Source organism: Cuculus canorus, chromosome 1 (assembly GCF_017976375.1).
Source record: "Cuculus canorus isolate bCucCan1 chromosome 1, bCucCan1.pri, whole genome shotgun sequence".
NCBI classification, from domain to species: domain Eukaryota; kingdom Metazoa; phylum Chordata; class Aves; order Cuculiformes; family Cuculidae; genus Cuculus; species Cuculus canorus.
The window spans coordinates 60,422,530-60,566,708 of NC_071401.1; the positions used below are offsets into that span (position 1 = coordinate 60,422,530).

Here is a 144,179-nt window from a genome sequence, read left to right on the forward strand (position 1 = left end):
TGGGTACTGTTAGAAAGCTGGGCAAAGCCCAGACTTCTCAAAGGGATTCTACTTGGCAATTGGATTGTATAAACCATTAAATTACAATACCTGAGGATTCTCCTCAGTCTTTTAAAGCTGTTAGCACTGGCATGCCTAGTAAGCACTTCTAGGTGCTTAGATTTTCTAAAACCAAGGCCTCTTGTTTTTTCTTTTACCTTTTTATTGTTCCCTTTTGGAAAAAAACAGCATGAGCCAGTTTGTTTCTTTACTAATAGCAGTGAGAAAAAGACCTTCCATTATATCTTTCCCACAGGACTAGGATGTTCTTTCCAGCTTTTCGCTGCTTCACATTCTTAGATAAGGGTTACACATTAACCTGTGGAAGTTAGATGTGGATTGGAGTAGTACTTTGGAAATTCAATCCTGTACTTTGCACTGTACTTTTTAGGCAGACTCTGATCCTCTTGCTTGTATTAAACAATATCTTAGTCTGAGTAGTCTACTGATGTCAGTGAGACACCAGTAGTGTGAAAATAAATAACAATGGTGAAAAAAATTGGTATAAATAGTTCCTGGTAGTCACTCCCCAACTTATTTTCCACAGGTTTATGATTGGTTTGAGTATCTGTCACTCAGCAGTTGAAACTTGGAGCCTTTCACAACATAGCAAATCAATAAAGAAGAAGAAAAACAGATCACAGTGCTGGTGTAGAAGTTAAAAAATAAAGATGTCCATGGTAAGACTGAAGCTATATTAAAAGGAATAAAGATCAGTCAGTCAAGTGTTTGCATCTCTTCATGCCCGTTTAAGCTTTCTAGCAAAAATAAGCATATAGTTACTTGAAAGACAAAATGTCATGAACTTTCCAAAGACAACTCTTAGAAAGTTACCTTTATGAATTGCTGGGTTTCACTGGTAAGCAGAAATGGATCCTTAGTTCCTCAGTTATCTTCAGGCAATGAGCAGCATGAGTGGGTGGCATGAGATGTACTGGTGGGGACTGTGTCACGCAAGGACAGTAGGACTAGTCAAAAAAGAACTCCGATTAGGATTATATTAAAGGAAGTTTAGGGACAGGGAAGTTCCTAGATTTAATTGGCATTAAAGAGTTTGTTCAGAGTCTAATCACATGCTTTAAGAAAACAATATTTGTTCAGACCTCAGATTGTTTAGAGACTGCTTCTTTTTAGTATTTAGAAAGTCTGCGAAAGAAAACAACAGTCTACCTATATTCAAGTGTACCACAGTACAGGAAGCCATAGAAAGTGGCACTGAGGATGTCTAATTCTCCTGTAACTGACAATGATAATCTGAAAGTTGACTCAAACTGAGTTCAATCATTTTAATTTAAAGTTTAATTTAAGAATTTTCTTATCTTCCATTTGGATAAAGATCACAAAAAAATCATAAAAGGAGTTCCTGTTCCTTCTGATTTGCTATTAAAAAAAAAAAAAAAAAAAGTGTATTTTGTCAGAGCTGTCAAGTCTGGAATTATCTACACATAAGATCTGGAAATTAGGTTTTCCAGTTCTAAAATACTGTAAAGGAGAACAACCAAATGTCAACAAAAGCTAAGGTCAAGGCATCAGTTTCCTCCATAACTAAGTAAAAAGACACTGCTTCACACTGAAAGTACAGCAAGCTTTAGGATCCCTCAGAGGAGGGAAAAAAAGTCGAAAAAATCGGAGCAGAACTTTGAGGAGAATCTTGAAAGCATCTGGTACAATTATAAGAGTGGCTGCCTATTGTGCTTACATCTCCAGCTGAGTTGCCTCAATACATCAGCTGTGCAAACACAGATAGAAAAAGGAGCTGAAAAACATTTAGTACATTTTTCTCTGTTCTTCAGAGAGGTTTTTGGTCTTTTTTTTTTTTTTTGCTTCCCCCACCTCCCCAACATGAGATGGAATGTAGGCTAAAATCTATCCTTTTATTATGCCAGCAAAGTAAGCAGAACTGAACCCAAGATTAGTTTTCCCAAAGCATATAAAGTTTAATGTTTATGCTGAAAGCTTCCTTACAGACTGGACCATGGTCAATCAGAGTAACAAGGATACTTCACACATATATGAACTACTGAAATCTTGATTCTCATTTTTTCATCTAGAAGTCTTCACGTTCAGGCTGTGCAAAGGGCTGCACATTGGTTTTGAGACTCCAAACTCCCTCTGAAATTCTGTAATATTCAAAATATGTGTGTGACATCAGTAACATAATTTCAAAAAGAGTTACAACTGGCAAAGTAGAGGCATTACAAATAGGTGAATAAAATAGTTATGTATTCTCACATACCCACAATACTAATTTTCTTTTTTGAGTAACACCAAACCCGAAAATTGAGTATGTTATTAGGACATTTTAATGGAATTATAAGTAACAATCACAGTCATGGTCATAATACTTTTTTTTTTCTAAAACATGAAACAAGTAAGAATCTAGTATTGTTTTTCAATTATTCATAGCCATACAAAAAAATCTGACTAGGCACTCAGACTTACTGTTTAATGAGCTTTTTCATGTAAATCTGGACTGAAATCCATATTTCTAAATATCCTTTATCTCTCAAATAGTCATAAGGAAGTGATAGTGTTCTGATCAACAGTCAGTTTCTACTTTACCATGACATATATTTTGCTGGGGAGGGATAAGCAATTGAATGGGAGTAATTGCTTTGATATTTGAGCAATGTCTAATTTAATAATTAAGGACGTGTCTATCAGTTTTACCAATCAGGCTCTTAATAAAAATTATAAGGCTTGTATGAGAGCCCATTTTAATACTATTTATTTTCATTTTTACCATTCTGGTAGGTGATTCTTCAGCATATAACCATAGAAGAGCTGACAGGTTCAATTCAGTGGAAAGAGAAGCTGCAGAGTTCCATACCTAGTGATAGCTAAAGTTAACCATTGGACTGAGTTCAGTAAAAGTCCTTAATAAAGACAACAGAAGACTTAGCATATAGTATTTGCTGTAAGTCCTGAGCATTTTTTTCTATGAATGTCTACCAGAAATACATTCCGTTATTTAATCTACTACAGTTGTAACAAAAACTGTGCAAGTATGTGTTTAAAGCTGCAAGTACTGAAACTACCAAAATCTGTGGCAAGTAGTAGGACTAATGGTATTCTTGAAGTTAAGTACCCACTTAATTTCTGTGAAGTCACAAGAGTCACATCTTTTCATCCAGTATTCTCATTTAGTCTATATTATAAGTGCCAACAAACTGATTATGTCAGTGGATATGATTTTTAACCCGTTTTGTTATTTAGGAGGTATTTTCCTTACAACAGATTATTAAAATAGATGCTAATCAGTCTCTAACTCAGAGGGTTTTTTTACAAGATTAATGTCAGTATGCACAAACTCTACAGTTTGCAATAATTATGGAAACAAAATGTACATGTCTATGGATCAGATGTCAAAATAAAAGAATGGTTATCAGACCTCTTTTCTGTCCCCAGGAATTTTAACTTTGCACCCTGTTGTGAATTAGCAATGCAAACAAAACTCAAAAGGAAATACACATTCCCAAGTCTCAATCACACATATGCCTTGGGATGCTAGTGTTTGAATACTAAATATACCAAGTAGAAGCAAGAGTTGTGTCAAGAACACGTATGCTTTCAAATGCAGTATTACGCTATTGCTTTGAATTAGTATGAGCAAAGCTGTTGTTGCTTGAATCACAAAGGAAAAGGGTACTAACATGCAAAGTGATAGAAGAAAAGAAATATAAAGTGTCATAATATAATGAATATTCGTGAATAAAAACTAAATCAAAGGTCACATAACACTAATGAGGCATGAAAAACCATGGTTATAAGTAAGCTAAAGACATAGTTTTGAAAAGTCTAGAAATCAGAACAGTATTGAGACACCATGGGATCTGTGGACTATTTGAGATAAAAATAGCCAAGAATAACAAGGGTGCTTCTACTAAGCTTCACTTTGGGATATTTTTGTTCTCTATAGGAGACTCACATGTTGAAATGGATTTGAAAGTACTGAAATTTTCCACATATACACCCTGAATATAGTATTCAAGGGAAAAATCAACAGTATTATCCCTATGGTAATTTATCGATGTACTTAATTGTATTGTTCATGGCCAACACATTATTAGCAACATAAATAAGCATGGCAATGTTTTTATGTCTATATCTGCAGCTACCAAATGTATGTATGCATATGTCAGGGTTGTTGTTACACTGGTAAAAGGGGCAAGATGTTGTGGTAGCATGAATATTACTTCTCTAGCCTATTTACAAACTACTTGAAGAAAGGTGTTTTTAAACAAATCTGAATGTGTGCCTTTCCTACAAATCAAAGTCCAAGCAGAAGCACCTAAAGGAGCTATTTATAATTTTGTCACATTGCAACAAACTTAATAGCAGGTGGAGCATTTCCTGAAGAACAGGGAGAGCTGGCCCTGCAGTTTGTTCAGGAAGACACCATGGCTCTGTCATTGGAAAAGAGAGCACATAACAGAGGGCAAGAAAAGAGAGAGAATGAACAGAGAGATAGAAAAACCCATACTGCACATATTTATTAGTTTTGTATCAATAAGGTTTTGGAATGAATCCTAAGAATTTGGGGAATAAGGTCCAGATTTCAGATATCTTCCTTTTGGGGGAAGTTTTGTAACTGCTATGATGCTGTTCAGAAATAACTTCTTCCTTTCCTTCCTTGGTATCTAACAGGGCCCTTCAGAGAGCACAGACATCCAGGATGGGATCCATCTGACCTAATTTTGGAGACTTAATATGTTGACAATCAGATCTGAGTTAGCTCTCTGGACTACCTCCATAGTGAGGAACAGGCATTGTATAGCACTATTCCTCTCAGTTAAGATAAATGCTCATAACAAATAGGTGAAATTAATCACATCCTAGAAATTTTGTTAATCATAAAAGGAGCCCAAACTGACTAACAGAGACATAGATCATAAATATACAAGATAATTAAGGGTGGGAGAGACCTCAGTAAATCTCCAGTCCAACCTCCTCCTGCTCACTGAAGTCATAACAGCTTACTCAGGGTTGTTCCCAGTTAAATCTTTACCACCTCTGAGAATGGAGATGGTTCAACCTCTCTGGCTCTGATTCTTCATACAACTGTCCTCAGCGGGGAAAAAAATTCTTCCTTCTATCCAGTTTGTGCCTGTTGTCTCTCCTTATCCCGCCATGAGCTGCTGCAAAGAGCATGGCTCCATTCCTCGCTGAACTCCCTGCTGGGGACTGCTGTTAGGTGTCCCTGAAGCTGTCACTTCTCCAGGCTGAACGAGCCCTGGTCTCTCAGCTTCTCTTCACAGGGCAACTGCTTCAGCCCCAACCACTCATGTGGTCCTCCACTGAGCTCTTATCCCAGTTTCCTGTACTGGATAGTTCAAAACTGGATGCAGTATTCGTAGAACCATAGAATGGTTTGGGTTTGAAGGCACCTTTTAAGATCATCTATCCGCTCCCCCCGCCATACGCAGGGAGAGCTTTCAGTATATCAGGTTCCTGAAAGCGCCATGCAGCTTGATCTTGAGCCCTTCAAAGGATGAGGCATCCACAACTTTTCTGGGCAACCTGTTCCAGTGTCTCACCACCTCCAACATAAAAAGTTTCTTCCTTCTCTCCCATTTTTATCTATTCTCTTTCAGTTTAAAATCATTACACCTTGTCCTGTTACTGCAGGCCTCAGTAAAATGTCTCTCTCCATCTTTCTTGCAAGCCTGATTGAAGTATTGAAAAGCCATAAAAAGGTCTCCTTAGAGCCTTTTCCATGCTCAATAACCCCACTCTTTAAGCCTTTCTTCATAGGAGAGGTGTTCAATACTTCTGATGACCTTTGAGGCTCTCCTCTCTACCCACTCTAACAAGTCTATGTCTTTCTTGTACTGAGAACGCCGAGACTAGATGCAGTGCTCCAGTGGGGTCTCATGAGAGTGAAAGAGAGAGGGAGTATCACCGCCCTTGACCTGCTGCTCACACTTCTTTTTATGCAGCCCAGGATATGACTAGCTTTCTGGGTGCACATTGTCAGCTCATATTCAATTTTTCATCTCCCAGTACCCCCAAGTTCTTCTCCACAGAGCTGCTCTCAGTCCATTCACCACCCAGTCTGCACTGATACTGGTGATTGCCATGACCCAGGTGCAGGACCTTGCACTTCTTGAACTTCATGAGATTCACATTTTCAGACTCCTTAGGCCTGTCAAGATTCCTCTGGATGGCATCCTTTCCCTCAAGTCAGTGACCTCAACGTGACCCCTAAGAGACACCACTTATTACTCATCTTCATTTGGACATTAAGCCATTGACTGCAACCCATTGTATGCAGTCATCCAGCCAGTTTCCTATCCACCAAGTATTCTATTTATCAAACCCATATCTTTCCATATCACTTCCTTTTTAGTGCCAAGGATCATCTGTGGGACTGTGTCAAAAGTCTAGGTAGATGACAGCCATTGATTTTCCCTTATCCACCAAGGCAATCACTCCATAGCAGAATCCAAATCAGGAAGGCATGATTTGCCCTTAGAGAGGCCACACTGGCTTTCTCTACTCAACTTGTTGTCATCCTGTCATTTAGATATAGTCCAACAAGTGCTAAGGGGATAATCACTACCCTTGACCTACTCAGCTGCTGTTAACATTGCCCTGGATGATGCTGGCTGTCCTTAATGCCAGAATGCACATCTCACTGTCCCACAGGGCCTTCTGCTTACAACTGTTGCTCCTCAGACCATCAGCCTCCAGCCTGTAAAACTGCCAGAGGTCTTCCTTTCCCCAGGCAAGATTTTGCATTTGTTCTTGTTGCGTTTACTGAAGTTCCTGTCACCCCAATTTTTCCAGCGTGTCTAGGTTCCTCTGGAGGGCAGCCTTATCACAGAAGGCAATTAGGTGGGTTAGACATGACTTACCCATGGTAAATCCATGATGGCTGTTCCAAAAAAATTTTCCACCTTCACATGCCCAGAAGTACGTTCCCAGATAACTCATTTCATGATATTCCCAGGGACAGAAATGAGGCTGACTGGCCTGTAGTTGCCCAGTTCATCTTTTCGGACTTTTTTGAAGATGGGTGCAGCATTATCCTTCTTCCAGTCATCAGGAATCTTCTTTGATCTCCACAAATTTTTAAGGATGATAGAAAGTGACCAGCTCTCTGAGCACGTCCTGTTCCAGCCCTATAAGTCACACGGAGTTGCTTGGTATGAATAATCCCTGACTCAGTCCTCAACCACAGCTGACTGTTTTTCTCTTCCTTGAATCCTGTCTCCAAGCACACGAGCTTATCTGTGTCTGCAGACGAGTAAATCACACACCGTCCTCAGCAACAGTGGACTCAATGGACATAGGTACACTGAATCACGACATTTGTTAAGGTCACGTACCTTTAGGTCAAAGGCAAGGTAGGAGTTAAGCATGATACGCAAAATGGTAGTAGTGTGGATGCCTATATTACTGCACCTTTAGTTAACTATTTCATTATGAAGAGAAATATCTTTGATTACTGAAGTACTAAAGATATCTTTTAAAGGTTTCTTTAGGTGTCTAAAGTGAAAAAAAAGATGTAGGTTCAGAAGTCCCATCTTGCAATGTACTCAGTGAACACTATGCACTCAAGGCCTGATGTTCTTTGGGCCTAATGTCTTGTAAAATAAATGGTGCCAGTGCCACTCTGGTGTTTCTGCATCTGCAGAGTAGATATAAAGCCTTTGACACAGTTTCTCACAGCATTCTGCTTCAGAAACTGTCAGCTTCTGGCCTGGACAGGCGCACACTCTCCTGGGTGGAAAACTGGTTGGATGGCCGGGCCCAGAGAGTGGTGGTGAATGGAGTTAACTCCAGCTGGAGGCCAGTTACAAGTGGGGTTCCCCAGGGCTCGGTACTGGGTCCAGCCCTGTTCAATGTCTTTATCAATGACCTGGATGAAGGCATTGAGTGCACCCTTAGCAAGTTTGCAGATGACACTAAGCTGGGTGGAAGCGTGGATCTGCTGGAGGGTAGGGAGGCTCTGCAAAGGGATCTGAACAGGCTGGACCGATGGGATGAGGCCAATGGCATGAGCTTCAACAAGGCCAAATGCTGGGTCCTGCACTTGGGGCACAACAGCCCTGTGCAGTGTTAAAGACTAGGAGAAGCCTGGCTAGAAAGCTGCCTGGAGGAGAAGGACCTGGGGATGTTGGTTGACAACCGACTGAACATGAGCCAGCAGTGTGCCCAGGTGCCCAAGAAGACCAATGGCATCTTGGCTTGTATCAGAAAAGGCGTGACCAGCAACTCCAGGGAGGTTATTCTCCCTCTGTACTCGGCACTGGTGAGGCCGCACCTTGAGTACTGTGTTCAGTTCTGGCCCCTCACCACAAGAAGGATGTTGAGGCTCTGGAGCATGTCCAGAGAAGAGCAACGAAGCTGGTGAGAGGACTGGAGAACAAATCTTATGAGGAGCGGCTGAGAGAGCTGGGGTTGTTTAGCCTGGAGAAGAGGAGGCTGAGGGGACACATTGCTTTCTACAACTACCTGAAAGGAGGTTGTGGAGAGGAGGGAGCTGGCCTCTTCTCCCAATCCTCTCCCAAGTGACAGGGGACAGGACAAGAGGGAATGGCCTCTAGCTCTGCCAGGGGAGGTTCAGGCTGGACATCAGGAAAAAAATTTTCACAGAAAGGGTCATTGGGCACTGGAACAGGCTGCCCAGGGAGGTGGTTGAGTCACCTTCCCTGGAGGTGTTTAAGGGGTGGGTGGATGAGTTGCTGAGGGGCATGGTTTAGGGATTGTTAGGAATGGTTGGACTTGATGATCCAGTGCGTCCTTTCCAACCTAGTAATTCTATGATTCTATGATTCTGTATCCTTGCACTTTCTTTAACTAAACTAAAATAGTTACTCTACACATTGAATCCTTTCAACGCTTAGTGAAGAGAAACAGCAGTGAATCCTTTCCGTACGGTAAGAGGAGCATAAGCTGATGGTGCTTGGGGTAAGACACAAATCTGAGGGTATTTTTTGCTGCATCTCTTTGGAATGTAAAGAGAGTGATGGGCATAGATGGTTATGTGGAGCACTGGTCAGCCATCATTCTCAGAAGGGTCCAGACTGTCTTACTTGTGGGACAGGAGGAGTTTAAGTTTATAGGCTTCAGTTGGTCTTAAAAATGCGCTTGAACTGAGCATGAGCTGAAGCAGTTGGTGAAGTCCAGGATGAAGGATGCATTGTAAATGCATGGCAATTTCATTTGTCTAACACATTTCAATCAGCAAAATCTTTGATTTTAGGCAAACCTCTATTTCTGCTATCGATTTATCTTTGGGTTTTTTCCTATCTTTTTCCCATTTGTACTTTACAGACAATATCATGAACTGATTCATACAATGTATTTATTGAGAGCGCATAGTAATTTGGGATATCTAGACACTTCAAAATTATACCAGTGATCAATAATACATAGTATATATGCAGTTAATAAACTATCACCTTTACTATTTGTCCTACTTTATGTTACAGTTTTATAGTATCCTTAAAAAGTTATAAAATATTACGTCTAATTTATAGCAAATGTACATACCAACCTCCAAAGGCTAATTTGAGATGCAAGGTTAGTCTGTTACAGCTTTTGTTGGTTATAAACCGTTCCAAAATCAGCTTACTTTTTAGCATCTGCAGGGCAGCTCTAAACACAAACCACTATGAGATGGAGAAATATTCTGCATCATGGATAATATGTCGGTGTTTGTTCTCACATCTTCAATCTTAGTATATAATACTAAGATGAAAAGTATGCAAATCTTTTAGCTTTTGGAGGCCTTGGTTACACATAGTTATTAAATAAATCAGCTAGTTAATTTGCATTTAATTGGCAGACCACTGTGTATGCACAAAATGAGACAAGACTACAAAGCAATGCAGGTGCTGGTTGATGAGAAGCTCGACATGAGCTGGCGATGTGTGCTCACAGCCCAGAAGGCCAACTGTATCCTGGGCTGCATCAAAAGAAGCGTGGCCAGCAGGTCGAGGGGGTGGGGGGTGATTCTGCCACTCTGTTCCGCTCTTGTGAGACCTCATCTGGACTATTGTGCCCAGTTCTGGAATCCTCAATGTAAGAAGGATATGGAGCTGTTAGAATGGGTCCAGAGGAGGGCTACAAAGGTGATCAGAGGGCTGAAGCACCTCCCATATGAGGACAGGCTGAGAGAGTTGGGCCTGTTCAGCCTGGAGAAGAGAAGGCTCAGAGGAGATCTTATAGCAGCCTTCCAGTACCTGAAGGGGTTACAGGAAGGCTGGAGAGGGGCTATTCATAAAGGCTTGTGGGGATAGGACCAGGGGAAACAGGTACAAACTGGAGAGGAGCAGGTTTAGACTGGACATTAGGAAGAACTTCTTCACTATGAGAGTGGTGAGACAATGAAACAGGTTGCCCAGGGAAGTTGTGGATGCCCCATCCCTGGAGGTGTTCAAGGCCAGGTTGGATGAGGCCTTGGGCAGCCTGAGTTAGTGGGATGTCCCTGCCCATGGCAGGCGGGTTGGAATTAGCTTTAAGGTCCCTTCCAACTCTAAATATTCTATGATTCTATGATTTTTTTTCAAGCTAAAGCTGTGACCACTTGACAGTTTGCTGTCCTTGCATGATGGACAGTGGTCACTCTTGCATTGCTCAGGATCAGTTACGTTAAAAAAATCACTGCAACATTTTCTCATGGAAATCTGAAGAAAAAGGCTGGGTTTAAATAACAATCTAGAAGCTTTGCATTGCCCAGCTATCAGTATGTGCAGCAGGAAGGGGCTGAATGGTGATGGGAAAAACAAGGGACTCAAGGGCTAAATGATGACAGGAAATGCCTGAACTGGAAAAGTGTTTCTGTTCAAGATACGACTTATCAGTCCTGTAAGTCTCTGTGTCTAGGATGACCTGCTGGTGTTATGTGGTGGGGTACTTAACCGTTGATAGAACAAACATGGAGGCAGCTGTGGCTCCCTGATTTCTGTTCAGTACCTCTTTCTTTCCTTCAAAAATGAAGGTCTACTGTAGATATGAATGCCAGCATGTGCCTGTGTCTCATAGCTGGCTATGCATCCGCCCTGAGGAAACTATTTCTGCATCTGATAATGTAAACGTTATCATTGTGGTTACGTGCTGCTCAAGTAGCAAAAATGGTTCACTCAGTTTGGTCAGAGAAGAGACATGCTCCAGTATTGACACTAGTTCTGTCATGGACATTTCCAGCTGGGAATATGCAACTCCTAGTCACCACCAGGAAACCTGGACCACTTGTCAGCCAAGTGATGGGTAAAGGCTGGTCTTGCACATAAATCAAGAAACTGACTTCAGACCTTCTTCTATAGCTTTGACCAAATGCTGCTTCTCATTTGAAAACTGGGGCTAATAATATTGGTATTTTCTGTTTATCTTGTAAACTTTTCAACTACAATCTTTTAGTTTACATTGCATTCTGACTGACAAAGTTCTCAGCACCATCTGGAATTTGTAGGTTTTTTTTAAAAAAAGAAACAATCAAGGAGAAAACCAGCAACATAGTATTTGGCCATGTTGCTGGCAATATGACTGTTCCTATACTTGAGATGCAAGATTGACTAATAACAAAAAAATCTGCAGTATATAATTATTTGGAGTGGCTGTGAGAGTCCTTCCCTGATTCATCACGCCAGGACCCTGACCTTGGACTTGCCTGGAGACTGCCGGATGCTGTCTGACTTTGATTGCTGTCACAGACACGATCTCCATCTACTGATCTGACTTCCCTTGACCCTAGACCTGCCTCATCCCCACAGACACGTCTAGTGACCTGGATCGCTGGCTGCTCTAGTCACCATCAGAGACTGAGCTCCTTTCTTCTTTTTTGGGTGCCATGGGACTGCGCTCTGTCAGAGAGTTGCTTTCCTGCCAGCCCTACCATCACTCCCAAGTGCCAGCTCCCCTGCCCATGTGGACCATCCCATGGCTGCTGCTTCCTGACAGAGCCCAGCTGTAAAGCAGTCAGCAAACACAGCTGTATATTGAGCATCAGGAGATGCATATGTGTACTCGTATTATAGGTGGCGCTACAGATATTATTTGGAACTGCTTATAACTTGTTATGAACCAAACATCTTACGTGTATTTCTTTCCCCCAGCATAGCCTTGTACTTTACTGCTTCATGTATGCCTCAAGGTATTATAAGTACCTCATGTTTTGCATAATGTTTGAGCAGGAACTTGGCTACTTCCTGTGCATTTGTACAAAACAAAACGCATGTTTGAGAATCAGTAAATAACAGAAGTAGCATCTCTGCCGATTGGAAAAATCCAAAATAACAGTGAAAAAAGGCGAAGTGTAGACAGTATATCTGGCCAACAACTTTTTTTATTGTCTAGCTATACAAAAGTCACTATGATCTTCTTTTCCTCTGTATTATCTTTTAGAAGAAAAATTATCTGGTATATTTTGGATTATTTTGGCTGCATATCTATTGGCCTATATATAGTTCAATATAATCTTAGGCCATATCCTTAAGAAAATTAATAGAAAACAGTGTTTTGTGAAATGCTAAGATGCCATTGCTTTAATTTCAATTACTCAGGTGTTTAGTGTGTGTGTAGAGATTAACTGTATTCTACTTAAGCTACAGTTTAGTTAGCTTTTTAACTTTTGCAAAATAAAATTGGATTTCAAAGTTATTTTGTGCCCTTATCTAAGACTGCCCACCGACTCCAAATGCAAACTGAATGTAATGGGGCCATACATAAACTAATTTAACCCACTTAAATCTGACTGGGCTTCAAAGCCAGATGGTATTTGCCTTGTACAGCACAGCTGAGAACTTGTCAGTCAATGAAGCTCGGTCTTCCTCTTGCTCCCTCATAATCTGACTCGGCATCTATCCACAGGCTTTCTCCATCCCACATCTTCTCTGAATAAATAGTAGGAGCACTGTTTTCTAAACAAGAAACACTTGTTTCTAAACAAACAAGATTACAATCAATGTTGATAAGATTCAAATTCTGGAGCTAAAGGAACTCCCTTCCTGTGTCTTGTTTCTATGCTTTCATGGCAAATAAATTTAAAGGAATTATTCCTGTAGAAGTTCTGTTCTAATCTGTGACTATTAACTACATTATTATCAGTATTTTTATCCATACTATTATCCTTACCAACATTTTTAAAATTTCTGTAATGAATTTTAAGCATGAGTTTTGCCAAATCGTTCTGAATACCAAACTAGTTTCTACCCATCATTTTCTAATTACAGATAAATATGGAAACCAAAAAGGGTCATAGCAAGCAAATACATTATTCTTTATAAAATGTTCTGATGTCTCTAATTCCATGGCCTAGATTTTAAAATGTCATCAGTTACTTTGAATGAGTTTTTAGGAGCCTCAGTTGAGTTATAAATGTGCCTGGTTTTGAGAAAATGGTACCATCAGAAAGTACTAAGTAATCACCATCTGAAAATCTGCCACTTTTCAGGTAGCTCCGACAGAAAACTGAAATTTAGACCCCTGACACCACAGGTTGATATTTGAAACTGCAAGAAAAGTATAGAAGAAATCATATTATCTTTAGGGATAGTACTCTACAAGTTCTTAATGTAATAATTGCTCAACAAACAAGAAACTTTGTCGTTGCTGTTTTTTTTAAACAAGGCATAATATTAAAAATTCTAACTAGCAGAGAGAACCTTAAATACTTTCTATGCATTCTACTTCCTCCATTCAAAGCTCTGTCCCTTGGTTTGTTTACACCTTCTTCATTAGATTAAACTCATCCACATGTATCTTAGTGTATTTATAGGAAATATCATTCCCTCGTGGATACCCTTTGCTGATGACAGTAATTTCTATTTTTAGTTGAACAAAATATTTACTGGGCACTGGTGCAAGTGTTTAGTTTCAGATTTGTAGAACAGTCAAGGTTTCTTGAGCCAACTGATTTACGGACGTATTAATATAGATGATCATGAAGATCAAATACATGTGTACAAATTGTGTTTTTTCTTACATTCCGAAGATTTATGTATCTAAAATTCTGCCATCTTCACCATCAGAATGTGCATATGGGTTTTTCAGTTAAGCTTCCAGCAAATATATACCTGTATGAAAAAAATAGCAAATACCAATATTTAGTTCTTCTGGGTAATATCTGACACAGAATTCATTTAATTTAATTTAATTTAATTTAATTTAATTTCAAGATAGCCATTACTATGCCTTAAACATTACTATAAATGACTGTCTAGAGTAGAATAATCTCTTCCAGTGGACTACCTCTCATGAGTATTTTGGGAGAGCCCTCTAGTGGGAAAAGAGAAGGGTTTTTGGAAGGGGGAGGTTTCTGCTACACCACAGGACTGAAATATATGAAGGGCCTACACTGCAAAACAGGGAAAGGAGAGAAAAAGGGCATTTTCCTAGAGTAATCAGAAGTTAGATGCAAAAAAGTCATTGTAGATCAGGCCAGGTCAGAATGCTTTATGGATTTGTAAAAAAAAAAAAAAAAAAAAAAAAAAAAAATTGTCATTTTCTGTGTGTCTGCCTTCCTTTTTTCATAGAGGAAAAACAAAAAAAAGCCCAGACAGGTTTCTTATGTTAGATATGCTGCATCCCTTTTTTTGCTTGTTTGTTTTAATAGTGAAGTCCTGTATATCTTTGCATAAAAAGCAGGTAAAAAAAAATTCCTTGTAGAGTTATTGATTCTTTCAGGAAGTAGTTCAGTTTCAGATTAGCTTCTGAGAAAGTTCTGTGTTCTTGCTGAATCAGCATTTACCATATGAGCCTTACTAAAATCCAGAAAAACTACATCCACTGCCTTCCCTTTCAGCTCTGCTGTTCAGCCAGTTGTACACCCAGCGCACTGTAAACAAACTCATTGCACAACTGAACAACTTATCCAAAAGGATGCTCTGAGGGACAGTATCCAAAGCCTTACTATAAAATCGAGAACAACTGCACACCTCGTCTTCCCTTCATCTACTAGGTGGGTGACCTTGTCATAGAAAGATGTCAAGTTAGTTGAGCTGGACTTTTGCTTTGTGAACTCATTTTGGCTGTCCATGACGACTGCATTATTTTTTGAATGCTTATCAGTAGTACCCAATATGATCTCCTCTATAATTTTGCCAGGAACTGAGGTTAGACTAACAGGTTAGTAGTTCCCTGAGTCTTCCCTCATGCCTTTCTTGTAGACTGGAATAAGACGGGCCAGCTTCCAGTCAGTAGGGACCTCCCCAGACTACCAAGACCTTTGGTAGATGATCAAGAGAAGTCCTGCCATAATATCCGCTAGCTCCTTCAGTATTCTGAGATGAAGTCCATCAGGCCCCACAGACTCGTGAATATTCAGCTGATACAGGTGGCCCCTTACAATTTCACTGTTCATAAATGGAGAGTCACTGCTCTATTACTTGTGGTGCTACAACTCAGGGAAAGGGGCACTCCTGAGCCATCTATGTTCTGTTCCCCTGCTGCCAAGCACATGGGAGAGGCATAATTTGGGAATGAGAGGTATGGGGGCTCAGCTCTCTCCTGCCACAGAGTGATGGAGATGGATGTGCCCTCCAGGAAAGGTAGCAGAAGCCCCAGTACAGCCCAAGTGCCCACCAGCGACAGTAGGGCTGTCCTGTCCTTGTCTTTTCCAAACTCACCAGCTGAGCAGCCAAGTCCACCTTTGCTGTCAGAGAGGACACGAGATGGTCGCTGCCCTGGACTAGCCTGCAAGAAAGGCGCTATGCTTACCAAGCAGCCCCACAGCAGAAAGGACCACTGTGAACTGTATTGGCCCCTGGCCATGTGTGAGAGGTGGGGATGGTCAAGACTGCACCCTGCACATCCCCCCCATTTGCCTGGCCTTCCACCAGCCTCTCCAGGCTCCTGGCATCTAGTGTTGTTGCTTGGCAAGGGGAAAAGCGCAGAAGATGAGAAGCAATGCATGTGATGCTTGTTTGGAGCAGCGTCTGGGGGCAGAGTGGAGACAGAAAGGACACTCAGTGTCTTTGTGGCCACTCATCTTCTTCAGGACAAACTTGATGGAGGGCAGCTGGGTCACTGGGGCTCCCTCCAGTCCTTCTGGTGGCCTATGCACAGGGAAGGAACAGAGAAAGAGCTGTGTGAGGCCCAAGCCGCCTTTTCCTTCTCCTGCCAGCACTTCCAAGCTTCCACAATACAGCCAGGTACTAGCCAGCAGTTGAGTGGAGAGCAGTGGCAGTGGTGAGGATGGGACTGGGCAAGTGTTTGCTGGACACAGCTGGGCAACAGTGGCTCTGCCTGCAGCCATGAGGACACCTTCACTGTAATGTGGGCATGACCCCTTTAGGGTGTGCTGCCAGGCAGGGGTCACTCAAGGAGTGTGCTGACCCAGAGCTCCTTCACCACCTGGGAGCTGCAGAAAGGGAGGATAAACAGCCTGAGTATCCTCTGTTTCCCAGCCTGCAGGCAGAGGTGGATGTTGGCACAGTCCCTGCCCTGTGGGAAGGGGCCACAGAGGCAGGACAGAGAGCCCTGTATAGCAGGACACAGCTGCTGCCCAGCTCTACCATGGGACATGGCACCCAGATTCAGCAGGAACGACCACACAGGAACTGCAGGGCCAGACAAAGACAAGGGAGTTGGTGGTCTTACCTTCCTCTTCCTTGGCAGCACCCCTGGCAGGCTGCTTCCCACTGCTCAGCACTTGCACTGGCCCACTACCAGGCAGAGCTTCAGGCATGGAACGCTGCCACATCTGCAAAGAGGAGCAGCAGGACCTGGTAGTGGCTGGGCCTGGTGGCATCCCTCTAACATTGGCCTGCCATAGTCATGGCTATGGGTGCATCCAACCCTAGTGCCAGGGCTTGCAAGGAAAGACACCTGTGTTCTGCGAGTCTTATCAGGGGCTGGTGATGGCCAAGGCATCCCTAAAGAGGAGGAGGTCCCTCTTCTTCTTTGCGTGGCCCTAGGTCACCTGCATATGCTTGAGAAGCAGTGGCTCAGGTGCTGCTCTCTTGACACTGCAGACAAGCCAAAGTCCCCACCCAAAAGTGTCCACAGGTATTTCTAGCTTCTCAGGAGACCTTCCAGCTGAGGTTGGAAAGGCTGCTCTCTGTCTTCTGAAGACCTTCACAAGCCAAAATGCATGCTGACATTTGTCCTGCCTCCAGCTACAGGAGCAACCAATGGGTTCCGCGGCCTGAGGGGCTCCCTGTGACATTACTACTGGTGGTAGTCTGAGACAGAAGTGTTATTTAAAAACAATTGAAGCTACCTTGTAAAAATTATTTTTTCATGCTGCCTGGCAGTTATTTGGAAGCCTTTCACAGGGACAGTTAGTATAAGTCCATCACTAATTATTGCTGCAGAAGGGGACAGCCGCACTTGCTGCTGCCACAAGTGCCTTGGCACGGGGCGCAGCTTGTAGGGTCATTCTCTCTTCAGAACGAACTAAATAGAAAATGGAAAAAGCAGAGGTAACGGCTGAGCAATTTGTTGTACCAGAAGAACCTAGAGATGAGCTCTATCCCCATGAGTGCCTCACCTAAGCACCCTTGAAAACTCTAACCGAAAATGTGTAAACATAGAGCTAGTGAAATGTGGCTTTTGTATGCTTTGTCGGGAAGAGATGGTGTGGAAAGTAATAAATAGGAATTAGTGAAGGAAGAATAATTTAGTCTGCCCATAACCTTAAAATGTAGCAGTGGTTCTATATTACTTACATTTTATGTTCTTCTCTGTGTCAAAAGACTATAATTTCTAAGTTAGAGTAGAATAGAGTAGAATTTTCAGGTTGGAAGGGACTTAGAATGATCATCTAGTCCAACTGCCTGACCACTTCAGGGCTGACCAAAAGCTACAGTATTGTCCAAATGCCTCTTAAGCACTCACAGGCATGGGGCATAAACCATCTCTCTATGAAGACTGCTCCAGTGTTCAGCTGCCTTCTTGGTAAAGTAATATTTCCTAATATAAATCTGAATCTCCCCTGACACAGCTTTGAACCATTCCCATACGTCCTGGCACTGGATGCCAGGGACAAGACATCAGCACATCCCTCTCCACTTCCCCTCCTCTACAAGCTGTAGATAGCAAGGAGTTTGCTCCTTAGCCTCACTTTCTCCAGTCTAGACCATACTGGAGTCCTCAGCCACTCCTCATAACACATTTCTTCCAGCCCCTTCACTAGCTTTCACGTCCTCCTCTACATGCATTCAAGTACCTCAACACCACTCTTAAATTGTGGGGTCCAGAATTGCACACAGTACTCATGGTGAGGCCACACCAACACTGAATACAGCAGAATAATCACCTCTTCTGACCAGCTGGTTATGCTGTGTTTGACGCACCTGAGGATGCAGTTTGCCCTCTTGGCTGCCAGGGCGCACTACTGACTCACAACAAGTCTACCTTCGACTGACACCTCTAGATCCCTTTCTGCAGGGCTGCTTTCCAGTCACCTCTCCCTCAATTTATACTTGTGTCCAGCATTACTCCTTCTCAGGTACAGAATTGTGAACAGAATTTGTTCTTGTTAAATTTCATGCCACTAATGATTGCCCAGTGCTTCCATCTGTCCAGTTCTATCTGCAAGGCCTCTTGTTCCTTGAGCAAACCAACAGCATCTCCCAGTTTTATTATCAACAAACTTACTAGGGGTGCATTCAAGTCCTGTGTCCAGATCATTATATCTTGAACAGAACTGGTCCTAGAATTGAGCCAACTAGAATTGCCTGGTGACTGACTGCCAGCCAGATACAGTCCCATTCACTGCAACCTTTTGTGTATAAGAAGCTGAATTGTTAGTCATGGCTATCAAAGTGAGATTCCATGCTGCTTCAACCTGGGCCACTGACAATCTGTTGAGAAAATGACCTCTGGAATACAATCTGTGAGTCTACAGGTAATCACAGACTGCTGGAGTTGGTGTCCTTAGCCTATGGCATTGGCTGATGCCGTGCAAAGATGGAAGGACCAGGGCTTGATATGTTGCACCCATTGGGCTTCTGGGATGTTGTGTCACTATCACGTCTTTGATTACAATGACTTCTGTTCCAGCTGCTAGAATACACACTGCCAGGTTGTGTTACATTTTGAATTTGACAAGGTTTGTGGCTTTCTCTCTGGTATTTTTTTCTCTCCAGCAACAAATTACAGAATTACTTCCTGGGAACTCAGCAGAGTATCCAGTGCTTCTCAAGTGGGGACCATTACTGTTGAGTATCTTCTACCAAAGGACTGTATTGTGAGTACAGGAGTCTCAAAATGCCCTCTTCTGCCCACCAGAAAACCCTCCATCATACTGAGATTTAACAAGTTATTCTCCATCTACATAGTGGCTAACACAAATGTTCTTTGGACACAGAGTATACCTTCACCCTTACAATTCTTAACAGGCATTTAAAAATCCTTTCCCTTACTGTGGGGTTCTATGTTCTTTGTTTCTGTTTGATTTTCTTTGTTATCACCACCCCACCCCAACCCCCCAGGTCCTCGCCGCCTGTTTCTTCTTTTTTTTTGGTAATTGTTTAATTGTAAAGTTTGGGAATTTTCAACCAAATTCAATCACTATGGCCACAGCACTATCCTAGGGATGAATACTCCAAATGAAAAGACTCTTGTAGGCTGCAGTTCCATTGAATTCAACAGAACTATGCTAAGGTATAAACTTTTGGATTTGTGAAGATAACCATCTGCAGTGTCGGCACAGGAATATGAGCTCAAAACATAATACATTCAGTGGCATATACAGAACACAGTATAAGTAATGTTTTCTCTACCTTATTGTGAAAATACAATGCCTCCTCTATTTCAGATATAGCGGTTTTTTCCTCTGCTAAATAATCCCAATTTCTGCTACAGTACAACCAAGAAGAAGCAGTGTCTGTGCTCCCTCTTCTGGCTCTGCAGCAGCATTGACCTAAGCAAATTCCAACCAGCCCTCAGGGCTGAGGCCTGTGAACAACAGAGAGAAGAAAACCAGAAATCAACCTACAGCTTCCTTAAAGAGAAAAACTGGAAGTTGCTTCAAACGAGAACTAAGCTGGTTAAAAAACATTGTTATTTCCAAACTTCTTTAAAGTTTTTTTTCCCATATCTGACAGTTGAAAATTATAAAAGTGCCTTGCACATGGACGACAGCACTTTTTCAATAATGTAATACTACAGTAATTTTTAATAAATGAATGAATTATAGAAAGCATGCTCTCTTTGGTGGGCAATCTGAAAACTTTAAAAAGACGACACCAAGCTGAGTGGTGCAGTTGCCACATCGGAAGGACGAGATGACATCCAGAGGGACCTGGACAAGCTGAAGAAGTGGACCTGTATGAATCTCATGAGGTTCAACAAGGCCAAGTGCAAGGTCCTATACCTGGGTTGGGGCAATCCCCGATTTCAATATGGGATGGGAGATGATGTGATTGAGAGCAGCCCTGCAGAGAAAGACTTGGGGGTGCTGGTCAATGAGAAGCTCCACATGAGCTGGCAGTATGCACTTGCAGCCCAGAAGGCCAACTTTATCCTGGACTGTACCAAAAGAAGTGTGGCCAGCAGGTTGAAGGGGGTGGGGGGTGATTCTGCCCCTCTACTCCTCTCTTGTGAGACCTCATCTGGAGTATTGTGTCCAGTTCTGGAATCCTCAGTGTAAGAAGGATATGGGGCTGTTAGAATGGATCTAGAGGAGGGCTACAAAAATGATCAGAGGGCTGGAGCACCTCCCATATGAGGACAGGCTGAGAGAGTTGGGCTTACTCAGCCTGGGAAAGAGAAGGCTCCAGGGACACTTTCCAGTACCTGAAGGGGGCCTTCAAGAAAGCTGGAGAGGGACTTTTGACAAAGGCTTGTCGAGATAGGACTAGGGGCAATGGGTATAAACTAAAGAGAGGCAGATTTAAACTAGACATAAGGAGGAATTTTCACTATGAGAGTGGTGAGACACTAGAACAGGTTGCCCAGGGAAGTTGCGGATGCCCCATCCCTGAAGGTGTTCAAGGCTGGGTTGGATGGGGCCTTGGGCAGCCTGATCTAGCGGGATGTCCCTGCTCATGGCAGGGGGGTTGGAATTAGATGATCATTAAGGTCCCTTCCAACCCTAACTATTCTATGATTCTATGAAAATAATAGTTTATGTAATAAATTGTTTACAAAGATTTAAATAACCTTTTTTAATGATAAAATTAGATCCTTTTTAATTGTCTAATTTCAAACTGCTCCAAACCAAACAGTAACAGTGATTAAATCTTGAATGAACTTGTCAGGCAACTGCAGGTCAACCAGGGGACCAGGCTCAGCGGGCATGAGTTCATGAAGGGTAGGTCCTGCTCAACCAACCAGATCTCATTCTATGACCAAGTGACCCACCTAGTGGATGAAAGAAAGGCTGTGGATCTTATCTACCTGGATTTCAGTGAAGCCTCTGACACTGTCTCCCACTGTATTCTCCTACAGAGGCTGGCTGTTCATGACTTAGACAGATGTACTCTCGACGGGTAAAAAAAACAGTTGGATGGCTGAGACCAGACAGTTGTGGGGAACAGAGATAAATCCAGTTACCAGCCAATCACAAGTGATGTTCCCCAGGGCTTAGTGCTGGGGCCAGTCTTGTTTAACATCTTCATCAATGATGAGGGTTTTGAGTGCTCCCTTAGTAAGTGTGTCGCTGAAACTAAGTAGAGTGGGAGTGTTGATTTTCTTGAGGGCAGGAAGGTTCTGCAGAAGGACCTGGACAAGCTGCATCGATGGGACGAAGCCAATTGTATGAGATTCAACAACACCAAGTGCTGCATCCTGCACTTGGATCACAACAACCGCATGCAACACCACAGGCTTGGAGAAGTGTGGCTGGGAAGTTGCTTGGCAGAAAAGGACCTGGGAGTAACAGTTGACAGATGGCTGAACATCAGTCAGCAGTGCGCCCAGGTGGCCAAGAACGCCAGTGGTATCCTGGCATGTACCGAAAGCAGTGTGGCCAGCAGGACTAGGGAAGTGATCACACCACTGTACTCACCACTGGTGAAGCCACACCCCGAACACTGTGTTGAGTGTCAGGTCCCTCACTACAAGAATGTTGAGCTGCTAGAGCATGTCCAGAGGAGGGCAACAGAGCTGGTGAAGGGTTTAGCAAACAAGTCTTATGAGGAGTGGCTGAGAGAATTGAGATTGTTTAGTCTGGAGAAGAGAAGGCGGAGGGGAGATCTTATCGCTCTCTACGACTACCTGAAAGGAAGTTGTAACGGGGTGGGTGCTGGTCTCTTCTCCTGAGCAACAAATGAGGCAGCGGCCTCAAGTTGCGCCAGGAGAAGTTTAGATTGGATAGAAAAAAATTTTAGAAAAAAAATTATTTACTGAAAGAGTGGTCAAGTATTAGACAGGCTGCCCAGGGAAGTGGTGGAGTCTCTGCCCTTGGAGACGTTCAAAAAGTGTGTAGATGTGGCATTCTAGGACATAGCTTAGTAGACATGGTGGTGCAGGCCTGACAGTTGGACTGGGTGATCTTTGAGGTCTTTTCCAACCTTGATGGTTCTATGATTCAATGATTCATTATGTTAGAAAGCGGTGGGATCTCATCAATGTGTATAAATACCTGAAGGAAGCGTTCAAAGAAGATGGAGCCAGGCACTTCTTAGTGGCACCCAGTGACCAGATCAGAGGCAACAGGCGCAAACTGGAACACAGCAGGTTCCCTCAAACACCAGAAAACACTTTTTCACTGTGAGGGTGACTTAGCACTGGCACAGGTTGCCCCGGGAAGTTGTGGAGTCTCCATCCTTGGATATATTAAAAAGTCACCTGAACATGGTCCTGACCAACTGGCTCTAGGTGGCCCTGCCTGAGCAGGGAGGTTGGACCAGATGACCTCCAGAGGTCTCTTCCAACCTCAGCCATTCCATGATTCCATCATAGTCTTATCCTCCCAAGAATGATTTATTTTCATATTTCTGTGGGAAGAACTCATACAAACAAGACTTCATGGCTGCAGCATATGTGATTCTGTAGGAAGTAGTCTATTGTGAAGAACAGACACTGTAAACAATTCAAGTTTCACCTCCAATATGACAGAAAGTGTCTTTAAAATTATTTGTCAATGTTTGTAACACGTTCAACACAGCACTTTTACATCTGTAGTACAAAGCCATCCTTGTCACATAGCTTGTCAGAGCAGTTTTTAACAATTTTTAACAATGGCTAGCATTCAGTTTTAACTGAAATGACTTTTTATTTATAATTAAAACTAAGTTATTGGATTAAAGATAAATGGATTAAGTACATTCTGCCACTTGTGATCATTCTTTTCTTTTACTACAAGTTTGATTATGATCTTAGATAGCTGAGCCATCTCAGAGGCAACGGAAGTTCACACTGTGGCTTAGGAATGCCTTACCTCCAGTGCAGCATATCCTACACAAATGCAGGCTTGGAAAAATAATAACAGGTAGCAGGAAGGGCAAAATAAAGATCCTGCTTGCTTCCTCCTATGCTCTGTGTATGACTAGCATCTGAAATGGAGAGGATACTGTGTCTTCTATCTCTGCAGAGGATTTGTATAGCAAAATACACCAGACAGCGCCAACTCAAAATCTGCCACTCCAGGAGTCTATACTCCACATGCTGTGTAGGCTTATGGCCAAAAATGGGGCAGAGCACTAGGTGGTGTATAAGATGTACAGTGGACAGGAATTTACATATATTGTTTGGGATGGGACTACTTAACTGCTAGGAAATCAGTCTCTCTTATCTAGCAGTAAAACCCACACAGAACACATGCCTCACGACACTAAAGCTGAGACTGCAGCGCTGTTATGTGTCACAGCTGCTCCCAGTCTCAGACAGGCTCATAGAGCCACCATGTTCCTGCAAGGCATGGTGGCCTCATGGCCACCTCCATCACAAGTGGTTTGCCCAAGGGAGCTGGGGAATGTGGGCGGCCACTTACCTCCTATGAGCAGGCACATATCCAGGTGTGGCTCTGCTCCATAATTGTTTGCTTGCACAGACCAGAATGACAGAGTTGGTACTTTGCTGACTGCATTGAGAAGATTTCTGGAAGATGAAGCTCTGCTGGTTGGTGTCATAGGGACAGAATTATGAGTTGTGCCTTTTCTTTCCTGCTCCACTGCATTTTGGGAAGAAGAAGAGCTATTAATTACACCCTGGGCCCTTTCCCAGTCATCCTTCCCACAGGCACAAGCAAGGGCTAAGCTCAATTTTGCTGCCATTGGCGAAGTGCAGCAATCCTGTCCCTGCGTTGGTACAAGCTTATGAGCAAGTACACAAGTTGTCACCACGTTAGGACAAGCTAATGAGGTTACACAACACAAGCACCTTGTATTACAAAACTGACCCATTTTATTTTTTAAAACACAAGGTCTTTTAGGCACACACAATATAGACTTCAGAAGTGTGATGTATGTTGTTAAATATCCACAAATGGTAATGTTGCTATATTTAAGCAATAATAAAAAACACAGTTTGCAGACCAGACTTTTGACTGTAACGACTTTTTCTGACCTTGTCTTTCAAGAAAACCTGTTAAAAAATTGTTATGTCAGTTCAAAAAGGCAAACGTTCAGTTCTATGACTTGCAATCTCAGGCTAAATGCTACATTCATCAGCTACAAATACTTCAAAGACCTGTGGCTTTGAGACACTCTGCCAAAACCCTTCTATAGAACCACAGGATGGTTGACATTGGAAGGGACCTCTGGAGGATATCTGTTCCAAAGCCCTGGCTCAAGCAGGGCCACATAGAACCCTTTTTTTTCAGCTATATTACCTATCTTCTTCCTGCAGCAACAGCAAGCAGAAGAGATACACAATCCCAGATATAGGTCTGTGGTATAGAAAGATCATGGTCACGGGAAGTCATCTAATGTCCACAACATATTTCATATTAAATTTTTGTGGTTTCACTATTAGAAAAAGACATTCAGATCTTAAAACCCATCTGCTCTGAGAGCTTTTACAGGCCCCGTTTTTCAAGTGGCAATGGCTTAGCAGGAGTCAAAAGTAAAAAAAGCAAAGGTATAAACGTTCATATAAACATTGATATTTTTGAGGCACAGTCAAGGAAGAGCAATACCAAGCTCACCTGCTGCTCTGTTGAAGCACTAGTAAATGTATTTAAGGGGAAACACAGAAGTGTCTCAGCTTCCAGATGCTCAGGAATTGATAGACATTTGCTATTTGTCAAGGACAGAAGGGGGAGTCTTCAAGTCTGGATCCATTCTGTGACATCATCCTCAAAACTCATCTTGATGGTTCCTGAGATGAAACTAACTGTAGAGCAGGCAGGAAGTATCAGGAGGAATATCATTTGTCCCTTCTAATCAGAGCAAAAGGCAGTACATGTACAAATGTACAGAAGTATATCTATACATATCTAAACAGCAACTAACAGCAAAACCCAAAACTCAATGACAGTACAAACTAAAAATCTGAACAAAATACCAAAACATTTTTGTTCCATCAAACCATCCTGATGCCATCCAGTCTCATCAGCCCTGCTGTTTCAGCCCGTGTGCTGAGACTAGAGGCCATGGTATGCTGCAAGGATGTGGAACTCTTGATCCCCAGATCATCCACTCAGATACAGCCAAGGCCTGTAATGCTTAATTGTTTTTCCTGGGAGATGCCAGGGACCTGTGTCTGGAACTGGTGGATTACATCTGCTATACATAACCAGTATCTCACATTTAACACTAGTAGAAAACCTACTAGCAGAGATTAATTTTTAAATCCAACTGCAACTGAAAATGCAACTGCATTTTCCTAAATAAAAAGATGAAGCATTAGAAGGACAGATTGAAGAATTTCATAATATCATAGACCAGTCTGGCAGCTGCCAAAATATTAAACTCAAAAAAAAGAAACAAACAAAAAAACCCCAAAACCCAAAACAAGCACACAAATAAATAAAAAAGAAGAATAGCTAACCTTTTTTTACAGTGTGACATAGTGATACAAACACTTACTGATGAAGGTAGGACAAGTCTGGCAAAAAAGATGGATGTGCCCAAAAATTATTCTCTTCTACAACTACTTTTTATATTAAAAAACTAAAAGGATGAACCTGAGCTAAAAAGACAACTGTGGGTATTCAAGGAAAGCAAGCTTTCAAAGCAAAATCTTTAGAACTTAAAAATTGCAGCTTTACACATTGACAAAGATTCTTTGTAAGTACAAGTTCAACAGCTTTGGAGAGGAGTCAGCAGAAAAAATCTAAGACACCTCAGGAAGGATTGATAGCTCTGTCTTAGCTGGCAACATTCACTTCTCACCTAAGCAGGTGAAAAAATACAACCCATTATTTTTAGACATCAAAGGTCACTAAACCAAATTAGACAAGACTACCGCAAACTAAGTGCACACCAAATCTATGAATGTTGGGAGTCACTATACATGAAAACATCTATACTCCTCTGCAGAACTTGACAATGTTTTTATAAACCAAAAAGGCTGTTAGGAGCCAGTAATTCTGATGCATGAATAAACAAGGGATTTGTATTACTTTACTAACATAACAATGTATTTATAGTTTAAGATTATTGATGTTTAAATGCACTGTTTCTATTAATCCAGACAATATATATGTATATATCTATTTCAGGGGTTTTGAGATTTCTATTATTTAGTTGCTAGTAAATGTTTGGTATCTGTAGCTCATATCAGCGATACAGAATATCGCTATTATTTAGCAACAGGACCTAGTTTTTTAAATGAAGGTATTAAATCATTGAAACCTAAGGAGAATGTGTTTAATTCTTCTTTTGCTGCTTTCCAGTCATTTTCAAGATTCAGTACTGTCTTAGAATCCTCTACAAAGTTTCAGCTTCATACGACAGAGATGAAATTTAGGGTATGTTTTATTTTTTCTTGAAAAGTTTATGGATTTTATGTTGAACGGCTACAGGAGAAATGGAAACTTATTTGTCTCACGGAAATAAGACATTGTAGAAGTTAATAATTACTTTGATCCCTTGCACAGGTTCTCTATTGTGTTGCATCAAATGACACATAGAATCATCGAATCACTTGGTTGGAAAAGACCTTTGAGATCATTGAGTCCAAACGAACCTGTTCACTAATAAATCATATCCCTAAGCGCTTCATCTACCTGTCTTAAACACCTCCAGGGATGATGACTCAATCACCTTCCTGGGCAGCCTCTTCCAGTGCCTGATAACCCTTTCAGTGAAGAAATTTTTCCTTATGTCCAGTCTGAACCTCCCCTGGTGCAATTTGAGGCCATTCCATCTTGTCCTATCACCTATTACTTGGGAGAAAAGACCAATACCCACCTCACTACAACCTCCTTTTGGGCAATTGTGGAGAGCAATAAGGTCTTCCCTCAGCCTCCTTATCTCCAGGCCAAACAATCCCAGTTCCCTCTGCCACTCCTCATAAGACTTGTTCTCCAGCCTCTTCACCAGCCTCATTGCCCTTCTCTGGACACGCTCCAGGATCCCAATGTCCTTCCTCTAGTGAAGGGTCCAGAACTGAACACAGGATTCAAAGTGCGGCCTCAACAATGTCAAGTACAAGGTCACAATCACTTCTCTCGTCCTGCTGGCCACACTGTTTCTGATACAGCATGATCTTTAGGGTTTGTGTTCAATTCAAAGTACTGATTTCATGTGTGACTAAAGTCTGATTTAAGTAAAGACTATTCCTTATTTTATTTTTTTAAATTGTTATTAAGAGCCTAAAGATGTTACATTTTAAATAGAAAGCACATTATGTACAGAAGCCAGTTTATATTTCAGTGGAGATAGTTTGCTCACATTGAATAAAGTTTTACTTTGTAATATGTCTATTCCTGCTCTGAAATGAAATAAAAACTGCCTCAAAGATGTGACAGAACACTGCAGTCACTTTCAAAGACATGGGATCTAAATCTTTATAAGATAAACCTTACGATTTCAAGTCTGCAAGCTCTAGAACTGGGGATGTCAGCAGCTTTTATTTATTTATATATTTATTATAGTTATTCTGACTACTGTCACGGAAGCATGAAAACAGCATACTTCTATCCATGTACTAATGCTACAAAATTGCCCCATGTAGACAAGTCTTATCCAGTGCATAGAATGTATTACTGAAATCCTTTTGCTGGTCACAGATTTCATTTACTCACAGTGCTGTGCTTCTGAATGGCTGGAAAGTAGCTTAGAAAATGAAATGTCAAACACAGAGAAGTTGCTGCTATGATTATATACATACATTTCATGTGGGGAAGACTTACAGGCTTTGTTTTCTTGCTGGCCATTGTATATTCAAGGATCAAAGGTAGTTACAAAGATGAGAGGGGAGTAGATTGACACAGTGCTTGCCTGAATTATTTCCACTAGACACTGGCTTTTCCAAAGGATTAAGGGCCACATACAAACTACATTTAGATTCTTATCAGAGTGCCTATTTTCTATGTGCCTGTCCCTTCAAAGACCCATCAGAATCCCAAGCTTAGTGACCTTTTTTACACATTCGGGGGAGCTAGCTTACAAGTTGGTGACTATGAGTCAAGGACTTTTTAGATATTTATGGAACAGTCTCCAGGGATTTCAGGCTGTGGTGATTTTCTGTTTACTGACTGGATGCACTGTTCATTCTCTGTGATGAGAGAAAATCAGTGTATCTTGTAATTGGGAAGTCCTTACTGAATTACCTACTAAGCTGGCGGTTTATTTGGTTGGCTTGCTACTATCTCCAGTTTTCAACAGACTTTGAAGGATCATAATCAAGCCACAAATAATCATGTGCAGACAGCCTTAGCCTCCTCCAGTTCTTAGCTGTCTCAGATACTGGATAACTTGGAAGTTTCCCTGCTGAGGTCAAGTGCTTCTTGGCAGCATGGAATATTGCAAATAAGGATCATAATTGCTAATGACCCTTGCTTCATTACAGACGCAAGTAAAGTTAAGTTCAACTTTTTCAAAGAGAAGTACTGGCAGTCTGTGGTGGGTTCCTATAGGCAGGATGAAGCTGGGGATGGATCTTAAAGGAGCTCGCATGCCAGGACAACTGGCAGGCATCCCCTCAACATCTATCTCCCCTTCTTCCCCACACTACAGGGCTCCTTCTGCTGTTATCCCAACTCTGCATGACAAAGGTAGGACTTCAGGATGCCTATGTATTGACCAGTCAGCCAAGACCACTGTTGCTGTCTAATCTGATGTGATTACCACAAGTTACTCTGTATCTTAGAAAATCAGGCAGGCAGCTCAGAGTCATCCACTCTGTCCTGAGAAAGGCAGAGCAAATGATTTATTTGAAATACTCACCATTTTTCATCATGTGCAAAATACCTTATCTGGGAACTCAAGTGAGACGCTGGTCTTTCAGAAGCCCACAAACTGGCTGAGGTAAATTCACCACGGACGTTTCCTCTCAGCGTTCAGTTAATCCAGAGTCCCACTAAAAGCAGCAGTGTATGTTAATTTTTCATGGGAAGATCCCGCATTGGTGAACATCGTTTTTCAGGAGGCTGGTCTGTGTGCCTCCCTTACCACTGCTTCTGGGGGTAACTGAACAGCTGTGTGACCTCAGCATTTCTGCCAAGCCCAGCAAGGTGGGCCAAAACTGCTGGCATCTGCCATCAGCCCACAGAAGTGCCCCATTCTACCCACACAGGGCCAATGTTGGGAAGAATTATAGGATCATACAATGGTTTGAGTTGGAAGGGGCCCTAAAGATCACCCAGTTCCAGCCTTCCACTGGATCAGGTGGACACAGGACTCCCCTGCTAACTGTCATATCTTCAAAGAAAACTTTCAAAAAGAAGTACACCAGAAAATCTTTATTTTTTTTTGTCAGTTGCAAACATTCACAGAAGTTCACATCATGGGTGAGGGAGCACTTGCTGTGCCTCCCTTTCTACTCCTCCAGGGCACTTCTCCTTACTACAGCACTATCCAGACTAACTGGAGGGACCAGAGGACTGCTCCTCCATCACAGGAGGATGACGGGAACAGCGGGAACAGCACCTGGAATGGCTATTGTGATGAAGGAGAAGTAGACCCCGCAGTTTTCTGGAAGTATATTCTTTTAATCAGCACAGCATACAGAAGTAAAATCAAGAGAGCACACTAGCTCCTCTTTTTCAAGCAAATTTATAGATCTCTCTGGTTTCCGAACTATAAAGCCAAACAGGATATTTAGCATTACTCTCTTTCACACACACACTTGTGACTGTCTTCAGTCATTCTCACTCCACACATTCCCAGGTGGATTTTTCCAGCCTGACTTTCTCAGACACTCAAGATTCATTACCAATCATGGAATCATAGAACCGTAGAATGGTTTGGGTTGGAAGGGATCTTAAAGATCATCTAGTTCCAACCCCTCTATGATGGGGGGGAGGGATATCCCACTAGATCAGGCTGCCCAAGGCCCCATCCAACCTGGCCTTGAACATTTCCAGTGATGGGGCATCCACAACCTCCCTGGGCAACCTGTTGCAGCACCTCACCACTCTCATAGTGAAGAAATTCCTCATTATGTCTAGTTTAAATCTGCCCCTCTCCAGTTTATACCCGTTGCCCCTAGTTCTATCACAATAAGTCTTTGTAAAAAGTCCCTCCCCAGCTCTCTGGTAGGCCCCCTTCAGGTACTGGAAGGCTGCTATAAGGTCTCCCTGAAGCCTTCTCTTCCCCAGGCTAAACAAGACCAACTGTCTCAGCCTGTTCTCGTATGGGAGGTGCTCCAGCCCTCTGATCATCCTTATAGCCCTTCTCTAGACCCGTTTTAACAGCTCCATATCCTCCTTATGTTGAGGATTTCAGAACTGGACACAATACACAAGAGAGGAATAGAGGGGTAAAATCACCTCCCTTTTTTGATGCAGCCCAGGATACAGTTGGCCTTCTGGGCTGCCAGTGCACATTGCCGGCTCACGTCAAGCTTCTCATCGACTCCCAAGTCCTTCTCTGCAGGGCTGCTCTCAATCACATCATCCCTCATCCTCTACTGAAACTGTGGATTGCCCTGACCCAGATGTAGGATCTTGCACTTGGCCTTGTCGAACCTCGTGAGATCCACATAGGCCCACTTTTCATGTGGGCAGGGACACCTCCCACCAGACCAGGCTGCCCAAGGCCCCATCCATCCTGGCCTTGAACACCTCCAAGGTGGGGTATCCACAGGTTACCCAGGCAACCTGTGCCAGTGCCTCACCGCCCACATTGTGAAGAAATTGTTTCTAATGCGTAGCCTAAATCTGCCCGTCTCCAGTTTATACCCATTGCCTCTCATTCTATCACACTATTCATGTTTCCTATCTTAGTCCACAGTAATCTTCCATACATTTGCTATCGCTCCGTTTCGGGCGGCGCCACGGCCGGAGCAGCACCCACCCGCCCCAGCGCCGCTGGCCCCACCCCATCCCGCCCCCGCGCGCCGCCGGCTCTCGCGACACTCACTCCTCTCGCGGCAGCGGGGCGCCGCCATCTTACCCGCTCTCGGTCTCTCGGTCGCTCCGTGCGGCTCCGCGGCTGAGGGAGGGACGCGGCCGGGCCGCGCGTTCCGGAGCTGCCCTTGGCGCTCTCCGCCTCTTCTCCCAGCCTGTCTGCCGCACCGCCCCTTTGCTGAGGCGGGGGTAACCGCGCTCCGCGGCGAGAGCGGGGCCCTTGGGGAGCCGCTCGGCCGGTCCCGCCCCCTTGGTGGCGCTGAGCCTGCGGCCCCCGGCGGAGCAGGCGGGGGGAGGCGCGGCGGGAGTCCGGGTCCCGGCGGGCGGGGCGGCGCGGACCCCGCCGCCGCGGTTGCTGTTACTGCTGCCGGGGAGGCGGGGGGCCCAGGCCGCTCTGGATGGTGGTAAAAATGATCATAGAAAACTTCGAGGCGCTGAAATCCTGGCTCAGCAAAACCTTGGAGCCCATGTGAGTAGCCGCGACCCTTCCTCTCTTTCTCCCACCCCCTCCAAAACAGACATTCTCTTAAGGAAGCTGGGGATCCTGGGGAAGGGGTGAACCGCTGTGCCGAGGGGCGCCCCGGGAGATGCCCTCGCGGCCCCGTCCCCGCCTCGGCGGGGAGGCAGGACCGGCCGCCTCCGGAGGATGCGGCTTCTCTCCTCCTCAGCGACCGCCTCCGCCTCTCCCTTCGTAGCTCTGGGTAAGTGGGGTGTAACATGTTTGCCTCCGCAGCTCCTTGTTCCTTGCGCTCAGTTCCCGGCCTGCCATCCCATCCACTTTCTGTGAGAAAGCTCAGGTGCCATTGGGGTGTTTTCCAAGACACTGTGATCTTCCTGGTAGCCTTTTCCATACGCTCATCTCAAGTCTTTTTCTGTTGTTTTGAAGAATTGACGCTTTCTTGTCCGCGTCCTCTTCCCTTCCCCCCCCTAATAAAAATTGCATCACTAGAACGCTTGAGAGTAGAAGCCCTAGAGGATAATTTGCCTCTTTGTGAATACCTGCTTGGCCTCGAAGCATGACATTCATATGAGTAACCGGGGCTCTTCTGCAAGTAGTCAACGTCTTCTGTTTCTGAGTGATGTTTGAGTGGAACTGAGACGTGAACTTGATTGTAAAGGTTTCCTCTTCTGGAAGTGTGGTGTCTATAGACGTTTTTAGATCAAAGTATGCACTTGTTATTCTGAAACATCATTTTAACAGGTCTGAATTAAATTTCTGGAGCTTGATTTGAGTGTATAGAACTAGAATTTATAAGTTAATACTAGTATTAACTTTTATTCTGAGATGTTTGGCTACCGTTAGTTTTACTCTGATGCTATCGAAGTGTGTGTGGGGGGAATGCTGCCTTACGGCTTCCATAGCCATTACTTAAGTATGCGTATGTACATGCGTAGTTTGTGTGGCTTATGCTGAAATAATTTGGGAAATGCTGGGATGTTCTTAGGAGGGCTTCACTTACGTTTTGGTGAGGAAGTGTAGTGTTCTTTTTTTTCCTTAAAGCCTAATTCAGACCACACTGAAATAGATAAGTCTTGAACTTAATTTCAGTAGACTTAGCATTACTTGCTGCATGCCTAATTCAGAGTGCCTTTATAGAAAAGGTTTGACCCTTAAGACTGGTAGGGCTATTATTTCTTTTTTATTATTTGCAAAAAAAAAAAAAAGCATCATCTTGTAAAGCTATAGTTCTGGGCAGGTGAATTAATCTTTCTCTTGGCTCAGTGTAAGGTAATATTATTAGAATAACAGCACACTGGTAAGGTAATAGTAGAGTAACATGCTGTGTTCTGTGGTAATAGATCCAGGTAATGCTCTGGTGCGGAATGCTCCCTATTAGTCTTTAGATACTTTCTTGCCTGAATATTCTGTTAATGGCAATCAGCAATTTGATATCAGTACTTCGAGTGTGCTAGTCAAGAGGCTTGGAACAGGCTGTATTTAACTTTGGAAAGTCTTGTTTCCAAAATACACATTGGTAATTTGAAATGGTAAATCATACCGATTATCTCTTGCTTGGTTGGTAGCTGGAGATTGGTATGTTAAGATATCAACAGTTGAAAGGAGCATTTTTAAATTTTGTGAAAACTGAAACTAGAAGTCTGCTAGTAGCGTTTACAGGAGGGCTTCCGTTGACTTCACAATTTCTTTATTGAGTAAATACATTAGATTCTTTGGATTTTACAAATTTGAATCCAGAATTATTTTATATCGTTTTTCTGCTCTTTCTTGAGTAATATGCATCAGGAGCTCAAGTTTGACTTTATCATTGATTGATAAGCGTTTCCTATTCACAATGTATAAAGTATTGAAAATTTGCCAGGTAACATTTAGCTGGAGCTCGGTGTGGTTCCTCAGTCTTTCTCCTTGAGCTCCATTCATTAGTGATGTGTAGTAGTAATGTCTTATTCCGATAACAAACTCAGATTGTTCAGTGCTCCTCTGTTTGTTTTAATATTGCACTGTGATATATGCTAGTGATAATCAGCAGTTGAAGGGTGAAACTAGGATTTTCAGCTTTTGTGATCAGTGCAGTTTTCTGCTTTTTAACACTGAAAGGACTAATATGTTTCTGGTAAAGATAGTGTGTGAGCAGTTCAGATGTGGTTCTCATCCTGGAATACTATGTTATGGAGTAGAGCATTGCTGGCCTGAAGAAGTTACATCTGAGTTTTTATCTTTGAGAGGAAATAAGCCAGCCAGGACTGTTAAATTCACCTGTCATTCAATTTTGCGCAAAGTCCTCTGTAACTGCATTATTCCAATAAATATTGGAATTAGTGGAGAAGGATTGTAATTTCCTAACAGTCAAATACTCTTCGAGCTACTTCTTATCTCAGCTCTCTGAAATGTGTGCCTACAGCCATAGCTTCTGGCTGTATGAAAATTCTAGTGTGCAGTTACTTCTAAAGAAGTTGCTCCTGAAGAAGTAACTGCTGTTAACATAGTACTGGTGCAGTGAAGCCCTAAGTGCTGTCCTTCTGGAGGTGTTACCATAGCCTCGAAATAATTTTAACTTGTCTGTTCCTTTTAATTTTTACCTGTGGCCTTTTCAGAAACCTTTAGCTGCAAGATAGGCAGCTGAATTTCCTAGGTAGACTAAGGAGGGCATGGCCATATTAGATCATTACAGAGGTGGTGTTGTTAGTAGTTTTAAGGGGAGAAGTGTATTTAGGAAGATCTGTAAATAAATGTTATACACATAGCCATAGGTCTGTATTATGTGCTAAATAGCTAGAGCTGAGTGGTTAGACCAAGCTTTATTTTCCAAGTAGCTGGCTGTTTTTAATCAGGATGCATAACTTCCTTCAAAGGTTATAGGTCTGCCTCTGAAATGTTTCAGAACTAGAAGATACTAATATCTGTAAAAGTTGTTTCATTTCATCATGAAATTTTATCTATAAACTGTTTTAAAGCATTAGCAGGAATGTTAACTTTTTAGCATAATGAAACAGGTGTGTTACGTAATTGTATGGACTGGACATCATTTAGTTGTTGGATTGCTCTCACATGGTGCCTCTGGGAAACACTGTTCATGGACAAAATGTTTGAAGGAGTGGGATGATAGAGGGTTTAAGTTTTATAGTTTTCTTGTTTATGGTGGCTGGTTGTTTTTTTTTTTTTTATTTGTTTTGGACTGCTCCAATGACTTTGGCAAAGCCTTGGTGTTCCTGTATACAAACACTACTTATCCGAGTTTGGTCATGTTGCAGTGAGGCAGAAACTGCAAGTGCCACTCTACTGAAGCATTTGCACAGTCCATCTCTACTTGTGGGGTGGTAGCTCTGTAATAACTTTCTACAGGTCTCCAAAGAGAGCTGGCTTCTGTGGTTTAGGAAATAACTCCTTGAGAAGCTCACTTTGGTGTACAGAGAATTATTAGATATGCACACAACCATTACAGATACATCTATGTGAGTGTAGTACTAGTGTAAACAAAGTGGAGAGAGTGGGATTTTTTTTTTGTGCCATGCCTGCTCTGTGTTTGAGTAGGGCTATCTTATAAGGTATGTACAGCCGCCTCTGTAGAGAAGGTGTTTGTCAAGTCATCGTTCCTTGTAGACAGTAATATGCTTAGTTTCTAGTGTTAGATGCTGTGACTTGGCTCCTATAAAGTGTTTGAAAATAATGGTAATCTTGGACTATAACTTTGTCTGTGACCTCTTATTTCTGTACTAACAGGGTCTTCACGGAGCCATATCTTACTGGGATGTATTTCTTTTCTGCGAGTCCATTCCAGATCTTGTATAAACTGTGTGTATAATCATTGCTGGAATATCAGGATCTGGCTTGGCCAGGTTACAAGTAGGGCTGTCTTTTAAATTTTTTTTCTTGAATTTGTTTGAATCTCTACCTGTGAAAAGATTAGCACTTTAATATAAAAGCCGCACTCACCATTTTGCCTTGTAAGATATTGTAATGGTTTCCCCCTTGCCCTAATTATTTTCAATGGAAAATTTTCTTGTTTTTAATTACTTTGTGTAAAATAGATTTAATTAAAATCATCCAGTGGCCCACTGAATTTTACTTACAACGTGATTAAGGCTCCCATATCTAATTTTCTCCACTTTGCTGTATTTACATTTATGTACTAAATAAAACGTGCAGGGAAGATGAAAAAAATACTTAAAGCAAGGTCTATACAGGATTTAGCCATACCTCATTAAAGAGGAAAGTTTTTTCATTGTAAGTGATCATGGTATTGTATCTGCTTATGTCAGAGGGATTAAAATTCAAATAGTTGAAGAATATTTTGAGTATTTTTATCATTGGAATATTTTATGGCTCTAGTATTCTGTTATGCCCTCACTGTTCTGCTTTTTAACCTTCCTTTTTTAAAGGTTATCATATTTTTGGCAGCTTGCATCTTTGCTTAGTTTTTAACAGTTACTTATCTTCACCTAAGATAAGGTATGAATAAAAAAGGTTTAGTTTTTAACAGTTACTTATCTTCACCTTAAGAAAGGTATGAATAAAAAAGGTTTAACGGTGGTATAAGTAATACACTAATAAGCCAAGATGCTGAAAGGATAGAAATAAGTTAAAATGAAAAACTTAATCATTCCTTTCCATGTACATGTGGCATACCAGGAACTCTTATTGGCCCACTAGGAGGTTTCACTCTTGTTTTGCATTAAACTTCCTAGGAAGTTAAGAAGCAATAGGTGTTTCGCTTCATTTCACTTTGTTAACACTTTACATTAAGCTATTTATAACTTAAGACAAAACACAGATACCTGTAGCTGGTGTGACCCTCTCCTGACACTGGGAAGTTACTCTTCCACATCTGTTATGAAATTTGCTAGTTTGTTCACCTGACTGGTGGAGAGCTGCTGTATTTGAGAAATAGAGGTTCCTAATGTAGAATGTCCAGCTTCTGTGTGAAAATACTACCTTAGAGTTAAAACGTTGATATTTTAAGGTGTAGTTGAAAGCAGAAAAGAGGAGAAAAGTATTCCTGTTAGAGGAAACTTTCATTGTTCTTCCACTGAACGTCAGCAGCAAAATGGAACCTGTTGGCTGCATTGCAAGTCATAGAGACACTATGTTGATCTTTGTTTTCTGCATTGAATGTGTGTTGGACAACCAGCAAGCTGACAGCTGTTATGCCTCATGAGAGCTCTCTTGAATCTAGAGGTGGCATTTTAAGCTGCTGGTTACTGGTTGCAGCTGTATGAACATGTCAGATCTGGGTATCATCATGATAATTTAGAACTGTTGTAGTGACGTCAGTAACTTAGCAACAGCATTGGAGACTTGCATTCCTCACTGTTTCTACTACTTTTAAGTGTTGTTAAAGAGTTAATGAAAATGAGCATCATAAGAGTGGTCTTTCTCATGTACACTAGTGGCTCAAGATTAAAGTTGGATGAGTTTGTCATTCATTTTACTTACTGAACACTGTTGCTTTTAATAGACTTGTTTGTTTTAGTAGCAACACAGCAGAATGGTACAACTACCTAAATTAAGCTAGCTTTTCTGTACCCACTTCGCCATGCAAATACGAAACATATCTCTCTGCCTTCAAACGTAACTATGTCCACCTTCGTTAATGTCAAGAACCGAGCAGTAATCTTGAGAATTATAAATATTCATCTTTAGGCAACAAAACTAGACCATGCAAATTAGATTGTAAATTCTCGGGATTAGAGTACAATGAATAACATGCATGTACATGTTATTCCTTTTGCAGAAGGACCATTCACTGCCTGGAGGGCTTAGACATGCTTTTGCAGTTTCAGTATATTGTAGTAGTTTAAAGTTGTCAAGAAACTAGTTTCAGGGCTTGCAGCACCTTTTTGGTCTGCACATTCATTTCAAAAAAATGAAGGGGGGGGGGAAAACCCTTATGTAGTTTCTTTTACTATCTTAAAGTAGTGTGTGCACTCTAGCAGTGTCCAAAATGTCCAAATGATTGAGGGTCTTGGCATTAGCTTGAAATAGAGGTGATTAAATATATCTGAAATGAAAAAGTAGTGGTCTAGTTGCAAGGAAACTTTATGGAAGTTTATTTTCAGTCCTCACTCCTCTCCCTCCTCTAAGCATACATTTTCTCCTAAGTAAGTAACTGTGTTCACTTTTTGAAAACTGCCATATTATGATTTGGGGTTTTTTCTTTTTTCTAACAGGTAGTAAAAAGGTTATATACCCTATAGGTAAATACTAATTATGTATATCTCCCATCAGGAATTTGCATACATTATCCAAACATCTTCACCAAGCTGTAGAATTTAGAATACTAGATCTTTTTTCATAGAAGAGGCATGTACAAAAATGTGAAGTAAATTATGTTGCCCAAAAGCTGAAAAAAAAAAAATAAAATTGAGTTGTTTACTAACTGTAAAATTTAAGTAGCACTTTGTTTAGCCATGTCAGTTTTTTAACAAAATAAGGAATTATTCTATTGCTAAATTGTTTTCTGTAGTGTTTACTAGCATTATAGTACCAGGTCTGCAGCAAATACTGTAGGTATTGCTTCTGGTCACTTTTTAAAAAGTAATTACTCTTTTAAGGACGCAGTTCAAAGTGGCTGCTTATTAATAACTAACTTAAATGATGAATTGCAGCATGAGGAACTTCAGAGCACTGGAGGTATCTTTTTTTCCAAGAGGAAGATAGGTGGATTTGTGTATTTTAAGACCTTTCCTCAAGATAATTAATACTTTAAAAGGTTTCAGCTTGGTATTTAGGTAGGATTCTAGAATATGTATCTTCACTCATTCCTTATTTTGTCATGTTGGAAAGAAAACATTCAAGGAAGTCGGACTGGAGTAGGGTAGGCTATGTTAATAAGCTCTTTAAATATATGAAATGTTCAGGTATGTTATTGATTTTTCACAACTGTCATTCTTGAGTCTGCTTGAAATGTATTAGTCCCTTACATTTCTTATTCCTTGTCTTGGTTTAAGAATTCATCAGGTGGGTTGGTTTTTTTTTTGTTTTGTTTTGTTCTCTGTCTGTGTAAGTATTTGAACATGAGTCCTAGTGGCCCTGTATTAATATTTACTTGGTGAAGAGTTCAGGGACCTATTGGGTAGACGTGCCCAAGTTCCCAGTTGATAGTGGAATATTTAGTCTAACAGGCTTTCAGATCTGCCTTCCCTTTTGACACCTTTCACACTAAAAATATTCAAACAGCAGATTTTGTCTTTCATTTGAATGTGTATTTTTGTACTGATACTTAAACACGTTCTTGGGCTCTGGCAATATGGCCTTAGCATATAGTGTTCGAATTTTGTGTTTATCCCCTTTTACAGCTTGAGAGGTATTTACTATGTGCTTCTATTCAATACCTTAAAGATGGTGTTTCTGCAGTATTTATGTACAAAGACTTTTCTCCCTTGCTTACCTGCCTTTTTTTAGCTATTTTCACAGTCTTTCTAAGTCTGTTATTATTTAAGGGGGTTCGTATGTACAGCTACACTAGAAATGTATTTTGCAAACATCTTTAATACGTACTCCACATCCACTGCATTTGTAAGTTAAGGCTGATGACTATAATTGCATGGTGATTATAAAAATTAATGTGGGTTCTCAGAACATACTTAGTATTTTGTATTTTAAAATATGTAAATCTGAGTATTGGAAACTGATAGATTGAGACTAGACATTAGGAGGGAATTTTTCACAGCATGTGGCGGCACCGGAACAGCTTGCTCATGGAAGTTGTGGATGTCCCCTACCTGGAGGTGTTCAAGGCCAGGTTGGATGGGGCCTTAGGCAGCCTGGTGTAGTGGTAGATGTCCTTGCCCATGGCAGGGGGGTTGGAATTAGATGATCTTTAAGGTCCCTTCCAACTGAAACCATTCTATGATACAGAAAGTGCGTCTAAGAATGTGCTGTGGTGTTTAGTTGTAGTGGATACTGGGATGCACTTGGTGCAGTTGTAATGATTTCAGGTTACTTATGCTTACTGGGTTTTGTTTGTTTGTTAAAATTTTACATGTTTCAGTGAATTTGAGTGTTCCGAGTGTTTCAGTGAATGTCAAATTTTGGCATGAAAATGAAGTTATATCTAAATTTGTCACGTTTTCAACAAACAGATTCCATTTATGCTCAGGTCTGTGATGTACCACGCCACGTTCAAGTTAAGCTAAGGATCCTAACCTGTATATAACAATGGAAAATGTGCATCTTTCAGTGAATACTAGCATGGAAATATACATTTATTTTTAATGTCAAATACAGCTTTGACTGTTTGAAATATTTAGGTGGTAGTCTGATTCGTCTTGTTTTTCTGAATTGTCAGTTAAGGATCTTTATAAATATTAGGAAAATACAGCATGATATATCAAGTCCTTTTGCTACACAGTGTGTTTTGCGGCTGTCAGCATGGGTGCCTCTCCTGTTTTCTTTAAAGTGACGTTACTTAATAAACCACTTTTGACTAGAAGACCAAGACAGAGGTTTAGAAAAACTGATAAAACTAGCTCAAAATGGGGGAGAAGTACATGTATGCCCAACAAAGATACAGCAAGTATATTGCATATTATTCACATGCATAGGCTGCTATTCTCTAAGAAAATACTGTCGAACTAGAGAAGATAAGAATTTGTTTATCAGAAAAACTCAAGGTTCCTATAATCCAAAGCAGCAGGTGTTGACTAAACCAAAGGATAGAGAGTTTATATGCAACATTTCAGAAGTCAGTTTGAATGAAAAAGTAGAAAGGAATTGCTTTAAAAAAAGCAGCTATCCACCCAAACAAGACAACTAATGATAATACATAGAATTCTTAATAGTTATAGAAGACAGAAATTTCCAGGCAGACCTCCTGTAAGGTTTAAATTAATTTCTTACTTTTCGAGACCACCACTTCAGGTTGATAGCAATTTAATTTTAGCATCATTTTAACAAAACCAAAACTGCAGTGTTTTATAAGAATCGGAAAGGATTGAGCTATAACCTTGTTAAATCTATCTAAAATACTAGAGAATATCTTAGCTACAGAAACAAGCAAGTCGTTTTAGCTCTGTGTAGAAAATAGGTCTGTTGCTTGTGGCGTTTTTCAGGCTTTGTGCAACAGATGTAGAAGAGATTTGTTTCAAGCGGGTGCATCAAAAAGGAAGTCAGCCTTTTTCTGTGTAAAGATCATTTGTAGTTTAATTTAAAAAAGTGGAAAGAAATCACATAATCTTACTGTCAACTTAAAAAGCATTTACTCCATCTCACTCTACCATGAAATGCATTTTATTTATTGTTGCCAATTAGCCTTGTTTTGAAGTAATTAATCTGTTAGTATTTCTTGACAAATAGTCTTTCTTGAATAGCCAAAATAAATACATAGTTCCAGCTTGAAAATGTGTAGGTTCTTCCTGTTGTGTACAGGGGGATTTGTACACTGACATATTGAGTAGTAATAGTGTAGTACGATTGTTTTGTGTTGTACATATGAGTGATCAATGCTAAGACAGAGCCAGAGGAGAAAGTGATTCTGCGTTTTGGAAATTAAAAGTACATTCATGTACGTTGTGTTGATGTATCTTGGAGTTGGGTGCATGGATTAAAATTCTGAGGTCATTCTGGAGTGGTAAATATTAACATTTCCAAAATCATCACTGAGGAGGAGGAAAGAAAACACTAATTGTTTGTTCATTTTAAACAATTTTTTGTTTGCCTGTTTGGGGCTTGGGTTTTTTGTTTGTTTTTATTTTTTGTTACACTGTTTGGCATGTAGGTGGCTTTCCAGACAAGATTTTCTGTTTTATGCCCTACTCATTAGAGGGGGAATTACTTTAAACTGAATAGGAGGTTGTTGTCTAGTTCCCTACTGGAGCAGCTGGAGAATTAAACTATGTTGCAGTAGTTAATGGCAGTGGGGTTTTACCTTGCAGACTGACTTTTTCTTTTCCCCATTAGTCATAAAATAATTTTGGGTGTATCATCATTTAAATCAATTGTAGTGGATTTTGAACAGTGATAGACAACTGTTGGTATTAACAGATGAGAACCAGATTTGTGGAAATTGAAATAAGCCAGTTCAGCTTGTAGTGTTTTATGTGATCGTTTTAGAGAATAGAAAGGAGGAGAAAATAATTGAGGATTATAATTTGAGAAGCTTTCCCTCCCCCAAAATTATTTTCCTGTTATGACTGTAGGTTGATAATATAAAAATAACACACTAGTTTTCTGAGGCATGGCTCACCTTGAAACTGTGAGAGAGCTGAATCTTTTGTTGTGACACTGAAGTTGTATTAAGAAACAGTAAAAAAATAAATAAATTTGCAAAATCGAGCATTGAGAACTTATGAAATGCTGGCCTTGGGGCTTGCTGGGACCTGTGTTGGTTGAGAACCCTCAGTGCAGCCTGTGATGAACGCTGTTGGGCTTTTAGATAATCTGCTTGAGGATGTGTTCAGGTGCTAGCAGTGTAAGAGACAGTGCAGTCCTGTCACTGTAGGAGGTTATGTGCCTGCTTCCAAGATGACTTTGTACTTGGACATTTTTTTTTCTTCTGGATAAAGAATTGTTAAGTCTGAAAGGGAGCAAACCAGATGTGATCATTGAAGGAAAACATTTCCAGAGAATTTTCAATTGATGTGCATCCTGATTTTTTGGTTAGTAGTATATATTTGCATTTTGTCAGTTTAGCGTGTGCAGGTTCTTCTAGAATGTAAACTGTGAACTTCCTTCTCCTGTACCTATGAAGAATGCAGACTAATACAGGATGCTGTGGTATGTCCCCTAACAGCTCAGGTTGCTTTTATAACATGAAATCCTGCTGTTGCCTGCTTTCTAGAGGATGTTGGGTTATGTTTGAAGCTCTGATCTTTAACTTCAGAGCACTCTCTGCTGAGCCTGAGCTATCTAAAGGCTCTCCTGAGGGTAGAATCCGACAGATTTGCTTCCTTTGCTTGGTTGATATGTTTTCACAGAGGATGTCGCTTGCTGTAGAGAAGATAGTTTCTTTGGAGGGGGGAATTAAGTAGCATCTTATGGTGAAGGTTTTGGTTTCTTCTGCCCAGTGTCTAAGATACATGTCATTGAAATGATCAACACTCACATTTATTTATAATTAAGCTTCAGCACTGATTTTCAATTTGTTGAAATGTGGAAGAGATTGAAACTGCTGTTTTATTCCTTCATTTTGACCAGTGGACTTATGTGCTGTGACAGTATTTGTGTAATGCTTGTATTCAGAGAAAATCCGTGGCAACAGTTTAATTTTACTTATTTCTCAGTTATTATTGCTAGACATAACGTACAGTTAGGATGTGTTAGTGCAATGTTTTTCCTCTTGTAGTGCTTTAAACACACTAATAATAACTCTGGTCACCACCCAAACAATCTAGCTATCTGTATCAAATGACCAGTGTACATGTGTTAAATCTTCCTGGTTTTGAGGGGTCTGAGGTCTTCCTTTGGTTTATGCTAAATAATGGGATTAAATGATTTAAGAAAATTCTGCTGTTCTGTCTAATAAGCTAATGCCTCACCAGTTTTATGGTTATCTCCGGTATTCTTGCTTGCTTTGATGGGCTTTACTCTATAGCAACACTACGGAATTCATTGTAGATTACTATTTGTGGAACATTATAATGAAGTTGTCAGTTAAATAATATTCTCTTCAATGGGAATACACAACTTAACTCAGAATTCTTTGTTGATGTGTGCAAGATCATCAGCTTCTACACTGATGTGCTCTGTGCTTGGTTTTAGATTGAATATACATATCTAAAAGGGATGATCCTCTAAATTCCACTTCATTCTGTGTGACTCTTATATTTCTGTAATAATACTACATGAACACTTTAGTCTTAGGCTTTCAGAATTAAGATTTTTCAGTTGATGGTGTTCATGTGTAGTTAGTAATGAGATTCTTTAAAAATATGTTTGTGAGATGTTCTCAGAGTCTGAATTTTTCTACAGCATGGATCACTTCTGCTGTATCTCTATACTAATTTGTAATTGGCTAGACTGACTTTTCCATGTTAACAGTCACTATTACATTCAGAATGAATAATTTCATTGTTGTGAAACTATGGAAATAGTTGTAATTGTTTTTAAGACAGTTTGAGTTATTTCATTCTAGTAGTTCTTTATAGTTTGCTGTAAGGTGCTCTGTGAAATATTGTTTGGAAGTGTTCTAGGCAGTTGCTTCTCTGGAAAAGAAAGGTGATAGTTAAGAATGTTAACTATCCGAACCCTGTCTTAAAAATACTCCCGACTGTTTTTCAGTTACTTTGATAGGAAAGATTTTGGTCCTTTATATGTATTGGCTGTACCAGCTTCAGACATTAACTACTCTAATTTAATTGCTGCTTTTTTCTTTTTTTAAATCTATCTGCAGATGCGATGCAGATCCATCTGCCCTAGCTAAGTATGTTCTGGCTTTGGTAAAGAAGGATAAAAGTGAAAAGGAACTGAAGGCATTGTGTGTTGATCAGCTGGATGTATTTCTTCAAAAAGGTATTGTCTTCATCACAACCATTAAGCTTGAGCAAAATATCTATCCTGCTTAAATCATTCAGACAATCTTTCACCATAGAATTGTGTGTTTATCTCTATATTAGCTTTATTACTTTGAAGCTTGTATTTAAATTTTTCCCAATGTAATTTGATGTTAAATGGGTGTGTAGCACTGTAGGTATATGTTAGGTATATGTTTTGTCTGTTTTTATTCTTGGAATAACATGTGAAGAGTTGTTGGCAGAATTTGAAGCATTGGAGCTCTGTGTATATTCTAGAACTATTCTTCCAAATATTTAGGAGATGTTAAATAATTCAAGGATTGAAAACCTTTTTGAAACATCATCGTTATTGAGAGGTTTTTTAACTCTGTAAATGTCCTTTTTAAATATAAAATTCGCAGAAGGTTGTTTAAAAAACACTCCTAATCATTTTAACTTTCTGGTGAATATTGTCTTTTGGGTTCTTTTTAGTTTATTTTTAAAGCAAATGTTAACTGATATTTGGAATAATATGCGTATTTGTATACTTTACTCTTAGAAACGCAGATATTTGTGGAAAAACTGTTTGATGCTGTGAATACAAAAAGCTATCTACCTCCTCCAGAACAGCCATCGTCAGGAAGCCTGAAAGTAGAATTTTTTCAGCACCAAGAAAAAGAGACAAAAAAAGAAGAGGTAGACGTTGTCTTTATTTTGCATGGTTTTTCTCATTTCTGTAGTTTGATCATGCAGTTCAGCTCCATTGTGTTTATTTATTAATAATAGTCCCCAAAGATATAGTACATTATTAAAATATGTCAGAAGACTTGTGTTGAGTACTTCTGCACAGTTTTTCTAGATATAAGGGGTGCTTCAAAGGTTCTAAATAGTTACAGTAGATAAGGTTATTGACTAGGGCAGGAGTTGCAGTACGGCGTACGTTAGTTCTTTGTTTAGGATTGCTGTTGTAATTATGCTGCCCTTTTATTCTGCATAAATCCATGCTGCCATTCCAAACGGCAGTCTTCGTTCCTCCAGCTGCTTGATCCAAGTAACATCCTTATTCCATCTCAAGTGTTTATGTTGTTCTTTGAGCCAGAAAAGAGAGTACGTTTGTCCTTTTCAACAGCAGCCTCAGTTTGGCTGCATGGAAGTATTTATCAGTGATCTGAACCAGCTAGCCTGCTGGTGAGGAGAAGACCTTACTGTGTTGGTTGTTGAATGTTCATGTCTTCCCAGATCTGTCACTTCACCTCAGTATGGGTTTTTGTCCACTTGTAGCCAAAGCAGATGTATTTTCAGTGCAATACAGTAAGGATTGCTTACACTGCTTTATTTTCTCCCACCCTGTGCCTTGAATACAGAGTTTTCATGTTATGAAGATATTTTAATTCCATTAGATGCAAAAATATTGCTTCAGTTCAATGCTCTTGCTGATGTTCCTCAGCATTTTGAGGGTTGTGTTCTTATTTGAGTGTGTAGAAGTCTCTGTTTAAAGTGTACTTGCGTTTTGATCTAATATATATGTATGTTTTAAATTCAGATAGTTAAAGAGGAAGAGCGTGAGAAAAAGTTTTCTAGAAGACTAAATCACAGCCCTCCTCAGTCAAGTTCTCGCTACAGAGATACCAGGTAATAACTTACGCTTAACCTGTTGTATTATATCAGTAATCAAATGGATTAGTATTTGAATTTGTTAATAAATTGACTTTTTCCTTTCTGTATGGTCATCTGGTATACCTAAAAAGACTTTTATGTCTATGTAGTTAAATTGTGTGCATAGAACTCTAGAGTTCAATGATTCATTTTTATGTTATGTTTGTGGCTTATATTAAAATTACTCTGCTCATTATTGAATAGTGGTCACTTAGTTTAGAAGCCTTCTTTTCAGTAACTTCTTAGTGTTTCCAGCTTGGGAAGGTGTGCTGTTGGGCAGAAATTATTTTACACGCATTCTAAAATCCTATGGATGGTAAAAATAGAATGCATAAGCAACAAAAAAAAAAAAATTAGAAATCTTCAGAGAAGGAAGGAAAGGCCATAGCTAAATTCCCTTTGTAGCTTTTCTAATTTTTTTGTAGCTTTCTAGCTTTTCTAATTTTCCATTGCCATTTCCTAAGTTTTTTTAATAGTAGTTTTTAAATTGTGCCTTATTCTTGTTATTAACCTATGAAATTACATGTTTAGAAGCCGTGATGAAAGGAAAAAAGACGAACGTTCTCGTAAGAGAGATTATGACCGAAATCCACCTAGAAGAGATTCCTATAGGGATCGATATAACAGAAGAAGAGGGAGGAGTCGAAGCTACAGCAGGAGTCGAAGTAGAAGTTGGAGCAAAGAGAGATTGCGAGATCGGGATCGAGACCGGAGCAGAAGCCGGAGCCGAACACGAAGCAGAGGTAGCAACAGTTGGTCTCTAAGATACGGTGAATGTTGCCTACAAAATTTAGACACTAAACTTAAACGCTATGTTAAAGATGAATCAAAATGTCCTCTATTATTCTTGTTTCTTTGTTCAATTTTAACTTAGTTTTCTGTGGAAATAAGGCTTATGATTGTTTTCCGTGCTTGTCGCATCTTTCGCTCCATTCTTCTTTAATGCTTTTGATGCTGTTGATCATTTCTAAGCAGTGTAAGAGAGGCAGAAAAATCAAGATTGCAATGTGATTAAATCTTAATTTAAGTATTATTTTACGTATATTTTATTGTTACATCGTATAGACAGTGTCTTATAGTGGAACCTTTGGCTCTTTTTCTTAAGAACATTAAGAAAACCCTGTTTTACTGTCACTTATCTGCCATCTTAAAGACACTTTTATTACTGTTCCTATAATGTTTGGTTGTTTAAGCCTACCGATTTAACTTATAATAGAACTCTTGTGTCTTAATCTGGATACTTACAATTTGTTTGATAATACTAGAAAATTAAGAGACTACTTAGTATGTATTTAGAATAAAAGATCAAGTTGTTTTTTTGTTTCTGACTGGGAGTGTTTCACACTGTTCAAGTACTGTTATTTCTCCACTCATGACAAAGCCTTGCATGTGGCTAAGTATTTCTGTGCAGACAAAATGAAGATAAACAATGCAAAGATTCAACAATAACAGTGTCTTGAAACATTAAAGATGTATAACTTTTATAGTATTTTCAATTTGTGGATACCTTTTTCTTGTCATTGCTTCCCTTTATTCAGAATAATTTTCCAGCTGGAATTGTTGTTATAAATTCGTTACTACAGAAGATGTGCTCTGCTTGAAGTTAAATAGGGTTTCTGCTTTAATTGTGGGTATAGCTGCTATTAAAATAGCCCAGTGATTGAGTATGTACTTTAAAGATAGTTATTTTTTTTAATTAAACCTTTGGAATGTAGAATCATGAAATAGTTGAGGCTGAAAGACATCTCTGAAAGCTATCTAGTCCAACACCCTTTCTCAAAGCAGGTAAAGTGGAGCAAGTTGCTCAGGACTCTGTCCAATTGGGTTGTAACTAACTCCATGGGTGTGACTTTACAGTCACTTTGGGCAACCCGTAGAACGCGTCAATTACCATTTTTATGTTTTGTGTTGAATAGATGTGGAATAAAGATACTAACCATAGGTTAGTGGCTGTTTATGTTGAAAATGTGCAGATGGAATCATACAAAATAACTATGGTGGGGTTTGTTTTGGTTTATTTTTTTACAGAAAGGGATTTGGGAAAGCCAAAATATGATTTGGATAGAACAGATCCACTAGAGAACAATTACACTCCGGTTTCTTCTGTGACAAATATTTCATCTGGCCACTACCCTGTCCCTACACTGAGCAGCACTATTACTGTGATTGCTCCTGCTCATCATGGAAATAACACTACTGAAAGCTGGTCAGAGTTCCATGAAGAGCAGCTGGACCACAACTCTTATGGAAGACCTCCGCTGCCAAAGAAACGCTGCAGAGATTATGATGGTAAGTCTGTATTTTTTTTATTGCTTCCTGCAGCTATGATTGGCCCCTTTCAAAAAAGATTAAGATAATTTTCCTTGCTTTTCTGGGTCTCTTTTAATACTGTGTATTTTCTGTTGCACAATTCTTGAAGATGAATTTTATCCTGCTTTTTAATCACGTAGCTTTTGGACAGTTTTGTTAGTCTTTGGTATTTATAGTTACTAGAATTATTTTATATAGATGAAATGCACTGTGTTATATTTTTAAAAATACAATAGAAAGTCCAATGTTATACAGCTTTCCTGACTTCTGTCACGTTCAAGCCAAGTACTGTATTTGACAGTTTGAGCATGATTAGCATCTTACTGACATTTTTTTATTCCATCCTATCTAAGAGGTAGATTTTATTTAGAACGGTCTAGAGCTGCAACTTCCCAGAATTGTTTTAATCCATTTTTTTCAGCGTGTTTCTTAGAATTGAGTGAAAGTTTGTGCTTATCTGTTTAAGCTATCTTTTTGCGTGTCTTGTGTCAAAATCCACACGAGGCTTCTTCAGTTGGCAGTGACTTAGTTAATTTCAGCTAGTTGACATGTTAGCTCAAAAGAGTTTAAATTTCTCCCTGAAGTTTTTTCTTAGGGTTTTTGTTGTTGTATACAGTGATGATGAGTTTAAGATCTAGGCCAGTTTACATTCAGAACTCTGATTAGAATAATAATGGGAGTTACTTTAAGTAAAGAAGATGGGAGGCTTAGCTCTCAGGTGTTGGCAGCTGTGAAGAATAGCTTTGCCAGGATACAACGTGGCAATACTGTGGAGTGAGTAGGGTTGTGAAAGTGTAGTTTTGTTTTGAAGTGCAAAGCTTCTAATGCAAGCTGAGCTACAGAATGTTGTGTCATGCTCTGCCAGCTCTGCGAGTTTTTTAGGAAGCAACAAAAGATGCAGAGTATTATGCTTTTGAAATGACATCTCCAGGCATGACACTGAAACTGTTCTTAACAGTTTGTCTTCTATACTGTTATTTCCAGTTTCTGAGCGTGAACTGAATGGTAATGTGTTGGAATACTGTCATAGAGTTCTTGTCAAATTTTTACTGTTTTTTCCTCTTTAAGTTGTTTCTGTTACTAAAATATCTTGGTAGATGTCTCTTCCACTTGCTTTTCTTGTGGCTGTTCCTCTCTTGTAAATTTATAAGATCATTGCTCTCTTCAGTGGCTGGTTGGTTCCAATATACTGCTCTTCCTATCTGCACTTTCATGTTCTCTAATTGATTTTTTGCAGAACTTGTATTTTCATTCACACTCTAAGTTTCTAAGAGCAATTACTGAAGGTGAGGTAATACAAACTGCTTTTTAGCATGATGTTTTGAGGAAATGGACACTCATCTTTCTCCGTATTTAACTGGAAGATGTTTTGAGCTTTCCCCTCGTATTGCGTTATGTTGTATTTTTTTAATTTAACTTTTTTTTGTGGGTGCTGTTGTTTAACAGATAGTCATAGACTCATAGAATGGTTTGGTTCGCAAGAGACCTTACAAGGTCATGTAGTCCTGGCTGCGTGCAGTAATAAGGGACATCTTCATCTAGATCAAGTTAGTCAGAGCCCTGTCCAACCTGCCTTTGAATGTTTCTAGGATGGGGCATCTACCACCTCCCTGGGCAGCCTGTTCCAGTGTTTCATCACCCACACTGTAAAAAAAAAAAAAAAAAAGCCCTTCCTGATATCTAGTCAAAATCTGCTGTCCTTTAGTTTAAAACCATTGCCCCTTGCCCTGTTGCTACAGTGTCTGTCCCCATCTTTCTTAATAGTCCCTCTTTAAGTACAGAAAGGCCACAACAAGGTGTCCCTGAAACTTTCTCTTCTCCAGGCTGAACAACCCTAACTTTCTCAGCCTTTTCTCGTAGAAGAGGTGGTCCAGCCCTCTGTTCATTTTTGCGTCCCTCCTTTGGATCTTCTCCCATGTTGTACTTGCATGTAAAAGAAAACTAATGTATTATTGTTTGTATATTTAATGTTTACGTATGTTGTATGTATATATACAACATATTACATAACAAGATTTTCTGCTCTTACAGAATCACATTAAACTATGATAAAGTATTTTTATTCTTCCTGAAATAATTGTAAAATAAAAAAAAAATATTGATATTGCTGATGTTGGAACTTTCTAATTAACTTCCAACTTTACTAGGAGTTCCTCAGTCCCAGGGCCTGTACCTTTTACTTAAAAGCAGCGTATGTTTGTTGTGATGATGCTCAGATTTCATTCTTTGCTTTCATGTTTTGTTACAATTCAGTGCATAATTCGTTCTTCAAGAAAAATCCAAAACCTGTATTTATTCTGCTACAATGTTGCTGCAGTCTTCCTGTATGCTGTTAAAATAAGTTAAATGGTCAATTCTGCTTTCTAATACAAATTTCTGCTTATATGTGAAGCTTCTGACTGTTGCATTACACATCATCTCTTATCTATCTGAATTAAAGTGCAGCTATTGAATAGTAACAACAGTTATTTTTGGATTTGTTTCAGAAAAGGGTTTCTGTATGAGAGGAGACATGTGCCCTTTTGATCATGGAAGTGATCCGGTAGTGGTAGAAGATGTGAATCTTCCTGGCATTCTGCCTTTTCCAGCACAACCCCCTGTTGTCGAAGGACCACCTCCTCCTGGACTTCCTCCTCCTCCACCAATTCTGAGTCCCCCTCCTGTTAACCTTAGACCTCCAGTACCACCACCAGGCCCCTTACCACCCAGCCTTCCACCTGTAACAGGTAAATGAAGATTGAACCCCGTTTTTGTACTAGAAGAGCCTGGATGTTTCTTGGGTTGTACTCAGTGTAAAAAGCTGTTTTGAGAATGCCAACTATATTATAGAAAGTTGTACTGTACTCTACTATGGCATAGCGTAGACTATCCCAAAGTGATTTGGTTTCATGGTAATTGTTGCGAAGTTGATTTTTATGAAATTTACATGTTTAAAGTGACTGTCTAATATTTTAGTTGTGTTTAAGCAAAAGCATGGCATGGCAGAACTCAGTTCGTTGAGTTTTATAGAAATTGTCCAAGGCCGACTACTGTTAGAAGAGAAGGGGAAATGCTGGAAACAACAGATATTTGACATTTTATTTGTAATACTAAAATGAAAGAGAATTCATGACCACATCAGATTTACACCTGAAAATGTAATTTGTTGTTTATTTTGAAACTAAATTCCTAAAGTCACTAAGAAAGAGAAACTGTCCAGCTTGTTAACTCTTTCATTGGAAAGCGCTTGGGCTCAAATTCTAAAAATTACATCAAGACTTGTGTGTCTGGCTTTCATGTATAAAATAGCAGTTCAGTATTTGGTTCCCTTGTGTGGTTTTAAAACTGTTTTGTTAGTTTTATGTGACTATTGCTTCCGCTTTTATTATTAACTTGGATGTCACACTTGGTAAGTTAACTCAAGAAGAATTTATATTTGTTATTTCTTGGAAGTTTCTTCAATTGTTTCATTTCCACTTGATAGCTTATTTAAGATCTGAATGTATTTATTGCACTTAGTATGGAGAGTAACTGTATTGCTAGGTGATGGCTTCTGCCTCACATATTTTCAGATATGTATGGAAAGTCAAAATATGTGACCCGGTATTTTTTTTTCTAAAACCTGGTTTTGCCAATGATTAAATTGAAGGTCAAGCCTGACTGCTTGGCTTTGTAAGTGTCACTTGTAAAAGGAAAAAAAAAAGTTAAAGCAAGGAACCAAAAATGCCTCTCATTTTTAAGGAGGGTCCTTTTGACTTTCCACCAGAGTTGTAAGTTTCTTCTTGGGTGTTTGGAAAAATAATTTCAATCCAGTTATCTATTGTTATCCTAGGATATTTTTGTTAAACACTATTAAAAAAGAGAATTTGTTCCTTGAAGGGAGTTTTATATCGCTTTGAACATCTTGTGTCAGTGATGATATATTCTGATATAGTGATTCAGCTTTGCTTACAGAAAGAGAACGTTTAGAGAAATGTTAAACTGTTCAAATGCTTTTGTGTATAACCTCAGTTCTGAGTCATCTGCTGGTGGGGATGGTTTCGCATGAGTGAATAGCACAGCATCATGTCTGTATACATGCCCTCTCACTCTGTTTTTTCTAAATAACCATAAGAACATTTGAGATAGGTTTCCTTATGAGTTGAGTGTAATGTAAGCTTAATGGATAGTAAACAAATATAGTGTTTTCCTTTGTTTTTGACAGGACCACCCCCCCCACTTCCCCCATTGCAGCCTGCTGGTATGGATGCCCCCCCAAACTCGGCAACTAGCTCAGTTCCTACTGTTGTTACAACGGGTATTCATCACCAGCCGCCTCCTGCTCCACCCTCTCTTTTCACAGCAGGTGTAGTACTGAGGCTTTGCCCACAAGGTTTGCTAAATAGAATAACATTGATTCATACTATACTGTAGATTTTAGAGATAATTTCATAGTTTGCGAGAATAAGTTTTCATCATTTACATCATGACAGTAACTTGATGCTTCTTTTCTAACTTGGTTCAGGACAGAAGTAAAATTTGCATGTAAAATGTGAATCTTGACTGTGGAATAATATTTTCATTGTGTTTAAGCAGAAAACTTGGCATGGTAGTTTTATTAAGATAGTTGTCATGTAACTCTTCCGTTGTAACAGTGTCTTGTAATAAATTAAATATTCTGTTTAAAACCTTAGGGGTTTTAACTGCAATTTATTTTAATTAGACAATTTCTTTGTTACCAGAAACGTACGACACAGATGGCTATAATCCAGAAGCTCCAAGTATAACAAATACTTCAAGACCTATGTATAGGCATAGAGTACATGCCCAAAGACCAAACTTGATAGGACTCACATCAGGTGATATGGATCTGCCACCCAGAGGTATGCTCTCAAAGCTATACTTAGTTTAACTGATTTTCTTATATCAATGCAGAATTAGACAGTTTTTAGAGATTGTGCTATTGGAAAGCATTGTATTTTTGAGAATCTTTTGGAATTAAAAAGTTTAATTGAATAGATAATTATACTTGTTTTGTGTGTGCATTTTTACAGGTAAAAAGAAATCTCTTGCTACAGTATTGAGTAGTTTACACTTGGCTACTAACTGGTGACTTTGTACACTATTTATAGAGAGAAAAGTTGATATTTCTGTAACAGAATCTTAGGATGATTTTTGCTGCAGAGAGAAAGGAGTTATTTTTATCTGATAGCAGACAGTTACGCAGGACTATTAACCTCATAGATCCTGTGGCCCTGAGAAGAAGCAGCAGCACACAAAATGAGAAAAGAGGGATAAACCAGATTTTTTTTTTAAGGTGGTTGTGTTTATATTTGTATGTATTTAATCTTACTATCTTTCTGTTGGTGTCTTTTCTGTGAGGAGTCCCCCAGTATTATTTCTGAGCAAGAGGCACTCTTCTCCCACAATCTTGATTGGAGGTGTTAATACTCTAGAGTAGTGTACATTTCTCTATCATAAGCATTTTTGTGTGCCATCTAATAGTATAATAGAGATGTTAGCAGAAATGGTCTGAGTCTTAGCGTGTTTTGTGAGACGTTGTGAATCTTCAAATGCAGTCATATTTTGTCACACATCTTCTGTTTTCTTTGTGTGATATTACTGTAAAAAAGGAAAGCTACTAGGTATTTTCATCCATCACAGCATCTGTTGATAGTTAATAAATCTTGGTCAGACTTTTCTTCTTCAGTTTGAACAAGAAACAATCAAATACACGGAAAATTAAAAGAAATATTGCAAAATCTTTTTGTCTGTTTACAGAAAAACCTCCTAATAAAAGTAGTATGAGAATAGTAGTAGATGCTGAATCCAGGAAAAGAACGATTGGTGCGGGGGATGGTGGAGTTCCTACAAAGAAGACTTGGTTTGACAAGTGAGTGATCATTGACATGAAATTGGCTTAATAGTTGGAGTTCTGTGGAGCTCTTCTCTGTAATCTGAAACATACATATATATAGATACATACAAATTGCAAACAAGTTAAACTGTGACTAAGCTGACTGTGCTAAAATAAATCGCGCTATAGGAGTGATCTATATTTGACTGTCTTCTTTCAAAGGCAGTATAGAGATAGCTGAAGTTGCTGTGGATGGTACAGAGATCTACTCCCTGAAAGCTGGAATGATTTAAGATGCAGAGAAGCTGCAGTATGATGCTTGTTAGGGATGACTGGTTTTAGTTTTGAAATGTGAAATGTTTTGGTTTGAGTTACTAGGTATATTACTGAAGTAGTATGGGATGTCCATAGGTACCTGGGATGACAAAAGATTGGAAGGAATTTTAAGAGATTCCTGGGACTAAGAAGAGCCTTGAATTAATAGTAATTTGAAATGTTGATGGGAAGTTTCCATGGAGTAGCTGAGAAATAGTTTTTAGAGAGAAGCAGTGTGAAAGTCAGAACTTACAGACACAAGCAAGTTATTGTGAATTATCTTGCAGATTTATGCACTGGGTTATGATGCGCGTTGATGGGGAATACTACTGCTGTGTGGGCCTGTGTGCTGTAGTCTTCTATGATTTTATAAAATTGTTTTAAGTCTGCAGATCTTTCTCATACACACGTGCTCCTGCATAAGCATATACAATTTAACATTGTGTTTGCTAGCTTGCTATGGATTTCTGGCGTGATTTTTTCTTTCTTGCAGGCAAAATTTTAACAGAACAAATAGTCCAGGTTTCCAGAAGAAGGTACAATTTGGAAATGAAAATACAAAACTTGAACTGAGAAAAATTCCCCCGGAACTCAACAATATCAGCAAACTTAATGAGCACTTCAGTAAGTTTGGGAACTTAGTTAACTTGCAGGTAAGAGTCAACAAAGAGAAGGCAGTATGCTTTGGCTTAATAATAGAGGTAGAAGCTGAAAGAAGAGTCAGTTTTTGTAATGGGTGCCCTTGAAACTCTTCTCACTGTTTTCATGATTTATTTCTTAAACATGATCTCATTGTTTCTAATGCAGTTGTCATTGAAGAAGCAGAAATGATGTGTTCTAGTCATCTTTTAGGTTTTGAACAAATGTTTTCCTCATAGATATGACTTTTAAGATGTGTTGTTTAAAACATTGAGAATTTATTGGAAATGTTTTTCCTTCACACCTTTTCACAGATTTGGATGTGATATCATAAACCCTTTGTATTTTTTGAAATAAATTATAAATACAGAAAACCTGTATTTCTCATTCAGAAAGAAGTCCTTGTGATAGAATTGTTTTCTAGTCCCATAGTAGTGGCAATTGGTCCCATATAATTACTTTGAGGTGTATATGACTGACATATATTTATAAACTGAATCCAGCAAACAGTTAGAGAAGGGTACAAAAGAGATGCAAAGATCTTGGCCTTACAGGAAAGCTGGAGAGGCTATTCGTAAAGGCTTGTGGTGATAGAGCAAGGAAGAATGAGTACAAACTGGAGAAGGGCAGATTTAGGCTGGAGATCAGGAAGAATTTTTTCACTGTGAGAGTGGTGAGATGCTGGAACGGGTTGCCCAGGGAAGTTGTAGATGCCCCATCCCTGGAAGTGTTCAAGGCCAAGTTGGATGGGGCCTTGAGCAGCCTAATTTAGTGGGATGTCCCTGCCCGTGGCAGGGAGATTTGAACTAGATGATCTTTAAGGTCCCTTCTAGCCCTAACTGTTCTATGTTCTATGGTTCTATGATCTAAGGCCTAGCTTATGTTGATGTTACATACTGGAGGCTCTATGGTTAGTGTTGATATTTCATATCCAGTCTCTAAGCTATTCAGTCTGATATTTCATCATGCTTCATTATGAACACATTTCAGATGCTAGCTTATGTTTTTATGTACACTTTCTTGTTTGCACTGAGAGGTTGAATGGAGAGGTCAGTATTTGTGTACTGATACAGTGCAGTGTAAACCTCCTTTGCCTGTCTGAACACTGGAGGAATTAAAAGCTCTGTTAAGTGCTCTTAAATATTTCTGAAGCTTTTCCATAGTTTAAGGCAAGTAAAATTATGTGTGGATATGTATAGAGAGACACAGATACAGAGATAGTTTGTGCAAGCTATAGCCTTCTTCCAGAAGGTATAATTTAATCCTTTGGAGGTGTTGAAAATATGTTGATGGTCAAAGGAAAGGAGGAGAACCAAAATGGACCTTGTTGTCTAGCTCCGATACTAGACAGGACACATATTAACTGATCCACTCTGAACAACTCATATTAGCGATTAGAAATACTGTTTGACTGAGTTTTTTTACTTCTATTTGTTTGTTTTGGATTTTTTAACTACTCTTAAAGTTTATTAGCTTAATATCAAAGTTGCTTCATCATGCCAGGCATGTTGAAGAGAATCATGAATGGGAAGTATTTATCTAATGGCCCATATTTGGTTTGAACTGTAAGCTTGTGAGCCTTGAAATAAGTAATTTTATGATAATCAAGACACCTGAAAATCAAGTTTTGTTCTGCTTTAAATCTTAGGTTGCATATCAAGGTGATCCGGAAGGTGCTCTTATTCAGTTTGCCACACACGAGGAAGCAAAGAAAGCTATATCAAGTACAGAAGCAGTATTAAATAATCGTTTCATTAAAGTTTATTGGCATCGAGAAGGCACTGCACCGCAAATCCAAGCTACTGCACAGAAGGTAGAGGATCCAATCTAGAATGTTATGTGAAATATGTTTTAAACATCTGAAACAGATCTTTAATAGAAAGCAAACTAAGTGCTTCTGAAATAATGAATACTTCATGTAATTATTTTCCTTAAGTTATTCTTCAGTTGTGGATACTTGGACCTCAGAGACAAGGTTCAGGAGTTTATTAGTGAGATAAAACAAATCATAGAATCACTAGGTTGGAAGGGACCCGCTGGGTCATCGAGTCCAACCATAAATGAAGTGTTTATAGAAGGCCTTTCTATGACTTACGGAGAACTCGGCTCTGTTATCTCATGTGAAGCAAGGTTTGGTGATGCCGTCTGATAATAACATATATTATGCTTTAATGAGTAGAGGCTTTTTTTTTCCTTCCTTCTTAAGAAAGCAGAGTTGTTTAATTTCTTGAAAGACAGTCTTCATTGTCTTCCAAAATGCGCTGTTTTCTTCAGTCTTCTTTTTCCTTTCCTGATGAGCAGATATACTGCTAATAAAAGTAGTAATAAAATTTGTTTTACACAAAGCTACTTCTACGTATTTACAGATATACGAATACTGCATTAGAGAGGCTAATTCTGTGGACATGGATCAGGGACATTTTAAATTTTTAAGTGCAGAAGGAGGTACTGATCTCCCTGGTATCCAGTGACAGGATGTGTGGGAAAGGTTCAAAGCTGCACCAGGGAAGGTTCAGACTGGCTGTTAGGAAGCTTTTCTTTGCAGAGAGGAGGGTGAAATACTTTAACAGGCTTTCTGGAGATGTGGTGGATGCCCCAAGCCTGTCAGTGTTTAAAAGAGACGTTTGAATAATACCTTTAATATGCTTTAACTTCTGGTTAACTCTGAAGTGATCAGGCAGTTGGACTAGATGGTCGTTGTAGGTCCCTTCCAACTGAGCTATTCTATTCTACGTTTTTGGATTGAATTGCGCAGTGGAGCACCTGTTGGTAGTTGTCATGTGTATAATAGCATTGGCAGCTTTTTAAGATCATGGAGCAGCAGTTAGTGTTGTGAAACTTTCATTTGTAAATTGTGGCAAGCCAAAGCATATTCATCAGGAGGCATAGGGGTTCTGGTCAAACATAAGAGAAAACTTGCATTCTGCCAGGCCGTGTAGGTTATTGGACAGTGCCTTGTTGGTTAGCTCCTGGGGTAGTAAGTCGTTCTAAATACTTACGTGTCCTGCTATGTTGAGCTTGCTGTCAGTGTGGGACAATACATCCTACGCCTAAAAAATACAAAGTTAGCCCTGTAGGAGAAATGCTCAGTTATTTATCCATGCTGATGTAATGAAGAAATGAGTTGTTAAAAGATTCTTTAAATTGTTGCTGCTTTGAGTTTTAAATTCCTTCTGCTCTGGATGATAACCGTAATCGTCATTCAGAATCAATGACCCAGCTTTCTGCTGTAGGTAATTTCTCTCCTTTTTTAAAAAAAAAGCCCCACTTTTTGTCTACAAAAATGCAATTTTAACCACACCCATCTTGCTGTCTCCCCAGTTATCATCCTTTAGGTTTGAGTTTGGAAGCAAATTTATAAACATCCTTGATGTTTGATCTGAACTTGAGCTATTGAAAATATTTATTTTCTAATCTTGATTTACACCTCATCTGCCAGAAGAGGGCAGTGGAGTATGTAATTTACATTCATGCAAACATTACCTCTCTTGAGAAGGATAGCTTCAACAGTTACAGCCATCAGCTTATTTGCTGGTTATGCTATCCGGCTTGGAGTATTAACAGTGTATTTCCAAACAAGTATCTGATCTGTATATTTATGACATTGCAAAGCATGAATTTTAAGTAGTCTTACATTTTTTTAGTGATGTTACTAACTAGCTTCTCAGCACAAAACTTTTGGCAAGTTAATCTTGATAGTTTGAGGATGAGTTCCCTTTGATACCAGATGACGTTATTAAAGGTACCTACTTCACGAAGAAGAGCTTTGAGCACATGTCAGGAGATTACAATTTGAAGCGTGTATGGGTGATAGAGGGCACACAGTGACGAGAAAAATTTGAACAGGAAATTAAAACTTTTAACAGCAGTGCTTTCATGTTCTTCTGTCCCAAAATATAACAATTATAATTTTTTTGAGTCCATAAACAGGTATTTTTAATTCATAAGCATTTTAGTAGTATGAATATTTTCATTGGTGCCATATCTACAAGTAGTGCGGAAACTCTTCTCTTGTAGTACTTCATGTAGTGTAAGTATTTGAATTTTCGTCAAGATTTCTGGTGTAGTAGTTAATTACAGCAGAATTAATTTCACCTGTATTTAAAACGGTTTCTGACTGTTTTTCTGTTGGGCACTAAAGACAGGCTTTTGAATTTTTTTCAGTATAAAATAGTTTTTTTAAGTTGTCCCTGCAGTAGTATATGGTTCTGTACAATTTGTGAGCATTGCTGTATCTTTAGCAGGATTACTTTGGAAAGTTCTTACTGTCGAAATTCTGAAAGGAGTGAAAATGCTCAGTAAAGATGGCAGGAATCAACCGTAGTAAATCATCAAATAAAAGGTTTCTTCCGGGAAGCAGAAATAATGTGCTTTCCATATCTGTGATAGATAAAACAAGAAGTAGTGGGCTTTAAAGGCAGCACAGGAGATTTAGGTTAGATATTAAAAACCATTTTCTAATGCCAAAGGATACTGTGAAACACTTGCCTAGAGAAATGATAGGACCTCGTTCATTGGCGATCTGTAAGAACTAGATGGATATTGTCAGTAATGGCTTAGGTATAGCTGACTTTGCCCTGGAGTGAAGGAATGGATTAGGTGACCTCTTGAGGGTCATAAATATGACAGGAGGCTTGCTTGGAAGCATTTTTTTTGTCTTAAGTGTTTCATGTTTTGTCAAAGATAAAAAGGCAAGGTGTTAGCTGTCAGGGCATATCCATGGTAGGTTTAAAGACTAGCTGCTTTGTTTTCTTTTTTCTCAGTCCTATGAAGGTGTCTCCATATCCTCCTTTCTTTTTTTTATTTTGTCCAAGTTAAACACATAAGAGATGAAAGGTGACATATTGCTGTAAAAAGCGAGAGTGTTTATGATAAGTTTGTTTTCTACCTTTCCAAAACTAGGCAATTGATGATGAAAGGTATATGAAAGGGATTGGAAAAACGTTTACTGCTTTTTATTCAGTTATTAAACTATTAAGATAGTTTAAGTAGACATGATGAACAGAAATAGACCAGAATTGTTTGATCACTTCTGTGAGCTGCAGGTGCAAAATAGAGGTTATTGCTGTATATACTACACAAATAATCAATGTAATGTCCTGAATCTCATGAAGTGTTTATTTTTGCCATCAGATGAAAAAGCTATTGAATGATGGAAAGGAAGAAGTGTGAATCTAAATGCTGTTGCAACAATTTCTCTTGTTTTTCTTGTGCTACATATGTAACAGCCTTTTGTTGTTAATATTATCATATGCTTTTTTTGGGGTGGGGTGGTGGTGCAGGTGATACAACCCTTAGTTCAGCAGCCTAGTTTACCAGTAGTGAAACAATCAGTCAAGGAGCGATTGGGTCCGGTACCTGCAAGCAATATTGAACCTGCAGAAGCACAGAGTGCCAATACAGAAGTTACGCAGGTATGTATGATAGTCAAAAAAACAGTTGCTTTTTTTCTTTCTGTAACAGGTTTCATGGTGTATGAATGTATCTTTTACGCTTACTCTGATAGTGCAAGTATGCTTTTAATACCTATAAATGCATCTAATTTGATTGGGTGTTGTTTTGATAGTAATGCTTTTCTCAGTATAATTACATTTGACTTTCTTATCCAGGCATAATACTTAGGTTTTAGTATCATAGCTTTTTTCTTTAGTTTTTTTTAAAAAAGGCAACGAAACAAAACTCTGAAAATATTTCAGTAATGTTCTGTTAAATTGCAGGTTTCAGATTTGAAAGGAAAGTTGGTTTCTATCCAAAGAACTAAAGCTATTGTTTTTCTAATATTGTACCTGTTAAACAGCTAAAACTATTAGAGACTAGTGGACAGGATCTAAGTGTTTTTAATTCTTGTACATCACCCTTAGTGCAAGGAAGACTATAGTAACCATATGAATAGTGATGGTTTGGCATGTTACTCCCATTAGGAATAGCCTTGAAGTTTTTACTATGCTTCAGTCGTAGCATTGTGCCGCTACTGTAGTTCTGAGAAGGAAGGTCACCATGCTTCAGAAGACATTTGTACTTTAAATTTAAATGACAACTTTCTGCAATTGATGCCTGCAAATAGCAGATAAAAAACCCACAAAAACTGAAGTGTATTTACAAGGGCCTGTGTAGATAAACCTTTGCCAGCTAGCATGTCATGGCTTCACAGAAAATATGTAGTATGATCTTTAAATCCAAATTAGGCTTTATTTTTGTCTTATCCAGTATGTTTATAGATGTATATTAACTGTAAAATCAAATCTCTAAAATTCATTTTATTTACTGCTTTAACATTGTTTTTCTTATACTGTTGCTCAAAAGTGTATGATTTTATGAGTTACATATGTTCTTTTCTAAATCCCTGACATTTGGAATTATACAGGGAACAGTCAAATATTTATAAAGTAAAATATATTTGAACTATAATTTTGTTTTGTTTTCTTAGAATGTGACTAAATTATCTGTGAAGGATAGACTGGGTTTTGTGTCAAAGCCTGTCACTCCAACAACTGAAAAGGTAAGATACTGTCTCATGTTTTCTTCCTCACACATATAATTTAAGTAGAATAAATTTTATTATATAACTGCTGGTGTTGATATTAAGTTTTTCATAACTGTGAATAAAGTTATTTGTTAAAGGTTAGTTCTATGCAGTACAATATGTTGAAACTCAGATTAGCAGATGGCTAAATGATTATAAGACTAATAAAATATGCTAGGACAAAAGCTGCTATTCTGTGATTTTTGCTTTAATAGAGTAGCTTCCATTTATTCAGTTTTGAAAATAAGTAGATATGATCAAGGATCCTGAGCTGTTAGACTAACATTGAAATATTTTTTTTACAATAATTGACACTACATATGAATCTATAGAAAGTCTTTGTATAAAAAAAAAGTTTTAGTGCTTTTCTGTCCTTTAAAAGGTGATGCTGTAAATGTTCACAGGCTTACTTGATCCTAAAATTTGCAGTACTTGTGAATAGATAAAAGTGGAAAGTAATCAGTATAAAAAGGGGGAAGAGGGTTACGGTGAGAAAGGTGCATCAGAATTGTGGTTGTGTGTTTTGCCCAGTGGTTGCAATTTTCAGAACTCAGAGTTGTTGATGTGTTTACTTTTGTAGCATAGTTCATGATGCATGTTTCCAGATCTATTTAGCAGCTTAGGGGACAGGCTTCCCTAGTGTTTATAACATTGATTTGAGAAGGCTTCTGGTAGAAAGACAGCAAGTTCTACCTGGTAACAATATTCCCCTGTCTAGGCATATATGTTTTCTGTTGGGAATTGGATTGACTTGGAATAAATGAAACATGCACTGCGTTTCCACTCCCTACCCACTCCCCACTTCCTTATGATATGGCAATTAATGCATTTAGTGGCATCTAACAAGTGAAATTCACTCCAAAGAGACTATTGTATGCCTGGCATACAAAGGTAATACTTGAAGTTGAGTTGTAATTGCAGAGGATGTCTTTTTGACTCGCTTCAGGCTCAGCAGTCAACCTAAATGCACTGATTTTGGATTCGTGCCTATATTTTTGTTGGTTTGAGTTCCATTCTTGTTGCTCTGAATTAGTCACAGATAACTATCTTACTGTGCGGTCTAGAACTACATTTTACATACATACTATATACTTAAGAAATAGGAAATTTGCTTCAGTTTGAGTAGAAATATTTTTTTTTCTGATTCTGTAAGAGTCATTCCGAAATACTTGTATGGAAAGAGTTAATTCATGTTACAATGGCTTTGTACTGTGATTAGCTTATTGCACAGACTGATTTCCATTAGCTGCTGGGCTGTTCAGGCTAGTTGTGAAGCAGCAGTTTTCTTCAGCATTTTTACTAGGGTCGGAAACTGAAACTTGTTTTAACCTGGTCTTACCTACTGCTGTCCCATTAGAGGAAATACTTTGCTTAGTTTGCAGTAATAATGCTCTATAACCTTTATAAATTAGATGATTGACAGCTGTCAAACATAAATGTCATATCAGATACAGTTTTTTATTTCTGTCTGAAAGCAGCGTTTGACAAGAACTTTTCAGTGAGAAAGTTGATTGCTGTGCTTTCAAAAAGAGCAGGAGGAAAAAGAGAGGAAGTGGTTGTCGTGATGCCCTTTAAGATACATGTATAGAGACTTGCAATTCATGAACTTGTGAAGGGATTCACATGTTATTAAGATATTTAGAAGAAATTTTGTGTTGCTTCTTGCTCTTTTGTATTAGTTCATGCAGATAGACGTGCTGCAGCATCTTTCCTTGTATTAGAAGAGATGAGGAAGCATGGTTCGCTTTGCCATGAACACAGTATTAGCGCAAAAGGAGTGTGTCAATAGTTTTGTCTTTGCTTAATCCTCTTTGTTTTTTATGTAGCCTGTCCTAAAGCTACTTTGTAATAGCAACCATATGATTGGGATGTGCATACATTAATTTACTTTAAAAAGCCGAAGGAGAAAATCTTTTGTGTCCTTTTTCAAGGTCTTTGTAGAGTGTTTTATATCACCTTTTTAAAAGACCCCTGACATGCTTGGAATTTTTTTTTTGTTCTCCTCTCTGCATTGCCTACTCTAGAAAATACTTTACTGTGGGGGGGGAAAATAGTATAAACAGCACAACAAAGTGAAACGCTCTTGTACAAAGTGTTCTGTTGTAAATTCTTCTGATCTCTTGATCTTTTCTATCTTTCTAATGTTTCTTGGCTGTCTCTTTTTCTCCTGTTCGTGGGCATTGTGTCTGTTTTATGGAGTGCATGGTGACTATTCGATAGACTCTGCATGAATCTTTTGATTTCCCACATATATAAAGTTTTTTTTAAACTCCGGGAAATGGTGCTGATTTTTTTTGATTATTACTGATTGTGTAATTGCTGTGCTTTGCTAACAAGTCAGACAAGATCATGACTATATTATCTATAGTGCTTAGCTGTGGATTTTTCAATACTAACATGGCCAATACAAATGTCCTTTAAGGAACGTGCTAAGAGAATAATACAAAACTTCAGGTATTGTGGAAGTGTACATAGTGTATTTGAGAGGTTATAAAGCAGAAAACTGTGTTATCAGCAAGTCCTGTAAAAATTTCATACCTCACTACAAATGTAGGAAAGAGAACAGAGACACAAAGGAGTCTCTTCCTTTGCTGTATGATGTTGAACATCCCTTAACTTGAGTTACTTCTTGTTGATTGTGCAAGTTCTACTTTGCAAAAACTGCACCTGAAAAAGAACTACTGTGTCTACTTTGGACGTTAGTCTCTGAAATTATTTGAGTTTTTGCTTGGAAAATTCATGCAGACATGAAAAATTGTATTTTAAACTTCGAAACAAAGAAGAAAAACTTCAATTAATTTGGGGAAAAATCTGTCTTATTTCCTTAATTATGTTCAAATCTGTAAAATTTCAGGTATTTGAAATTTGGCAATATATATGAAATCTAAAAGGAAAGTATTTATAATCTGATGTTTATAATTCTTATATATCTGATATGGTGCTGCCTCTATAAAATTGTTTAACTTCAAGAATTGCAAATATAACTGCTACACCAAATTTTTATCTTCCGTATCATCAAAACAGACAAAAGAAAAGACACATTAAGCACTCACGGTGTTTTTTTAAAAAAAACAAACTGAAATTCACTGGCAAAAAAATAAAATGATTTCCTCCTATAGGTTTTATCCACTTCTACTGGCTTGACAAAAACTGTGTACAACCCTGCTGCTTTGAAGGCAGCACAGAAATCTTTGCCTGTTGTTTCCACTTCCGTGCTAGACTCTAATGAAGCACAGAAGAAAAAACAGGTAAATTATACTTCTTTATCAAATGAACCTAGATTGGGAATTTGTGACCAGTAGAGTTAGTGCATTATGTATATTCATCTCAAGAGCATAGACAAAACTAGTTAAAAGATTAAATCCGCTATAATGGTTTCGTTTCAAAAGACAAAATTCAGCGTTGTTGCATTATTTTGTCCATGTATGTTCAGGTAGTGTAAGCAGGCTTAAAAGTCTCCAGAAGTTCAAAATGTGAAACACTTCTTTTCCTGGAAGCAAATCTCCATGTGGAGGCATGAATTGTCAATCATGAGTGAGAAAGGTTTATAGTATTGTCACTGTTCTTCTCTCTTAAAGGCCAGTTTTGGAAGGGTTTATTATCATTAAACTGGCCTTTATTCTCAGTGTATTTTGTATTTCTGACCAGAACTTTTTCTTCACTTTAGAGAACTATATGGCTCTGCAGTTTGTTTCCAAACTATAGTTCTCCTGTATCTGTTTTTATTTTTTGCCTAGTGCTAGGTTTTCTCTTTTTTTTCTTTCATGTTAGAGAGGAAATGCAAAAAATGCATTTGGCCTTGAATGCGTCACTCAGTTGTAGATTAGCTTGATGAAAATTTTCAAAAGAGCCTAGTAAAGCTCCTTCTTCAGGTTTATTCTTATTTAGAAAAGCTAAATATAGAACAATGTTTATCTTATTGGTTTCAAACCACAAATTAAGAGTGCAACACTAAGTTAGATTCAAACATAAGTATTGAAAGCAGTATAACGGGTAAAGATTTTACCTTACTGGTAAACTTCTGTAACTAATGCGAAATATAATTTCAAATAGCAGTTCGTAACTGCACATCAGTTGTGGCGCTGGTCCAGACTTGAAAGAAATCACTTCTAATTTGGGGATTTCATTTCATTTTTGTCCCCTAAAACATGCTTTTTTGCAATTAGAGCCTTTACCTGTCAAATTAAGAAGCTAAGTACCTGTGAAATGGCAAAAGGCTTGTTGTAAACTACTGACTCATAATAGCAGCTGTAGGAGTTGTTTGGCAGAAGACACTGAAGACCTGCTAAAGGAATTGGCTCTCTTGTCATGTACTCTTGAGCTCCTTTCTCTCTTGAGAGATTTCTATTTCAGTATACTAGTACCTGATTTTGTGGTAAAACAATGATTTTGTGGGACCAACTCCCTTCTTTACTCGTCTCCCTAGCTTTTCTTGGCATTCATCCCTTTGTCTTATCTTTCCTTTCCCTTCAGAAAATTGATGGCACACTGTATTGCAAAACTAACATTTCATGCAGCAGAACTTGTCAGTATTTTGGAAGACATACACAAACCTTATTACTGTTTTTTTATGGCTGTTGTGCATTTACATTCTTTGTATAAGGTAGTCACTTCCAGTCTGACCCCAAGTGACTGGTGATCTAGAGGTGCAAAATTATCTTCTGCCTCCCTTCTTTTATTCAATTACATAAAAGCTCATAGTTGTTTACTGAAAGTGTCCTGCTATCTAAGACTTCTGTGTTCTGTAAGTGAGAGCAAGAAGCAGTTGCTTTCTCTCAAGCAGCTTTAGTAGGAGCTGAGCAAAGCAGCTGTGGCATCTCCTCCTCATTCTGAGTGCAATGTGTCACAAAATTTCAAGTTTAATTTTGATTTTGCCCATTGCAACATCAAGATTGTTTTTAGCAGATTCAGTGGTAGTACTTGTCACTTCCCAGATACAGTAGTGAGATACAAAAGAGATGGGTTTCTTTGGGTAACATTTTAATTTTAGATAATAGAATACACGTTCATTTTGCTTGTAACTGTACTGAATAATGTGTTGTAAATGATGGATTTGATTTTCAGTTGCTTTCAAGGTACTGTCCTTGCGCATTCAAACTCTTGTATGTTTTACCTTTTGCTATAGCATATTATATTGAGTTTCAGCTTTCAGTGGAATTGTGTAAGGGCTTACTTTGTATGCAAGAAGTAATGATGCCCTCCCAGTATAGATCTAGCTAAGAAGGGTCATTAGATCTTTCACTAATGTGGTGATACATTATTTTCCAAAACATAATTGAAATATTGGCCATCTTGGCTATTAACAGGAACTTTGAGTTGCTGTTAATATTTTTTCCCCTATTATTGTGTTACTACTGTATAGTTGTCAGGTATAGTATATTATTCTGGCATTATTTTTCAAAATCTAGAAACTTTCTGTAATTCTTTTTGTGCTTCTAGGAAGCTTTACGACTTCAACAAGATGTGAGAAAAAAGAAACAAGAAATCTTAGAGAAGCACATTGAAACTCAAAAGGTAAGATGTTAGCAATTCAGTTGTGACGTCTCAATTAACTTCTCTAAAATATTTTAGAGTTGTAAGCATGGGCTACAAAACTGACCTATAAAATAAGCACTGTTTTAGAATGCTGCTATTGCATTATTCAAAGTGTAGAGTTTTAATCTTAACTAGTCTTGTCAGTTCACTTAAGCTACAAACTTAAGCAATTTTAGTTAAAATTGCCTAATTTGGATCTGACGTGCATATGTTTTTTGAGAAAACTGAAAGCCTGAGAGTTCTCCTTGACAAGAGCAAGAGAGACTGATGTAGGAAAAACATGCATGAGTACACTTGGCTTAGAGGAGGAAAAGGTCAAGATGTCATTTAAATTGCATAAAAATTCTGAAATAATTTAAGTATGTTGATCAGATCTGTCCAAATGAGATGGACAGATTAGGTGTTCATTAGCAAATGAGTTTATCGATTCAGACAAAGATTTTAATTTAATATAAGCTGTTAAAAGCCCTATATGTTGAATTTGAAGATCACAGCAAAATAAATGCAATATTCTGTTTTTTCCATTAGTTGTTTTGAGTACTGGAAAACATTAGTAATAGAAGTTTCTAAGTAAAAACATATATATTAATTTTTTGTAAATTGGATAGATGCTGATTTCAAAGCTGGAGAAGAACAAAGCCATGAAGTCAGAAGACAAAGCAGAAATCATGAAAACACTGGAGATTTTGACTAATAGCATTACCAAGTTGAAGGATGAATTAAAAGGTGTATCACCTGGAGCAGGAGCGACTTCTTTAAAAAGCATGAAAACTAAAACTCAGGTATTCAATTTTCATCAGCTTTTTAATAGGATGAATTCACGTGCCTATGTCAGCAGATAAAAATATGCAGCCACATTGGCAGTATTTAGAACCTTACTGATTTAAGTCCTCTTTGAAGTAAGATTGGTTTTGCCCACTTTTTAAAGGGACATAATTAATTTTAAAATTGTACTGTTGTCCTAAAGGTTTATCTGCTGTAACACAGATATTTTGTCATTTTTAAAATTAAAAAAAAAAACCCCGCAAGCACTATTATTATTGTTGTTGTTATTTTATCATTATTATTATTAATTTTTTATTATTGTTATTATTAATTTATTTTGCCTTATCCAGTCTTTTGTGGATAGTCTTGCTTTCTTAATTTTTTTATTACAAAACTTGAAAATAGTTTTTCTTACACAGGAGGATTATAATTACGTAAAACATATATCTCTTCTGGTAAGGTTTAATACACAAACTGCTTCATGGAACTAGTTGACTATTGTATGATACATAGTTTTCTGCTTTTTTTAATGTCACTGAAACTTTTCAGCGTATGAAACTTTTTCAATTGGAGATTATACTAGTCTGTTTTCCTTTTGACTTGAGTTATCTGTGAGTGGGTTGTACCTGAGAGGATTTTCCCCTTCTCTGCTGTGGTTCTTTTTAGTATTTGTCTATAACCAGTTTCCCAACTGTGGAAAGATGCAATTATATTGCCTGTTTAAAATACATTGTTTTGCTTTCTATAGAAGTATTTGGTCTTAAGCAGTTCACCAGGTGATTAAGAATTAGGCGAGACTTTAATAAATAACATTTTTAAGGAATTAATATGTTCTTTTAAATACACTATAAGCTTTTCTTTATCAAGAAGTGCCTACCAATAAGAGCAGATTTTTGTATATTCTCAGTAGAAGACAAAAAGCCTTCATCTTTTCTTGCTGTTTTCATTCAGTTATGAAATCTTCAGAATGCTTAGTCTTCTCTGATGTTTGGGATTCTCTTTTAAAAAGCTGATGTAACATTACAACCCAGATTTAATATAAATGGATCACTAGACTACTAGAAAAAGCACTTCTGCTACATGGGAATTTAGACATTAAAAGTAACTGCAGTGTAAATGAGTGACACACAGTTTTGAAAAGAAATATCAAGAAGAAATACTGAAATAACCTGTTTTTAATCACTGTATCTCCTTACATTGTTCATCAGTCAGGAAGATGATGAAGCTTCATATTGTTTTCTGAAAAATGACATAGATTATATTTTCTGGAAGTAATTTTGTCTCTTAAAACAACTTTAGTTTCAGTGGCATACTCCACTGCGCTTTAGAGGAGGAACTAACTGTAATAATCCCAGAATTCAAAGACTGCTATAAGATGATTAAATTCCTCTCTTTTTTGGAAATGAGACACAAGATTTTTTTAAGTCTTTGGAAAAAAGTGGATGTTGTTTGGTGAGAAGGTGTTTCTGAGTGGTCTGAAGGAAGAAGTTACCTACTTACAGAGTGAATTTGCCAATTTTCAGGACATGATCAAAGCTGCATTTGACAGTTAAAGCCTCCTGGTTTTGAGGAATACTTTTCGGGGTGGTGTACAGAGCTTCATAAGTTAGAAGGGGAAGAATAGTTGATAGTTTATAACTCTTTTGAAACAAGAATAATGGTCATTTTTCGATTTTGTCACATGCAAGGGAAAATATAGGCCCGTAGAAGTGAATTAGCAAGTTGCATCACAAAAACTTGGTAAACTCTTGAATAGCAAATTTAGAATGCAGTATTTTAACCCATGACAGTTATTTTTACCCTGTGACTGGTCCGGTAGATGAGTAGAGTGAACAAGGAGATAGTCCAGTAAAACAGAGTTGCTCAAAATGGTCGAGATTGGAAGGGATCTCTGGGGATTATTTTGTTCCATCAGCAGGCGCAACTGTGGTTGCTGTAGATAATCAGAAGATGGGGTAAAAGGGGCTCAGGGTAAAGTTGCCAGTTGAATAATCCAGCCTTTTTTCTTTTAAAGCTTCCAGGAAAAAAACAAAGAAACAAAAAATCCCCCTTTATCATTCAGTGGTGATACTTGGTTTCCAACTGTCACAACTGCGAAACCGTCATCTCTTGACAACCAGCCTTTGAATAAATTACATGCTGTGGTTTTGAATCAACGGGTGTAAATATAAATCTGTTTCACAGTCATCTGTAATTTTATCCTTCATTTGTGATGTCACTGGAACATTTGGCTGCTTTTTCCATATTTTTTTTTTTTTAAAAACAAAAGCTTTCAATTTGGAACAGAACTTCAAATCGAACTTTCATGGTCACATAAAGCCCCTTCCTGCGCCTGTACCATCACCTGCACGTCGGTGGTTGCAATAAACATGTCTAAATTCAGGTTTGGAGACACATTTTAGTTTCATATGTATTTTTGCACTTTCTAATTTTTTTTAAAGTGCTGTGTGCTGGAAAGCAACTCCAGGTGCATTGGAGACCAACCTTTTGTTAGCACAGGTCCTGTTACTGTTTTTTCTACTGTGGCCTGAACACAACTACTATTTGTACTTTTTGCAATGGAATTGTGACAACCTTGGGTTCTTTTTCTCATTTTTGGTTATAGATTTGTATTCATTCATAATTGTACTGCTTTTTTGTAGAATCTATTTTTATCTCATGATCACTATCATATAATTTTGCATTTTCGATTTTGTGTATTTCCAGTTTAGAAAAAATTCTTTTGGTTTTGGCTTTGTGTGGTAGTCTAAAAGCTTTGACATCACCAAGCTCAGAAAGATACTGCTACACATTTAAGTATTATCTTGACAAGAAGGCTCTTAAGTTTGTGGTTGGTTTGCTTTTGAAGATGGAAACCTAGCATAGTGAGCAGTATACCTGCAAAATTACAGCTGTGGTCTGGATTAATCAGCCACAGCTTGGCTAAGATTAAAATTTCCCTACACTTTCTAGTTTTCAAATTCCCTTTACTTAGAGATTCTAGCAACTTGTTTTCCTAATAGAGGTGCTGCGGCAGACTTCTACTTTACCTGGAGGCCAGTGCTGCCAGTCCTTAAGATGCTGTGTGTTTAAATTTTAAATAGACTGCTAATAGGAGCATAGCAATAGAATCTTGATTTTTATCAGAATATTGTTTCCTCGGTAGAGAATATGAACTGTGGAACTAACAATTTACCATAACAATTTCTTAGATGCAGAAAGAGTTACTAGATACTGAACTGGATTTATACAAGAAGATGCAAGCTGGGGAGGAAGTTACAGAATTAAGACGAAAATACACAGAGCTACAGCTGGAAGTATGTTTGTTTCTTCTTTTGTAGCGATTAACTTTTAATTGTATATTTTCAGATATGTTTATTAGCTTGTGTACTGTATCATAAACTATTTTTTTTCTGGAGAGTGATATTAAGTTGCACATAGACAAAGGAATTTAGCACTAATGTTTTTAAAAATGTACTTGAATTCCACTGAGGTGGAAAAATAGTGCTGTCTTTAATTTTGGTTGTTAAGCCATTTAAATTCTCTACCTATTTAGATGGTGTGATACTTCATAGATTTGTGGTAGTAATGCTTCGTTGAGAGCATGGAGCATTTTTAAGTTGTTTCCTGTAGTTGGTGGTGTTTGATAGAGGAGAGTTGAAAAACACTGCTTGATCTTTTATTCTTAAATGTTAGTGTCCTCTTAATGAGATAAACTAAAAAGGCTTAAGTGCCCAAAGTAGTATTACAGTGTTGGTTTCAAGAGAAGGATGCCTTACCAGAACCAAATAGTGTTTCAAGAAGTCGTCAGTGTATAGAAATATGCTTTTTCTTAACAGTACTTGGTTTTAAAAAAATTCAGAAGGCTTTGCAAGATTTTTCACGCTTTACTTTAGAAATTCTGAATGCTATATTTTATTCTGTTATGTTGCACTGTCTTGCCTATATGATTGTATAATATCTACTTAATTGCATGATAATTTTCTCTTTTTACTATTAAGCAGGCTGCTGTTGCTTAAATCCCTCTTTGTCTTAATGAAGTTTGGTTATGTCTTATTTGTAACTACATATGAACACAGTGCGCACAAGTACGGCTAAGTTGCATTAAAATCCTACTTCAAAATGAAGTTACTATGCAGCTTCGGTAATTGTGGAAATAGGTTTGTTAGTAAGCCACTCCAATTGAATGGAGGTGTCATAAAAGCTTCTGTTCATCAAATATATTCTGATGATGAGTAATATTTTATTTATGTACCAAAAGGTTATTTATAAGTCATACCTTTTAGAAAATATGTGAGTTGAATTATCTGTGAAAAAGCTGTAGAAAAGTAAATGTCTGTTCAAGATAACCTTACATTGTAGTTAAGCGTGCTAATCCTACCATCTGTCATATTGAGTCTGCTTGTATTTCGAGCTGGAAAAAAATATAGGCCTTTCAGGAGAATAATTTTTGCTAGAAAAATGAATACTCTGAGGCTTTTAGCAAGTACTGATCAAAGTAGATGAAGAAAACCAGGGTTATTGGTAAAACACACCAGTATGTTTCAAGGAACAGCATGAAATGTATCCCTTGTATAATTTACAAGAGGAATATGGAGGTTTTTTCCCCTTGATGTTTGATTCTTTAGTATTCTTACAATTTGTTTAGAAAAACTACTCACACACCCTTTTTGTGACTTCAGCTCCCATAATTCCTAGCCTGCTGTTCTATTCTAGGAGACTCTGATTTTACTGTGTGAAAACCCAAATAGTGTACAGCTTGATTGTTGAGTGAGCATAATATTTAACTGTCTGGATTATTCAGTTAACCATCTAAGTATTTTTTTTTAAGTGAATACAAAGGATTCTCTTTAAGGTAATTGAAACTTGAGCTATCCTATCACATACTTTCACAAATTTTTTTAAATGGCTGTCAGAGGTAATGGTCATTGGCCTTTTGATTCTTCTCAGAGAGCGTATGCCAGTTCTTTAGAAGGGATGCACAAGTATTGTGTGAATGGGAATTAGTGGGTATGTAGAGCCAGATTTTTAGTAAATACTTTGTCCTTGGAGATGCTTGTTAGAGCCTCTGTTCATACCTCACAGTTCTGTGGCCACAAGCTATTATGCTGCATTAATTCTGGTCAGAATAAAAGTCCTGGCTGGGGTTTCAGAGACAAATTAAGAGGCAGAGATAAAAATATAAATCAAGTAGTTAGTCATCCCATTAAGAAACTTTGTTAATGAAATTTCATACGTGATACTGCAGTTCCTTTCTCCTGTGAGGAGTATTCTCACAGTTAAGGGCTCTTTTGACATCTGTTTTTAATACTTCCATTTTTCCTGTTTTCATCCTATTTTGATCTGTTAACAATTAACAGTATTAGCTTTAAAATGTTATTAATGTGTTCACCTTTTTTTTTTTAAGATGTATAAGCTGCTTTTTCTGGGACTTGTTTGGGATGTGTTTTTAGGAAGCATCAGAATATTGTATTTGTTAATTTTGTCTGAATATTTGAATTACGAATTTCAATACATAATGTGTTCTGTATAAACATCTTAGGCTGCCAAACGAGGGATTCTTTCTTCAGTTCGTGGTAGAGGGGTTCATGCAAGAGGTCGGGGTGCATCACGTAGCAGAGGTAGAGGAATACGAGGCCGGGGTAGAGGCAGAGGAGTTCCTGTGCATGCAGTTGTGGATCATCGACCTAGGGCATTAGAAATCTCTGCATTTACAGAAAGTGATAGAGAAGATCTTCTTCCTCATTTTGCGGTATGTGCCAATTTCACTGTTTTTGTTCTTTCGATGACGTTCTTCTATTGAATGACTTGTTTCCACTTGATTCAGTTCATCTGGAAGTACTGCTTAGGAATGATTCTTTAACATGACGTATCTGTTCATAGAAAAAAGGATGTATTAGAAAAAGGTGAAACATAGAAATTACAGCATTGGTTCAGCTAGTTACAGCTCTATACAGCATAGCATTTGCGAAGCTTGTTTTTTTCTTTAAAAGAAATTTGGAATATAAAGACTTGTAGTATTTATTTGGTTGGGATATATGTAAAATTATTGTAAGTTTTTAGGTATAGAAAGAAAGTAACTGAAGGGATGGTGAGAACAGACTGATTGTGTCCAAATTTCACTGGCTGAAGTCTATTTATTTTTATTGAAGTATTTTAACAAGTGCTTAATGAAGTGTTTCATTCTTTTGTCTAAGTTTCTGATATTTAACAATCAGGAGGAAAAGTTGTGCTGCTATATGCAGATCTTGTTAGCCAAAGGTTTCTGTCTGTACATCTCTGTAAACTTAAGAAGTCAGATCTTGTTATACATCTTTTTTCTGTTTTAGTCTAAAAAAAGATCAATAGATGTACAGATTTTTTAGCAAATTTTCATGTGGATATATAATAGAGAAATCAAAATAAGTTTGTAAAAACCCACAACCAAAAACTACCACTAGTATATTGGGGATTTTTAAGGTGATGTGTTTCTGGGAGAGGTATTTATGTATACAAATATGTAACTCTGTGTGTGTGTGTATGTATGTGTGTATATTTTGTTCCCCTTAAATACATTGCATCATACATCATGAGGTTCAACAAGGCAAAGTGCAAGTGCCTATACTTGGGTCGGGGCAATCTGCAGTTTCCATACAGGAATGGGGGGGTGACGTGACTGAGAGCAACCCTGCAGAGAAGGGCTTGGGGGTGCTCATTGAGAAACTCACAACGAGCTGGCAACATGCACTCGGAGCCCAGAAGGCCAGCTGTATCCTGGGCTGCATCAAAAGTGTGGCCAGCTGGACAAGGGAGGTGATTCTCCCGCTCTACTCCACTCTTGTGAGACTTCACCTGGAGTATTGTGTCCAGTTCTGGAATTCTCAACATAAGAAGGGTATGGATCTGTTGGAATGGGTCCAGAGGAGGGCCATGAAGATGATCAGGGGGCTGGAGCACCTCCCATGTGAGGACACGCTGAGAGAGTTGTTCAGCCTAGAGAAGTGAAGGCTCCGCGGAGGCCTTATATCAGCCTTCTGGTACCTGAAGGGGGCCTCCAAGAAAGCTGGGAAGGGATTTTGTGCAAAGGCATGTAGTGATCGGACTAGGGGGCATGGCTGTAAATTGGAGAGGGGAAGATTTAGACTAGACATTGGGAAAAAATTCTTTACAATGAGGGTGGTGAGTCACTGGAACAGGTTACCCAGGGAAGTTGTGGATGTCCCCTCCCTGGAGGTGTTCAAGGCCAGGTTTGATGAGGCCTTGAGCAGCCTGATCCAGTGGAGATGTCTCTGCCTATGGTAAGGGGCTTGGAACTGTATGGTCTTTAAGGTCCCTTCCAATCCAAACCATTCTATGGTACTATGTAGGGTAGGTAAAAAGGAACTATCATAACTGTAAAAATGACAAAAAGGAACTGTCATAACTGTAAAAATAAAATTATGATCTATGGAGAGACATAATAGACTGAACTTCTATACATACCTGTATATAAGTGTGTGTGTATATTTAAAGGGAACGACAGGACTTTTCTACAGAGACGTGTGATGTACTGGACTTTTAAGCGACAACTTACAAATTTTTGGTGTAAAACTAGGCCACAGTCCTTGTGTCTGGTAAATCTTTTTGTGGAAGAGTTTCATAATGGACTAATGGGATAATTTCAAGATCCATTCTTTCTGATCAAGAGGGAAGTATTGAAGCAGAAGAACTTAGGATTTTGTCATACTTTTACTTCATACGTGTATACTTACTGTCTTAAAATCCAGAGACTACAGCACTTTTGCATTTTAGAAATGCAAGTAAAAGTAACTGTTTTCCTTGCAAAAATGAGTACTGCGAGGACATTTGATTTAGGACAGTATTTTTAGAATTGGGGAACTATTTCATTAAGCTTTTTTTTTTATTTATTTATTAAAAGCAATATGGTGAAATTGAAGATTGCCAGATAGATGACTCTTCTCTCCATGCGGTGATTACCTTTAAGACAAGAGCAGAAGCTGAAGCTGTGAGTATAGTCTTTGTTGAAAATACACGACAACGTTCAGCTGCTTTCTAGATTAAAAAAGTCTTTCAGAACAGCATATTACTGATGTCCTTAGGAAATGGGGATGTTTATAGCAAACTGAAGTGTAGGATATAGGAGAGAAATTAAGAGCAACATGTGGAAATTTATAGCTGAATACCTTGGTTTATCTTTATTTAATTGCTACTTGTTTTCACCAGAAGACCCGGTACCTTCACAGTCTGCCTGAAATGTCACTGATGTCCTGCAGAGTGAGCCTTTGTATTTTGTTTTGGGATCAGTTGGATTTATCTGTGCCTGAAAACCTGTGACAGTGTAAATGTGATTTGATGTGATAGGATTTTCTTTTTTTTCTTCTTTTAGTTTTTTATCTTGTTTGTTAGAAACTTAGGCAATTACAGAAACATAGAATTTTAGCAGTGACTTTTAGAGACTGAAATTCAGAGTTGAGGTATGTTCTAATTCACTGTCCTTACTTACGGATCTTTAAGACTTTATGAATTTGGTTTGGTGGAGACTCTTGTCTTAATCAGTCCATGGTGTAGGTACTGTGTGAACTTGCACAAAATAACTGCCATGGTTGTTCTGCAAATGATTTTTTTTTTCCTTAGCTCTTTCATGACTGTTAGAAAGGAGTATCCTGAAAATAAGAGAGAGTCCAGAAAGAATGTATTCCGATGTATTCATATTTATGGTGTGGTTATATGGAAAGATTTCATTTTATATTTATATTTTGCACAGTTGCTATTCTTGCACAAAGTTCCTCTTGTGGAGCTTAACTTGAACATCAATTTTTATACCTGGTTAGACTCTTCTCTTTTTATATACTTCATCTTGAGGCACCAGTGACCTGATTGACAGGAATACTGGTATTTATTCAATTAAGCCAATTCAAATTAAGCCAATGACAATATTTTTTAAGACTTATACTGTCATTACTGTTAATATATTTTGAGAAACAGTTTGATGCATATGCAGAAGATATTTTACAGAAACATAGATATTTTGTTTGTGGAACTCTTAGATACAGCAACGATGAGCACTAGTAGTATGGAGATTATAGTTATTCTCTAAGAAAGGAAGCTTAATGGTACATAGTATGTACTTAGTGACCAGGAAAAACAGTACTGAACAACTGTATGGTAGGAACGTGTTTCAACAGTGAACAAAAGCTCTGTGGACATGAAGAAAAGTGCGCTTACAGATAAAACCTGCTGCATCTGGTATATTAACAGGTGGACTTAATTAAAGCTGACATTCTAGTTTTGATGCTTCCTGACATTGGGTACTTAATTTTGTAACTTAATGCTTATTGTTGTTGTTTACATAAGAAATATTTTACATATTGAGAGAAACTTCTGCTTCCCTAGGAAAAAAAAAAAATCACCTAGAACAACAATCTGGTTTTATGAACTGTCCAAATGAAGTCTTCTCCTAGGTGGCGTATGATTCACAAGAAGAACCTTGACAGTATTTTACTACAAATATTTGTTTCAGTGAAATACTGTTTTTACTCTTATAGTTAGTTTTGCCTGAAAATTGTCATGAAGAGTCATGTCAACTTTAGCTAAGTTTCTGTACCCAAAAAGCAGGAAATGATTGTATTCTGGAACCAAAGTTTAGAGATAGGAAGTACCTGAAAAAGAAGGTAGTGCAAAAGAGTAAAGAAAGATATGGGCAGGGGTAGGAGGGAAATGTGCTTGGTGGAAAGGTTGAAGTCAATATTATGTACTTATCTTTTTTCTTTTTTTTTCTTTTTTTATGTTGCATTTCACTGCATTTGAAAAGCAGAATATTTTCCTTAGTCATTTTCAAATAGAATAGCTGGGACTTTCAAGCTGTGTTCAGAGTTAAGTTCAGAATATGCTCTGTAAAGTGGGGATATTTTGGCTGAGTCGGCTTTTGTGATTGATGCATGAAATGTCCACGTTCTAGTTAGCATGATAACTTTTAATCATCCAGTGGTTTTGTGTCTAATTGCACCTTCATTTTTAAATTAAAATTTTATTAAATCTATTTTTTATCATATATAGTAAAATATGTGTTTTCCTTAAGATATTCCTAAATATTTATTTCCACTGGAATTTCTGTGTTTACTACTAAACCAGACTTTAAGATTCGCAATAGGAGAAGTTCTAGAAAGTAATCATTAAAAACCTCTGTTGAGACCAATTGTAATGTAAATGCAGCTAATATTTTACCTTCTTAAATGAAAATGGGCCTAAGCTTTATGATCCTGTACGTTCTAGCCTGGAAGGAAGTGGAGGATTCCCTGTAGTAAAATGTTGCATTTTTATGGAGTAGTAATTTCTTCCAAAGATTACAAGTTGTTTCTGGACCTAAATGTCACGTATAAGTACTTCTAAAAATTCTAGTTCTGTGACATTGTGGTGAGACCATGGACAAAAAGCTCCTGAGCTGCATTTTAATAAGCATAGAATCTTTTAAATTTATCATAAATTTATATGTACAGATTTAAAATTTATACCTGGGGACTTTAATATCACACAATTCATGTTCAGATGTCATCGAACATGTAATTGTTTCTACATTTCACATTATGCTGTGCTTTCAGATTGTACTATAAATCTTCTGTGACCAGGACGGTTATTTCGGAATGTTGCTAACGCTGATTTATGCTCATTCATGTTACTTTAATTTGAACATACTATTTCCAAAGCAGCCACTTAATGCAGCTGTTACTTAGAAAGGCATGAATATCCCATAAGTTAAAAATTTTTACATTTCAATTACAACGTCTTTACAGGAAGTGGAACATATTGTAATATAAGTTGTAATCACAAAGGAGCTTTTTAAGTTGTTTGGTTTTTTTTTTTAAATATGTTAAATAATTTGTGTTTGTGGAGCCGTACTTCTTTCAGTAAGTTATACATTAACAGTTTTGTGTCCGTCTTTGAAAGGTGAAGAACCCACCAAGATAATATTAAAAACTGGGAGGATGTTGCTTCAGTATGTTACCCACATCATCAAATGCTTTATGATTTTCAGATCATATTCTTCTGAATATATTTTGATCGTTTTCCTGAAAGGATGTGTGAATCCCATGTACAGTGAATGAAGTTGTTTTGTTTTAACCTAGTAACGGCAATTCAGTATAAGCATATTGCAGTTCGGATTTTCTTTTGAAAGAGCAAGGCTGTTGGTTAATTTCTGGCATTTAATTATTATGGAAGTTAATTTTATCCCCTGACGAATAAATGTATAACTAAAACATTGAAACTTGTTTTAGGCTGCAATTCATGGATCTCGTTTCAAAGGACAAGAGTTAAAGTTGGCATGGAACAAGCCTGTTGCTACTACGTCTGCTGTTGAACCAGAAGAAGCAGAACCTGAAGAAGAAGAAGTAAGCTTGCTTTTTGCTTATTTTACTTTCATTTTTCTTTTCTTATAATGAAGCAGTGCAGGTTTTTCAAAAGAAAAAGATCTGTTGATTTGTATTTATATACAGAAAGCATATTAATCTTTAAGTCTTATTTCTTGTTTTCTAGGCTCTGGAAAATCTAGACACTATTTTTCTTTCAGAAATGTTTTATTTTTTACACAACAGAAAACTCTAGGGGATATATGTAGAAAATGGAAGGGATGAGTTTGAACTTGTGCAAGAGAGGTTGAAGATTTTTGCCAAAACCTGGTGGCTTGTACAATCTACTTTAAGTACTAATTCCTGAGAGTATCAAATTTCAGAATCTAGTTTTCCTTTATAGAGAGAGATAGCTTGAAGGATAAGGTGAATTACTTTAGTACATTTACTAACTTCATTTAGACATGTAAAATACTACTGCTAAGTGTTAGACTTCATGGCAGTGCATGAAAGATACTAAAGCCTTATCCAAATAACCTTAATTGGTTAATATAGGAGTAGTGGGGCAACATTTCTTAATGCATTTAGTGCATTCAGTCAAAGTGCTGATGTTTGTGAATGCTGAAAAATAAATGCTACTTGGGGAAGAAGTCAAGTAATCTTTTTCTTAGTTCATTTACTGTCATTTAACGGTATTTATATAATACCCCTAGAATAGTTGAAATAGAAGTAACACTGACTTATTCGGTGATAGTATTTTGTTTGTTTGTTTGTTTTTGGCAGGCCTAACATAATAGCAGTTTCATAAGAATGTTTTGATATAACCAGATTGGGCTATTCTTTTTACATTTTGTAGTATTACCTTTCTGGTAGGTTTGGTTTGGTTTTCTTTTTTCTGATTGGAAGCCAGTTTGTCTGTTTGCTTTCTGTCTCAAAAAATGCTCATTGCTTTTTAGCATGTCAGGCAAAGATGGGTAGAGTAGACAGCGACCACCGCTGTGTATTCATATTAAGCATCTGTGCAGTCTTACTTACGAAATATTACTTACCTTGTATATGCAGACTTCAAGCATTGTCAGATAGTAATGAGCTGTGAGTGCACAAGAGCCTACCTGAGTTATCTTCAGAGCATCTTGGGATATCTTGTTACTTCTCCTTCAGGGATGTTTGCCTGTGAAAATCAACAGCCATGTTTGTTGCTGCCAAGGTCTTAAACTTGAGTGGTCTCAGTGAGTAACTACTCCATTGAGAATTCTCCATGTTGTGTGATGAAGGAAGGACGGACATGTAGGGATATACAAACAGTTCAACAGAGTAGTAGATGGAAGTATAGATTGATTGGTAGGTGAGCGATAGTGAGATTCATCTTTTAACTGCACCCGAAGACAGTGAGTGTAGGAGGGAACTTCTGGGGTAAAGGTAATGGAGGAAAGGGAGTGAAAGTAACAAGTGCACTGGCTGCCCTGGCAAAAGGAGAGGACAGATTTACAAACTATTGAAAATACCTCAGACCTAGTTGCTTGATGACTACTTGTCAGCTGTATAATATTTGTTGGTAGTGGGTTACAAGTGTTTAGGGTAATAGTAGTTCTTGATAGGAGGCATCAGATATGGAAAGGTAACTCAGGGAAGAGACTGCATGGAACTGTTTTCTGTAATTCACAAGTTGATGGACTCATCTACAACTGCCCATGTTTTCAAAATAAAAAGAGGAAGTAATGAGGTTTTTTGTTATTAAGAAATAATTTCATTATTGGAATGTTTACTGTAGATACTTTTTTTCTGACTGTTCTTTCAAGCAATCTTCTTGAGATGTGATTTTGTTCTTTAATAGCTTTTATTTGTCTCTGGACTGTTTCTGCAATTATTCCTTGGCTAATTGTTCTTGTGGAAAATGTACGGTAGTTCATCTTGGATCAAAACTGCTAGCTATTTGTTTATTTTGTACGCTGGCTGAAACTTTTGCAGTAGTGAATGTGTTTTATTTAACATGATTGATCTGACCCCTTCCCATTTTCAAAACAAGGCAGATCTATGTAGCTCTCTTATCTTCTTTCTGCAATGAGATTGAATTTTACCTGAATTTTCTACAGCTGAATTAGTCCTAACTAACATTCTCTGAATTTCTTTACCCAAGGAATTTCTGTTCTATAATCCTTGGGAAATCTCAAATTTAGATACCATTCTTTCTGTGAGCTCTGTATTGCTTCTAGCATTTGGTTAAGTTAGTATATGAAGTATAATGTTATGAACTCCACGTCCTGGATGGATGAGTTCAAGAACTTCATTTTCATGTGCTTAAGTTCAACCAATTGCAAAGAAGAAATTTTACTTAGTTTTTACTGCTTAAAATTTGGTACTTGGGCAGTATTAGATTGGAAATTGGGTAGGTTCTTACAGACAGTGGCCTGAATTTGTCTTGCATTCCTTATACATGTAAAATGTCTTTAGTTTCTGCATACCTACAGTTTAACTTATTTAACATTTACAGTTTGCTTATTTAACATCATTTTGTAGCAGTTATTGTAAACACATGAAAAATGTTTCCTTCATTTTAATTCTATGTTAAAGAGGAATAGCAGGCTTAAAGACATTAGTGAAACTAAGTACAATGGTATTTGAAAAAAAAAAACCAAAAACCAAAACAAACGGGGGTAGGGAGGGAAATGTGTCCTGGATCATCCAGTAAAGTGACGTTTTAATAGTGGAACAGAGTTCCTGGTCCATTTAGGAAGATTAAATAGGTCTTTTGGATAGACCTGGATGCTATAGATGATCCCTTGTGAGTAGCCACTCAATTATGACAGCACCTAATCTTCATAGATGCCTTATGTTCTACATCTGGGTGCCTAATAAGAGTTGACTCTACTGAGTCAACAACAGATGCTTAAGAAGAGTATAAGACCTGTAAGTAGAGATAAGCGTTTTAATCATCAGTGGTTTGCCGTTCCAGGGACCTGTTGAGTCAGAGGTCTTTGTAGTTGAAAGCCCTCCATAGGTGTTTTATTTTGTGAATTTGTCTGGTTTCTTTGAAATATGAATGGCATCTATAATATCCTGCAGCAGGGAATGCTACTGTTCAACTAAATGTACCAAGAATAAGTATCTTAATACTGGACCTGCCCACCTGCAGGCATGTTTGATTTTGATATTCTCTTGCTCTTGAATCAAAAAGATTATCATTCTCTCTTCGCTTTCTCTCCAGGCCAGAGAATCCTAGTCCCTGTAGTTGTTCCCTTATATGGAAGTTGTTCCAGGCTTTTTGATCATCCCTACTGCCACTCAGCCTTGAGTACCTTAGAGTTCTGCCCTGTGTGCTGCCCAGGACTCTTCCTTTTTGACAGTACTCTTATATTTTAGCCTGCTGGACATCTATACAACCAGGGAAAGGGCTTAGGTCCTCAGATAACTTCTGCATTTTAGTCTGTCTCAGAGTACCCAGGTGTGCATTGACAGATCAGGTATCAACAGACCTGGTGTAAAACAACCTACTGGAAGGAAGAAGGCTTAGTTCTAGGCTTTCTTCAGCCTAGAGTCTCATGACTCTCCAGAAGGCTCCCTAATTTCACAAGTCAACCTTCATGTGTCTTGTTGAATTTGGAAATTCTGTAGCAAGAAACAAGAAGTACAACTGATACAAGAATAAGCAAGGAAGACCATAACTGTTGTCTAACAACTGGGAGACTGCTAGGGGAAGACATCCTTGTGTTTAAGTCCTTTCTTTAGCTAGTCAGAAATTGCTGTGATAGGTGCAATTCTTTAAGTTCTGTGATGAGGTAGTTTATGTATGTACCTTTGTGCCTATATATAAAAATAAAAACAACTCAGTTTATCTTACCTTTTAACTTTGCTTCTCTGAAACCTCTGTCAGCCTGAAATGTTCAGGGTTTTGTTAAGTCTGTTTAGTTACGAGGTTGTTACTGAAAGCAATTGAAAATACTGTGTTTTCTCTAAACTTATGTAAATGGCTGTCTCCCTGCCCTGATATTTTAAATCTTCATCTCAGTTTTAAGGTTGATTAAACTGTCAAAACAAGTGTTTCCAATTCCTTTCTGATACTGTGGCACAGATAGATTAAGCTCTTGGATGAAGACAAGCATATTTACTGTGAAACTGCAAAAACTCACGTTAGTTTTCAGTATAGCATGGTCATTTTGAAGTCCATTGAAAAGAAAGTTTCATTTGTCATCTACTAGTGTATGTATGTAGTGCATATACAGTATACCTTTTGAAAGTATTACTGTTTATTAAAAATAAAATTGCCAGTATCAGATTTGTATTTTGTCTTTTGATCTTTACCACTTTCTGATGTAACAGTGTCATATTTTTCTCTTGAAGTTTCAGGAAGAATCTTTGGTGGATGACTCGCTGCTTCAAGATGATGATGAAGAGGAGGAGGATAATGAATCTCGTTCATGGAGAAGATGATTCAACTGATGAATGACAATGCTAGAACTGCACCTGTGTTGCATTAGTATTACCTAATGTACTTCTGCATCTTTGTACTAAAAAGGGTTTTGTGATGAAGTTGGATTCGATTTAGACTTAAAAAGCAGCTGGTCAGTTATGCGTTTTGAGAGATTGATGTTTGAGTTACATTTCAGTAAATGATTGCTAAAGACATCATACTAGGAACATATGCAATGTTTTTATTACATAGTTCTACAGAAAGTTACAGAATTCTTTGGGTTCTTTGTAATTAACTGAATTGGTCAAACACAAATGACCAGAAGTTGTTATAACATAGATAATTTTTGTTCTATTCCAGATACGGAATGAAAATTTGCATTTAAAAATCTTTGTGAATGTTTTCAGAAATGAATAGATAACAGTACTAAACTGACGTCTCTAAAGTTATGTATTCATAATATTGCATAGTAGTATGCTTAGGCTTTACTATGTACTAGCCTTTTGTTGGATTTGTGTACGTATTTTACCTATGGATTTTAATGATAAAGTGTATGACTGCTTTGCATATAAGTCCTTATGACTTTAAGATGTTAAAAAATAAAGAAATGGGATGGTCTTCAAAAAAAAAAAAAAAGAAAAGCAATAACCAAAAAAGCTATGGTTCTTCATAATGGAAAAAAAAAAAGGAAAAAGAAAAAAAAAGAAAAGAAAAAAGACCATTCCAGATGGCAACCCCACCCCCATATTCACAAAAGGAGCTGTAATCACTATCACTTTTACTAAATGGTATTTAGTACAAAAAATACCTCAATTTAATGATCTTTCATTTACATTAACACAGGTGTACTCTGTTGTTTAAAACCTTTTGGATGTCTTCAAAATTTTAAAATCTTTTTAAGTCAAGCAGTAAATAGAATAATATTCTAACATATTGCATCCCTGCACTGTGCAACTGTGGAAGAAAATTAGTTCCCACAAATATATGTAGCACTGAAATGTAATTTAGAAAAATACAGTAGATGAAGTGGAGTATTTGGTAGAAATTATTCTAAAAATGTAGGCTGCACACTAGTGCATCTTTTTCTATTTTATTACATTTTTGCATTTCATATACTAAGTTCACACTTTAGTGTAAAATCAGCATTTAAAAATGTACATACATAAAATGTTAGTAGAATTTCTACACCACAGAAATACTTAATTGGCTTTTTTTAGCAGCATTCTGTTACATGAGGTCCTCCTTTTAGGGAAGGGAACTGCCTGCAGTAAACAACCTTTCTCACCAGAATGACTTGGGTTTGTTTCTGTTTAGTGGCATTCTGCTAGTCTCTGTTCAAAAGAAAATCCATTTGAAATTAAGTGTTAAGTGTTGTGTGTTTTGTTTGGGTTTTTTTCTCCCATCAACTCATTAAGGAGTGCAACAAAAACCCACTGTCTCATTAATCAGGCAGATGCAGGGGATAGTACTTCAGTAGTTCTTCAGCCTGTTTTTGTCTTTCTGATGGGAGGTTTGGGAAATTCCTGTGAGTCAAGTCCTTGCCATTTTTATTTCTTATTTTCTAATACTAAGATAGGAGTGGCAGAAATATCCCAGACAGAAGACCTCCAGTGGCAGAATTTTTGTTCTGTGTTTTTTAGTTATGAGGAGTTTATGAAACCTGGATCAGGTTTGTTTTTTTTTCCTGCATCCATGTACGTATGCATATCTTATTGCCAAAATATGCATTGAATATTTTTGTATAGTCTTAGTTTCACATTGAAATTTCACAACTGACTGCCATGCTTGTTACAGTAAGTTCTAAATCTTGAAGTAAGGAATTGTATTTGGGAAATTGATTTCTTTTTACACAGGATTTCAGGCAAAATAAAATATTTTAAGAACCTTTTTATCTATTGCTCTGAATGAGCTGTTTCTAGTTCACGGAATTAAATACAAGCTTTCCTACTTCTCTTTTTTTAATAATTTAGTACGTCCGAAGGGTGCCGGATTGACAGTCCAGAAGGTGAGAGGTTTTTGTGTTCTCTTACAGCACAGCAAAGGATTGTGTGCTTTAAGCTGGTTGTGTGGCATGCTTTGCTTGGTGCTCAAACCTGCCTTTTACTGAAATCAGCACAAGCTAATGACGACTATTAGTGTGTTCTTTACATGGATGCTTCTTGTGATGCTTCTTGTGAGTCATTTGAAATTGTTGTATCATGTAATTTTAGTATTCAGGTTTGCCTGCTTGCTTTGAATTCAGCCTGGTAATGCATCCATGCAAGATTAATTTCTTAATAGCTGCACTGTGGTCTAGATATAGGGGAAGAAATCTTTTAAAATTTGTTTTGCCACCTTCCTCCCCCAAATTATCATCAATTAAAGGTGTTGGGGGTAGTTTTTACTGGCATGTGTTTTGTCCCCTGCTGTTACCTTGTGAAGCTGAGTGATTGAAAACCACCTGCATCAGAGTTGGCTTGGTTTAGTTTTGCTTTAAGAAACAAACTTAAATGTTTGTTTGAGTCTAAACTAATCTAAATGAAACTTCTGTCAGTATCAAAATACTGTTTTGATTTGTTTTCTTTTTGGCTTGCTTTGACCTTGTATTTCTTATCTAGTTCTGCTCCCTTTTAGCTACTACCTTAGTCAATTCTTGTCATCTCGATCAGATCTTTAGGATAGCTGTCAGTGAAATCTGTTGTCACCTGGAGCAGCATCCATCCTTGTTTGAATGAACAACCCAGCATCCTGCTGACTTTTATTCCCTTTACTGAGTTCATCCTTCTGAATGCATTCCCAAGGATGTCTCACTGTGATTAGCTAAGACATTGTACTTTTTTTAACAGTTCTGCAAATGGGTTTTTGTAGTCTGAAACACCAAGAGTGGGTTTACCTTGGTATTCCCCAGGCAGCTTTTCAAAATTTCTATGGAAAAAAGGTAAATGTTTAAGAAGAGACTTTCTTTTCCAGGTAGATGCTTACGGGCTTGAATAAGATGGGGTCTGACTTGTAGTTCAAAGACAATATTGTAGTAAACCACGTTTGGTTGAACGACAAAAAATTTTAAGTAATTGGAGCCAGTAATTCAAATGATATTACAAAAAAAAAAGAAGTCTACAAAACAATAAAGTAACAATACTTCTTTGAAGTGTTACTCGTGAACAGTGCTATGTGTATTTTTTTTCTTTTAAAACTTAGTTATTTCAAATCAGAAAACCCACAGAAGAAATAAGGTATTAGTGGAACATAGAAGGAGAGGACTTATTTTACAACCAAGTCTAAGGTCTGTTTCTTAAATAGAAAAAGCACCTGTAGAAAAAATATTTGTGTAACTTCAGGCACTTAAATTATGTATCTGTTTTAAGACACGATCTGAAAACAATCTCCATTCCTTAACTAGAGAAGGAGTCAAAAAATATTATTTGGGTAACTCGGGTATCTGAGAACACCATGGCAAAGTTGTACCTAATTTTACATATCTGATTTTGTTGTTGACCTACTCTGAGGTGGTCCTCAAACCTGCTAAGCTTGCTATTCTTGTCAGCCCGTGGATAACTTAAAAGCTGTACATGTACTTGAGGTTTTTTTGGTAGGATAGCCAACTTGTAATTGCCAGTTGTCTCATAAGCATAAAAGCACAAAAAGTTGCAGAAGAGCTTGGTTTTGACTCTAGGAAATTATTTTGTAAGTTCCCTGTATTTTTAAACTAATTCCCTGAACACTAGTAGGTTTCAACAAAAACATATAGGGAAGGGCAGGAGAATTTTTTTTTTCTACTTTTAACTACCATTGTACCAATACAAAAAGTAATGTTAATGGCCTTAGATTTTCAATGAAGCACCTCTTTAACTGTAATTCAACATTGTTTTAATGTTGCAACTAAAGAAGTTATAATTGAAGTTAATAAAAGCTAAGTGGTGTAAGATTGCAGTTGGCAAATGAAGTTATATTTAAGATGCTTAGAACAGCTGGAACAAATAGCAGAAATTTGAGGATTTTGGGGAAGAAGAAAAGTAATGGAGTTAAACTGTTCTGATTTTCACACTTGGATTGTTCATCATCCTGTTCTGAGTGGAGCTGTTTGTTACTCTATTGGTGTTCTAGCACTTGATTTACTTTCAAATGAACCTGATAAGTTATACAAACTAGAAGCTCTTGGTCAAGATTTTAAAAAAATTCTTTTTCAGTTGAACCAATGTAGCTGTAAATTGCTCCTTGGTGAAAATGAGCTCTTAGTTTTCATGGACTTGTATAGACACATCACACACTGACGTGCTTGTGCTTGTAACACAGTTAGCTAAACACTATAATTTTATGAAATAATTATTTTAATTTTTTACTTTAATGTCTCTGCTTGTTTTATTCTGAACCATGTTTTAGATCTGTAGATATCAAAAATACTTGAAACAAAAATAGACTTCAGTGATTTCAGTCTTTTATTGAAATTCTCTCTAGATATAATTGGAATGCTAATGAGAGTGATTTCAAGAATGTTCTGCACAAGAAATTTTTTTCCTAATGTATCATTATTTGTAAAATCCTTCTATATGGAATAATGCTAAAGCTTATCTGGATGTTGGTACTGCATTCTTTGTCCATGTGAGTGACAATATATATTTTTTTTTTCTTCAAATACAATAATGAGACCAGTTGATGTCTTTGAAAGTCATCTCATCTGACCCTGTGGTATTTTATAATATCTTTGACTGATGTTATGATTTGAATTCTTGAATTCCAAATTCCTTCCTGCTTTGTTAGCACAACAGTCTACTTAGATTTTTCACCTTTCTCTGGCAAATACCACATTTCGAAAATCCATCTGTACTAGTTGATGAGCTAGATTTTAGTATTTTTCTGTCAGCAACTGGGAGAAAAAAATTTTAAGGCGTGTAGTCTTCAAAATTCATTTCTCTGAGAAACTTCTGCTGTACATACAGTTTTTCTATTTTGACCTTTGGAGTGCAGACAGGGTAACATCATCTTTTACCCTTTTATGCTTGCTTCTATATTGCAATTTCACATAAGATTTTTGGATTGTAGTTTGATGGGTAGGTCAGATCGTTTTGTAATCTAGCGTATGTTAAAAGGAAGTAGGGGAAAAAGTCAAGCTGGTGTTTACAGTTCCTCCTGACAAACTATAGAGATGATTTGAAATCAGAAAGGCTATTTACAGGCCTCAAAACTTGAACAGTGCAGATGACCATTTCCCAGTTGCTAAAGAATGCCTTCTGCTTCTTGGGCTTACTGTTCTTTTAAATGCAAAGGAAATAAAAGAAACAGTAACTTCTCTAAAATGTTTTCCTAATGATCTGCAGCTAGGCAGAAAATTTCTCAGCTCTAAGGCATACTTACTCTTCTCTTTATACAATAATTTGCTCTCTAGGGAAATGAGAGAAGTTTCTTAGGTTTTAAAGGTCATAATTTATTCTTCATCTTCCATGGAATTTTGTGTGATAAAGATGTTTCAGCCAAAATGTTTCCTCCTTGTAGAGAACACAAAGACTTGAAAAACATGTATGTGTGTAAAAATTTATATCCTTTTGCCAAAATCGTGTGCATGTTGCTAATGCATATATGGTGTAGGTGAGATCTACAGAAGCACAGAAATGCCTTTAGGGTAGAAGAACTCTTTTTACAGAGCTTCTCAGCTCTGCAGGACTCTGCTGCATAAAAGCTGAGAGAAATGTCCTTCCCATTAAAGTAACTTGTTTTTAACATGAAGAAATGTTCTTCCTCACATTTGCAAACTGTCCTTTCTCTGCTTAAAAAAAAAAAAGAAAAAAAAAAGGCGGTTCTGATTTTTGTGGAGCTTTTTTTATCCTTGAGATCAAACCCTGTATTTTCTTCTTCCACTACTAGAGGGCACTATGGCTACACAAGTGAAACACAATAACCTGAAGTAAATTGCTCTCATTTCAACATTTCTGTAATATTTTTCCTGTTTCAGTTCTCATACCAATATTTGTGTTTCTTGCAGAAACCTGTACACATCTCTGCAGTGTCAGCAGAAATTCTGTTTGTGTGAACTGAAGCAAAGTATCTCTCTTTGGATTTAGGTACCAGTGTTAAAACATGACTCCAGGTGTTTAAATCTGAATAAAACGGAATGTTTCTGTGTTGCAAGAGGTATATATCTACCTCCTTTTCTGCTTTGGGAGTTGAGTTAGTTTTTGATAGATTACAGTTGAAGTTACAGAAGAGTTTGGGTTGCTACATCCTGTTTGTCAAAGCTTTTTGTAAAATTTCATCTTTTAAGCATATGTTTATGTTCTAGAACAGGGGATATGCATTGAATGCAAAGCTAAAACTTAGGGCTGGAAAGTGAGAAGGCCAGAAGTGGTAGATAATATTACATTTTTATGACAGCCTAATGTAGTGTGAATAAATTTCTCTAGCCAGTTGTCTTTGCTGCATGGTAGATTCATGTTGAATAAATCAAATAATTACTACTGTAGCTCTACCAATTGGTGCACTATAGCTACACAAAAAAATTTTGAACTATGGTATGTACTAATTACTGGTACTTCTGATATACTGTCTGTTACTGCCTTGCCCAAGCACGTTGGGAAGCTGTAGTAACCCATGCATCTTTACTCTTGAAACTCTGAATGTGCAATGCTTGTGCACACAAAACACGTTTAGGCCAACAACGTGACTTATTCTGTGTTGTTTTCTTTTCCCTTTCAGTCACTAGTGTGATAACAGAGAGTGCTGAGCCATCACAAATTTTGTTATGCTTCTCCTGACTCACAAATTCAGCTATGTGGATATTTATATACTTTTTTTTTTTTTCTTGCAAGATCATTGCTGTATCGTTGCCTGTGGATAGACATTGTGAAGTACTGGAAAACTTCCAAGAAGTCAGTATCTTTGAGTTTACTAAAGATGGAAATCCTCCTTGCCAGAAGTGATTGTGAGAAGAGGAATTCTTGTTGAAAAAAATCTGTATTTTCTTATCACAATTATCTGTCTGTATTCAGATCTGATAGGTGGTTAACATTTGCGCACTGGTGCTCTCAGAGGTATTAGATAATGTTTAAAAAATTATATATCCCCCAAGTTGTATTTCTACCAGTTTGGTAGCAAATGAGCCATACTGTCTTCATATTTATTTTGGTACAAATTTTAATTATATTGTTCCATCTACATTCTCCATGGTAATATTTTCACTTTGGAAACAGATGAGTGGTAGGATACTGTTTGTTTGCAAAGCTCTACGGTCTTAGGCTGTACCATCCTTCATGTATAGGACAAAAAACATTGTGTAAGGTTTGGTAGAATTGTAAGTTTTGTCAAGTATAGAAAGGGAGAAATGCCCACTTAGCAGCAAGTGAGCACATTTAGAAAACTTTGCTGCAGTGTTCATAAAGGTGTATTTTCTATACCCAAGTAATTGAAATCTTGACTATGTATCAAGCAAATTGAAGGGGAATGTTACATGCTTATAGCTGAAAACTTTGCTTCCATGCATTATTCCTGTGATTGAATGGGCCTGGCTGTGAAACCATAACTACTTATCTGCTGCAACACCTTTTGAATGGGTTAATCTTTTTATAAAGAGACTAGAAAACTTCTTTTGCAGTTGTGTCTAGGGATACTTATTCACTATCTTCTTTTAGGAAAAAAAAACTTATCTGCTTTTTAAATATTTCAATAATTGCTGAATATTTGTTTCCAGTATTCAGGGGTCTGAACAACCTCTTCCTCCTCCTGGGTTTTTGGTTGGTTGTTTTTTTTTTCTTGCATGGTAACATTTCATCAGTTAGTTTGCAAAACTACCTTTAGGAACCTGAAAAAGGCATTTTCTGATTTTAAAATTTGGAATTCTTTGCTCCCAAAGCAACATACTGCACATAGTGTATTTAGAGGTATTGTGGTGTATCCAAATTTATATGTGGGAGTATTTTGTTACTGAAAAATCTAAGATTCAAGAGCAAAGAGCAATAGCATTAGCCTCTTATGATGGGAGAAGCCAAGAGATGGTTAATGAGCACAGTGCTGGTCAGCAGACCTACTTCCTGACCTGAATTACAGAATAATTTTTTCATTCAAAATTGTGTGAGGATATTGGCAGTATAGCAGGATGAAACTGAGTGCTTTTTTCTGTTGATACGTACTGAAGAATTAAGGAGCGTGAGTCACCATTAGACCTTGTTAACTTTTAACAGGTTGCTGTCTATTTGCAGTTTTGTATTGGTGAGCTTCCCACTATATTATTTGTATGTCTTAATTTATGTTTTGATAACTTTAATATTATAATGCTTTACCGTATGTTAGTTTCTCTGTTCCTGTATTGATCTATCTGTAAATGTCCTTTCAGGTGAGTTTAAGCAATATTTCTTTTCCATCCTCTTTTACTCTAATGCTTCCACTACTGAAAATACAGGAATGTTAGCTCTTGTACTAGCTCTTCTCTGCGAATTTACTATATATTAAATTTTTTGAAAACAGCTTTCCAGGAAAGCACTGAAGAAATATTTTTATATTGGGGGAATAAGTTAGATAAACTGATATCTGAAATAATAAAAAGATTAACCAGGGACATTCACTACATTGCCGTTTTTAAGATCACAGTATATCATGCTGCAGTAGTATCTGTAGATAAGCTTTCGTTAAACTTTTAAAGTAATTTCAGTAGGTAATTACTAGTGCTTTAGTAGTCTAAAGCAGGATTGACAGCAGCTTGATTGGCTGTAGCAGTTACTAAAGTTCACATTTTATGACCTCCTTAAAAATATTAATTTAGAGGCTTATGAATTACTCTCTGGAGCCACCGTGAATTAACAAATACTGAGCTACCTTTTAGCTTTTGAATCTTTTTGTTAAGTAATTTCTGTCCACTACTGAACTTTATAGTGTTTTCAAGAACTCATTTTCTGGATAAAGCTGGAGTAACTCTTTCAAGGACAGAACTAAGTTATGCAAAGTGTTCTCATAAATTGTCTTGTTCAATGACAGCACCGAAGACCCTGTCTGGCCACTCTTGTCCATCTGTTGTGCTTGATAGAGCAGCTATTTGTGTAATAATGTAGTAATGGAGGACCTGGGCTATGCTTTTAAAGATGGGATAGTCCAGCTGAATTACCTTTCTAATCTACTTCACCAGGTGGCTGAAAATCATTAAGTATTGAAGGATGCTGGGGCAGCAGTGAGGAACTGGGATCAGTGGAGCTCTTCATGTGACAGCTCTGGTTCAGCCTGAGCTACTTTCACTGGAAACACCAGCACCACTGTACTTTTCTCAGTTACATGTGGTTGGCTTCATCTCTTGTTTTTTCTCTTCATTTCCCCCAGTTTACAGGAGCCAGAATAAAACATTTAACAAAGCATGTAGTGAGCAAAATGTGAAGCCTGCAGTGCTTCCACAGAATGTCAGAAGAGCAACTGAGAACAGAAGCATCCCACTTGCACAACCCCTCAGAAACACAAGTCATGTTGTGGTTCAGCCTGCTAAACTGAAAGTCGCATGGCTCTGCGTTTGAGCTAACCCTCTGTGTGCCTATTTGGAAGTCAGCAAAGAGGTAGTTTTAATAGCCTTGTAAACAGGGACTTTGCTGCGGGACCTCTGGATCTTTTTGGTGTATGCCTCAGTGGTTCTGATGGGCTGGGAGATAAAAAGCCTTCTCATGAGTTAAGGATTGCCTATGAGAAGCATTGGAAGAACTTTGTCAGACCTTTTGGATCATCACTTAGCCTGTTGTGAGTTACGCTAGTTTTGTGTCGAAGGCTGTCTGATTTGCGTGTCAGTGCAGTGCTAATGCAGTAGCAGCAAGTTACTTAGGAGATGCTTCCTCCTCTACATCACTGTTGTGCAGTAGGGCCACAGTGCCGGTGCTTCCATTCCTAGAACTCAGCTTTGCTAGCTGGGTAAAACAGCTCTGAAGAGAGTAGGAACAGCAGGAAGAGAGTATTGCCTCTAGTGGACCTATGTAGACAAGCTAAAACAATTAGATGGGAATGTAGACAACTCTGTTGGCATGTAGGGACCTTAGCCAGTCAGGGGACCAAGCAGGTGGGAAAACAGTAGAGTAAGTATAGGCATGTACCATGTGCTATAGGACTTCCAGTTAGGTTAGGCAGCATCAAAGCTGGTTTTGTTGAAGTTTGTTGAGTGTTGGTGAAATAAACTACCAATGTTAGAAGGAGATGCTGAGGCAGGTAGAAGCTGAGGTTCCAAGTTTTTGGCCAAACAATTGGTTACGTGCGTATTTCTTTTCCTGCAATCCACTCACTATCTGCCTCGCCTGTGGGCAGCCCAGTTTGTTGCAGAAAAGACTTGCTGTAGAAGATTTGGGAAATACTGTTAAATCCACAGTTTTGGGCAAGGAAATACTGATTTTCTGCCTTGTGCTTTCACAGAAACTTCCATCTGGAATTTTAAAATGGCATCCAATGTAGCTAGCAGTTTAGAGAAACCTTACTTTAGTTGTTCCTTCTGAATGGCTTAGGGATTGTGGAATTCAGTGTTCCTTGTTATGAATCCCTATTCACTATGTTGTGCCATCAGTCATTTGCTGTTTTGAAAGACTACTTTCCTTTTCCAGTCAAACATTGTTTGTGTTTTCAAGCCTGTTTGTCCAACTTAGGTTAGCTTAAAGAGGTCAAGTAATGGATCTTTGCTGTTATTTAACTGTTTGATGTTGTTGCCTGAGTAAGTTAGGAAGCAGCTATGTGAGCAATTTAGTGTGCAGATCATAGTTTCAGATGGAAAAATGAATGATGATGAAGTATTGTAGTACAGGAGTATAGGATCCTTTTTGATCATCATGGCTGCAGAATAAACTGGAAGGTACAGGTCTAAACTATTACTTTTACATTAATAGGAGTTTGTGTCAATTGAACCTTTAGAAGTGGACACTTTTGCAGTGCAAAGCATTTCCAAAGAATCAATGGTCCTCTCTTGCCCCTCTTTCTCTGAGCAGGCTCAGAACTCATCTGAACATTTGAAGTGTTAGGGGCCATACCAAGTACTGTCTTATCCTGAGAAAGGTTGTGATTGTTTTGATGACTGCTTTCGAAAATCAAGTAAACAAAAACATTCTAGATGAAAAGATTAATATGAAAGGAAGGATAGACTGTAATCTTACATCTTTGGAGTAAAAAAAATCACAGTGCAAAGTAATTTTCTACTTTTATCTCCATGGATCCACTGGTTAATTTAAGGAGTTCTAAAAGCTGACAGTAGCACATATGCAAATTTCTAAAATGTACCCAAATACTGTATATAGAGTTACTTGCAAGAATACTCTTTGCCTTTTGAAGAACTCAACAGTTTGTTTCCTTCCAAATGTCCAAACAAAAAAATTGTGTTTTCTAGCCACTCCATTTAGTATTATTTAGTGGTTATAGGAATAATGTGTTAGGAAATCTCAGCCTGAATTCTGTAATTTTGGTTACAAAGATACTGAAGGAATTTTTAAATGATGTGGGTATCTCCAGTCCTTCTGAATTTTACACCAAATGTTTAAGGGACAAAAGGCAAACGTTTGCATACAACTTTCATTTCTACCCCAATAACCAAAGAGTGAAAAAAGCCATTCAATGTTCTTGCAACACGAGATGCTCCTCCCTATAGCACCTTGCCTGAAGTTTGCGGTGTCTCCAAATGCCTTGATTTCATCCACTCATGCTGTAGTTTTGGCTGCTGCTTCCAGCACTATGGCATTTCGGTATGTCTTTGTAGCTCTTGCTACAAAGCGAGCAGAACTCAGTGGAGACATAGGATATTTCAGTCTCTTTTTTCCCTGTCTGAATCTTGATAGTCAGCCTTTTAGTCTACATCAATACTAATAAATTGAAGGACATAGACATACAGCAGGGACTATTCTCTGATGCTGGGGCCAACTAGCATGGAACTACCCTTATATATACTATTAGGCTTCAAAACAGGACAACCACATCCATGTTCCTGCTGGGAATGGTCTCAGCTTAATAGTTTAATAGTACCAACTATAGTAAAGTTTTAGTGCTTATCTTATACGCTAGACCTTCTTGTTTCACTCATTCAGATGTGGTCTGAGTTGTGCAGTATCTTTAAATGCCAAGAACAGAAGGTGATGGGTTCTAGTTCCACTGGTAGAAGGAGGGGCCTGGGGGGAGGTATGTTGTTTGGAAAGGCAATGACAATTGATAACACTATTCTGCAAGGAACCCATCCTCTAGTGATAAACGTCACCGGCTAAAAGACAGAAAGGATACTTTTATGAAAATCTTACTACTTTTGCAACCACATAAATAAATGGCAAACAGCAATCAAAAATTTATGGACTACAGCGACTGTGGATTTAATGAGGAGTGTAAGATACATGATGGTCTTGTGAGATACAGAGTCAGAAGAAACCTTACTTAAAATCTTAAAGTTGAAAAACACATCGGCCATTATATTCAACCTTCCCTCTCAATACTAAGATTTGGAGGTCTTTCAAAGTATCCATTAAGTATTATCAACCATCTTGAAAATTAACCTAACAATAATGCAATACTGTAAGCAAAGGGGCAAGCTTTTATACTTTTCTGGCAAACCTACTATGGGATTGCAGTTTCCTATGAACTGACAAGAGGGGAACTATACACAGATAATTCATCTTTTAGCCCTTTGCGTGTAAGTATGCTTTCTAGCGCAATACATCACCTTAATTATTATACCTTCTGCAGCAGAATGGAATTCTCTGACCAGATATTTTTTGTTGCCAAATAATTTGTGCATGCATTGTGAAAATATTTTCTGTGTCTATATGTGTATTTTGTCACCTATGCTCCTATCTGTCTAAGTAGGATGGATGCTTTAATTGCTTCATCATCTTTCCGGGTCTCCCATGCCGGCACAAAAACACCATAGTGAGTTGTATAGTTATGAAGTGACACATAAGCAATTATTAGAGGTACTTTTCCCAACTTTTCTGTTCTAATAGGTGACAAGCATACTGGATTTCGTGAGATTATAAGCACATTTATTTACTAGGAAAAGATGATGTTTTTCTTCTAGTTTTGCATTTGAGGATAAAGTTCAATTTAGGTTCTGGGCATCATCTCGTGGAAGTTCTAAATCACTTCATGAGGCTTTCAGCGTGGCTTTTGTCATTTATTCCTCAGCACTCAGTCCATTTAATCCAGGCCTCTCAGCTGTACAGACCTTGCTCCTGTTGTGAGTGATCGGCCTGCTTGAGTGCTCCCAGCTTCTCCTGTCACATCACATTTGCATAAAAGAGGACAGATAACCAAATTTGAGCACACAAATGAAAATGCTAAGCGCTGAACCTGTCACAGTTGTTGTTCAACTAATTGTGAAAAATTTGATTTGCTGGCTTTTCACTGTTTATCATGTGGACCCCCTTCTCAAATTTGCCTTGGCTTCTGCTTCTGTGCATGTAGCTTTTAAACTCTCTACACAAGCAGCCCACCCTGGGGATTACTTACCTCGCCTACCAGCTTTTAATGTTGGCTCATCTACTTGACTAAATTAGGCCACCATGGCAAACAAACACATAATTAAAAACCTGGGAAAGACAACTGCAGTTGCACTTCTTAAATTGATTTTGCAGTCTATTACCGGTATATGCCTTTGCATTTTGCCATTTTATCTTGTCCTCCTATAAACCCTGAAAATGTTTTTCTTTTGATTATATATAGGAAGAACATACATTATTTCAAGATGAAGACTAAGACTTTCTTCTCAAAAGGGAATAGGATAAAGAAACATTCTTATTTCTGGGTACTTTGTGGCAGCCTGTTACAGAGGTGCTGTATTCGTTTGAAATTAAATCCCATTTTTTAACTGTTACTGAAAGCTCGTCGATTGCGTTGTTCAAATCATTGTGATTTTTCAGAATTCTGTGTTTTGACTTACCTTTCCAAACATACTTACAACTGCTGTCATACTTCTATTTCCGATCACCTTCTCTTGTTTGTACAATTTACACATAACTGCTTATAATGTATGGCAAAAGGTCACCAATTAAGACAGTTGAATCTCATGTTGCTTTTCTGTAAGGGGAGAGGAGGTTCAATCAAACAATTACCTACACAAATATGCAAAAGAAGTCTGCATATCCAAATCATCTATCCCTTTGGTATTGCTGTTTGTTATACACTGAATTCCGGTAACTGTTATCATATAAGGCGGCAGATAATAATATGGGCTTTATGGGTGCGAATCTTTTAATGGCCATTGGAAGTTCCTAAAACCAACATGATAATAAATGCTGGTATTAAGGCATATACAAATAATAGATACTCTTCTGGCCATACTAAGATATCAAAATAATTGTTTTCAAATGAAGAAAATAATTTGTGGGCAGATGTAACTGAAATATTGTTAAAAATAAAATTGAAAACATTTGGCTTTAAATGTTTTTTTACTTTCATTTCATTCTGTTGGTAGAAGAGTAAAAGCTACTGAAGACTACCATGTTAAGTGCAGTTCGGTGGTAGTAATGTGGTAAAATTTCTTTCATAAATTGATCAAGATGTATCTTAAAACTGCAGGATATTTTCATCTGTTTCTCTGGTAGGTTGTAAAAAATAAAAATGTATAGATTTTCTGATTATTAAGAACTATATAATTTGTAGCCTAAACTGATTTACATCCGGATTGATTATAGTTAGCTGTCCTTTGTTTCAAATAGCTTTTCTCCCTTTGTGGTGTTTGCCTTGGTACATTCATGAACAGCTGTCATGTTGTTGCTGCCTTCATTTTACTAGGCTAAACAGGCTGAACTGTTAAAGGGCTTTGACAGTCGTCTGTATCTAAATGCAGCTATTTAAAACACTAACATTCACAGTTCAGGGGTTTGGAGATCACTGTCCTTTGTTTTTCCGTTACGTTTTGCTCTTTTCCTCATTTTTATCACTGAGTTCTATCATTAAAAATGCAGCTGAGAAATAACTCATGCTGTACTCTGTGCTTACTACATTTTGTTTGGTTGTGATCACTAGGATACTATCAGTTTCTTTTTTCACATCCGTCCTTCACATCATACTGCTTTATCTCCTTCCTTATCAATAGCTTTTCAAAGTTGTCCTCCTTTCCTGCCCTCTTTCTTGAGTTTGCCAATGAATTAAATACACATATCATATTTGCAGATTATAGTATTTGGAAAAGAGGGCTACAGATGTGTTTGGAAGATGCTATTCATTAGTGTGTCAGGCCCACAGCATCAAATGGAGGAGCAATGGAAATCCAAGAAATGAGCTTTCTATAATAATAAAAAACAATTCTGTACTTGACAAACTGCAGCCACGTTGTTAACAGGTTTGATTCTGAAAATCTGAAGTAGCTACTCTTAGCCTAGACCAAAAAGGTGGCTTGTGGATTTCCAGAACGTTGCTACATCTTTTAGACTACTCTGCATAACCTTCAACAAAATGTTTTATACTGAATCTAATATTCCTTCCCGGTTTCTCCCACTTCTAAAGTACATCCCAATAGCTGAAATGTACCAAGATGTCTTTGTGATCACAAAGGCTGAAGATTTATCTACTCATGAAAGCAGATACTGTTTTGAAACCCCATTTTCATCATATGATGAGAGCAGTAAAAATTTGCTTAGTTACCCAGTTCTCCAACAGTGGGATTAATATCTATTGATAGACTGTTATCTCTTCTTACTATACAATGATTTGATCTGGAAGTCTCATAGATACATGAAAGGTGCTGGAACAGATTTAAATATTTAAGCTTGTGCACTATATTTGCCTTATGAAGATTTATGCTTATTGGGTAAGTTTTGTCCTCAGATTTTAACAAGAAAACAGACATTATTTTCTCATTTTGTTTCTAATTTCATTATATTGGAATGCAGAAATTTTATTGTTCAGTCCTGAATTCTTTTCAGTCATTAAAAATAAAATCCTCATCTCTTGTTTTATTTCCTTTACCTCTCTCTGAGCTTATGTATGTGTTTTGTTTGTTTTATTCTGAAGAAGTGCAAGAAATTGGAATGGAAAAGAATACTACAACAACCACAAAACAAAATATCATCTCTCAGGTTAAGTTTTGCTGTCAAAATATTTGTGACAGTGTAACTTAAATGGCAGTTTCTGAAAAGAGAAACTAAATTTTAAACTCTTTTCAGTAAGTTTATCTGTCTCCGAAGTAAATGTGAATGCCTGATTTATAATTTCAGAAACTACATTGCAATTTTTTTCAAGTTCTATGTCCTTCAATTTCCTTATTCATAAAAGGTTTTGCTGGGCAAGTCAAAGGAACACAACGGAGTGAGGATAAGAAATGTGTTTAAAATTTTGAACAAGTATTAATGGATAATGTTTTTCTATATTCCCTCAGCTCTAATAAAATGTACACTTTCCATTTATCCTTCAACTAGATATCTATCGATGTTTGATTAAAAACAGTCTCTCCTGGTTCTGTAAGTACCTTTGTGTAATTCATGGGGATTCTCTCATTTTCCCAGGTCTGCTTGGGTAAACAGAGTTTTCTCCTTCGCTCAGTCTCTTAGGTTAACTTGCTTTTTGTTTTGCTTTAGATTTCAAGTAACTTGGTTAGCATGTTCGACAATTGCTCTCTCTCTCCTCTTATGCAAAGCTGACTCCCTTTCTGTGAACTTAACTCTTGATTATAGCTAGACGCAAAAGAATAAAGACTTACAGAAAGATTTGCAGGTTACACATACACGTCTCCATGGTCTGTGGTTATATGCAAGGAAAGACATATGTTAAATTGCTTGCTTTTTTTAATATAAAAAAAGGAAACTTAATTACCCTGTGGGTAAAATGTGTGTCAACATACTGTCTCACAGTGTAAGCATGAATAAGGTTACTTTTTCCACCTTTCTGCTAAATAATAAGGCAACTCATGCTGAGGATGCACTTAATCTATACCTATAACTCTTGGAAATTCATAGATTGTAAGGCCAAATGGGACCACTATGATCATCTTGCCTGACCTCCTCTATAGCACAAGCCATAGGGTTTCGACAACATAACAATATTGGTAATTTCATATGCATTAGAATGCTATTTATAGGAAACATATTGTATTGAAATGGCAGCATATTCATTGATTCTGCTCGATAATTTTACTGTTGTAGCAGCACCTACAGCATTCGCAACTGGTATATATTTATAATAAAAACTCAAACAGAATTTTAAATAGTTTGGTAAAATTGTGACTACATCTCATATTCTATTTGGGACAACATCTGCAAAAACATGTTTAATATAAAACCACAACTGACACAAAATAGTACAATTATTTTATTAATTACCAAGTAGAACCTGAAGAATAATTAAGAAAAAAAAAAATATGACGACTAACTGGTCCATTGCATTAGCTGGAGTATTTGAACAAGAGTAGAGAAAAGTAAAACAAACATCGTGTAGCTTTCACAAAGCTTACTCTTGTCTTTTGCTAAAGCTCTCTTTCGTTTGGGCTGATATCAAGAACTATGATGCTTCATTTTCATTTTCTTGGAACCATTGCTAAAAACAACCACTACAAATGAGAACTGATTTTGAATGGTGAGTAGTACAGAAGCAGGCATCTGTGCTGTTACAAATGTAAAGCAAACAATTACATCCCCCGCCTTCCTTTGTAAAACTCACTCTTTCTTTATACATTTATGTAAGATTTTATTTTTTTTAGAAAAGGGAAATATTGATTTTTAAGTGTATTTCCTTAAAGTATATTTAATATCAATATTTCTCTTTTTATGAAAAAAATCATTAGTCTTCAAGTTTCATTTTCGAACTATCTGAAAAAGAGAAAATGTTCTCTGTGTTTTTTCTAGGAGTCACTGCATTGAACCGTTCTAAAGGTTCCAGTCAAACCAACTTCATTGCTCAAATCTTGGAAACAGATATACACCTGATTTTTAAAGATAAGAATCCAGATATCACCCATGTTTGTATTTGCTGCTGGGAAGGGAGTAATAAAAGGGCAATTAGCGTTTCTACTGATCGTTGATTAAAATGATTTAACCTGCCTTTTAGCAAAGTAATAAAGATCCTTGAAATAATTACATCATTTTGTTAAACGCTAAGAATGATAAGATAAAACAGCATGGATATCATTGGTCAAAGATGTTTATCTGTGCATGTTAAAAGCTTTTAAACATGATCTGGTAGGAAAGCCTATGCCATTCACATCAGTTCCTTCTCCCAATCTTCTCTAAAATTACACAAGTTTAAAGACATATATGAACAAATATGCCCTAAAAAACCCCAGAAAACTAAATATGTGATGTATTTCAGGAATTCGTTATCAGTCAAATAACCTGATTTTGTAAAATCTTAAATGCTTTGTTCAGAGAGGCTCCCTGCTATGCAGAAGCTTTGACAAACTCTTCTGACAAGTGCGGGAGGAGGGCTGTGTCTCAAGGTTTGTATTTTGATCCATTCACTAGTAAATTCTCTGAGAGCAGAGATAATTACAACATGTAGCTAAAAAAGGTTAGTTTAGAACCAATTTTTAAAGATATTTCAATGGAGGGAAAGAGAAAAGGGATGAAGAGACCAATTAACCAATTTTTCTTGGCCTTTCTCTCATGCGCAGACACATTCTGTACAAACCCCTGTTTTGATGTATTATTTTAATTAATCCCGGTCTTTTGATTTCTGCAAAAAAGAAGGTTAGCAAATGTAACAATGCTCGAGAGTTTCTTTATCGTAAAAGACACATAATTTCAAGCATTTAATAAGGTAGATTTATTCTGGGTAGTTTAGTTTGCACATTCACTCAAACAGCCCTCCCCAAAGACAACATTAAAAATGTGATTAGTTAGCTGCCATCAATAACACAAAATAGGAAAACACTCTCTGAAGGGACAGCTTTGTGGAGGGCACTGCACAGTGTGTAGTAAAAATATATGGCCTAATAAGTTTACATTTGCAGGCTCATTTGTTAAAACTCTTGAATTTCTAATTTGTGTCGGAAAGATAAATGGATGGGGCCTCAGTAAAGTGTGAGATTAATACTGATGGATGGGGATTCAGATTTTTGCTAGCCTCTTACTTCTGTACAACCCAGTAGGCAGTTTATGGGGAAAACCAAATGTAAATAAAAAAAGAGGACATTATTTAACTTGGTCAAGGCCAATTACCAGTTATATTGTTCTCTTCAACTTTATTGTTTGGATGTAAATTATCCTTATCTAATTATTGTTTAATGCATTTTAGTAATCAAGCCTTTACAAAGTGTAATTAGATGCTAAAAAGGACAGGCACCCGATGGTTGCTTTGAAATGCTGCAGATAGTCAAATGGTAGAAATGGAGGCCATAGGAACCTTTAGGGCTACAAGGTGGAAGAATAATAATAAAACTTATTGTATAATAAAAACTGCCTTATACTTGAATAAAAATACATAAAATGAAAATCAGCTGAGGTTAATAGAGATAATAAATTAGGTGGGATCTGGATATGCTGTACAAAGTTGAATTCCAAAGCCTGCCTTCCGTATGCAGTGCCAAAGCAACTCTATCGGTGTCCTGTAAAGAGTCAGACAGTGTAGATGGCAGCAGTGTTTCTTACCTGGCTGTCAATAGGGACCTCTGAGCTTGGATGAACTTTACCAACTTAGAGGAAAAAATTCTTATGCTCTAATAGAGTAAGTTGCCAGATACCTTCTCAAGCTAAATTATGGACATGGCAGAAAGGCAGGCAATTAGTAAAGGAATAAAAAAAGAGATCAAGAGACAAAACACTTGTCCCCGCTGTTATGCTTCTGTTTGTATAGTACTTTTAGACCAAAGCTGATCCAGAAGTCTTCAGTACAATGTGGGGGATGATGTGATTGAGAGCAGCCTTGCAGAGAAGGACTTGGGGCTGCTGGTTAATGAGAAGCTCGACATGAGCCGGCATTGTGCAATCGCAGCCAAGAAGGCCAACCATATCCTGGGCGGCATCAAAACACGTGTGGCCAGCAGGTCGAGGGAGGTGATTCTCCCCCTCTACTCAGCTCTCATGAGACCCCACCTGAACTACTGTGTCCAGTTCTGGAATCCCCAACATAAGAAGGATATGGAGCTATTGGAACAGGTCCAGAAGAGAGCTACAAAGATGATCAAAGGGCTGAAGTATCTCTCCTATGAAGGTAGTCTGAGAGAGTTAGAGTTGTTTAGCCTAGAGAAAAGAAGACTCCTGCGAGGCCTTATAGTAGCATTCCAGTACCTGAAAGGGGCCTACAAGTAAGCCGGGGAGGGACGTTTTGCAAGGGCATGTAGAAATAGGACTAGGGGGAATGGCTTTAAATTGGAAAGGGGGAAGATTTTACGTTAGACATTAGGAAGAAATTCTTCACAATGAGGGTGGTGAGGCACTGGAACAGGTTGTCCAGGGAAGCTGTGGGCACCCCCCTTCCTGGTGGTGTTCAAGGCCAGTTTGGATGCGGCCTTGGGCAGCCTGAGCTAGCGGAGGTGTCCCTGCCCATGGCAGATGGTTTGAATGTAGGTGATATTTAAGGTCTCTTCCAACACAGACCATTCAATGATTCCATGATTTGTAAAGCAACCTATGTTGAAATGTCAATACAGGTTTGTAGGGGTTGCTGAATCTGGCCCCTCTTGTTGCAATGCAAGGGAACAGCTGATGAGTGCTTAGTTGCACAATAATAGGTATGTCAATATATTTCAAAAAAAAAAAAGAAACAATTGAAAAATAGATCCTATATGGACAGATGTAAACATTTCTTAGTTTAGTAAATAAAAAGAAGGTAGAGTAGTGACTTGACACATTTCAAGCAAAGAGAAAGCTCTTCAAATCCTATGGAGAAATTTTAACAAGTGTAAATTTTAGCAAAGGTAGTTTAGATGATGATTCACTGTTGTGTGACATTCTTAAATTAAGATTTGATATCTTCTTAAAAAAAGAGCTCAACCAATTCCCTTTGAGCGAATGTCCATATCCATGTTTCGCTTTTGCATTTTCAGCTCCTAGGCCTGGAGTTTTGGAACAACTTGCATCTCTGTGTGTTTTGCACTGAGGACCTAAAAAGGGCAGGATGCATCTTCCTGCAACTCTTTTCTAAATGCTGTTGATAAGACAACCATAAATTCCTGCACGTGATGCAGAAACTACTGACTGATGCTCTACAGCCACTGTTATGACAGAGGTCAAAATAGATGTTCTTACTGGCTCTCACCACGTTTGCAAAGTCTGAATCTGTTAAAACAGATATTTATGTTTCTGCTACTCAGATTGTAACCGAAGAAATCTGGCAGCTGTTGTTATTATACAAGTTTAGCTCCAGTTTCTGTATGACTCATGCACTGTTTTAAGGACATGTTTAAATGCATGTTTATTTCAAAAGGTCACAGAACAATCATGATGTTAATGTCAGAACAGCCCTTTTGTTGTGAATAAAGATATTAGCATATTTTTAACTGACTGCAGCTCTACATTCTGGCTAGATATACGATCCATTTGTATTACAGAAGCTTACAGCTTGAAATTTGAATTTCATCACTGGAAGCAATTACAGTATCACTGCAGTCTCTGCGCATAATCCCTCATTTAGTAATTTAATTAAAAACAAGTAGTACCAGGAGCACAAGAACTAATGAAGCTGAATTTCCGATAGAACCACGTCACATGGTTGATTGACTTTAAACTGAGCTACATGGAAGCTTCAGTGCGAGTTCCTCCTTTGCTTCCATCATTTCATTGTGCTTCATCATCTCTGCCTGCAATACCACAGGCTTAGGAAAGAGTGGCTGGAAAGCTGCCCAGCAGAAAAGGACCTGGGGGTGCTGATTAACAGCCAGCTAAACACCAGCCAGCAGTGTGCCAGGGTGGCCAAGAGGGCCAATAGCATCCTGGCTTGTATTAGAAATGGGGTGACCAGCAGGACTAGGGAGGTGATCAATCCCCGTACTTGGCACTGGTGAGGCCGCACCTTGAATACTGTGTTCAGTTTTGGGTCAGAAAAGACATTGAGTTCCTGGAGCATGCCTAGAGAAGGGAAACAAAGCAGTTGAAGGGGCTGGAACACAAGCGTTAAGAGGATTGGCTGAGGAAACTGGTGGTGTTTAATCTGGAGAACAGGATGCTGAGGGGAGACCCTATTGCTCTGTACAACTACCTGAAAAGAGATTGTAGTGAGGTGGGTGTTGATCTCTTCTCTCAAGTAACTAGTGATAGGACAAGGGGAAATGGCCTCAAGTGTCATCAGGGGAGGTTTAAACTGGATGTTACAAAAAATTCCTTTACTGAGAGAGTGGTGAAGGATTGGAACCGGCTGCCCAGAGCAGTGGTGGAGTCACCATCCCTGTCCTTTGGTAGGCGTGGTGTTGTTGGGCTTAATAATCTTAGAGATCTTTTTCAACCTTAGTGATTCCATGAGTCAGAAAATGCCTAAAATCATTAAACATTTTGTATCTGCACTGCCCTTGACACAGTTTGCAGTTGCAAGAAGGAAGCAGGTTTGATCAGGGCAGTTGTGGCAAGAAAAGGCTTCTCAGAAAGAACTGAGTACCTGAAAACCTGACAACCACTGCTTCAGCATGACTGCTTGCTTATGATGGAGAAAGTGTATTTGTGGGATAACTGTGCAAAATTTGGCACACAGCTGATAAAGAATAACACAAAAGTAGAAGGGAAATTCGCAGACCAAAACACACTTTTATACTTGCACAGCTACAAAATTAAATGACAAATTTACTGTGTTTCTTCCTTTTTTCTCCCTCTATTAAGTAGGTTTTGAGTTTTCAGTCTTCCAGTATTGGAAAGAACAGATAGGAGAGGAAAGAGTTCAACAGGCTGAAGACAAGGGAAATTTAAGTACAGTTCAAGCATTTCCTGGCTTCTTAAAGTGGAAATGATGTACTGAATAGCATATCCTCTTTTGAATAAAATTAAATGCCTTCATTTCTTTGTTGAGCAGTTGTTATCTCTAATTTCTCAGAGATAAAATGTGCAGTAGTCTGATTCTTTTGAAATTAACCCCTGCTTTATTTGAGAAGTGAAACAAAACTGCATGTGTGTATGTGTGCATACTGGTTTTTTCACATACTTAGCTGAGAAATTTATTTTACAGTGGCTAATACCATTTCTTGGATTTAATTCAGTACTGTTGAATTGTCTCAGCAGTCAGAACAGGAAAAGTCTGAGTTAATTTACTTACAATTTTATTGTTTACAAAGGGAAAATACATACAAAAATGTGGAAAGTATCATGGCTACTTGAAGTTATAAAGTTATTTTCGAAATACTAGTACATGCCCCTTTTTTGATGATTAATGCTTGGTGCTTTTCTTTAGCATAAAAGATCCTACATAAGAAAGAGTGTGGGGAAAGAATTTTTGGAAATAGTCAAAGAGATTGAGCTTGGATCATTCACCTTGAGGTTTCTCTTGCAGAGTGGCTGCGGTAGAACACAAGTACAGAAGAATTGAAAAGTAATAAAGTTAATTTCAGATGTTCTTGTGATTTTATGTAAAATATTATTTCTTTTCTTTTCTTTTCTTTTCTTTTCTTTTCTTTTCTTTTCTTTTCTTTTCTTTTCTTTTCTTTTCTTTTCTTTTCTTTTCTTTTCTTTTCTTGCTGGTTTTCTGACTAGAGCACAAGTTCAGCAAAGGTTGTTCTGAATTGTGGGGGTAGTTGGGTTTCTGCATGGCCACCAAATGTTCACCATGTGACGTTGTGATGAGAAGACTTGCACTTTGCAGGATCAATACAGAACCAGCAGTGCCTAGACTGGAAACTGGACAGTTGTTTTTAATAAAAACTGTCAAAACTGAGGGTGTAACAAGTGAAATAAAAGAGACATAGACTTGTCGTGTGTCTGTATGGGTCAAGCTTGCAAGAGAGAACGCATCCATTAAATATGCCAGAGGGAAAGTTTTGGAGAGTTAAGTTATAGAATTTACTGAACGCAAGTTTTCAGTGTTTCAGCCACACTGAAACACACATACCTGTCACCCTGTCACACACATATTGGACATGTTTTCAAACCAGAGACACCATACTATATCTTGTAAGATGTGATGTGGCAGATGATACAAGGTGTTTGAGTCTAGTGTCTCCACCCCTGGAAAGCATTAGAAAAAAAGAAGTGGCTTAACATATATCTGCCTGTTTACATACCGGATCTTACTGAAAACCAGGTACCTGATCCATGATGCAGAAATTTCTGGGTTTAAGGTTTGCCAGAACAAAATATTTTGAATATTTACTAGTAGGATAAAGTGCAAACACTCTCGATTAGAAACACAATTAGTGACAACAGCTGAAAATTAAGTGTAAAAAATTATAAAATTCAACCTTAAATTTGGACAAAAAAACTGTTGGTGCTTTTTAGTTTGATTTAAAACTAGTGTTTATGAATCCTTTATTCTAGGTGTTTGAGATAATGGCTACTAATTAGAGTTTTATTTGGAGACGCCTTCAAAAATGTGTTACTTTTTAGTCTCTTGAAACAATTTCTTCTGGCAAACTTATATTGATAACACACTGGGACCAGAACTATAAATCCACTAAGTCTGTTGTTTTGTAATATAATTATGACTCTCGAAAAAATAATTGAAATTACATTCACATTGACTCCTCTGTTCAGAAAGGCATATATTTGAGTCCATTTATATTCAACTGAGGATGTAGGCATGTCTTTAATGTTACATATGCATTTTAAAATCTCTGTAGTTCACCAAGATATAAAGATTCTTGAGTGCTTTCCTGGCAAGAGCCTTAATGCAAACTTTCTTTCTAGCACTAATAATATCACAAATGTTGCATTTTTCAATCTATCAAAAACATTTAATAACAAGCTTATGCAATGGTAAATGTGTGTTTCCAGATCTGGCAAGGCAGAATTCTGTATCCCTCATCCTGTATGCGTCATTCTAGTCTTGCTTGCATGACTTTTAGAAATTGTTTATCAAAATGAATTCTCTACCTGTCCTCTGTGTGACTGATCAAAAATTAAGTTCTTCAGATTAGCTTGAAAGAAACAAGCTGTTGTTTGTATTACATCATTTAAAAATTCCCTAAACCATCTATAACACTAAGCTGTTTAAATAGGACACAAGAAATGAAGAGGATCCGGGTTGCCTTGAAACAAAATAGTTGACATTGTTATGAATTATTTCTACAGCACTTTATTCAATGAAACCAGTGTGCATCCAAGGCATTCAACTGTGGAAAAAAATTTCCACCCTATCCTAACTAGATGAAGTCATATACATACACCCTCCACATCGGGCTATGTCAAGTGTGACTTTAAAATAAATAATTTTTCCCCAAGTCAACATAAAGCTATTCAAAAAAATCAAATGATTCAGAAATATAACCACTCTCTTCCTTATTTTCTTCTTTTGTTTGAACCCAGTGTTTGCAGTGATGGAGTGAAATGTTTTCCCAAACTTCTCCAGGTGCCATCCATACTGAGAGTTTCAGCTCTGGTCAGACTTTCAAGGGCGCTGCTCTTCTTCTCTTATACTCCAGTATAATTTTAGTTCTGTTTTCTCTCATGCACTGTTCAGAACTCACTTGGGGTCAAGAAGCTCAGCAGTTATAGTACTGTACAACATGAGCCTCTGTAGAAAGAACAGTAACAAGCATGGCCTTTCAAGAAATTGCAAAGTCAAACTCTCGTGTAATGCCATTGCAATCCGCAGGAAGTAACGATTTCTACAGAGCCCATAAGCTGGGCTGTGTATTCCCAAAGTTAATTAGTTTCACAGCTACTTTTGTACACAGAATTGGTGAGTACGTACGCCCTATTTACGTATTTATAGAGACCTCTGGCAGCAGAAGCTCAGCTGTTTTGTGATGCCTGAATATGGCTTGAGGAGACTTGCATAAGGCTCTTGTTTTAAAAGTGTATCACCACACGTACCTTCAGAGTTGCGTTGCAAATGCATCATGAGGGGCTGTGACTTTGTGGATTTCTGCAAGAGAAGGAGCAGGAGGGGACAGGTACAATGACCCAGGCTTTCCTGCATGGCTGAATAGCATGTTAGATAAAAGGTGGGCATCCTTCTGAAAAGTTAAACCAATTAAGTAGCAGAATGGAGGCTGACTGGTTACATTGTTCTTCATGAATTTTATGCAGAACAGGTGTAAGTTCTGTAATGAATCCATGTGAAATTGCTTTCAACTCTTCTCCAAGCGGATGACAGTCCTGAGTATGTTCATCCATGTTTGCAGCTCAGATGGATCACTGTGTTTGACATTTCAAAGACTAAATATGATCTAAAAAATAAACACCAGGCAATAATTTTGAAGGCTGATCAGCCTTTTAATGTGGTGTCAGTTGACTGTTATTTTGTAAATCAGGCAGTGATTTGATTCTTTATCAATTTTTAGTGATGTTTAACATCACCTAACTCGAAGGAGGCAGCATCGGTAGCCTGAAATGTAATGAAGCTTTTATCTACTTCAGAAACAATGACAAGCCTTTTAAAAAATTTGGGATAACCTAAGTTCTCATGAAAGAGATGCTGATGGCATTAGCTAACACAGTTAGTGTGCTACCATCCCTTGTGAGCTTCCAGGTGCAGCTCTGACGAGTCGCCTGCACATGTCAGCAGAAGTTTTAGTAAGTCGCATCCGCTCAAGCAGTCAATCTTGTGAAAAGGGGGCAATTCAAACCAAAAAGGTAATATTGATACATACTTCCCCTGGATTTGGGACTCATTTCCTGTCCTCAGTCTCTCCAGAGACTGACCTTCCAACACACTGAATAGGAAACTTTTTTTTTGTGGTTTCAGTAGACAAGAACTACTGAGGTCCCAGTTTTGGGGACAGAGTTATTAGTGCGACAGCAATTTCTACTGGTAGTAAGAAATGAAGCAAGTGGTTTGTTGTTGGGTTTTTTTGGGTTGTTTTTTTTTGGTTTTTTTTTTAGGCTTTAAATTATGAAACAATGTAATAGAATTTTTAAACGATTTTTTTGGAGGAGTTCCAGACCCTAATACAAAAACATGTGAGGCATCACACAGTAGATTTATTTACAGAAAAAAGTTTGCCTAGAAAGGAAGTCCAGATGCCACTACTAAAAGTAAAGATTTCTCCAGAAGACCTTCACTCACAGAAATATCAAATGCTTCAGTCCACACTACACTGGCACTTTTGTTGATTACTTCTAAACCGTTTTGTCAGTGACAGAACAATTCATGCAGAGCTTTTAGTACCTTTACTGAAAGTGCTGCCAACATATTTTTCTAAAGAGTATGTTTTGGATTTATTTAATTTACCAATAAATTTATAATTTAAATTACTTGACCACAGGAGAATTGTTTTGCAGGAGGCAGCCAGGTCTGTGGCAATGTGGAAACAATCTGGGCTGCCTGAATTCATTGTAATTTAAAACAGAAATGGTGGTTTTGAGGTCTCTGGAATGGACAAGCAAATAGGATATAGATTTAATTAGAAATAAAATGAATAATCTACACTGCCTTTAAGTTATAGGTGATGATGTGGTTGATTATTGTGCAGTAAAATGGTTAGTGCCAGCCATCATAAAGTGAGTTAGCTTTTGTAAAAAAACAAGTTGATAATCCCCCTTATTTTTGCAATTTATTTGGGAAATGGGAAGTTTAAACCCTTTATGCTTTTGCTGTCAAAATGGCTTCACGGACTTTCTTACCATCTTTTGCTGCTACTTTAAGTGAGAAAAATCTCGTATGAGTTCTTACCACAGAGGGTAAGTTTCATCTGATCTAGACAACTGAACCAAAATAGGTTCTCTAAACCCAAAACTTCCCATGTATTTGATGGAAACATGCAGATATATTCAAGACATGATACAAAAAAAGGCAGATTCTGGCCTCTCTTATATCCCTGTGAACCCAGAGTAATTCTACTGAGATCTGTCAGAGATGAGGAGGCAACTCCATTCAGGTCAATAACTCCAGGACTCTTGGTCTGGATTGACCGTGGCATATCTGGCTCCAAATAGTGAATATTAGGAAGTATATGAACAGCAAATAATTTACTACTGACATTATCTAATAATTATCTCTAGATGAAATTGCAAGACTGCAGTGTTTTTAGAGCCCATTTGTGACCCATAAAATATGGGTTAAAACCTCACGTTCCACCACTTGCTTTTGCAATTATTACTGCAAAGGGTGTGAAAGTACAAAGCCATCACCAGCAGAAAAGATCTTTTAACTACTGTCATTTCTAAAGCTAATCAAAGAGATAGAAGAACTTGCCCCAAAATTTGATGCCTATCTTATTTTGTCCACCAGCAAGACAACATAAACATAACTTGTGGTAGTAGAAATCTCTCTTTTCAAATAAACAGCTTTTGTCTAAAAGATGATATCATTTTTCTATCATAGTATAAGATCCAAAAATACAGGATCTAAGCTGACATTTAGAAAGGAAATTAGAACATCAAAGCAGTGACCTAAAAGGGGTAATATTGCCTTCTAGAAGTGTATCAGGGTAACTAGTCAGAGTAAAAAAGGAGCTAAGCTTCAGCCTTCTCACAAAAGTAGAATTAGATTATAGATGCATCAAGAGATGGCAATAGTTTCTTCTATTGATTATAGAATCAAGAAGAAAGCTTTCCCATGCGAAGAATGAGGATAAACCCTCCAAAGGAAGAGTTTTAATGCGGAGTTTGTCAAATTAATGAAAGAGACAATGTATGCTACCAAGTCACCCTCAGTAATATTGAACTGCATTGAGAGATAGCGAAGACTCTATTTGTCCTAAATTTTCATAATGAAAATAAAACCTACAGTAAGGGAATATTATAATTTCTAGTGACTCAACCAAGTGAGTAATTTTATCTCATGCTGAAGACAATAATTACAAAGAATAATGAAAAACATCAGTAGCAATCCCTCCTAGAAGGGATTTTTATGCTCTTGGAAAACTGATACAGGGTAAAATCCAGAGAAAGTAGCTTGGGAGTCAAGACCAAATTTAAGAGCCCAATTCTTCTGCCCTATTTCGGAGGCTTATTTTCACTGGTTCAATAAGAATCAGACAACCCTTCTCTCTAGTCATCAGGCCCACAATCAGCTTTAAATATAAGATGGACCACAGGCAAACCATGGATGAAACAATGAAGAGAATGTCTAAGCGTAGAAGCAAAAGTCTTTCAATCCAAAAGGTGCGTTGATGTCAACTAGTAATTGACTTATAACTTCTGATGACTGGAAACAAAAGATTATCACCAAGCTACCTATGTAAAACCAGACCAAAGCCAGCTGAAACAAAACTAACTGCCCCCGACCCCAACAGTGAAAATAAACGAGCTGATTTATTGCAGATGTCTATGCCTTCAGGGAAGCGAAGTGCAGCTTCTCTTGCCATACTGCATTCCTATCACTAAGTGGCAGTATGTCAAAGTATATGTAGAGGCAGCGCCACGCATGAGAGCTTGCAAACTCCGTTCACCTTTCCTATAACCTAAAATGGCTGCATGCCAACATCATGCCTTTTCCCAGCTCTGCAGAAAAATACTGACCTACTGATTAAGAAAAACTTTCCCATGTCTCCATCTTTTGAAATCAAAAGGGATTAGAAGAAACTGGCTATGTAGCACGGCAACTTTGCAAGTGGATTTATGCTTCTTTCTGTCCCTGTAAGAATCCTACCTTGTAAATCAATATGAGTTTTAATACAATGATCTGTATTTTGGATTAGTATCCAGATCATTGAATCAATCATAGAATGGTTTGAGTTGGACCTTAAAGACAATTGAGTTCCAACGCCCCTGCCATGGGCAGGGACACCTTCCACTAGATCAGGTTGCTCAAAAGCCTCATCCAACCTGGAAAATCCCAACCTCCAAGGATGGGGCATCCATGACTTCTCTGGGCAACCTGTTCCAGTGCTTCACCACCCTCACAGGAAGAAAATTTCATCCTCCTATCTAATCCAAATCTCTCCTCTTTCAACTTAAACCCATTACCCCTCATCTTATCATTATAGTCCCTGATAGAGAACCCCTCCTCAGCTTTCCTGTAGGTTCCCTTTAAGTACTGGAAAGTGTCTAAAAGGTCCCTCCAGAGCCTTCTCTAGACTGAACAAGCAGAACTCTCTCAGCCTGTCCTCATATGGGAGTTGCTCCAGCCCTGTGATCATCTTCATGGCTCTCTAACACATCTAACAGATCCACATCCTTCCTGTGCTGGGGGCTCCAGAACTGAATGAAGTATTCCAGATGAGGTCTCAGACTCCTTGGTTTTGATGTTCCTGCAGTAGCTTGATCTCTCACAAGTAATTCTGGCAGAAGAGTTAGAAACCACTGAAAAAGTCGCAGCATTGAAATTGCATCTTGGAAGTAACTATAACATCTATTGACCTTAGTGGGAGTGCATTTGTGATAGGATCCCTAGTTACTCAGGAGGGTTGAGCCACATAGACTCACTGGAGACCTACCTAATTTCCGTAGCTGTTGCTTCTGCAGAATAATGTGCTAACCTTCAGGAGAAACCATCTCCTCTAGATTTTTGTGAAAATATAAGTCTTCAGCACACAACCACCATTTTGATTGTAAAGTATAAAGGATAGGCACAAACAGAGTGGTATGATTTTTATGTTTGTTTTTTTTTTGGTTTTTTTTTTTTTTCCTTCCAGGAATGCACCTGATCAAATAACTTAATGAAAGCACCCACTTGTTACTGAAACACCCTTGAGTTCTCTGAAGTTTCTTCTTTTTTTCCTATCCCTACCTCCTTTCTTGAAACCTCTTTGGTTTGAGACGGTTCAAAGGAAGAAGGCACTTTTGTAATATAGCTCAATGCAACAAGTTTGACAGAGTAGCAGATGTTTGCTGCACTAGACACCAGAAACTGTGGATACAATGTCTTCACTGAGAAATTTGCCAGGCAGTGGAGAAGATGGACGCATAAAGGAGAAGAAAGGAAGTGGAATTCCACAGTTTTGCTTGACCCATTGATGAAGCATAAGCAGGTGTCTAAGGCACGTCACCTGCAGCATCACATGTGCTTTAGAAAGATCTGTGTTCATAGAATCGTAGAATAGCTTGAGTTGGAAAGGACCTTAAAGATAATCTAATTCCACCCCCCCTGCGATGGGCAGGGACACATCCCACTAGATCAGGCTGCCCAAGGCCCCATCCAACTTGGCCTTGAACACCTCCAGGGATGGGGCAGATCTGGCCAAAACACTTACAGTAGACACTATTCTAGTGTCATTGATTACTCCATTACTCTTCAAAACATAAAAGAAGTGATATTGCCTGATTAAAGTATGTAGAAAAAAAAAAGAAAGAGGTGAGGAGGCCAGAGATCCCTTGGCTCTGGCACTGTTGTGTTACGAGAGCAAAGAAAACATGACTTTACTGTGCATTCAACATGGTCCTGGACTTCTGGATCTGTAAAGAGAGTTTGTGCTGCCTTATGCTTTAAAGATTACTTACCAGTGGTAATTTACTAGCAGTTTTTAACTTTTCCTCTCCATGGTTTCAGCAGTATAGGAAAAAATCCCAATTAAGCTTTCTGAATAAAATATAAACATTTAAAAACCACTCCACTCAAGCACTGTTGAAACCTGTAACAGTACACAGGAGAGAAAACTACTGCTCTCTGTTTGCAAGCTAAAGTGCCAATTGGTTGAACATGTTTTGAATGGGCGAGAGATGGAGGAAGAGAGTAAACCTGAGATGGATAAGAGGGGTTTAATAGTCACCCTCTTCCACCTCCATCTCCAGCAAAGCCCTTTCGTCTTTTTGTGTCCAATCTAACTCTCACAGGAAGAATGATTTCTAGGATCTCTCTAGCACAGTTTCAACGACTCCCAGAGCTGTCAGGCAGAAATTCCCACAGGTGCTATATTTTTCTCCACATTCGCTTGGGGCGAATGTAAGAAAGGGAAATACAGAAGATCTTTTTCCCAGAAACAATGCTATCTTGTCCATCTGTGTAAGAGGATGTAGGGAGCCTGAAGCATCCCTTTCTATGAAATCCCTATGACAGGAGGGCATCCTGATCCCCCAGAGACTCTAATTGCGTGGAAAAGAAGAAAAACTGTCCAGAAGCTGGCACTCATAGTTGAGGTTCTTTTGTTCTTTCTGAGGGAAGATCTGGGCCTGATCTAGGGGGTTGGAATTAGGTGATCTTTAAGGTCCCTTCCAACTCAAACCATTCTATGATTCTATGATTCTGTGGTAGATTGGTGTTCAGATTTAGATATAATTTTTCTCCTGAAATTCTGGGATGAGCTGAGAAACACAAAGTTGGCTGTACCAAGGCAGTCTTGTGAGTACTTTAAGAGAAAAAAAAATACTGAAAATATTAGAATATCCAGTTAATTTCCAAAATACTTGATTTATTATAATCTTATTGATACTCTTTAAACAATCCAAACTCTCAGCCTTTCAGATCAACAAGATAAACATAATTATTTCTTCAGCCTGAAATGCTATAATTAATTTGATTTCCCAAGGATATGAAACTCACATGATAGTGCTCTGTGATCCTCTGTGCATGCATATGTATCTGTCATTCTCACCACAATAGTTTCAAATATATTATCCAATTTTAACTCCATTTGGTAAGGTGCTACATTTTTACAAGTGTTGTGGAATTAAGTGGTTATAGAAATAGGTAGAAATTCCCATTCCTGCCCCAAATAAGAGAAAGGTTGCCATGCAAGCCCTGACACTATAGAAAATTCACACGGGAGTGTAAGCCTGAAGATGTAAATTCGTAACAAAGGAGGTATCCTTCATTATGCTGGTGGATAAATCTACCTCGTTTTGAAACTGTCCGAAACCCAACAGGTTGTCTCTGAGAAACCAGTCTTGGCTATAAAGGTATCCTGAGATCTTTTAGTCTTTCTTGACATGGCTCTTTCCCATGTAAAGCATCTTGAATGTTTGGGTTTGGCTTCTTTTTTGGACCAGTAAGATGTCCTTTAGCATAGAAAAATAATCCTATTAGCCATGTTGAAGGGCTTACTTATTCCATATGCCCCTAAGACCCTGTCTTTACTCCAGTTCAACTCCCAGACGAACTTCTCCTACAGCAGGGTTAATGATCTGCCAAATGATAACATCCAAGAATAATAATTCCTGCAGGTGGTCTTCCAGTTTGGAGCTCTGCCTCCCACTGTAATTTTCCCTTTATTCATAGCATTGATTTAAACATACTTCCTAGACATTAATGTTTCACACTATGTGTCTACATTAACACCGCAACTAAAATGCTAACTATGTTTCCCCATGGCCACCTCTCATCAGAGGGCAGCTGATGCTTCACACCAAGGTGTCCTTGGATGCAGCATGAAGCTTCACAGTATTAAAATAAATAGTTTGTTTGGGGCATGAGGGACAGCCTTCGACTACAGATCTCTGGCTAGGCTTCAGTACACTGTCTTGGGAGAGAAATTGTCTTCCCTTGTATGTCTGACATATCTTCTAGTCCTTTTGCTTCACATGCTGTTCATTTCCTTGACCTTTTCTCTTCCCATTCACCTCTCTACTTAACAAGCCTTTCTCCCTGCCTCTCACCACCAAATGGTGTGCTGCCACTTGGTGAACTGCGTGCCATCAAAGCTGTGTGTTTGATTTAGGGAGGTCTGTTTTCCAGCTCCATAAGGTCAGCACATGCCCATCCAATACTCTTCAGATACCAAGCTGGCTCACTCTTCTGCATTGAGCTGGCAGAGAGATGTTCCCTCCCTCTCCTTTTCATTTTATGCGCACATTAAAAGTATCCATGACCAAATCAAAAATTGTGCAGCTGTTTCAATAGCTGCAAAACTGCTTAGAACAGGGAGCCCAGAGTATAGAGAAAGAGACCTTTGTGAATTGAACACTCTCTGAACTAACTTGTTTGTGAAAACCCATGTATAATTAAAGCCTCTCTTGTTAGTGAATGGAGCCATACTTAAATACACGCAATGTATATCTTTATTTCCAGCTCAAATCTTTTTCGGGACATTTTCCAGCAATGTGTATTATGTGGTTTCAGCAACTGAAGTGCATCATCACCATCATTTAAAGAGTGGAGCTTCCTGCCACATTATAAGCATTTTTCCCCTAAAATACTTTTTGATGGACTACAGTATAGCCAGTCTAGACCTGAACTGCATAATAAATGGATGCTATGATTCCTCTAATGGCAAGGTCCTTTCCCCCAATGCAAATGGAGATGTAATTCAGATGCACACTATCTCACCCTTTGCATGCTGTGAGACAAAATAAACAACATTCATTTGTCTTTTTCCATTTCCCTTACCAAAAAAGACAGCTTCCAAAGAAAATGTTTACCAAAACATTTCCCTGAACAATCTGAATAATATTTTAATGGACCACTTACTTAGTTAGTATCTAATTAAATTTTGCATCATGAAGAGCATATTCAAATCACTATGGTATTGTGAATAAGGATTCAATAAAAAATACAGGATAAAAGAAATCTGCAAAATAACCACCATTAAACTAATGAGTAAAAATTCAGCAGCTATAATAAAATCCACCAGAGAACAAATAAACTGCAAACAACCATATTACCAAACAATATTAGTCAGGTTTCATCTTGTTCCCTTGTGCATCCCTGCAAAGAACAGGAAAAAAAGAAATACTCAGAGGAGAATATTTTGACGGAAGTAAGGGCCAAACACACATACATGGAGAGATTCAGTAAACACTAGCAGCTGCATGGCTTAAGGTACCAAATAGTATAAAATCTCTTAATTAAAAAATGAATTAATTGTTGGGAGTATATTTCTCTTGACAGCACATTTATGCTTCTGCAGAATGCAATTGTTATCTCATATAAAAAATAAGCTCTCTGACAGTTATACCTGTAATATAAGAGGATAATATTAAGAACAAGGAAGCAAGAAATTAGTCTTCCTCTTTCACTTGAACTTGAGCTTATCACATCCCACCTGGATCCTATAAATATTTTCCTAAAGGTTGCTTGGTTTCTGCACAGCTCTACAACCCAGTTCAGCAATATACATCCATAATACTAAGCTTGAGCTGCTCCATTGAAATCAATACTCACGTGCCTAAGTGCTTCACTATAAAAGGGACTGGATGGCTATAAGGCCATTGCCCTGTCACTCCGTGTAGAGTGATTTCCCTGCTGTGCAGTATAACTCTGTAAATGTAATCTGTTCACTATACCAAATAAATATCTCTACTGGAACATTCACCTAGGGCTTATTTGTGACGTGTGTGAATGTTATTTATTAGAAAATTTAAACATTATTGCAGCCAATTAGAAAAGCACTTTTTATTACTTGCAGCTTTTGCTGCTGCCAGTGCCCCACGTCCTCCCCCTTGACGCCACTATTATATACTGGCTCACTTAAAAGGCGCAGTGAGCAAGTTTGCCAGGCTCTGCAAAGATGTTCTGTAATCTGAACTCGAGGCATATTGGTAGCCTGATTTCAGATGGGCTACTTGTGCTTAAAATCAAGCAGGCATAAAAACAAGTATTTGCAGGATCCAAATTTCAACAGATTCGTAACTTCAGAGTACAACCAGCATAAAAGAGGGGCTCTCTTCTCTGACCTTTTTTTGCTAGTAAAGGACATATTTCTGAAATAGTAATCTCCTGTCCTCCATACTGAAAATTTTTGGGATGCTTTTCAGTCCAATACCTCTTGGTCATGTTTGGGCAGAATACAGATATTGGAAATCTCTCCATGTATATTGGTTTGTTGCAGGTAAAGCAGTATTTCCTGAAGAATTTCATTTATGCTGCTGTTTGTCAGAGCTTTCTGTAAATGTCTGCTCCTGGAAGAGACATTTAGTATGTGCAAGGATATAGGAGCCCTAGGTTCAAGTCACTCTTCTGTGTGATGATAGACTATCAGTCTCCCATTGCCCTGGGGACTGGCTTGACGGTGCAATGGTACCAGGTTCTTAGCATCTTAAGATGCTGTTTCCTTTTGTATAACTGTTAAATATTAATGTGAGAAGGGGCTGGTGTCTAGATCTCTTACACTCTGGATGCATGCCCTAATCAATAAGTTACCATAAAAAAGGACAAAGACTCTTCTTTGCTAACATACCTTTTCATGTCCTTGTTTGTCCCTTAAGCTCCGAAAATCAAGGATTTTACTGTATTCAGCATAAAATTGAGCTCTTACACCTTTCTTTAATGGAAAACTTAAATTAAACTTCAAACTTATTTTAATCTAAACTTTTATTTCTGCAACCACAAAGAGCCTCTCCTTCCCCTGTACTTCAAATCAGGGCCAACTCAAGACTAGAGAGTAGATGCAAACAGAATGGGAAATGAGGGGCAGCAGCATAAACAAAGTGGCCATGAACAGAGCTCCTGCCCAGACTTATGTCTGCATAGATGATATTTCCTAATTAAAAAGTACAGTTTCTATTATCTGTGCCACTCATAGTAAGGGAAAGGTTACAATCCCATTGACTTAATAGGAACTGACATGAGAAGGGACTGCTATCACCGTCACAAGAGTGAGGCATCCTTTGATGAGCTCTACAAACAACCTCGGTTGAATATTCTTCTCAAGTAAACTCCATTCCCAGGTGAAGCAGACTGGAATATATCCCTGCATCAACATTGCTGTTCCACTTTTGCTCTGATTTTCAAAACAAAACATTTACTCCTTAGGCCAAAATCAAGCACAAATAGTATCTGCCAAAAATCAAACTGGTAGAAAGAGTTCTGGACAACAGCAAAAGGAAGAGTTAGAACTGCCACTGTTTTAACCGACATTGTAATTAACACTCTCTATGTCTACAGCTATCTATTAGGAAATTACTATATTTAAAAAGCATATTTATATGATATCCTTATGTATAAAATTCAGGATCTTGAATTCTACCTCTCTTAAGAACACTTTTTCTGTTAGATTTTACAGTATGTTACTCACTTGTGACTACGAAAACACTGACAGTTATTTGAAAATAATTAAATAAATTACTGCCATTAAAAACTTCTGCAGTACATGTATTTGGCTACCTTTGCCACTATCATGTCAGATTTTATATATGCAGTTATAGAACAAGAACAAAACTATTATATTAGTAATCTGCTCTGGTTCATTTCTTTAATTATTTGCTGCTCCACATCTCTTATGTTTTATGCATTCAGCTCTTGGGCACATCACCCATCTTCAATGGATATTAACCTCTGCAAATTTCCTCCTCCCCACACCTCCTTCCAAAAAGAGACTGCAAAAACACAGTGATGAGTGCAATATTGACTATGGAACCCTGGTCTCATATGAAATCTGAAATTATCCAAAGGAGGTGAAGGGCAACAAGAAGACTTCTTTAATCTAAACCGTTTTTACTGCACTTCCACCATTAAAATACAGACATTGAATTGTCTCTAATTAGTTATTTAAGATGAAAACCTTCAAGAGGAAGTCAGATATTCCAACAAGGTTTCAAAGTTCTTATTATAACCTCATGAACTCACAAAGAGTATAATACATATCACTTCATGGACTATCGGTGTGGACAGGTTTTCTTTTAGAGAAAGGAAGGAACAGAAGAAGGAGAAAAGAAAACAATGTGGAGGAAGAAACTATTTTGGTGGAGAACATACTGAGCCTGCAGCACTACACCTGGGATACAGAGAGTCACTGATCATAAACAGAAATCAAAGGTGAAAACAAAGACATGGGAAGTGTTTCTGGGATAGAAGAAACTGAGTGGAACTATGCAGCCAGCACTGGGATAGCGTTAGCAAAAATATGCAGTCTGATGAAAGAAAGAGGCAAAAACAGGAATGAGAAAGAGAAGAGTGGAAAATAGAAGAGTAACATAAAAAAAAGGAAATAAAACAGGAAAAGCCATATAATTTGGGGATCACAACAAGAAGGAAAGTCCTGGGCATGTAATGACAAGTTTTGCTGGGGTAGGGGAGAGGAGAAACTGAAAGAGACGTGAAGAAGGGAAGGCGCTTTGTGGCCACTGATACCTCTGCATCACGCCTGTAGAAGAACAGGGAGAGACTGAGACACCAGATTGGGAAGCAGTCTTGCAGTGATTTCTCTGGGATCATTTTTTTTATACAATTGTGACACATCTCCAGTATCATCCCTCCTCTTCTTGTCAGGCAGAAATGAGAATACAATATTATTAGAAGAAGCAGAGATGAGAAAGCAGCACCACTTATTAAGCAAATTTGAATTAAGAGAAATTGCTAGGAATGCTTACCTTGTGTTTTTGAAAATCTACTGATTTCTATCCACAATAAACCCTATTTTCTGATGTATATGCCCACCTGATTTAATTTGGTAGCCCGGATCACATGTACATGCTTTGCAGTATTTATTTTAAAATATTTTCACCCAATAGTGGAAAGAAGACCTTAATTATAGAAGGACTTCAAGAGTTCATGTGGAACTTGATTGTTGATTTCAAAGATTTAACTACTGACGGCTATAGAAGGAGCACCAAAATACTGAGTTGCTTAGAAAAAAACTGAATCACCTGCAAAGCAGTATTTGCCCAAGTGAAGAAAATTTCCAGGGATTTACAAAGAACCATATTGATGAGCCAGAACAAAGTTTTATTTTAAAATGTCTCTCTAAAGGATTTAACAGTCTGCACCAGACTATTTTTGTTCTACAGTTATTTTAACATGAAATCTCAGTCTTCCCCCCGGCCCAAATCACCCATCACACTAAATCATTGAATTGTTGCCTACTGGGTAAAAGCTAATAGTTGTTCCTTCCCAGCCACCTCAGTGGTTAAAGATAACTTTTCCACTGTTTTTTGTAAGATGGCAGGTTTGGAAATTTATTTTCCAAGAGCAACCATCATAACTGCCTGACTTTGAAGCTAGCCTCTTTCTTTAATGTCATCTGATAACAAGACAACTTTCACACAGCCTTTTATCCTCTTTTTAATATATTCATGCAGAAAGGAGAATTTTGGTTGTTTGGTAAGTCCAATTTATCATTTGTTTAATTATCCTTTACAAAGGTATTGAGGTGCTCACCTAGTGTCTTTAAGAATGGTAGCAGCATGATCATAGCAGACACCTTAGCGCAGAAGGAGAAACCCAGAGCCTCAAATGCGCTTGTACAGGTTGTTCTAAGCAGAGTTCGTCATGCCTTCTCTACTCCTGCTGACAAGATTAGAGCTAGGATAAATAGCTACTGCTTATTCATGGTCCAATCACACTTTCATGTACTGTGCAAGCAGAGACTTAAAAGCTCTAGCTTAAATACTTCTGCAATTCATAGTAACAAAAGTGATTATCTCATGTGTCAAGGTGAATTATCTGCTAAGAAAAAAAAACAAAAAACCCCTACATTGCATAATTAGTAATAATAGTATGAAATTAAGCAATAATAATGTGAAGGACATTTAAACCAAGACTAGAACAGGTAGTAAAAATTGCTTAAACAAACTACCACCATCTGTTCTGCTGCATGAATTGTGTAGGTTGGCACCCACTGTGTCTATTACAAGCCTAAAACTTATAAAGTAATACTAATATACTCCAAATCAAATGAATATTTATAAAAACTTGAAGGAAGTAAAAGCTATTGAGACATGAGCAACGGTTTAGAAGCTGAGAATATGTTTGATTTTGCACAGAAATGAGTCCCTTTTGGAATAAGCGGGAAGTTTATAGGCAGGATTATCTTTACAACACTTACAGAGTGTATACTTTGAAAAAAGAATTTTTATACATTTTTATGATTAGTTACTTTGTAAACACTGTAATGAAAATGTATCTAGTGAGATATTTTGGGAGTTTTATCAATCTTTGTTACTAATGATTATATTTTTGAATAATATACGTGCCTCATATTCTGTAATTAAATTAATTCCATTAGTTAAATGAAATTTTGTACATAAACTGAATTTGAGAAATTATGAGTCAATTATAATGAAACAGTTATTAATAACCACCGCATTAAGTGGTTACAACCACCAGATTCAGGTAACTCAAAAGTAAATCTTTTGAGAGTTGAGCGGTAACTCAATAAAATATTGTCTTTTCTTGTGACTAAACTGGATGAAAGTATGTTGATAGAGATGCTCAGCAGTATGAGATGGGCTCAACTTGTTTACCCAGCAGTATCATACCTTACTCTGCTCTTCATTCCAGGCTATTGGCACATTAAACACTCCCCTGGGAGGTGTCAGGTTGTTTTCTCCTGGAAGGTAGCACAGCTGGGTGAAAGTTGAAAGAGCCAATCCAGGTTTTTCAGCCTAGCCCTTTCTAACACTACTGGTTTTGCAACATTTTCTCCCGGAACAAATAGTATAGTGAAACATGAAGCCCAGCAGAACCTTCACACTTCGGCTGTTTCACACTGATGCAGTCTCACAGCCACTTTTTAACTGGCCAATATACTCCAGATGCTCTGTTGATGACATATGGAGATCCGAAATTATCTTTTAAGATACTGCTTGTTTCCAAGACCACTGCTCCCAAGCTAAGGTGTGAGGTGTATTTTTTTTATGATGTCAGAGAAAATTCAATTGCAAAAGAAGGTCTTGCAACCAGAAATGGGAAGATGCAGCTGCGAATGCAAGAATTGAAATCACAAACCAATGATTTCAGAAACTGCTTCCTTTCACTCTAGGGCATCTCTCACTCACAGTGTCACTACCTCACTGTGCTCCTTGGTTGAACTGTATACTCATTCTCTGGTTTTGGGAAAGGTACTCTAGAAGTTTCCTCGCATATTTTTTCGTTTCCCTTTCCTCCATTCCCACAGCCTTTAATTCACCTATATAACCATAATCCACTTTCCTATCAAGATTTCAAAAAATCTGTAGAGGGCTATGTGGTGAAGGGTTGGCATCTTCCGCACTTCCCTGCAACCGCAAGTGCAAAGATGTCAGTGTGCTGAGAGAAAGGTCTCTCCCTACAGTCAAAAGTCCGTACAGACCCTCAGCAGAGGCTTCGGCTCACAAGCATCAATGGTGTTTTCAGATGGGAAAGGAGGAATTTATTTAGCCTTTTGTTCACTAATATTGATCAAATCGGTAACAATCTTCTTCCCTCATAAACTGAGTGATTTTGAGGATCCTCTGAGGAGCCCTTGATTGTTGTGGAAAGTCCTAGACTGACTTTCAACACCTGCTGGTAATCCACTGAGTGCGCAGGCAGACTTGCAAGGACAAGGAAACTCACTAGTTAGTTACTTATTGCAAAACTTAAAGGGGATGCTTGCATCTGCATTTTACTTGCTGGAAAAAGAGAGTCCCTGTTGCAGCAGTCAGTTCGCAGGCTTGCAGAACCCATGTGTGCACTGAAAGCCCTTGCAGGGATGGCAGCGATACCTGAGCAGAGTACCTGTGAGTGGGTCTCCCTGCCTTATTGCTGCTGCAGCCAGCCATGCGCTGATTTATTCGAATTACAGCAGACTATCAGCAGTGAGCTACTAATGGGATAATTTACATCTCCCTCTGTTCACTTGATGTTTGTAGCAGGTCCTGCAACGAGACAATGGAAAGAAAAAAAGAAAAGTAGAGGAGAAGCAAGAAAGGAAATAAAAAGTAAAATCACGACTGAGGAAAAGACTGACTGCTCTAGTACCTGTACCAAAACTTCTGGCATATTTGCTGGGCTTCTGAGAGTAACGGAATGGTATGTTGTTCCTAATGCAAACATCATTCTGAGGCTGTTCGTTTTCATATTTAGTCATATCATAGCAAAGCTAAGAGGGTGTCAATCATGCTCGGTACATCTGACTGAGAGAGCTCTCCCTTCACAGCTGCATCTGGCTGAATACACTCCTTATTTATTATATTTTTAGTAAGGCATGCTATCTTGTTCATGTGTGAGAAACTGTAATGCATCTTTCACATTTAAAGTGCCCTCTGAAGCTTTCTGCCTCACAACCTCCTGCCTACTTTCACTGTTACCACTAAATTTTTTATACTGTCTTGAGCATCTCTGAAAGAATTGCAAATTCCAGATAGAACATGATTAATTTAGCACTGTCGTCTCCTACAATATAGTGTACAGCCGTCCATCCTTCTTCAGGGCGGCTATGTCTTATCTTGGCTCTTAGTGAAAAACTAAATTAAGGCAAAGGCTGAAGTCACTCATGTGTGCTACTTTTAAAATTAATTTTTGCTGACAGCACCACAGAGTCAAAAGCATGTAGTTGCATTATGAAAGCCAGAACAGAGATTAAAATATATGTGTATTTCTGTTATTCCAGGAAAGAGAGTCTTTTGCTCCTTCTACATTAGTCATTTTCCCAAAGGACTCCACATTCTTCCTTATTTGGAGAGTGAAAGTTGAAGCATCAGTCTCCTTTCCATTTGCTAAGGATTTCTGTTTCTTATTGTATTTAACTCCTTATTCTTGCTCTCTTCTTTATAAGATGTGAGAGAAGTTTTATAATGGCTAATTTGGGTGAGGGAGATGAAAGGCAGTTTGAAGACACTAACATTTTTTGCAGTGTGTCTCATTTCCAGCAAATGATTTAATTTGAGAGGAAGTCTCCTCGGCTTCTAAAAGCTTAATATGGTTCAGTTCCGTGCACTCGAAACAATGCTTCACCCTAAAATTTACTTTTATTTTAATTTTAAAACATATAAAATGTTCAGAATTTAAACTTTCTTTTAACTGAACTTTACTTTTTTTTTAACTTTTAGACTACCTGGAAATACAATACTTATTTTCTAGCCTGATCTATAACAAGTTTTTTTGTAGACTTTAATACTGTGGCAAACCCCAAATCTGTCTTTGTCCAGGTTTATTTTCTTTTTCTTTACTTGGCGCTATCAGGAGCAGCTTTTCAGCTATGTGGTGCAGAGGTGAAATTGAACGAAGAACAGTGAGAAAATCAATACATTTTCTATGCCAGAGCTGCTTTCCCAAACCTACGTATCAATGTTCAAGCTGGTATGAAATGCAGCAGAGGCAAGCTCTGCCATTCCTTGTTTACTGCTCTCTGAAGTGGAGTGAACTGCGTTCACTGTTTTCCAGACTACCAGTGAGGTTTAGTTGATGTTTCTGAATCAGATCAAAGATGAAGAGAACAGGGACAAGCTCAGCAGAAGCCTTGCTCATCCAGCATGCCCTTTTAACACAACTAATGTTAGGCAATAGCCCGACTTTTCTCACAGTGACCATACTTACAAGCCTTTGCAACAGCTCTGAAGCATGTCTCTTCCAGGATGCTACAGCAAAAAACAGGCCCTTTGAAAACACGTTTGAAAGCGGGGAGTGTTGTGCCGTCAAGCTGAGCTCCTCACAATATGTGTATCAAAGGGAGCAGTTAGAACAGTGAGAAGGCAGTGTTGTGATGGCTTAACATAACCACACCGACTCCCCATGCTGCACTCGTCATGGGACTTTTAAAAACTGTATCCAAGCGTAGCCCAGTATATGAGACTCTGTGATTCTATCACAGAAAAGGACTTGTAAAAAAAAGTAGGGAGTCAGAATGGTTTTGATAAATAGCAGTAACATTCTGTACACAATCTAGAGAACTAGTTATAAACTAGGATTTCTAATGGATCACAAAACTAAACATCGCGGAAAATATCACGCTTTTAGAAAAACAAATTTCACAGTGTGATATATCCCTAGGAGCATAGCTTTCAAGACGCATGAATACATCCTTCCGGTCTTGAAAGCCTTGACAAAATCTCCACTGTAAAATTCTCCTGTTCTGGGTATTGTATTTCAAAGGAGATGTGGGCTAAAGCAAGAAGTCTAGTGAGTTGCAGGAATGATGAGATATTTAGAAAACTGAAGTTTTCTGTGATTGTTTAGTCTAAAGAACAGCAGTTCAAGCAGGAACATGTTACAAATTTCCAAGTACATACATTTTATTCCTATAAATGTCTTTTCAAAGAGGAAAAAACCCCATGTAACCAGGAAAAGAAAAAAGATGCACTGAAATTAGGAAAAATAGTTTCATGTGGGATAACGGAAGAAACTTTCAAGACTAAGGAATACTGAAGCGCTGGAATACTCTGTGTCCATGAATTAAGAATTATTTCTCATTGCTCAGCATGTTAGAGAAAAGGTGAATAAAAGTGATGTGAACAGGGCTGATGCTGTATTGCGACAGTATAATCAGCAAGATAAACTCTCTAGGTCCTTTTCCTATCCACTTTTTATTATCGCAAATCAAGACCTTAAGGTAGACTATGAAAATTAGGTGTTAAGATTTAATATCACTTGATGACTTTTGCAATAAGTGCATGAATAAGTCAAAGGTGACTGGAAAAAGTCTACTGACAGAAAGCTTATAACAGTATTTTCGCTGAGATTCTGTTGCACTTTGTTCTAAAATGCACTTCAGATTATGTCGTTTCCTCTAATGGATAAAAACATTATCTGTGGATAATGAATGGATAAAAATCTTCCCCAGGAAAGGAAGTTTTTGCAGTGTATTCCAAATGTAAGACATTAGGTAATACATGCAGAGAACAGAGCAGTAACAAAGGCCTCTGTGTTTTTAGGAAGCTTTGAACAAATAATGCATTGTGTACCTTGCATTGTGTAGGTATGGGACAAGATCTGCACAACTCACATGTTGATCTCTGGGACAACAGCAATATATCAGGAATATATAAACAAAATATGAGAAGAACATTTTGAAAGAAGCCTGAAATTTTTATTAAATAAATGTGGGGAATTCCCTGAAGGATAGTTCTTTTTTGAAGGGTTGTTTACTAATAATTTTACTATTTTGCAGAGATAGCAACATGATTTAGGAGTGTAACTCTTGTCTTCAAGTGCAGTGAAACAATAACGTAAAAAAATAGTCTCAGCTTCTTATTAGCTCATCACAGCATACTTTATATCTACTTGATTAAGACTCAGAGGGGTGATCAATGATTTGCCTATGGAAAGGAATTTGACATTGTAGTTAGGCTTTAGGAGATCCATTTTAAATTTTAATTTTACCTCCAAATTGACAGTAAGATTTTAAGAAGCAAGTACTGAAACTTAAGGGCCCACACTTAACTTTTGCATGTCTAAGGGGTCATTTTTCATGAGGAAACAGATGTGCATAATTACTTTGGATAACTGTGTCACTGCAGTGATTATAGCTTCCATGTAGGATGTGTCATAATTGGCAAAAAGAGAAAGGATTTGAAATATGAAATAATAGCAAAATTAATGGGATAAGCATGAATGACAGATTTTTTTAGTCTGCCAAATAAGTGGGAAAAAAAGAGATTCAAGGAAACAAAAACAAAAGCCCGTTTATTTTTCTTTAGGCCTATAAAAAACAAACCAAGAAATTCCCTCCCAGGAAGACTTGAAAAGATTTTGGAGTGAAATGATTCAAGTTAAGAAACCAAGATATTTCATTCTACTAACAATGAAATGAAAACTTCTCACTTGATAACTTATTTACAGCCTGCCTCATTTTTTCTGTTTATTTGCATCATGGCTACAATGGATCATAAATATGATCCAAATTCAGAAGGAGTTATGCTGTATATTGATCTACATTTTTTTGCTAGTGTTTTGCAAAGCCGCAAATTAAGGTAACTTATTCCTAAATTTCTGGCCATATATTTGTTAACACTAATGTGGACAATTCTCATTACCTCACAAATAAATTCTGTCCATCAATTTCCTTGCAAAGATTAGTTTTAAATATGGCTCCCCTAAAAGTCAATAAGAATTAAAGAGTCTATGTCACTTCATCAATTTAGTAAATTGTCTTCCAACTTCCTACTCCTATGCATATTTGTGTGTACAGATTTCTCTATATTGTATATGTTTTTAATAAATCCATATTAAAGCATCATTATGAAAAATCAAAGATAGCAGAAATTTCTGAGATTAAACTGTCATATGTTTGAGCTTTAAAATGAATGAAATACACAAATTAGAGGAAACTGCTACCAGGAGCACCTTGGTGTTATCTTCTAGGGAGCCAGATCATTTTAAAATAGCTCTCTATAACCCCCTGCCCGTGTTCCCATTGTTCTCCCTGGGTAAACAACTATATGAGAGAAACAGCAGCAGTTTACCCACTGAGTTTATGATTTCACAATCTCTATAGAAAATATTATAAATGGAAAATTGTCTAGAGTGAATTAAGACTAGTATTTGCACATTTTTCTGCTTCACTGTGCTCTTGTTGTTTCTTTGGGAATAAGTTATTAGTTTTTAACATTTCCTTTGCCTTATTCCCTTAGCACAGCATCACTCACCTTTTGCATTTTCTGCTGGTTTATCTCTGTGAGGAAGAGGTGTAAGTTAATTTTGCTCTTGGGATAAAGATGCATACGAAGCAAAATTTCCAAACTTCCGATTAATGGCTGAAGGCAACAAAAGGATTCTCCTTGTCCTGAGATTAAAGGACTGTTGCATGCTGCCGAGTGATTCTTTCAGGCTCTTGGAGTTTGCACCTGAAGCCCATAACTTAAAATATTGGCACTAAATAGGCTGGTTGGAACAGAATGTTCTGCATGACTTCCACACCTCTCACTTGAATCTATGATTACTCACTATCTGCAGAAAAGTAGGGTGCCACTACTTTCACGGCGCTTTTCTTGTTCTGCAAAGTGCTGCTATGCCATGTTGTCCTGTAGCTCAACGAAAACTCCTTCGTGCCTTCTAAATTTCCAGAATCCTTTCACTTATGTCTTCCTTTCCACTAATAATATTTTCTTGAATGACAGGTGCAGAGGAAAAGGTGACTCAAACACACAGTTTGAGGACTATCCATCTTGGCACTGAAGGGTGCGAGGGAGGATTATTCTTGGCTGAGTGTAATATTCTGCAGGGATTAGGAGATCACATCACTTGGGAAGGGTACAACATCTTTACACTTTTTGGTTTATTCCCTCATACACTTCCCTAAAGTTTTTGCTTTTTGGCCAATTCACATAACTACTGTAGCAAGGCATGAGTTATTTCTCAGGTTCCTTCTGTCCATACATATTTTGGTGGCACTGGGGAATTCAAGGATCTAAAGTCTTTTAGCCTCTTCCCCTGATTTAGCAAGTCCATTCACACACCAACAAAATGTCCCAGGGCTTTCAAGGCAAGAGTAGGCAGCAGAGTTATCAAGGCAGAGCCACGTCAGGTCTCAATGTATTTCTAGCACAGCAAAGTGTCAGAGGAGGACTTTTTTTGCTTGAATTTCAGTCACAAGGACTGTGACTCTCACGCAAGGCACTGTCCCTCAGTCTGAGCAACTGGAAGAATGGAGATGATTTTGCTCAGCTCATATTTTAAAAATGAGTCTGTATGTAATAGCTTTCAACTTGCTGCTAGAGGAAATGCAAGGGCCCTGAGTGAATAGAAAGGAGAAACTAAAACCATAGACTGTAGGTGTTGTGCCAGGAGAGGGTGGCCTTTTCCTGACGTGGGTCCATTATAGTTGCAGTAGACTCTGAAAGCCCTCATTTCACTTCAAAACATCAAGTATGGGTAGACTTTAAGGACTTCTTCACTTTGTCCTGTGGTGCAGGAATATTCTGCGGCTTTTCAACCATCTAGCAGAGGCTGCGTGTGAGTGTCAGGATTTTGACTGACAGACCTTGTGAGAAGTGTGTGCTAAAATAGCATCCACCTCATTCCCAGGTGACCTCCCCTTGTATGTAAGAAGTTACTCCACGTTATGTGGCTCAGGAATCTTCAACTGTGTAACAGGACCTGTTGTGCTGACAATATCTAACATGTCTTCTGCAAAATCTAATAAAAACCAACTTGATTTTACCATTCAGGCTAATGACAGCAGACGCTGATGCAACAGATGTGTGACAGAAGGTTGCCTAAGAATGGCTATACATATATACATATACATATACATATACATATACATATACATATACATATACATATACATATACGTGTATGTGTACGTGTACGTATACATGTGTGTGTATATATATATTTAAGAATGATTATCTTTTTGCATAATCTGTATGGAAAATGGAGCTTGTCATATACCCACCACAACAAACAGGCATTTTTCTGCAGGCAGCTCAGAAAGAAACTCTAAAAGCATAAATGGATTTTTTTCCACACCTTTCAGTGTGATATGGAAGGTAAGATGGAAATGTATGTGATAGTTAGGCTCGTGGAAAGTACAGGATGGACATTCAGTGGTGCTTCCTATGAAATTGTGGTGATGGCCAATGAAACTGCTCTGTATTAAACCTCACAATTTCTATATGAACATATATTGGAAAACATTTAAGAAAGAAATCAAGAGATATATAAGTATATCACCATCACTTAAACCTGACACTACAAGGTACTTTCTGCAAAAGAGAATGTTTGCTGAAGCACAATGATTGATTTTGCATAGTTACATGTCTTTTTAAGAGAAAATGAAACCTGTATCTCTCTGATGAGCAAAGAAAGCCATTTCTGTAATGGCAGGCATGGAATGGTACTTTCAACACAGATACTACCAGATGTAGAACTGCACGGGGGGTTAATGCAGTTAGAGTAAATACATACTGTTTAATTTGTTTAATAAAAATTTTGCACAATTGAAAGTGCTGTATTGTGACTGATGTGATAACAGAATTCTATTATTTGTTTAAAATGATCTGCAACAAGCTGATGGATTTATACAGAGAACGAAGTATACGTGTCTGTCAGCAGCCAGGTCTGAACAACAACATCAACTTGATTAAACCCAACAGAAATCAACCCTACTGCTGTCAATATTCAGCATCTTCATTCCCACTCTCCCATCACTTGTATTACTTAGCTGTATTGTGTGCATTCAGTAACTACTGGCTTTCTAGTCTTACTCCACAAGAAGGACAAACACAGTTTTACTTTGTGCACAGAAAAGTTTTGCAAATCAAAGTAACCCCGAGAGGGAGAAACAATTCTAACCTTATGAATTACTGAACACCCATAAAGGCCCACACAGAAGGGATGTCCTGAGCACCCAACAGTGAGAAAACCTTCAAATGGATGTTATAGTTAGCAAACCCCTTGAAGTAAACCTGGCTCTTTCTTTTTAAGAAGTCCTAGTAAGTCAGATCATTAATTTCACTTAAAAATAAATTAAAAAATATTTTCCTGATTAAGCTTTCAAAGAAAATCTCGAAGAAGTAAGGCCGAAAGACTAAAAGCCATGAAGAAAACAAAGAGGGAAAAAAAAGATTTTGTAGGAAACCTCTTGTGATCTGCATGCCACTCTTACAGTTTTATTCTGTTGCTGGAAATACTCAGATTGCCAGCATGATTTCGTTGGTCATTTCTCGTAGTACTTCTTAATTAAATTAAATGGAGGATAAAGTTTGCTTTGTTGCTGTTGCAATACTGGAGAGGAGGACTTTGGTGTGACTTATTTCAGAAGAGGTACTGATCATCTATTTCTTTCCTGAAAACTATAGTTCAAACTCTTGCTAACACAACTCTAGATAAATTCCTAACTTCTAGGGAAAATTGAAAATCTCTGGATATTAGAGATAACCTCTTGCATTTTTTGTGCATTTTCATCTAGACAAGTCAATTGATTTCAGGTACCAGAGGTATGAGAAAGATATGGCCTTCTGCCTACAGCAATAATTTTAGAGTGGTCAAAAAAATAGTCTATGCTCAATTTACAAATTCAGGGATGGAAACAAGTGGGATCTAAGCAAATAATGATTTTAAAAGTAAAAGGCTGCCAAACTTCTTTATAAAAGTGTTATGTACTATCAGACGTAGCAACTTAGCAGAGGTTGAGTCCACTGTGATATTTACTTCAGAATGATTCTCCACAGATTATTTGCCTATTTCTCTTTAAATTCTTAAAGAGGTTCTTCACCAAGTTTTACATCCTTTCCCCTGCTGTTTGCTATCTGTGAAGTGTGTCAGCAGTGGTCATAATTCTACCCTAGCATGCCAGGTCCCACTGCAAAAACCAGGGCAGAATTATTTCAGAACCTGTTACTACTATATCCAAGAAATATTTTCATGATTAAGCATCTTTTAAAAGATTATTTTGCAGAGGAAGAGAATCACAGTACCACAGGCTTTTTTTTTTTTTTTTTTTTTTGGGAAAGAAAACTCCACCACTGACCACATGGCTTTAGAAGATAATCTTTGGAAAGTCCTTCCAGAATTTAATGCTCCAAGTCAGAAATCAAATCAACAAATAAAACAGACATGAATCTTAACATTTATTATTCCGAGGAATCCTGGCATTGCAGCTGTTGTTAGTTCTGTCTCAGCAGAATTGATTTCAAGGTAAGTGTTTAGTTTGCTTTTATTGGTATTGGTCTTGCGCTGGCAACAGATATTTGCTTTCAGTTGTCTTTTCCCTTGTTTTGGTTCATGAATACCTGTCACAAGTAACTGCCCAGGTCCTCTGTTTATCTGTCTTCTCCTGATTAAATGTAACATTATGGTAGATTTTGAAAGATCACTTTCCAGACAGAGATCAGCAGCCAAACAGAGACTCATCTAACATCTTTCTCCCTCTTTTCAGAATTAGAACTGGAGGCCTTCAAAGGGGTGTGCTATCCTTCACAGGAGTCCTGGACTTTACATAGAGCTTAGTGAGTAAACCACTTAAACCTTTATTATCCAGAAGATCACACTACATGATTATAATAGACCCTTTCAGTTTTAAAAATTCACAATTTTATTTTCCTTATCAAAGAAAGATCTCTCAGTCTTCACTTCCAAGCTGGTTTTCAAGCACTTTCAAGCAGTTTCTCAAACAGTATTCCAGCAGCACACTCTGCGTCAGCAGGCAGGTCCAGTTTGCTACCAAACTGAGCATTTTAAAACAAGACAGTGTTTGTTTTTCACTCCTTAGCTGTCTGATCATCATGCAAAAAAAGAAATGAAAGTGACCACAGAAAGGCATTGCCAAACATTTAACATATGGCTATTTCCTCTATTTAATGCAAAATCACAAGACAAGAGTTCTTAAAAAGTCTGAATGTGTACAACCAGTTTGAGTCTCACTAGACAGTAATGAAGAGTGCAGTAGATAAAAAAGCATTTACCTGGGTGGTTATTTAACTTTGCAAGCTCATTAATCAAGTAGGACAAACTCATTCAACAAACAGGTGTTTAATTGAATAGGTTTTTTCATCCATCCAATTTATGTTAAAATACCCTGTGCTAATTAGTTCACAGTTACTCCCAAGTTGATTTACAATCAATTCATGTTCCTCACAAACATTGTTAATGTTTTCAGGTGAGAAGCACACAACAAATAAAGCGACTATATTGTTTGGTACGGACCTAAGTTATTGTCAGGATGCTATAAACATTGAGGCAAAATACTTACTACATAGCGACCAAAGAGAGAAAGAACGAGCAGAACAAACACCACCACTTCATTTGCAGAGAAGGGGAGGACCTGCTGCATTGATCCCTCACTGATAGCATGCAGAATTTGTAGCAAGGGGCAAGGAAATCAATATGAATGTTCTACAAGAAGAAAGGGAGTCAAAAGGCGTTTTGAGGCTACGAATGAATGCAATCATAGACTTCAGTATATAAGTCTTGAATCAGCTTTAAAAAGGACAGGCTGCATTGTGGAAGGCCCTGGAAAGACTGAACCTTAACGATAAAAGTACAAGCCAAAAAATCTTGGCATGTATATAAAACGCATATAAAATTCCTAGCTTGTAGGCATTTACATTGGAGGTAAGAGTCCTCATAGACAGATTTTCTGGCACCTCCTCCAAAGCACTATCTTGCCACTCCTTTCTTTTTCATTCTGGAAAGGTGCTCCACTAAGAAAATATTCTCTGTGATGTGTTATCTCTCATATCTCTGAGTTTTTAAATGAAAATCAATCAGCTACTGAGAGAAAGGTCAGCTGATACTGTGCTCTGGTTTTAAGGGCTGAGTGGGTGGGTATTATCAGTTCACTGAAAATTATTTCCTGCTGAAGACTGAATGAAACTCCCAATATTTACTTCCTACTATATTTTGAGCACAACAAACCTAATTGTAGATTCCTCACCAATACTATATTTTTAACTTCGATTCTTGGTTTTTAAGATGTCGGCCTGTGCTTTAAACATGGTAGAAGTATCTGTAGGTGGAGAATAAATAGATTTTCTAATTGTTGTATTACACCATATTCCCAGATAGAGAACGACTACCTTTACAGAAGAACTAGTATAACAGCTACCTACTGAAGAGCAGTATGCAAAAATGAAGTTTTTAGAAGCTTTGTGTTGGGTATGGGGAGTAGTTAGAACACCAAAATAAAAGTGGTTTTAGGTCTTAGCTTGGTTTTAATTCAATAATTATGCTTTAAATGTAGCTTGAGCAATCACTTTGAGATTTTAGCTGCCTTAAATGGAATATTAGGTGAGCAGAGAAGGAAGACCAGGAGAGAATGTTTCAATGTCAGTTTCACCTTAAGCTGTTTAGGACCCTGATCTTCAACAATGAACATCCATGCTGAAGACTTCTGAATTGTAAAATAGAATATAAAATTCAGAGACATTGTTTTATGATACCAAAGTCCTCAACTTAACACAGGCTTCTGGAGCTCTGCTTTTGCAGCTCTGTAAATAAGAAATTATCTATGCCAAGAGACAAGGAGATGAGTCTTCTTTTCAAAGGAGCAGATGGCAGAAGCATCGGAGGCATCCTACTCCTTTCTTCTTCTGTGCAAATAAATATATTTTAAAATGCTGAACCTGATATGAAGTTTATTTCAATAATTAATGTAAGTGGTATGCACTTGGAGTCTAGGAATTCCCATCACTTCTGGGCAGTGTCCACAGAGAGATCTTGGAACAGAAGAATCCAGTGCCCTTCAAACTGTCGCAGATTTTTTTCATACAGAATGCATTCATTTGTTCTATCAGCATATTTGTGGAGACGCTAGAAAAATGTATAATGTAAAAACAACAAAAAAAGTATAAAAGCAACCTATTCTATTTTGAAACCTAAGAATCCCCTCAAGTCTTGGCTGTTGCATTTTCCCCCCTCTAACCCAGCTGCTCTTTGATCTGTCTCTTCCTAAGTAGATAAATATATTTTAAATTATTGCTAGCCCCAGGGGAACCAAACTGGTGTTAGCTAGCAAGGAGATGCTTTTAGGAAATGTCACTAATGTAGGTGGTGAAAATGGCAAGAAACTGTTGAGAACTGCAACAGCTCAGCTAGATCTGAGCAAACGTAGGGCAGAAAAAAATCAGTGCAACACTCAGTGTCTTCTCTGGGATATTGAGGCAATGAAGCTCTCTGAAATTTCCTGACTGTGCCTTCTTCTCATTAGGAATCAAAATCAGTAAGTTCTAGGAGGGCAATTCACTCCCTTATGCAGCTTTGGCCTTAAAATACACAGACTTACCAAAGATAGTGTCTACAGATATGTACAGATTTGGAGCTGCCTTCTGCACCGTTTTCTCATATCTATAAAATAGCAACAAACAATAATATTCTAATTTGTTGACTTGTCTTGTCAGTTGAGCTAGTTATACTTAGTGCCAAAGTTTGATTATAAAAGAAGGTGAACATGTCTTTGAGTTTGAGACAGAGGGCATCTTTAGTAGCATATGCAGGGACCAATCCACCATACTACAGACATTAAAATTGGATTTCTGGTGCCTGTAGATAGTAAGACCTCCAGAACTGAAAGCCTAGACAGATTACACAGGGAGATAATGTTTCTGAAAACCAGTTAAGAGAGTTAACTGGTTGCAAGTTGGGAGTCTAATCCTCTGCAATGACCACAAAGGGATCTAAAGCATCTCTTGTAGAAGAATTAGGAGACTGCGTCTGGAACAGTCCAGAAGTAACTTTTAACCAGAAGTAACTTTTAACCATGGGTGGATCCAAGGATGGTCTAAACATATCTCATGGCAGGACCTTCACCTGCTGGGGTGCTGAAAGCCCATGGCAGTTGCCTGTAAGGATGGAGAGAGGAAGTTCATTCCTCCACACAAAATCTATTAGATAGCTTGGCTTCCCAGAAAATAGCTTTGTGTCTCCTGTGTCAACTGCTGATTGTAGGAGCAGTGACCAATTCAAAGCTCCTTAGAGAATTCACTTGCTTATCAGGCTATAGTGTCTCTCTTTTTGGTCTCCTCATCTTGCTTTGTAAATACACCTGTATGCCTTTCTATACACCTTCCAGATTCAGGGGGGACAATAAAGAAGAATTTGTATAAGGTGACATCATTCTCATCCTGCAGTCTTATGTAACTTGATGACTCAGGTATATTCCTAGTGTGCAGAAACAAGGTTTAAAAACCAGTCAATATGAAAAAGATCCTCTGGATAGGAATAAAATGTGGAGTTTACCATTGATTATGTTTTCTGAACTCAACACAGTGCTATTTGGGCAATGTAGACATAATCTGATTACACTGAATGAATAAAACCCTATAGGGTAAAGTTCACCTGTCCCCAAATGCAAGCGTAACGAGCATGCATAGCAAACTTTGATCAGGTGGCTGGGAGATACCATGGCCCGCAAGCTGAGCTCTGTGTTATTTTCATATGTATTCAGAGGGCTGGATGTGTGGGGGACAAGCCAACTAACTCTTTTTTGAAACTCACAAGACATGACTCACCTAACCTAACTTTAGATATCTAAATTGTATATTATGATATCTGTGCCAGACACTGTAGGCTCCCTTTCTAAATAATAGAGTAGTAGACACTTCTAGGGTTCAGTCGTTCTGGTGTAGTTTAGATATGCACTCTACGGCAAGTTGACTTACATAGTCACAGAGATTGCTGCTCTCCACCCGGGAAACTTACCCAATGTAGACACCTGCATTGACCACCTGAAGCTACTTAGAATTTTCCTTCGTGATAACAGACACAATTGAGAAAAAGCTTAGGCTAAGTTCAAACTTGCTTAGGATTTCCACTGTCCTGAATTTTGCTACGTTTTTTAAAGTTTGCATTCAAGAGTGCTGCAAAATGGGGACTAAACCAAGACTGCAATCAGCCTTGCTCTTTGTGGTGCTAGTAGCAGGACAGGACCACATTCTCATCTCCCATAGATATCCATATTTTAGTGAGTTTTTCCAAGTGCTATCCACTGGTATCTGCTTATTTCTAACTTGTCCGGATGCCAAAACATGCAACTTTCTCTTCTCTTTGGTCTGTTGAATGGTTATGCTAAACATGCATTAAATTTTATGGCTTTTAGGGAAAAAATATTAAAGAAAAGACATTTGAGTTTAGAAACAAAATGACTTGAATATCTTTTTGAGCATAGGTGGCTAGCAAAGTTAAATCATCTCACTCTGTAATCAAAATTATTCAGTGACTAAAACCATATACAGCCAGCTGGAAGTCACCTGAAACATGAGTCCATTTATGATTGGATCAGACAGGTGTAAGTGAGAATCAAGCTTATGCCTTTGATTAGCCCCAAATTGATTTACAGATGCTATCCCTATGCCTCAGAAATGCAACTTAACTTCTGAAAAGGATGCAAAATACCTTTACTTGAAGGCCATTTCTTCCCATAAAGCTCTGTGGGAAGACACATCATGACCTTTCTTCCTTTGTGGTATGCCCTATACACCTATGGCAATGTACGAAATGGAAAAATAATACAAGAGAGAGAAAAGAGTTTGCGGGGGGGAATTATTTACTTCCTTCTTCAAATGTCAATTTTTTTTTTTTCAAATAAGCTTATTGGATCTTAGCATAAAGAAAGAAGGAAATAGGTGCCAGGTTTCAAATCCATCAAAGCTGAAACAGGGCTTTTACATTTAATTGTGTATGATTTCGGTGAATCACAAATTACATCTGCTGTCCCAAAGGTTTTTTCATAGCAATTTGGACTGTAACTTCCTCTCTTTGATTCTTTCTAACATTTCTTATAAGCTAACACTTTTATTTTTTCATGGAAAACAAAAATCTCTGGTTAAAATACCTCTGATAATTCCTGTAAATTCATACCAAACCAGGCACTGATTATGAATTACAGCATTTATTCCACTCTGCAAGTTAATACCATTTTGGAAATGTGTGAGCTGAACAATGAGCTGAACAATGCTACCACTTCAGAAAAAAAGAGTGATATTTTAAAAAAAACCAATTGAGTAATTAGATCATAATCTCTCTCTTGCTGTTTATTAATTGGATTTGTCTAACAGTAATGTTTTCTGATACACTTTTCAACCACTATGTTTGTGGTTTGATAAGGAACTTTGTGTGTATGAATAATCTATGATGATAAGGCAATACATTTTCCTTCATTCTTCAATGCATTAACAACATTAGTCCTACTAAAACTAGACAGGAATGTATTACCAATTTGGTTTTTAGGTACTTAGTTAGTCAGTGAGTAAATAATTGTGTATGGTAAATTAAGTGTTTAAGCTTCACTGCACAGAAGTGGCTTTTACTTACAATATATGCTTGTAATATTAATTACAGTGGTTATCTCTAAAATGTTTTATTAGTAATTTAAAGTTGAAGGTGGAAATTAAAAAATTGCAGTGCTATCTGTTATGTATCTACACAGAGTTAAAAAAATAAATATTTAAGTTCTGTAAGTTCAGAAAAACTTAACAATATTTCTACAAATGCAAAACTTGCCTTTTATAGTTACTAAACTATAACAACCACTTTATGTGCAGGATTTATTACTGACAATCATGTGCTATTATTTTTCTCACAAGAACTGAGACACTGACCTTTTATTTCCTTGTTTCTTTAATAAGAACGCAGTTTTTTCAACAATAAGTATAGTGTCTTAAAACTATCTTAAATATAAGGTGAAAAACAATGTTAATTTTTCATTTAGTTCTGCCATCAGTACTATTAAAAGTGCCAATAGTTTTAACCCTCTTATCTTCCCCGTAGGAAGAAATCTGGCAGTGGGCAGGACTGTTCATTTGATACGTAAAATGTCTTATGATATAGGCAGTTATGCCAACGTTCTGGAGAACTGCTATATCTTTTTGTAGCTGTCTTGTTCATGCATAAAAATGGATGCTATTGTCTCTTTTGTAAAGTTTATTTTGGCTCTCTGAAGAGTTTTCTGATGCTCCATGAAATGCTCCACCAGTTTTCTGGAAAATGGATGTGGCTGGTGGTGATTCATCTTGAGCAGAATAATTAATTGGCATTTTCAAGTAATGATCAATCTAGAATAATGTTGTTGCTATGATTTGCTTAAAACAGTATTTCACTTATTAAAAGAGTATGGTTTCTGTCATTATTTTGATGTGCAGTGGCAGAATGTTCCAAATGAAGATAGCTGGAGCTGCCTGTTACAGAAAGCAGGGAAAAGAACTATATTTGGCTTGAAACCATGGGATGGTTTTCATTGAGTTCATGCAGTGGACTCCTGGACATAATTAAACAGCATGTGGAATTCATAAGCTCACAAAGCTGCCTTTACAAAGCCATTGCCCTAGAATATGTGGTCTTAAATATCTTTAATGAAATCCTCAGAGCAACAAGTAACTCCCACTCCCTACAAATGGATTATTACAGTCTTCACAGCCTTGTGGAAGTTTTAATTGAAGGGCACTACTTAAAGGAATGGTGTGGGATGACTCTAAGGTAAGATTGATCAGTACAGGCAGAATTTTATTACAAGTGTCAATTAGATTGAAAAGTGTTATAAAAAAGATCATTTGCATAGCTTTAGGGGACAAGGAGACACATTATTCTGAAATCTCCTTTGCTGATTGTTTAGTGATTCTCTAAGGGTAACAGGGAGGAAATATTCCCTCCCGCAATAGGAGACAGTAGCCACTTTCTGACTGGCTTTGATTTAAAGCTTGTTAATGAGATATGTGCAGCTAATTAAGAGCAGGGAGAATTTAGCTATATACCACAGTGGAGAACAGCATTTATCAGAGAGGATCAGACTATTGCCCTATGGAAGTTCAGTGCTGTGCTACCAGGAACAATTGAGTTCCAATGCTGCAGAGGAGGGCAATACAGCAAATAGCTAAAACTGGTTGAAGACACTTTTCTCCCCCTAGAAAAATAAGGTTGCACTGACAATGCATTCTCTTAATGAAAAACTTCATTTTTGTTAATTCAACATAGTAAGGACAAGTTCTTCCTTTTCATTTTTATCCTTTTTTCCTCTGGAGGGAAAGGACAAATTAGCAGACAAAAAGCCTTTGGCTATTGCAACTCTATCTTTTTTTTGGCACTTCAACTAGACTGTGGCAGTGTCTACAGTAGCATTTTAGTTGGGAGCAGGAGCATCCTTCTGACACAAATCTTCCTGCAGCCCCCCCACTTCCCATACCTTTGTTTCCATTACAGAAATGGAAATGTGATCACAGAAATAGGTGTGCATGAATTAGATTTCTTTTCATACTGAAATGTGTTTGAAATATGTACTCCAGGCATGCACCTAGTCTGCTTAAGTTGCTAATGAGCATTCAGGCCTGGGACGAGTCTATAGCTCAACCAAAGTAAAGAGCTTTAATGATAATGTTGGAAGCTCAGTGCCAACAGTTTCACTCCAGCAGACTTTTCCTTGTGGGCTATGCTACTTGCTAACGCAGATATGGCAGGTGTCTCCTACACAGCATAGTCATTCCTGGTGTGATTCATAACCATGCAGCCAGTAGGGCAGTGTGACTTGTCCTGCAGCAGTGGAGACACCTCTGCGCTGACCTGTGTTGTACAGTGAAAGCCAAGAGTTACCTGACAGTGCCTAAAAGGAGGGTAATTGCCTGTGCTCAGGCAATGCAACACTGCTCACCATCAGATAATTTATCTCCAGGTTGTACGTATCTAACCCTCGGTATGTAATCATAGGCATCTGTATAAGTTTGTTGTTTATATATTGTCAAGCTAAATAGAAATAGTTGTCTTAAATATAATGCTATTTTTAGATATCCAAGGATCTGCCTGGCCTCCAGGCCACCTCTCATATGAGCTAGTATGGTGTAGATATCACAGATAAAATAGAATAACTCAGGATTCTGAATCCCACCTCAAGGCAGTACAGTCAATAGAACCTCGACAGGCATCCAATCACCCAAAAGTAAATGTAGGATATAGTTCAGTTGCCTAGATATAGGCATGTGGTGGTCTCTGAGATATCCCAAAGTACACAAACCATCTGAACAATGCTGGTAGCTCTGACACAGATTTATAGAAGACTCGCAGCTTTCTGCAGTGGCAGCCATACCGAGGTGGGATACTAGACAGTGGCTAAGATGAGGCAAAATGCCTTTTTTTTAACACATTGTGAAAATGAGGATAACCTATTTTGCCATATGCTGTATCATTTCCAAGTTATTTTATCTTTGGGAGAGGTAGTCAATGTGTGTTGCCACTTCAAAATATCATGAAAGTGAAATCTTTGGAGAAAAAATATTCACAGGAAAAACTCAGACTTCTGCCTTGAGGACCTTGTCTCTTTGCTCCTTTTCTAACAGATGAGTTCCCAGTGAGACCCAAATGTATGGTATAAAAAGAATGTTGCTCAGTATTGTGTGGTTTTGGAACTTTTCTGTGTGAGGGAAAGCTAGGCAGATCTCATATGCCCTAGTCTGGAATTCAAATATCACCTCATGGTTGAATGTTGTCTGCAGATCAGTAAAAACATTCTTAAGGGTGATGAGATTGGCTTCTTGAAGGAAATTACAACTATAGATCTATCTTAGAACTTTCCAATACCATGAATCTTCATCTGTTTATTTCATTTCAGATTTTATTTTATTCAGTTTTCAGGGGGAAGATTGCAGTTTATGGTGAATGCATCTTTTGTCAGAAGAAACTGGTTTATTATGTTTATTAGGAATATCTGCATTTTATCAATTGCACTTTGGCCACTTACCTAATCTTATACAGTCATTTCTTTGTCAGGTGAACTGAAACTCTAAAAATACTTAAAAAAAAATAAATTGAGAGAAATTAGAAATACTTATTTGATGCATTGTGTGTAGCAGAAGGATGTAGTCGCAGTGTGTGTTGTTGCTACATATGAGTCTCTACTATGATTTCTAGGGAGCAACTTATTGATGTTCAAGCAGTTCTTGGTATTCACCCCTCAGTGCATCACTTTGCATTTTGTTCAATTAATTTTTGAAATAGTTTTCTTTATTGCATTCTCCAGAGACATTCACCTGTTTCTATAAAACACTACAGCATTCCTCTTTACTGTTGTGCAATCCAACTTCATGTAACCAGCAAATGTCATTTTAACTCACTGACATTTCTTGCCTAACTATTAAATAAGTTTGGGCTGAGACTTTTAGGAAAGCCTAGCAAGAATTTCCTTCCAGTCTAATAAAACCCCTTGTAACAGGACCCTTAGTTTGCTGCCTTTTATGAAATAAATATTTTTTTTATCTGTTAAAACTTACTCTTTCGTCAAGTTTTCTCCTAGTAACGTACATAGTAAAAAAATCAGTAGCTACTCAACAAGATTTCCCACTTTTATGACAGAGAAGTTTATTTTGCTCTTCTCTCAAGCATGGTAACTCCTTCAGCTTAACAGATACATGAAAAATATTGTCTTCATGGCATAGCTTACTTAGGTAACCTTTCAGCTCCGCTTGACTTGTTAGTGGTCGAACTGAAGATGCAGTTCTGAGAAAATATAATTTTGTCAATGCAAATTCGTTTGCTTTTGTTTCTGATCATTGACTATAATGTAGCATAGAGATTGGTGTTCATTTTTGTGGATGTGTGTGCCTGTGTATGTGGAAATTCTGTTCAGAATCACAGAATCATGAAATCATAAAACTGTTGGTTGGCAGATCATCTGGGCTAGCATCCTGCTTGAAACAGGACTATTGTCAATGGTAGTTAGGTCAGACATCGCTCTGTTCAGTTTTTGGTAGATAGAATTTCTCATGTATTTGCTTGAGTGCTTTAACGTTCAAGGAAAGCAAAACCAAATGGGTCACAAGTAAGGGTGATGTGAAATTCACATTTGCATTCGAATGAATATTTGCAGATCTCTTTCATATTATTCCCTCGGGCCATGAAAAGTACAGGCACAGATTACTGAAAACTCTTCAGACTGACTGATT

General features: G+C 37.9%; 1 protein-coding gene and 1 long non-coding RNA gene across 6 annotated transcripts; one reads left to right on the top strand and one right to left on the bottom strand.

Moving 5' to 3' along the window:
* Positions 1-9,409: 9,409 nt before the first annotated feature.
* On the bottom strand, positions 9,410-31,474 carry LOC128850976 (uncharacterized). The gene is made up of 5 exons (XR_008448249.1): positions 31,383-31,474; positions 29,214-29,346; positions 25,025-25,212; positions 23,870-24,049; positions 9,410-14,063 (listed from the first exon to the last, which is right to left on the bottom strand). It is a non-coding gene; the product is annotated as an uncharacterized LOC128850976 (long non-coding RNA).
* Positions 31,397-84,167, top strand: RBM26 (RNA binding motif protein 26). Of its 5 annotated transcripts, none has more exons than XM_054056748.1 (22): positions 31,397-31,805; positions 44,125-44,243; positions 44,784-44,920; positions 45,768-45,856; positions 46,412-46,650; positions 47,909-48,169; positions 50,677-50,916; positions 52,374-52,541; positions 52,891-53,031; positions 53,930-54,041; positions 54,814-54,973; positions 56,608-56,772; positions 60,242-60,373; positions 61,387-61,458; positions 64,602-64,730; positions 66,922-66,996; positions 67,626-67,799; positions 70,974-71,078; positions 73,304-73,513; positions 75,659-75,745; positions 79,014-79,127; positions 83,424-84,167. In XM_054056748.1, exons 1-22 carry the CDS (start codon positions 31,735-31,737, stop codon positions 83,511-83,513), a joined length of 3,090 nt encoding a protein of 1,029 aa, XP_053912723.1. In that variant the 5' UTR covers positions 31,397-31,734; the 3' UTR covers positions 83,514-84,167. The 5 variants fall into 5 exon arrangements, with proteins under 5 accessions (XP_053912723.1, XP_053912724.1, XP_053912725.1 ...); XM_054056749.1 differs by having other exon boundaries at positions 52,374-52,514; positions 83,424-84,166; XM_054056750.1 differs by having other exon boundaries at positions 31,398-31,805; positions 46,412-46,623; positions 83,424-84,166.
* The last annotated feature ends 60,012 nt before the right edge of the window (positions 84,168-144,179 follow it).

Coding starts and splice junctions, on each gene's coding strand:
- RBM26 (XM_054056748.1), top strand. CDS start 31,735: ATGGTGGTAAAAATGATCATAGAAAACTTCGAGGCGCTGAAATCCTGG. Junction 44,921..45,767: donor AAGAGACAAAAAAAGAAGAG/GTAGACGTTGTC, acceptor TTTTAAATTCAG/ATAGTTAAAGAGGAAGAGCG. Junction 50,917..52,373: donor CAGCCTTCCACCTGTAACAG/GTAAATGAAGAT, acceptor TGTTTTTGACAG/GACCACCCCCCCCACTTCCC.